The sequence below is a fragment of the Rhamphochromis longiceps genome, linkage group LG18 (assembly GCF_057381845.1).
Source record: "Rhamphochromis longiceps isolate RC_006_pf linkage group LG18, R_longiceps_female_GT1.1, whole genome shotgun sequence".
Lineage (NCBI taxonomy): Eukaryota > Metazoa > Chordata > Actinopteri > Cichliformes > Cichlidae > Rhamphochromis > Rhamphochromis longiceps.
This window is the reverse complement of record NC_140574.1, coordinates 13,922,635-14,045,371: the sequence shown is the minus strand read 5'-3', so window position 1 is coordinate 14,045,371 and position 122,737 is coordinate 13,922,635. Positions and strand designations below refer to the sequence as shown.

The 122,737-nt window shown below is 39.0% G+C and overlaps 4 protein-coding genes across 4 annotated transcripts; 1 reads left to right on the top strand and 3 right to left on the bottom strand.

Moving 5' to 3' along the window:
* The first annotated feature begins 21,010 nt into the window (after positions 1–21,010).
* cacnb2b (calcium channel, voltage-dependent, beta 2b) lies at positions 21,011–48,290 on the top strand. The gene is made up of 13 exons (XM_085389771.1): positions 21,011–21,419; positions 35,989–36,054; positions 38,028–38,150; positions 38,916–39,055; positions 39,927–39,988; positions 40,087–40,112; positions 41,333–41,413; positions 41,501–41,559; positions 41,694–41,803; positions 43,958–44,109; positions 44,290–44,385; positions 44,633–44,806; positions 46,130–48,290. Exons 1-13 carry the CDS (start codon positions 21,402–21,404, stop codon positions 46,919–46,921), a joined length of 1,899 nt encoding a protein of 632 aa, XP_085245897.1. The 5' UTR covers positions 21,011–21,401; the 3' UTR covers positions 46,922–48,290.
* Positions 48,291–51,256: 2,966 nt separating this feature from the next.
* LOC146647899 (macrophage mannose receptor 1-like) lies at positions 51,257–67,773 on the bottom strand. The gene is made up of 32 exons (XM_085390037.1): positions 67,710–67,773; positions 67,131–67,487; positions 66,795–66,965; positions 66,065–66,220; positions 65,157–65,267; positions 64,776–64,913; positions 64,509–64,685; positions 64,079–64,233; positions 63,105–63,218; positions 62,572–62,687; positions 62,288–62,436; positions 62,000–62,199; positions 61,026–61,144; positions 60,780–60,852; positions 60,549–60,702; positions 60,186–60,224; positions 59,776–59,939; positions 59,594–59,658; positions 58,343–58,443; positions 58,065–58,207; positions 57,815–57,920; positions 56,599–56,723; positions 56,386–56,433; positions 56,164–56,199; positions 54,756–54,858; positions 53,941–54,173; positions 53,576–53,741; positions 53,231–53,398; positions 53,027–53,143; positions 52,065–52,226; positions 51,617–51,640; positions 51,257–51,540 (listed from the first exon to the last, which is right to left on the bottom strand). Exons 1-32 carry the CDS (start codon positions 67,771–67,773, stop codon positions 51,326–51,328), a joined length of 4,269 nt encoding a protein of 1,422 aa, XP_085246163.1. The 3' UTR covers positions 51,257–51,325.
* A 2,393-nt stretch (positions 67,774–70,166) lies between these two features.
* On the bottom strand, positions 70,167–97,543 carry LOC146647898 (macrophage mannose receptor 1-like). The gene is made up of 35 exons (XM_085390036.1): positions 97,121–97,543; positions 96,208–96,427; positions 94,943–95,469; positions 92,525–92,559; positions 87,610–87,689; positions 86,508–86,864; positions 86,100–86,270; positions 85,803–85,958; positions 84,934–85,056; positions 84,354–84,491; positions 84,079–84,261; positions 82,888–83,042; positions 82,128–82,241; positions 81,380–81,495; positions 79,694–79,842; positions 79,405–79,604; positions 79,091–79,227; positions 78,763–78,835; positions 78,453–78,606; positions 78,268–78,306; positions 77,543–77,706; positions 77,371–77,432; positions 76,798–76,898; positions 76,420–76,565; positions 76,205–76,313; positions 74,987–75,111; positions 74,402–74,425; positions 73,977–74,079; positions 73,481–73,713; positions 72,219–72,384; positions 71,951–72,118; positions 71,753–71,872; positions 71,488–71,658; positions 71,169–71,198; positions 70,167–71,075 (listed from the first exon to the last, which is right to left on the bottom strand). Exons 1-35 carry the CDS (start codon positions 97,541–97,543, stop codon positions 70,825–70,827), a joined length of 5,523 nt encoding a protein of 1,840 aa, XP_085246162.1. The 3' UTR covers positions 70,167–70,824.
* Positions 97,544–105,179: 7,636 nt separating this feature from the next.
* On the bottom strand, positions 105,180–122,446 carry LOC146647897 (macrophage mannose receptor 1-like). The gene is made up of 31 exons (XM_085389242.1): positions 122,368–122,446; positions 121,711–122,067; positions 121,298–121,468; positions 121,001–121,156; positions 120,662–120,784; positions 120,060–120,197; positions 119,788–119,970; positions 118,227–118,381; positions 117,900–118,013; positions 117,362–117,477; positions 117,131–117,279; positions 116,845–117,044; positions 115,835–115,974; positions 115,510–115,582; positions 115,197–115,350; positions 115,026–115,064; positions 113,573–113,736; positions 113,393–113,454; positions 112,817–112,917; positions 111,730–111,875; positions 111,517–111,622; positions 111,194–111,318; positions 108,898–108,924; positions 108,692–108,794; positions 108,190–108,422; positions 106,882–107,047; positions 106,383–106,550; positions 106,185–106,304; positions 105,863–106,033; positions 105,588–105,617; positions 105,180–105,487 (listed from the first exon to the last, which is right to left on the bottom strand). The coding sequence occupies exons 1-31, from the start codon at positions 122,444–122,446 to the stop codon at positions 105,237–105,239; spliced, it is 4,320 nt and encodes a 1,439-aa protein (XP_085245368.1). The 3' UTR covers positions 105,180–105,236.
* Positions 122,447–122,737: the final 291 nt, after the last annotated feature.

Below are 122,737 nucleotides of genomic sequence, written 5' to 3'. Positions count from 1 at the left end.
CCCAAATTTAAACTAGGAGCTGGTTTTATAGCTGCTTAATTGGTGATCCTAAAGTGACTACTGGTGTGAACATGGGCATGACTGACTGTCTGTATGGTGTTAGCCCTGCGACAGATTGGTGACTTGTCCAGGTGTATTTGGCCCTGCTACAAGTGAGATATTCTTCAGCTCCCCTCACAACCCAGAATTAGATTAGTGCAAGAACATGGATGGACAACCCACTCAAAAATGCAACAAATAAACAAATGAAGGTAAGTTAACTTAGAAATAAATAACTGTTCGGTAAACTTTCTGGGTGTGTCAAGTAGGTGATAAGCATGATGATTTCAGACAAGGTAATTAAACTTGTGATTTAAGAACTGATGCTTTGTCTTTGCTCGATAAGTACAGTTTTATTATACAGCATACTCACCTGGACATCCTTTATAAAATATCTTGTTTGTTCAGATGGAGTGGCTTACTGCTCAATCTTTGGGAATTTGTCTCAAGAAATTGTGTGGCAGTAATGGTCAGATAATTAGTGCCACAGGGCATCCAATCAAGAATTCTCATAAACAGATGGTTAGTTTGTTAACCCTTTAAGACCTACCATAGAACCAAGTCCGCCAGAGCTTATATTATATTTTTACCTGCTGTGGAGCCATTTTTGGGAGCATTTCAAGTTGCTATACATCAATACAACCATTATAGCCCAGATTTTAATAATATGTATTCATTAAGTGCATAGTAATTACATAAATTGCAAAAAAGTGCAATAAACTACAAAAAAATTGAAAATCGTTTTTGATTTTTTAACATATATTTGTAGTTAGAGAAATTTAAGAGTCTTATCCCTCAAAACTGTAAATACAAAAAAGTTGCACAAAATAGTTTCCTACCACAGGAAATTTATTTTGAGTGTCTTCATAGTTTTATTTTTGAAATACACCAATTTTTATACACTGCAGGAAAAACGAAAATAAATATTATACTGCAAATTTGCAAAAAAGCAGCATATGCATCAAAATAAACTATTTCCAGCAGTGCAATATGAGTCCTAAGCATCCCAGAAACGACACAGAAAGTCATAAAGTCAAAGATGACTTTTAAAAAGAGCAGTATAGGCCCTGAGGCCCTGATCGCAAAAAAGACTACATTTCCGCGAAAATGACGTCACTTCCGGTTTCGGGCAGGTAATGGCGGAAATGCAAAAGTTCGCGCTGACGTCTATTCCAACGTAGGAAGTGTTTTGAACAGCTGATCAGATCGGTAAAGCGTGTTTCTGGAATATTATGTTTTTGTTCCTGCAAGCGCTTTTTATGCAGTTTTTGCAAAGCTTTATGTGGAAGGAAACCGTGACCTAGGACAAGCTGATGGCATCAGATGTAAGTACAACTCCTCCGGTTTCATATGCAAAACAAATTTTTGCGCTAGCTTACGTGGTTGCAGTGCTACTGGGATTTAAAAATAGTTACGCATAACAGAGCGTTCCCGCTCCGATCGGCTCTAAAGGGTTAAAGGCAAAAAGTAAAACATCTTAACAAGTATCTGGGCTATCAAGAGCTTCCAAAAAGATAAACACCATTCTTCCAAAAGATATGCTGTGCTTCTAAACATTGTTTGAGCGTTTGATTTTGTTGGGATTTAATAATCGTGGAGATCACAGCATGTGATAATCATTTTCATGGTCCACAAAATCTTTGATGAGTCCTTCTAGGCTACAGCTATTATCCTCATCTGGCAGAAATATCCACACAGACCACACAGATTAACTTCCTCCTGAAGAACGTCTTGCCACTTGGCAGCCATTTCAATATGCCTGTGGGTAATTATTTGCACACTTATTTGAAGCGTTATCTAAAACAGCTTTGAATTCAAAAAGGGCCAAAGAATATTTTACCATAAGTTTTGGGAATCATCAATATGGTTCTTGGCAAATGTTACACAAGCCTTTGTGTTCTTTTTAGTCAGCAACAGTTTTCTCCTTGGAACTCTCCTATTGGAGAGTTGGCAAAGTACTTAAATAGAAGTATAAATACTGCTGTTAAAAAACACTCCAGTAAAAGTTAAAGTACTGATTCAACTTATTTACTCAAGTAAAAAAGTACTAAAATGTACTCAGAGTAAGAAAGTAAAAATGAGCTCTTTCGAGGATGTTTCTATTTTTGTGCAAAGCTAACTGTGAACCTAGTTGCTATATTAGCATAATGAGAAAATAATATCACTGGACTCTGTGGAAGAGTTCCATGGAGGAGGCTGTGCATTGGTGGCATTTATGAAAGAACCATAACATCCATTACAATAACAATAACATTGGATGAAAGGGAACAACGATGGCTACCTTTTGAGAGTAAAATGATGGCTGTACACCAAACACTGTGGACACAGCAGCAGCAGTTTAAACTTTTAAGATCAATTTTTCCCCTGCTCCCACTCAAGCAGTTGAGCTGTCTCACTCTAACCTCCAACACTGCGTCCCATACACACCCATTATAAACTCAGAAACGGTGACTGGAACTGAAGAAAAAGTATAAAAGATATTAAAAAGATAAATACAACCTGAATAGTTCAATGTCGTGGCTTCATTTTACAGTTTGAATGGTGTCTGTCGGTCAATGTATGTGGAAGTAGTTAGAGTTGAAAGAGGAGTAAGTTGAATGAGAATTTGAATTCTCCCATTGAAAATACACTGTAAATTTTTGTTGAATAAAGTTGAATAATTTAAAAAATATATAAAAGTAAAAAATGAGAAAAATACAAGCACACATGTCTAAAAGAAGAGGAATCTAATGGTGGTTGAATGTTTTTTCTAAGTTGAACAGTGTTAAAGGAGATAGCGTACAAGAAATGTACTGAAGATGAGAAGTAGAAGAACAATACTGTGGATGTTTAATCAGCATCCATACTAATTGTATTGGAGTGGATCTTAGCATCATGGGCTAAAATTCAAATGAATCTCTGCTACACTTACCTAACTCTGACAATGAAACCACAGCCACTGTGCACAACTCACACACTATTCTTTACTTTAAATTTATCACAGCTGAGCAAACTAATGTGTTTATCCTGCACTAACCTACAGAGGATTTTAATGCAACCTTTAAGTAGCAGTTAGTCTACTTCAGTTTGATTTGCAGCATGTTTCACAATATGAAAAAATGACATTTAAACATTTAAAAGCATGAGGACTTACACATAAGCTTTAAATTTCCAAGTTTATCAAATCTCACTGAGCATCCTTACCTTTAAATCTAGCCTTTCTTCTTCCTCTTCTGTCCTCTTTCTTATCTTTCTCCATCTCTGAGTGAAGCTCTTTCTTTTCTCTCCCTGTGAAATACAGCAGCTGGACCTTTAGCTAGCAACACACTGTGTAACAAGCTACACACAAACAGTTTGTGTGTTTGCTGATGGTTGTTGAGCTGATAGAAACGTTACATTTGAAATTACCGGCCACTTAAAAAAGTCACTCCCTTTAAAAAAGTCAGGACTAGCTAGATGCTGAATTACCGCAACGTACAGACACCTGCAATAATTCGGGTGTTGTGGCAAAAACAACAACCCCCCCCCCCCCATTCCTCTTTTAGCCTCCGACTATGCACCATCCTCTGGTGATAAAGAAATGAACAGGATTGCCTTTCATGTGTTTCTGTTTAGGCTTGGTTTGATGTTTGGAGGCTCGACCCAAATGCGTTAAAGCAAAAGAAACAAGCCTGTTTTAAAAATACAGATATTTGTTTAAAAATGTAGGAAGTAAAAGTAAAAAAGTACTCAAGTTGAGTACAGATACCTGGAAATTATGCTTAAGTACGGTAAGGAAGTATTTGCACTTTGTTACTTCCCACCTCTGTCTATGGATCCCATTTTTGTTCAGCCTTTTTATATATTGAATCATGAACTCTGACCTTAACTGAGGCAAGGCAGGCAAGGCCGTCCTTCTGGGCCTATTTAAGTGATCTGGCAGCTATCAGGCCTGGGTGTGGCTAGTACATTTAACAGTGGAGGTGGGGATAGCTTTTTCCATTAATAAATAAAATTCTGATTTTAAAAAATGCATTTTGTATTTACTCAAGTTATCTTTGGATAACATAAATGTATTTGATGATCTGAAACAATTAAGTGTGGAAAAAAATGCAAAAAAACTAAGAAGTCGAAAAGTCTTGGATTTTATGTGCTGCCTCTTCTGTCCTTGGATGTCACAAATTAGCATTTCCCCTCTTCTTTTGTTTATAGCATGAAGGCATAGCGGTAGTTTATATGGTTCTATGGCTGTATAACTCAGTGGACTGGAACCTTGATATGCATGTGTGCATGTTTCTGTGTGTATCTGTTGTTGTGACACAACAGAGAGCTGTTGTTGGTGTTTACTGTAATCGGCAGTCCTCCAACCGGACAAACCTGACAGAATTATACCCATGGTGCATTTGGTCTTTGTTCCTCTGATGCATGAGCCGGGGCTGCAGGACTAATTGTTTAAGGGAATTTTCAAACCAGCAACTATTCTCGAGTGAAGAAAGGAAGAAATGAATGGATTCAGCTGAATTGCTGCTGATAAATCTGAGCTGTAAATCTGTTGCCACACTAAGAGAGAAGATTTGTTGAAGGTGTTATTAATGATGTACAAATGACAGGGCAATAGACAAGCAGCTTGGATTCACAGTGAGGGACCATAGCTGGCCTGCTTTCATTTACCGGTATGGAAACTAAAATTATCTTCCCTTAATTTCCCCATAGCCACCATCAGCCTACTCTTTAATGATTCATATTATAATCTGCAAGAAGGCATTAGTGCAGCTCGAGTGATTATGACCATGTTGCAATACGTCATGTTGGCAGGATGGAGAGCACTTTTTCTTTCCCTTGTGACATTGGTTAAATGCTCGAAATGATCAAAGCAAAAACACAACAGCCTTGCAATAAGAGACTAAGGCCCTGTGCTTCGTACGTCGCTTACTACATCCAAGATCAAATGAAACATCCAAGACCAAACCATCGCGCTAACCGTGAGCGCGCTAATCCGGTTCCCCGAACACACCTGCTGTTGACGATTAGTACAGCTGGATGAAGTAATGTGCGATCACTGGGTGCCGTAAAAGGGGATACGCATCGATAGCAGAAACAGTGATCGGCAACCCTCTGATTGGTCGGCGAAAATGTCGAAGGAGCGCGCTCGGCTCGGTATTTTTCGGCAGCAGAGCAAGAACTCCTGAGTGAGGGATTTCAGGAGTTTCAGAGTTAAATCAGAACGCAAGGGAACACTGCAAAGGCTGCAAAAGCAAGGAGAGAGGGCTGGCAGAAAGTTGCTGACAAATCAAACTCGTAAGTAATTTAATAATAACAATAATAATGGAGTGGATTGATATAGCGCTTTTCAAGGCACCCAAAGCGCTTTACAATGCCACTATTCAGTCACTCTCACATTCACACACTGGTGGAGGCAGCTACGGTTGTAGCCACAGCTGCCCTGGGGCAGACTGACAGAAGCCAGGCTGCCATATCGCGCCATCGGCCCCTCTGGCCAACACCAGTAGGCGGTAGGGTAGATTTATTATATTACACTATATTATCCAATATTATATTACATTATATTATATTGTTATATTATATCCTCTTTCACATTAGAGCCACAACAGGACCCACTAGAACATGGGAACAAGTAAAAGTGGAATATAAGAATATTCTACAGAATGGTAATATTTATCACTTATATTGCTTTTCGTCTCTTGGAAAGAGACCCTGGAATGATCTGTTTGTTTGTTCATAACAGCAACCAAGAAAAGGGCAGAGCAAAAAAAGACAGGTGGTGGTCCTGCACCCCCTCGTCAACAAGTTGGTTAAGTGAATAATACCCTCACGGGAATATCGATATCTCTCTATGAGCACACTGTCGCGCTGAGCTAAAGGATCCTGTCTGTCCCGCAATATGCGCTGAATTCTGAGGACTCTCCTTATCAATCTTGCACCTTCCTCAATGGGTGGCTCGCGTAAACGGACAGGACATGGCTGCGACAGACTTCCCAAATCCACCTTCGCTTTTATAGCCGTGGTCTCTCATCTTGATTACACGAAGTAATTTGCAATTACTACTCTGAAATATGAATTACATCTGTAATAATCACATACATGTAATAGAATGTTAATAGTACATTTCCCTTTTTTAGGAAATGACCTGTATGTATCTGTGTGACATCAATAAATGGATCAGGTGCTGCATTATCTTTAGTTACATTGATGTTATTTATTTATGGTGAAACAGTGGTGGAATATCGCTGTTGCTTTCGTATAAATGAAGCGGACATACCTGCGTGGCCGCGATCTAATCCTGTTTACATAAAGTAAACCTGCTCCCCAGCAGGTTTACGCTTACGGCTCTGTTGCTATGACAGCAAGTCCCGGATGAGCTTCGGGGAACCGAACGATCCAGGATCACGCGAAATCGTCAACAATCTAATCCAGCTAACTCACTTAGCGCGGTACGAAGAACAGGCCCTAAGATCCACATTCATGGATGGAGAGTTCTCTGAGGCAGGCTTTCATTTATTTATTTATTTATCTGCCATCAAATTAACCCATCAAGTCTGCTGAGAGAGAGGCTTTGCAATAATTCTGGCATTTTAAAATTCATATTCAGCACAGTGAAAATAGTTTTTGTTAAGTAGTTTTGTCTGGCTTGAAAGTCCAATTTCCTTATAACAGGAGGAAATAATCTTCTGCTCGAAGAAATATGTGGTCCAGATAGTATACATGGAAAGTTTTTTTTCATACTGCCTCTAAAATGGTGATTTTTTTGGTTGTACAATGTAAAGACATATTCATTTATGATTTTTAATTATGTTTAATTTAATTTTATAGATGCATTTAGAGGATGAATCACAGTTACTTTGACGCCACAGGTCTATACAGTTTCTCTGTGCCTGTGGGTTCTTAATCCAGTGTCCAGAAACATACATATCAGGTTAACTGGTGAGCCTAAAGTATCAAAAGATGTTAATGTGAGGGTGTGATAGACTGGTGACGTGTCCAGTTTGTACCCTGCCTCTTACCCAGTAATATAGGCTCCAGCTAGTATAGGTGCCATCCCTCTGAAACCCTGAACTGAATAAGTCGCTAAGAAAATGGACACAAAGATTCAGAGAATCCTCGCTGTGCCAAAACAGCCAAGCAATGAAGCAATCAAGAAAAACTGGAATTTCAAATAGTTCCATTCATATCTTACTTTACTATCTGCAAATGTCTCTCAAAACTATATCCAAAGACTTTCCTTTATTGACTAGTTTCTGATGCACAAACTGCAAATAAAGAAGTTCCTATTTTACCCTAAATCTTTGTTGAAGCTGTGGAAAGAAAAATCCTGCTCAGCGCAGCTACACAACAAGGGCGTAAGCTAGCTGCATAGCCAGTTATATTTCCTCCCTTTCTGATGCTGACCACTTTTCCATCTTTAGCCCGTGGCGATTACACTGTGTGGATTGTGTTAAACTGCATTAATTTTACCATTGTTAAATGTGCTATGAGTGAGTATTTATCAATTTCCTTTTTTTTAAATTATATTTTTATTGAAGAAAAAAAAAGGGACTTGTTACAATAGAGTGCATTGACATTATTTAGTCAAAAAAAGAGAAAAGGAAAATAAAAAAAAACAAAAAAAAACAAAACCCTTTTTCTTAGTCCTTTTGTTTTACATTCTGATAGCAAAAAAATAAAATTAACTCATTGGCTTGACAATGTGTTACATAATGCAGCATGTTTAACTTATTTACAAAAACTACATTAGGTACATATAAAGTGGTTAAATCCAACTCCGCCAACACTTGAGGATTGGTTTAATGTGGTTTTCGAAATATTTAAAATGGAAAAATTGACATTCTTTTTAAAAATTCGGAAAGACAAATTCTACAAAATATGGAATAAATGGATTAGTTTTGTGTCCCCCATCTGCCCTGAATTTAGGTAAGACCAGCCCTGAATTGGTGTATCTTGGTGTATCTCCCATGTATCGTACAATGTCAGGTTGATTATTTATCAATTTCCACTGCTGCTAAACCAAAATAATTCAAAGAATGGATCAACACAGTTTGTCATTTTCAAGTTAACAATTAGACTGTAAACTAAGAGCGATGAATCTGCTCTTTGCATTTTAATCTCAAAGAATGAATGAAAACTTTGGACTTTAGCCTGGCTTTTGCGTGAAGCCTGGTAAATGTCTAATAAGCTCTGACTTTGGACACTCACGTTAAATCTCTGGTTTGCTCATTGAGAAATATTGCTGAGTCCCATTGTGTCACGCTTTGAACTGGAAATTGTTACATGCATTTGTTTCATCTCATTTGGACTATTGTAATTCTTTGTTTTCTTGTTTATGTAAGGCCTCCTTGGAATGTCTGCAGGTTGTCCAGAATGCTGGTGCTGGGCTTCTGACCAAGTCTTCCAAGTACTCGCATATCACACCTCTGCTGATCAAGCTGCACTGGCTCCCTATTAAATTCAGAGTCCACTTTAAGATCATGACTTTGACATTCAGTGCTCTGCATGGTAAAGCACCACCATACATCAGAGATCTTTTACATCCGTTAATCCCCAACAGGTCCCTGAGGTCATGTGATCAGGGCTTGCTGGCTGTCCATCATATGAGGCTGAAAACGAAAGGTGACAGAGGCCCCCAGACTCCCCTTTGAGTTTGAGATCTCTGGACTGGTCTCATCCTTTTAAACTTGCTTTTGGTTATTTTTTTGTTTTTATTGTTTAATGTTTTAGCTTCTGTGAAGCACTTTGTGATTTTTTTCTTGAAATGTACTATACAAATAAAATTGCACTTGCTTACTCATATGGAGTAATTCCCAGTCATGAGGGCTGGGTTATCTTGTGATTCTTAGCTGTAGTTTAATTAACACATTACAAAACTTGTGATAGTACCCCAAACTATTCCTGCTTATATCTGTAAGCAGTCAAAATTATTTGCAGTATATAACCAACCAACAAACCAACAGTCTTGAGAGACGCAAGCAGCTAACCTTAGTATTTAGTCATATCACCCACTGTTAGACTGCCTGAGGTTAAAAACTGGCAGGAACAAACTGATCAAACTGTGCCTGACTGTTCACATGTTAAATATAAAGCTCAGACTCAAAAATACTTCTGACTAAACCGACTCTTTCAAAACAAAATGTTCTAAATATGATTATTCTGTTTTTGTTTTTTGTCGTTGTGATTTTAATTAAAAATATAAGTCTTGATATTTCATCAGGTAGAGTCCAAGATCAAAATGAAACATGTCAGTGTGCAGTGTTTTTTCTGCCTTTTGGGTTTTTTGCTCCCACAATGCAATGGGTTGTTAGAAAACATGGATAAATACCTGTATAAAGATGTATTTATATTAGCATGGTACACTGTTTTGCATTTTTACTGGCTTAACTCACATTCATTAGTAAATCATAAAAGATTTAAATCTTTTAAGTTTGGGGGGGTTTTGTCTATATTTGGACTGTACCATCAGCAGTAAGTTTTATTTATGAGTTTATGCAAATGTTGCAGTTCCCATCAAGGATCTTCCACACTTGTTTTTGCATGCTGATGTCACTTGAGCACTTGACACTTGCTAAAATCTTGTCTAAAGTGGAAATGGATGGTAATAGTACGGATAAATACACAGATTTTCCTCTCTTGATTTCAGTGAGTTTTTTTTAAACTTAATTGTAAAGTCTTCATATTTTGTCACAAATGGAAACAGAGTAATTTCCTGTACCTTCTAAGCCCAGTCTCAAGATAACATGGAAAAACCCTGACATCGGAGGGAAAATGACACAAAAGGAAGCAATGGCAAAGAAAGAGAGACAGAGAGAGGATATTGTGGAAAGAAAAGAGGATAATACGATAGAGTGAGAGGAAAAAAACAGATAACAGAGAGAGATGGCGGGGAGGAGGAAAGTTGGGGGGTGGTGTTTAGGGAGGGGTGAGGTTTTGTAAATCGGAGAGGCTGGAAGCGCATTTGAATTCAGGCTGTGTGTCTCCTGCGCTAGCCGAATGTTACCTGCTCTAGCATGGCAACAGAGAGAGGGAGAGTGGTGAGCTTCAGCTGCAGCCTCCACACACACGCACACACACACAAACACACGCACACACACACACACACACACACGTGCATGCACAGCAACAACAGGAGTGCGAAGAGTGACTCAGGTAAGCAGGAACGCCCCTGATGGAAGACGACCCTCGAGAGAGCAAAGCAGCGTGTGCAGTGAGAGGGAGAGATACTGAAGGAGGAGCCATAGAGCTGGCATTTCTTTGAGGAGGGAGAAAAGAGGAATCACGCTGAAGCTAAAAATCTCTGAATCTGCACTCCCAGGGTGGGCTTACATTGAAGGATAGACAGGAAAAAAAAGAAAGATGGATGTGGAGCGATGCAAGTGCTCTTATTGGACAATTTTGTGAGGCTGCAAAGCACTAAGGGACACAGCAGAAAATGATATTTAGTTTTTATAGCAAGACCATTCGGAGGGCTTAAGCCGGGGGGAGGCTGAATGGGAGGTTTTTAATTTTTTTGGACAGGGTGAGCTGGGACAAAAAAATGGGTCAGGTTTGGTAAACACACACAGGATGGGAAAAGAACCACCTGTCCTTCTTAAGATGAGGTGAGCGCACATTAACAGAAGCACACACAGAAACCTCGCACACACTCTGCACATCACACCGAGTCTTCAGGACAGTTTCGCAGGATTCACGATAGATTGGATCCTTGCTCCTCGCAAAGTGCGTGACTTTGAAAATGCTTTAAGACGTCTGCCGTCGGGATCCCCTGGATTGATCTGAGGACTGAACTTGTGAATAGAACCAGCCACTAAACTCCCAGGTGACTCTCTCCTGCGACAACCTGTGGACACAGAAGCTCGGCTTTTTTTTTTCTTTTGTGGGATCCCTCCCCCTAAGAAAAAAAAAAGAAGCAAAACAAAAAAACTCCCTGATGAGCTTGCAATTAGGTGGATCACCTGTCTCATGAAGATCCTGTCCTGAAACGACCCATCCCGGAGGCTTCATCAGCCTGTCCCCTTTTCTCCCCCCAACTAGATGTCTTGATGTATTGCTGTGGGCTGGGACACTGGCGGAGAGTGCAGTCCACCTATGTAAGTGACCATTACAGCATCCATCCCATCTTTTTGATCTCATAGCAACATTGGAGTTGTTTGGTGGTGTGTGGATTTATCGTATACTTTTGCAAAAAGAAATGCCGATGATGCATTCATATTTATATCCAGGGTTGTCATTCATATGCAACGAATAAGCATGACAGAATTACTGCCTGCAAGCAGCTGTGAGCATGAGTCTTGCAACCTTTTATTTGCTAAGCTGTTCATTTCTCAGTAACAATAAGTTTTCACCTGGGCTGCATTTTACCAGATGGTGAAAATGTCAAACAGCTCAGCGTATTGACTCCAGTACAGGACTTAATAGCACCGTACCAAAAGATGGAATATCAGGTAATGGAGAGTTTCCTTTTTTTCCCACCCAGGCAACAGTTTGGTCACTGAGCAAGTAAAGTAAACAATGTGTGAAAATTGTCTTCAAAATTAAGATGATTAAGTGATACAACATGACAGTTCCCGTCTTCCTCACATCGTATGTCCTGGCTGAGAAGCGGAGGAGGACAGAGAGGTGCTGTTATCTAATTGCAAGTCAATTTTACTGTCCTCTCAATGACAGAGATGAGAAGGGAGGACAGTTTCCAGCCTCTACAGCGCTCTAATCCACCTGTTTTTCTTTCTCGTGCTTTTGCCTGTCATCTAACTCTCTCTTCACTTGCCCTCCTATCTCCTTCTATCCAGTCTCTGTGTATCCTCTGTTTAGTTGTGTTGTAGTCGATGGAGTGAGAGTTGTGCATTGTGCGATGGCGCTGACTGCAGAGCACCCTAACCACATTCCTACATGAAACAGGCTTACTGTCAGCCCTCAGCACTCAATAGGCTGTCAGCGCAGAGCCGCGCAGATTACCACATACTGTAGTGCTGCATGTAATGTGTGCCCACCTCAGCAACGAGCCAGGAAAGGAGCTTACAGACTCGAAAGGCATGGCTGGGTAAAAGCAGTGACACATCCTCCCGACATTCAGCGTAGTTTCATTGACATGTGTGTGTGTTTGCAGGCTTAGTTTAGCACCTAGTGTTAAATAAGTGCGTGCAAATATAACGAACTAAGACACAGTTCTACAAAATCTCTTCTGTAGATGCACTCACTCTTTCTAATTTCTGTGCAGAAACTACATTACTCATGCATTATCTTTACTCATGTTGCTATGATACATTATGTGTCAGGGTGCTAATTACACTTGAGTGAGTGAGATATAAATACTTTTATAATAAATAAACAGGCCGGAGGCTGCTGGGCCAATAAAGGTTGGAGAATAAATCACAGAAGTCACCACCTCAATAATCAGATCGATAAATAACCAAATAAACATGTTCTAATATACAATTTCCATAATCGAATGTTCTTTGTTATTACATTTGTCATAGTATACATACGGTAGCATAGATTTCTGATTTAACACAGAATATACATTCTGACCCAAAGGATTCTGAGCATTATATGTTGCTATCCCCAAATGCATGTTTCAGGGAAGGCCTTACTTATTTTAGCAAGATAATGCAATATCTTGCATTATTTTTAAGAAATTTGAACTGTTGTAAACTGTTTTAAAAGCTAAGTTAAGATGAAACATCCAAATTCTACTAACAAGGCTTTGGAAATATTAAGTGGTCGATTTTTTATATTTTGTCTTTGCAGTCACCGTTTTAAATAAATATATATAGCAAAGAAACTGAATCATTAGTCAATTTAAATTCTTATTTTCACTGTGTTGTAGAATAAAGCTGGATTGTTTTAAGTGCTCATCTGGCTCTAAGAAGGAGGTTATGGGCATCTTTAGATATCAAACAATTCTCTCTGTAGTGGCTGCCATTTTTTACACTGAGAGTCACAACAGCTTAGCCAATAGGTGAAGGGCAAGGCATGCTTATCCCCATTACGCAAATGTGATAAAACCTTAAAAACACAAAATAAATTTCAGGAATCGGTTTGTATGTTACCTAAAATTCCCTATTCTTCCCTCTCCACTTAAAGTTGGTTTTTTTTAGAAATAAAAGCATTAATTTAAAAGTATATATAATCAAAACAACGATACATACAAAGAAATGAAGGGAACATTTGATCATCAGTGTAACATAACGTCAGTTAAACTTCAGGTATTTCTGTCTAGGAACCACTTCAATCCACAGCTGCTTTGGTGCAAATGGAAGTGACAACAGGTGCACAGCAGAGGCAACAAAAAGACAATCCCCCACAAAGGAATGGTTTCTGTTTTTTTCCCTTATTTCCTCATCCCTCCTGACTGATTTTTCTCTAGTTTTGTGTTTTGCTCGGGTTCTTGTCAACACTGGTAGCATGAGACGGTAGCTGTATCCCATTCAGGTTGCACAGATATGGTAGCTACTCCAGGTTGGCAGAACCACACGTCCATTTCCAAGGATTTCTGTGTCTCCCAGCAGAGTCTTATAACTTTCATTTCATTTATTTATTTATTTCACACTTGGTACAACAGTTTCCACAGTTAGTTCTTTCAGACAAACCAACCACACTTTCTATCAGTAAAGCACTGCAACTGTGGGGGAGATACCAGGAAATTGGCTGTTACACAGGAGGCACACTGCTAGACCTAGAGAATTACTTGCAGGAGGGTACTCATGCATGTTCCTGCCCAAACTGTTAGAAACCAACTCCCGATGTCCTTTAATGAGACCTGTGCTCACAGCCCAGTATCGTGCCCATTCACTTACATTGACATTACTTTTTTCATTACTGTACATTATCTGAATGTTAGCACGACATGAGCATAATATTTTGTTGTTTGGCTGCTTTAACCAACCAAATGTCATTTACCAAAAAAAGGAACCCATTAACAAATGAAACCTTGAAAGTAAATGTAAATAAAAACACATTTAAATAATAATTCCACTAGGGCTTGTTTAATGCAAGGACACATCATCATTCATTCATTATCACATTGGTGAAATTTTAAACTGAGGGTTGTGGAACAGGCAAAACGAATGCATGTTAAAGTCATTTTTACATTTGAGCTGACTCGTGTGGGTTTTGATATTCAAAACAAGGGGAATTTAAAACCAGCTCTGGCAGAGAATCAAAGCTTTAAATGATAGATGTAGCAGCCGTGCTTTTTGCCTGGATACTCCTGCTGTAAACTTGAACACTCACATGTTTGGGGCTCGCTTTTTTCACTTTATGAGATCTGTTTGAACAAACAGATAAAGTCACTTTTTTATCTGTGACACAGAAGTTTCTGTTTTTATTTCTTCTTGTTCACAAGTTCTTAAGTGGGACTCTTCCTCATGCTAATATAATCAAAACAGATCACAATAACAGTGCATATTTACCGGCTCTCACACATGCCAAGATATGGTTTTGTTACAGCATGTTTCCCCTTTTTTAGTCCAACAGCATTTCTGAACATTTCAAATTATATTTTTACCTTTAGGTTTATTTTCTGCACAGAATCCAACATTAAACATGAACTCTTGGCTTCTTTTTTATATTGCAGAAGTGACTCTATAAGGACCACAGATCTATACTGTGCTAGGGTGGGCATTGATTATAACGTTCAATCAAAACCTTTTGGATTTGGTGAACACGCTGCAAGCCGTGGTTGGTATTGACTTGTTTCTTCACTCATGCTGCTATATCCTCCTTCACTGGAGGCGATGGCATTGTGATTCATACTCGAGTATCTCTTCAGGCCAAAAAAACCCTTCAGCTCAAATATAGTTCTTTTTTTTATGTATTTAAACATAGATGCACTGTTCACTGAAGGAGAGTTATAATGAATAAATTATTCGAGGTCATTTGGTCAAATCAATACAATATTTTTTTTAATAAAAATATGAAATTATTTTTGACGATTGTTTGTTTTTTTAAGAATGGGTGTTACACACAGAGTCTTACACAAGAGTCTAATAGCTTAGTGGACCATAAATTACTAAAGACAGAAGGAAGCAGTTTTCTCCCAAACATGCATCTCTGATGTACACAGGCTAGAATGCAAAAAATGCTATTTGATGTTGTTAGGTGGTGTCCTCAGTAAAGGCCCTTGGATACCACTATGACTTCCTGCTACCTGGGTAATTTCAGATTTAACGCTGAAGTTGTCTGCAGCATGAAGTTAGTTCAGTTGTTACAGGGAATATCACCACAGTAATGTAACACGCCCCCTAGTGGCAGGTCGACTGACAGATTATATTTGGTCCTGAACAGACCAGTTAAATGATAGTGACGACAGGTAGTGTGGTAGGATCGCGCTATATGTTGGCTCTTCAACAAAAATCATAAAATTACAGTCTTTCTTTAACAAAATTGCGTATGAAAACTTACACAATATACAAAATTAAATCACATAATGTGGCCAAGCATGATGGTGCGTCACACACGGACCCATACTGTGAACATGACCTGCTCCAGAGCAGGTTAGAGTAGGAGGTTCTTAAGCTTTTTAATACCATCAATTGTTGGACTATCAATGAGAAATATAATTCTTTTTAAAATTTGACCACAGTTGTATTTTCAGCTATTAATATATGACCCAAATTCTGGGCATCTATTTGTACTTGCTGATCTCGTTTCAGATTTGCACATAGTGGCCGAAGTTTGACCTCAGCTTTTATATTCTTTCTTTCTTTTCTCTCAAACAAGTCTGCAGCTGAAAGCATAAAAACTACAACTGTTTTTTACACATTAACTTAATGAAATACTCAAATATTATCCATCAGGTTCTCCTGTGTCTTAATTGACAGAGCTGTGATATTGATAAATCTATTAACTTACACTGTCAGCATATTTGTCCTCTTTCTTCCCTGGCTTCAAATAGGATAAACTTTACTAATATAGTAACTCTTTTCCAGCTCTACTGACTGAAGCACTTAAAGGGCCCACTTTTAATATTAAACTACTGTGTAGTGCTTTTCCTTTCACATGCATACTCACACTGCTGCTTTGTCTGCAGCAGCTGTATTGCTTTCAGTGATACTACCTGTTAAACCTCTTCATGCCTATTATCTGAGCTGTACTCTGAGGGTCACTGGGTCGCGGTATCCTTGTATGCGGGATTTTTAAATGATCTTTTCAGCCACAGTCAGAAAAAAACGATGTTTTCTACTTATCACAGATTCCCCAGCATACAAAGAGAGTTTAAACTGAGTTTCAGTTTACCAGAAAGAGTTCTTTTTAAAATATAAAGTAAAATAAATGAAAGGTCTGGAGGTCTGGCAAAGATGAACTAACAAATAAAGCAACAAAAACACCAGGATCAGCATTCCAAAAGGGAAAGAGCAGGGATCTGAGGTTGCTGGAGATAGCCTCCTTTAAATGTGGGGTTACACCACCACCCTAAGAAAGACAGAGGAGATGAGCGAGGGAGGAGCGAGGGAAACAGAAGAGAAGAAAGGACAGAAGAAGCAAACACAAGGGGAGGCTGCATATCACTGTTATCACTAATAATTGTGGATACTACTAAAAATCCTGTGAATGTTTAGTAGTATCCACTACTATCCCCATAGTATCCCGGAATTACGAATGTTTTCAACATTCTTAAGTTGTTGTAATTCCAGGGAGCAGAAAAACAAATGTTTAAAATCCAAACTGCTCGCCTTAAACAAATAGGTTTGCTGACTTTTACTTAGACTACAGTTGAGTGCTTACCTGCACATGTATTACATGTATTTTTAATGCACTTGACTGAGTTCAGCATGTGCTGTGGATCATATTGTGCTGTGTGTATCCAGTAAATGTAGCCAGATTATTCACACAATGCATGATTCAATACAGCAGTGTGAATGAACTGCAGAGTCTCAAAATAAGCAGCAGTCAGCAGGTTAATGGTCTGACAGTGAGCATCGGTGCGCGCTGCCTGTAGTCCTCTCTCTGCATTAGGTGTTCAGTGCAGTGTGAGCAGTGGAATTTTCATCTCAAGATTTCAAGACTCCCGATGAACTTTACTTTCTTATAGTACTCTCACTGCTGCCTGCTTTAGCAGGTTATGAAGAAAAATGAGATATTTCACAGCAGCCAATTTAATGTTTCCTCTTTAATCTCACACGAGGGATCAGTAACTGACTCTCACATCTGTGTCTTTGCAGTTCTTTGTACTACTTCCTCCACTTCATAACCTTCTCCTTCCTAACTCACTCTCCCTCCATCTTAAAACACTCACTGCCCTATCCCTCGTATTCCATTGTCAGTCTCTTCTTTCCCAGTTGTAAGAAGGGTGGGATTGGCATCAGCATCCAACCACCAGCATCGCAAGGATGGGGGCATCAGTCCCTCCTAAGTTATTCATACAGGTTTCATGAAGATGAAGCCACTGATAAAGAGAAGGAGCAGTGAGACTCAGGTGGACGAATGAAAGAACGTTCTCCATGTGCTATTTCTGCCTCTGAAGGGCACTTTTGGAGTCATCCTATCTTTGTTTCTGTCTCACTCCCACGCCTCCTCCTCCTTCTTGACTGAGTTTTGGAGCATGTTCTGCCGGGTGTGATTGGAGGGCAACGCTCCAGGCAGATGTAAATCTGGTGAGGGTTGTTGGCGCAGGGGGAAACAGAGGATGTCAAATGAAAATCCTGTCTCCATCTCCAAACGGGCTATCGCACTTGAAGGTGGACTGAGATCTGGGTCTTTGTGGATGCTAAGCTTATCACGAGCCGGGTTCTTGACCTTTTCACCTGCAAGTCATGTCAAAATTGCTCAAGAACAAAAATGTGTCCTGGGTGAGTACTGCCTGTCTGGTAGGCTGATGGGGGGAGGCAGATTATTTCAGCTCAATGTTTAATGCTTCTCAATTCTGTCAGGCTTATCTGCTTTGAAATTTGTCGTCTACGGTTGCATTTTCTAAGGAATGATGCGTGTAGAAGTTTCAGTATATCAGAGTTTGGTTTGTATATTCAAAAGACAAACTCACTGTCGGTGATGCTTCTTCTGCACATCTGCTTTGGTTTGTGCAACAGCTGTGTGGTGATAAAAGGCTCAGCTCTTCTTCAGCTTGCTTTGCACCATCCTGCCGTGTCAGTCGTACACCGTCAGAGCATCAACTGACAAAAACGTATGAAAAGACACTGACTGGGCTGAAATCGATGAATGGAAATAACTGTAAAGTTCACTCTGGGCTAACTTGTGTTCACTAGGCTTCCAGTATTGATGATTAAAAATTTTGGTTGTGTTCACTTGTTACCAAAAATAAAATTTTCAGTCTTTTCTTATCTATTTATTTATTATTTTAGTTCAGGGGAGGTGTGTGGGTTTGTGGACATTGGGGAGGGTGGAGTGTCTAGTCTTGCCTGAAAATTATGCATGCTGTCCATCTCTGGCTCAGCAGTCCCACAGTACCGGCCCCAGATTGACAGAACACACACACACAAAGGTTAAAAGAAGCTTATGGACAGGTCTCTGTTTATGTATGTGTAAAAGCACATGTGCACATGAACTTATGTGTGGAGGAGTGGATGACAAGTGAGATGAAAGATGTGTGCTTTATATTTCTGCATTTTAACACTAAAAAAAAAAATCTGTGACTATATATATATATATATATATATATATATATATATATATATATATATATATATATATATATATATATATGGAGAGAGAGAGAGAGAGAGAGAGAGAGAGAGAGAGAGATAACTGAGTGAAGAAGTCTACAAAATTGTTTCTGTCCAATGTCTCAGATTAAGTTAGAGTAGTGAGTTCTGTCAACTACTTTTTCTATAGTGAATATTTTGATAAGTACATTTGTTTGAATATATGTTTTTACATATGTTTTTACTGGGTATATGGCAGCAGCAGAATAAACTAGTTTTTATCTCTTTTAATCTGCCAAACATTATTCTAAAGGCTTTGATAGTTCAGGGAAAAAACAAGAAAAGGTTAACGTTATCCTTGTCTGTAAGTCCAAAAAATATTGCGGTATTATAGAGAGTATAGACATGTTGCACGTAGCTTTTGTGTCTGATAAGTGAAACCAGTGTATGCTGTAGAGACTGTTATCTGTCTAATGGCCAAAATTCTGGCCAATTCTTTTGAAGAAATCTGGTTGTATAAAAAGTTCTGGGAAAAATAGCTCGTGTCACTTGATCTTTGACCGCTGTGGGTTCAGTTTCTATTTTCAGTTCTTACTTAATACAACATGATTTTCATTTTGTAAATTATGGTCCCGATTAATGTGCAGACAGAAAGTAGTGTTTATATAGAGCTACAGTATGGTACACAAGTCTTGAGCTCATTTCTTTATATTTTACTAGGAAAATGGGAAATCGGTGCAGATTGAACGGCAATGTTTGGTGTGACTAGCTTTATTCTTCATCACAGCTTGAAGTCTCTTAGGCAACTTTCTTGTCATTTCTTGAAGTAGTCTGCAGGAATCGTTCTCCATGCTTCTTGAAGGACATTCAAAACTTTTTTGGGGATGTTGGCTGCCTTTTGTTCCCACTCTGCTTTACTAGTGTACAGTCTGGACTTTGGGGAGGCAAATCCATGTCTAAAAGTGCTGCACATTGTCTTTTTCTATCTAATTTATTGCATTAACAGCGCATTTGAATCATTGTGATGCTGAAAATTGAAACTGTTGCCATTCGGACGCTTTCGAGATGTTATTGCATGGTGGCTCAAAATCCATCTGTTGTTTTCTGAATTTAAAATTCCATCTATTTTGGCAAGATCCCCCAAACTACTGGCTTAAATGCAGCACCAAACCAGGATGGAGCCTCCAAAGTGTTTTGCAGATGTCTGTCGACACTCACTGTCATATCGCTTTCCTGACCCCCTCTGTACTGATGATGATTTCAGCCAAAATTTTCACTTTGTTGGAGTGTTTCATTGGCTCTGCAGGGGAACCTCCTCTTGCTTGAGGAGATTTAAGGTGTCACAGATCAGAGTTTAGTAAAGGCCAAAGTCTGTTAGAGCTCAGGTGACTGCAGCTGTCTGACCTCTGATCAGCAGCATAGATATTGACAAGGACAAGAGCTGTGTGTGTTTATGTGTGTATAGAGCCCAGATGTACATCTGACCCAGGATTTATTATCATCTCTCCATAGAGTCACAACCTGGATCAGCTGACTACAGGTCTGCATTTTCTTTTCTATTCTCAGTTTTATGTAACACTCCCATCTTTGTCCCTCTTCTCCTTATAAGCTCTCCCTGGAGATTTTGGTACCACACGCCCATCTGCTCATGTCCCCTGTCCAGCTGTCCAGGTCGCAAGCCATGGTGACAAATGGGCCAAACACTGTTACTTACCTTTAAACAGTGGAAGAGGAAGTATACATTTTTTTTGTTTGTTTTTAGGTCCTATGCAATGCGTAAAGACAGAATGATAAAATTAAATTATAAACCTTTTCAAATCAGAGGTATTATCAGCAAAATAGTTAAGCAATAAAAGTAAATTGGCATTGTGTTCAATGATCTTTAATAAACAGCTATTACACTATTTAAAATGACGAAATAATATGGATAATATACAAGATAGTTAATAACTGGTTTGCAAACCTTCTGTCGATTTAGCTTCAAAAGAAGCAGCGTCTGTGTGTGGCTGATACTTGGCATCGAGTTTTAGTGGTGACATAATGACACCGAACCAATGTGATGAAAGAGTCTCTCTGCGCTCTCTGGATGATGAATTCTGTTTGTCTGTAATTCCATGCTGTAAATCGGGCGCACAATGGAATTATGGTCTGCGTGTTTTTTTTAAATTTCCATCTTTCTATTTTGGAGCCATGCCATTATAACACTCCAATTCTTGTTTTTTTTTTCTTTTTTTTCTTTTTTGCACACAAACCCTAGGAACACACGCACACACTAATCAGGGACAGCACGCACACAGGATGGATCCTGTTCTTTAATAAAAGGGGGAAAAAGAAAGTAAGACTTTCCTCACTTTCCGTTATTTAGAACTCATAGAAAGCTCGGGTGGGTTGGAGACTTTCCTGGTGTGTTTGGTGCCCGAGGTCAGAGTGAGCGGTGTGCCGCGTAACAGATGCCGCACGGAGAAATAAGCCTTTAATACCCACAGGACTCGGGAAGGGGCAACTACACTCAACTCACATCAGCGACTTAAGTGAAACCCTTCACGCAACTCTCGCAGTCTCCGGTGGTGTCCTCGGCGTCGCGGTTCTGAGAAGAAATTGCATCCTCACGCTCAAACTGGCGCGCAGGGAACACGCGTATCTGTTGCACTGAAGAGCATCTTTGGAGTTATCCACCTGAGTGGAGGGAGAACCACTCTCATGGCATCCTTGCCCATTTGTTTACTGGAGCCAGGTGAATGGTGATTTGAAGTGGTCGTTACAGCCTTGGAATAGCGCTACAGGACACCTTTAACTGCCATGCCGCCCAAAAAGAAGGTAACATTTCAGATATTTCTTTTTCGTGCATATCTGTGCGCGTGCGCGTGTGCTGAACAGGAAGGGTTGGAGAATACGCCATCTGTTGCACTGGGCGTTAATCCTTGTGTGAGGCCTTTCCACATCGTTGCACTCGCTATGTAACAGCGCGCAGGGCAGATAGAGATGCATATCCGCATGCTTGTATCATGTCATATGTCCAGCTGAAAAACAGACTTCAGATAGGGTTGCATAACCAATAGTCTGTGAAAATCGAATGGATTAAATCTCTTCTCGAGCTTTTTCCTCTCATTTATGACTCTTGTACTCGCGGTGAACTTTGTGGCATGTGGTATTAAACCCCAAACTATGTGCTGCACCTGTTTGGCTTTCTTTTCACTTCACGTGTTGTAGCTGTAGAGCACGCCATCAGCAGCATGGTTTTGTGTTTCTTGCACATGCTGTGCAGTCCATGCATTGTTTTGTTTTAGTTATGAAACCAAGCTCCAGTTTGCAGTATTCAGGTAAACTTCACAGAGTGAGGCACCCACTTCTCAGTCTTTTAAACAGCTTGAGGGTGATGTAACATTAATTAACGATGTTAGGGGGTATTCGTTTAATATACGTTTAATCATTAGTCATATTGGTCTCTGTTTATTTATTTTCTAATATCTCATATTACAAAATACAGTGCCAGTATTGTCTGTCACATTTCCAGAAGCAACTATAAGAATTTCTTCTATATTTTGGTCTTTAGGTTCATTGTTTTTGTGACATACAGCTTTTCCTTTTTGTTTTAAACTGTGCTACTACCTAACAAAACACAAAGTTAGAGAAACAGAGTGGGCAGGGAGTGTGAGAGACAGTAGTTGCCGGAAAACAAAAATGGCTATAGGAAAGTGAATACCATTTGCATGGTGGCTAGAAACATTACTTCAAATACTAATGTTCCTCTGTAGCTGCAGAATATGTAAAATGAAGTATAGTTTAACACGCTAGCTGTAGTGGCCAAAATAATTGGAAATATACCTTCAAAGGTTCATGGATACCTTTAGAACAGGAGGAAGTGTTTGGACATACGCTTCTTGGTTTAACAAAGCTGATATTTTTCTCCTTTTTTGGAGATGTAATACTAACACATCGCAGGAAGACTTTGGCTGGCCTACTCTCTTGGATTGCAGTGCTAGTTAGTGCTGGCCCACTGCTTGTTACTTAGAATAGGAAAAGCCTCTTAGTAGTTGTTACTGGGGCATTACATGCTGATACCTGCTCTCCTTCCAGGCAGGAAGGGGAGTAATAAGATGTGGAGCTGTGTGGAAAGTTCCAGAAGTATCAGTAAACCTGTTTCCTGTGAAATTGGGGCTGTTTCCAAATTTAAAATGTTATTGTTTGCATCAAACTTTTTGCAGTTTAAAAATAAAACAAAAACGACTCTATATTTATTTTATTTTGTGTTTAGCTTGATGTCAGGTTTTTGTGCTCATAGAGTGACGTTCCAGTGATAGTGGTTGCTCAGTACTTGTGCAATAACTAAGTGAGAAATGATCAGAACACCAGTGGCTGGCAAAATGATATTTTATAATCCCCACACATGCGCACACCTCTCGGCACGCCAGTTCTAATCACGTTGCATCACAGCGTTGTGCAGAGCAGAAGAGCAGAGAGATTTCTGTGAACTATAGATGAAATGTATCTATTACGGGGGCCCGGCAAGCCAGGATTTAAGTGATATAGATACAACAAATGCTTCTATTTTATGTATATCTGATGACTGTCAGGGAGCACTTGAGCACATCCAGTCGAAGCTGCAGTGTTGGCTGTCTGTGAGGAGTTTGCATTTGTCTCTCTGCCTCTAAATCCTGGATTGACGCATGCTATCTTAATCTCCTTACTCAAAGACAATCATGACCCAAAGAGAGAGAGAGACAGAGATAGAAAAGGATCCAAATACACATTGCGTCTTATGCTTATAACCCCCCCCACACACACACACACACACACTCAATATGAGCAAATATCTTTTTTGTCTTTTTGTACTTCTTGATGAATGAGTAATCATTAACTGCAAAGTGATGAGACGGAGTGATGAGATGTTACTCTTTAAAGACTAACCAATATTGGATTAATGAGGATGATACAGACACAGATTTTTGAGGAAAAGAAATTTGATATTGATGTGTTGGTGGTAGAGGAGCTTCACAAACCGGTTAGCAGCTTAATATTAGGACACAACTGTGGTCCAGCTGTGATGCATGCTCTGCTACATGTGCTGCACACAGTGCTGATAGAGTTAAGAGTATTGCAAGCAGTGGAATCAGAACTGTTGTAATGCCACCTTTTCTAAATCACTCCAAGAGTATTTTTTCTGCAGTATGTTTTAATGTTTCCCACAGATTTAAGCAGCTACAATGTGTTTCTTGCAGGATGACTTCTAATTTCATGCCCAGGCATAGCAGAGCAGCGACCTGTTCTTCTTCATACGTTTAAAAAAAAAATTAATCAAATAATGTTTGTTAATTTCTTTAGTTGCAATTACAAACTGTAATTAGACACTGCAGGGTGATGAAATCAGAAAAAAAAGAATACATGAATGAAATGAAATCCTGCCATTAAATGTAGTTTGGAACATTGCTAATAAAGCAGGGAGTTTAGGGGTAATCCCAAAATCTTCCATACGAAACTGCAAGCCCATCTTAAACTGTTCAGTGATATTTCTTCTTTGTTGGCCTTTTTCCTTCTCTCAGCATGACATGTTGATGGCACTGACTACTACTATAAGTTCCCTATGTTTATTTGTTGTCCAGTGATTCAAGACTCTTTCAGCACTTTATACTAGAGCCTGAACAATTTGTTAGTGGGCTCATACTATTGGTCATATCGATCTATTTGTGTCATCATTAGTAATGACTGATAAATGATCTTGAAACACCCTTCAACAGTGAGTGTTGGCATTACATAGATTGTCCACCAGAGGGCGCTCTGCAACTTTGTTGTTCATGAAATGTGTTTGACTCTTCACAGCTACCAGCTGATCTTAGCAGAACCAAAGAATAACTACGCAAAAAATTAGAAGCATGACATATCCCATACTTACTGTACTGTTTGTTATTTCAGATTTTTTTATTATTATATTCTTTACTTTTGTGTGAATCCGCCCGCTCAATCTGCCTGTCACTTTGCTGCTGCAACACTTGAATTTCCTTCAGTGAGGGAAAATAAAGAATATGTCTATTCTATTCTATATTGGGTTTTCTCCACACATCAGATATCTTAAAAAATCCAATGTCAGTTGGAATCTAATTTATAAATTTTTTGCGTGTGAATCCTTTTTTTTTTTTACCCTCTTTTAACAGATTCTCCAGGAAATTAAAAAATCATGCTCCTATTCTTCTGGTTTCTAGAAATTATGTCCTAACAGAATTTCTAGAAGTATGGTTAAGTTGTGGGCTTGCATTAAAAAAGCTGTTGCCACCACGTGTTGCCAGAAACTTGAGTGTGCCTTTAAAAGTTTCAGAAATTTAGATGACGGTGGTGAAGAGCTTTATCTAACAGATGTCCATCCATTTCCCTCCATTTATCCAATTCAGAGTCACAGGGGCTGGAGGCTATCCCAGCTCTCATAGGCAACAGGCGGGGCGCAGGTCACCAGTCCGTCAGAGGGCTCAAATAAAGAGACAAACAACAATTCACTCTCACATCCACATCTGCAGCCAGTTTAAAATTTCATTTGAACAGTGGGAGACAGGCAGAGGATGCCCACCCCACCACTGCACCACCCTCTCATTCTAACAAATATGCTGTATCCTCTTGTGTGCTAAGGATGGGGACTGGTCTGCTACAGTATGTAAAACTCATTTCTCTTGTAACATGAAAATTAAGCCTACTCTCTCAAAACCCACTTACAACTAATATAGCATTAGTATTCAAACTATGGATGATCCATTGGCCACGTGGTTAGGACATTTCAGCTCCTGACAAGCTGGAATGTTGCTGGTTGTTATTCCTCTTTGCTCAGTATGGGCCCTTAAATATGTGATCATGTATCAGCCATCAGATTTTGTCTACATCTGTCTGAATTGGAGGAGCCATTAAGTTACTAATAATCTAATTTCTACAGTTTCTACATTTTTCACTGCAGCAACAGCAACCTTTTTTTACCCTTTATTTTTACTGGCAATATCAGCAGCCATAATAATGATAAAGCCCACATTAACAAACTATATATGAATTAAAATACATTTACCGTGGTACTGATTTACTGCCTCTTTTGATCTATAATTTGAGATCTAAAGAGATGTGATGCAGCCTTAAACTCCACAGACGGAGATCCGTGCCAAAGTAAAGATAGCTGTGCCAGCCCGGCCGTATCTGCTCTATGGTAGCATCAGGGAGAGGGCATGGAGCCAGTCTCCTTCAGACAGATGATGCAAAGCAGCTGATTAGACAGGGCTTGGAGAAAACAGGATCAGAACGCTCACTGCATGCAAATGAACTGGCTGTTAATGACCAAGCGATACAGTAGCAAAGAAATCATCACAATATACAGAATAGGATGTCAAAGTAAAAAATGAACAGCAGAAGAAGATGGGTGTAAGAGAGCTGAGTTCCATTATTCCTCACCTACAGAAAAAAATATGAGGAAATATTTATTGGCAAAAATTGACAAATGTTTCACCACACCTGGGCTTGTTGCCAGCGCCTCATTGGTGGTCCGACAGGAAATTAGTCACAATTAGATCACTGACCTGCTCTGCAGATAACAATAAACTGTAATGAAGGGGAAGAGGCCTATGTTTGGGTCCTTTTTGATGCATGGCTCTCTATTCAGCAGCAAGCTTTTAATAACCATCCCAGCATGTATGCACAGATCAAAAGTGTGATATGAGTAAAGATATTACATCTTTGATCTTGTTCATGAAAAAAAAAATCATTGACTCATACAAGATAAAAACGTCAAACTCACCAACAGACTCTACACTCATGCTTTCTGAGCCAAAACCAGCACATCTACTTTAAACAGCTGCAGTAGAAAGATATTTCCAAGTGCTGCAACAGTAAGGCTGCTATTGTCATGGAAAAATATGGTCCTTGAGATACCTTCTGCAGCAACAGTGTCTACATAGGCAGTTTAGAGCATGTCAGTCAGGTATTTATATGCCTCTCTGACAGATTTTGTCAAACTAACCACACTGCACCCGTAGAGCCATGGCACTTTTATAGCTGAGGCCAAAATGAAGGCCAAATGTGAAGATGAGTGCAGGTCCCTCCATTGAGTAATGAGTAAAGGGTACTAGAAGTGGGATGGCAATATGTTTATCTGTGTGTGTCAGCAGTTGGGTGTGTGCAACATCGTTTGTGGTGGCAACTTTCACTCTACTTTCGCTATGTTTTAATGTATTTTGGCAGGTGCTTTAGGCAGGTGACAAATCAAAATCAAAAACAGAACCATTGACCTCTTTGGGGTATCTGATGGTGCTGTCTGTAGAAGCAATACCTTCTTCTAATCCATTTGTCTCTGTAGATGTAAGGATTGCTGCAAATACCTTGAGATGACTGTTATTGTGAATTCGTACTATATAAATCCTGAAATCCTGAACTGAAGTAAGATCAGCCTCATCCTGTCTGATCTGCAATACACGGCGTTCCAAATTATTATGCAAATGATATTTTTCTCTGTTTTTCCTAAATAGTCGATTCAAATGACAGTCGGCATAATTTTCGAGTCATCGACCAATAGGGTATAATTCAAATGTTACTAAACAAAACTCCCAATGAAAACAGTATGTTTTTCAAAAATAAAAAACTTAAAATGCACTGTTCCAAATTGTTACGCACACAGAGTTTCAAAAGATTTTATAGGCTGTAGAGAATTGAAAATGATCCTTTGTTGAATTTGCAGCATTAGTAGATCAATTTCACTGACACCAAAAGCTATTTCAATCAAAAACATCTTAACAGGTCAAGTTACATATTAACATAGGACCCCTTATTTGATAGCAGTTTTACAATTCTTGCATCCATGGAACTTGTAAGTTTTTGGAAAGTTTCTACTTGAATGTCTTGCAGGATGTCAGAATAGCCTCCCAGAGCTGCTGTTTGGATGTGAACTGCCTCCCATCCTCAAATTTTTTTGCTTGAGGATGCTCCAAAGGTTCTCAACAGGATTGAAGAAAGTGATCAGTCAGAAACTCCACATACTTTGCAGAGGTCATTTTCACACCTTCAGGGACCCTAAAGGGGCCGACCAGCTCTCTCCCTCTGATTCCAACCCAAAACATGACTCCACCACCTCCTTGCTGACGACGCAGCCTTGTTGTAACATGGTGGCCGTCCACCAACCATCCACCACTGCATCCATCTGGACCATCCAGGGTTGCACTGCACTCATCAGTGACCAAGACTGTTTGGAACTTAGTCTTCATGTAGTTCTGGGCCCACTGCAGCCATTTCTGCTTGTGAGCATTGGTTAGGGGTGGCCGAATAGAAGGTTTATGCACAACTGCAAGTCTCTGGAGGATCCTACACTTTGATGTTCGCAGGTCTCCAGAGGCACCAGCAGCTTCAAATATGTGTTTGCTGCTTAATCTGATGTATTTGTCTGGCAGAAACCTTCCTCATTGTGCCTTTATGGGCCACAAATCTCTTACATTATGGTGATCACGCCTAAATTTTGGTGATATATCTAAGGTTTTCATTAGGTGTCCAAGGTATTCAACTATTTCACGCTTTTCAGCAGCAGAAAGATCATTTTTCCTTCCTATTTTGCTTGAAAATGGTGGTCTGCTTAACAATGTGGAACATCCTTCTTTAGTAGTTTTTCCTTTAATTGGGCTCACCTGGCAAACAAATGATCATAGGTGTCCGAGATTGATTTCAGTGATAAAAAGAGTCCTGAGACACAATTCCATCCATGAGTTTAATTGAAAAACAACTTATTTAATCTTTATGACACTTAAACACAATTTGCATAATAATTTGGAACGTCGAATAGTCTCTTCCTGGATGATGTCATCCATAGCACACTGAGTGGTTTGTATAAAGTGACTTTAAGCCTCTCTCTTATTTACAAGGCGTCACCTATAGCAGGAAGCTCCCACATTTAAGATAAGATAAGATAAGATAAGATAGAACTTTATTAATCCCTCGGGTGGGTTCCTCTGGGAAATTCGATTTCCAAAAAAAGCACAGCAACGACCGAAGTTACAGTTACAGAATTGTTATATATATATATATATATACACACACACACACACACACACACACACACACACACACACACACACACACACACACACACACACACACACACACACATATATAAATACAGAGACAAATATAAATAAAATATACAAAGGGGATAAATAGAATAAATAGGAATAAAAAATAAAAATACAAGTGAATTGCACATTTCAAGTATTGAGTCTATTGCACTGTTGACTATTTACAAAAAGTATTGCACAAGGTATTGTACAGTGAGGTGCAGAGGCACTACAGCTTAGTTGTTCCCTCCTTTGTCCTCCTGTTTCCCCTCCCTCTCCCCTCCAGAGAGGAGTTAAACAGTTTGATGGCGTGTGGGACAAAGGAGTTTTTAAGTCTGTTAGTTCTTGTCTTGGGGAGAAGCAACCTGTCACTGAACAGACTCTTCTGATTGTTTATGGCCGTGTGCAGAGGATGCCCAGCATTGTTCATAATGTCCAGCAGTTTCTTTAGTGTCCTTTTCTCTGCCACTGTCACCAGAGTGTCCAGCTTCATGCCGACCACAGAGCTAGCCCTCCTGATCAGTTTCTCCAGCCTGGATGAGTCCCTCTTTGCTGTGCTGCTCCCCCAGCACACCACAGCATAGAAAAGTACTCCAGCAACCACCGACTGGTAAAACATCCTCAGGAGCTTCCTGCAGATGTTAAAAGACCTCAGCCTCCTGAGGAAGTACAGTCGGCTTTGGGCTTTTTTATACAGGTGCTCTGTGTTGCATGACCAGTCCAGTTTATTGTCCACCCACAGCCCGAGGTACTTGTACTTGTTGACCACCTCCACCTCCTCCCCCTCTATCTGAACCGGCAGTGGACCTTCTCTGGACCTCCCGAAGTCCACAACCAGTTCCTTAGTCTTTGAGGTGTTGAGTTGCAGGTGGTTTGTGTGACTCCATGCGACAAAGTTCCTCACCAGACTTCTGTACTCCTCTTCCTGATCATCCCAGATACACCCCATGATGGCCGTGTCATCTGCAAACTTCTGAATATGGCATAATTCAGAGTTGTAGCAGAAGTCAGAGGTGTACAGGGTGAAGAGAAGAGGGGACAGCACAGTTCCCTGTGGTGCTCCTGTGCTGCTGACCACTGTGTCAGACGTGATGTCCTTCAGCCTGACGTACTGTGGTCTGTCGGTGAGGTAGTCGGAGATCCAAGCGACCAGGCAGGGGTCCACCATTTATGATTGGGCAGATTTTTACTTTCCTAAAGCAACTCGCAAGGGATTCAATCTCTTCCTGGGGATCTTCCCTCGTGTGAAAATGTGTAAGCCACTGCACTGCGGAGCTGTGGAACAGTTTATTGAGTAGGAATACAATAAATTGTATTAATGCCATCACAGTCATCAAATCTCAACCTAGTTAAAAACCCGTGCAAGAGTTTGGACTGACATGTCTGCACCACAAACATTAAAAAGGAAATAGCTTTAGGAAGAATTGTGTTTCGGGCAGCACGGTGGCACGGTGGTTAGCACTGTTGCCGCACAGCAAGAAGGTCCTGAGTTCAATTCCAACATCCGGCCGGGGTCTTTCTGTGTGGAGTTTGCATGTTCTCCCCGTGTCTGCGTGGGTTCCCTCCGGGTACTCCGGCTTCCTCCCACCGTCCAAAGACATGCAGCTTGTGGGGATAGGTTAATTGGATAACCCAAATTGTCACTAGGTATGAATGTGAGTGCGAATGGTTGTTTGTCCCTGTGTGTTAGCCTTGCGACAGACTGGCGACCTGTCCAGGGTGTACCCTGCCTCTCGCCCTATGACAGCTGGGATAGGCTCCAGCGCCCCCCACGACCCTGAAAAGGATAAGCGGAAGTGAATGGATGGATGGAGAATTGTGTTTCTCCCTCCAGCAGAATTCCAGAGACTTGAAGAGCCAATGCCAAATCGCACTGAAGCTCTTGTGGCTGCATATAGGAGCAACAGCTTACTTCTTAATGTAAGCCCACACTATAGTGTAGCATGAAATAAAAACTGTCTGTGGTTCCTATGAATAGTTACACTTTGCTCAGTATCTCGTGAAAGCTGAAAGATGGGCAAAGCCATCCTTTAACTAAAAGCAATGGCTCAGAGGCGGGTTAAAAGGTCCAACACATTGCTTTTTGTTTAGTTTTTAGTTTTTGTTTTTATTTGTGACTCACCTATATTTTGTTTTCTGTATGATTTTACCGACACAGCAGCATCACAATTTTTCAAAAAACATGCTTGAAGCTTTACAAGTACCCAAAATGTGGTCTGTAGACTCATTGCTATCACCACTGATTTTTGCCCAGCTCAAGATGGTCTTTTGTGGTTCTGACTTAAATTCAAATTTGGATTCATGTCAACAGTAGAATTGTATCATTACTTTCTTAAAAGCTGGATTAAAGTAATATATCAAAGCCTGCTGTCTAAGTGAGCTGTGAGTGAAAAGAATTACTGTGGCACTGCCTGAGAATGTAAAAGTCCTGATGGTTTTTGCTGTATGCAGTTTCAGGGAACTGGGAGTTGTGGGCATGCTGAATCTCTTCTCAGTATTGTCCTTGGGGGCTTTTATGCAGAGTTTGCACTGATGCCTTTCTCCTGTGATTATTCAGCTGTGGACAGAGCAACAACCAATTCACCATCACACATGAGATACACAGGGTGGTTTTAAAACTCTGTTATCATTACCATACTGTCATTTTTTCAGCCCTGCTGTCATAATTTTCATTTGCATTGTGTGGTATGTCAGTGAATGATGCTGGAGTCACAGTCCTATAATAAACTGCCAAGTGTTTGAGCTCTCTTCTCAAACTTAAGGCTCTTATTATAGTAGTTAACTGCCACAGGGATGAAGGCACCACAGATTTGTTCACCTTGGTCTTGTTCATTGAAGTGGAAACTCCTAGCCTTAGATGTCTTTTTTGTGACGAGTGAGATCACAGCAGTACCCGAGGAGTATCCAAGAATGCATGGGAGGGTACAGGAGGTAGTAGCAAATCTCCATACTCACACAACCAGAGATCAACCAAAAAAAAGTTTCCCCATATGAATATGAATGCTTTGAACAAATCACTATAGGATTAACTATATCCTTACCTTCCTAAATAACTATGTTTTACTTCTCTGGGTTTTGTCCTGTAAATTGCTTGTCTTCTGAAGTGGTATTAGAGCTGACAATGGGTACTCCATCACATAAATCCATTTAAGATGTGTCCTTTTCTGCTGTTTAGGGGGCTAGAATTTTACTAGTGTTAGTGCACTCATGTTTGTCCAATTAACATATTAATGTCTAGCCCAAACACTATATATTTATGCTAAAAGAAGCCAAAAGATACCCTAAAAACTGAGCTCTAAATGGTAGAATTCAAATCTTTTGCTGCTCTTTAAATATATTAAAAGGGTGATACTTCTTTCATCCTTTCAGCAGTTAAAATAACTATAAAAAAGTTATCTTCATCCAAAAAGCATCTTTAGTTTAACTAACTTCTGCTTCCTGTCTTTCATGCTGATGTTTTACACTGATGTTGGATTAGCATCTGAACTCCAGGGCAGCCAGCTGGCTCCTGGTGACTCGATGGTTCTGATTATTTAGGTTTGGGGATGGAGTCCATCTCCCCAATCAGATGCTCCTTTCCTAATGCACTCTCCTGGCGTGTGCTGAAAGAGCTGTGTAAACACTTTTCAGCAGAATAGGAGTCACCTTCAGGTAGCACATGAGAGAGCGTGCCTTTATTCCTTTTTTTCACGTCATCCTTGCCCTCTACCTTCCTTTGCCCACCTTCTAAGCCACGTAATCACAGTAATGGTCTAAAAAGATTCTCCAACAGGGAGAGAGAGAAGGACAAAAGAGAAGAAAGAAGGGGGTTTAATGAAATGATGAAGGGATCAGTTAAGGGTAAAGACTTTGAAAGAGTGGAATGAAAAATCAACTTGGAGTACCTATATAAGAGAAAAGTTTAGTGATAGAGAGAAAATACTGTGCAGGGAAGTCTGGGTATTATTGGTCAACAAAGATGCAGTTTCTTTTAACTCAGCTGATTCAATTTAATATCAAAAGAGAAAGGACTGTAACAACTAATGAACTAATGATTATCTATTAATGTGAAGATTTATTTTCTGAATTGATCACATCTTTAAAATCACAATAACACAATGAAACAAAAGCCTTTTTTTTAAACATTTAGTTAAATGTAATTTATCTCAAAGAAAAAGATCAGATCTTCACATTTCAGAGGCCGGGGCCAGATTATGCACAGGTTGGGAAATCTGAGAGAATAATCCAATAATTATGAGACACAATGAGAAAATGTTTCAGTTCAAGCAGGTACAGTTATCTACATGGCTTCAATGCAGCAACACAGTGAATAAAGTAAACCAGGCACAGTCTTCATCTGCAATAGAGTCTAGAATCACACACTGTAACTGTTATGCCAGACCACAGACATGTCCATTAAGATCTTCCCCACATATGTAAAACTCTTAAATAAATATGTGAATCAGAACTGTAAAGTAAAAGGTTACTTAACTTGCGATATTAATTACAATCTCTTTCAAAATTATATATATATATATATATATATATATATATATATATATATATATATATATATATATATATATAATTGATTTTTGCTTCCTTTCTCTTGGAGAGCTCAACTCATTCTCGTAAAGTCATCAGCAGTAGTTCAGTGTTGCTTAATAATTCAGCGGGGGCGTTTTGTACTATTGGCTGGGTGACACTGGCTCACAGGAGAGCTGGGTGCTGTGCGACCAGATGTCTTTGCCAGGCATGGGTAAACAAAAATCCTTGCCTGGGCATAATTGTGCCCCAGGGAGATTTACTTCCTCCTTCTCTCTGATTTTCAATTTTCTGTTTTGACATTGTCTCTACTGCATCCACCAGCTTTTCATAACTGTAATGTGTAATTACCAGCAATCTAGTACGTTGATACGTTATGTCCTTGTGATTCTTTGATCAATACTTTTGTTGTTTCTCGAGTATTAGTCGTGTGTGTGTCCCCCCTTCCAATGAGCAAATATGTGCACATTTGTGCCACCACTGAATGTGCTTTTGTTTTCTCTCTGAAGATATTTTTCTTTTACTTTGTTTTCTTCTTGTAGCACTGTAGCGCTCTCAGTCGCTTCCCTCACGCCTCATGCTTTCCTTCCTCGTTGCAGTCCCTGCTATTCTCTTTCAATTTCATTTTAAAGCTAAGCCATTTTGGAGTTGAAGATAGGTCAGAAGTAAAAATTGGCCTATGGTAATGACATGGTGCATAATCCATCATCATAAGTGTTTCAGTAGTGTCAGTGTGCACTCATTTAGAATAACATGGAGAGGGGGAGCAGGTGGTAGAGTAAAGGTGTGCCAGAAAAAAAAGGTTCTTTGGGTTTGCACAGTGAGCCGCCTATATTCTCAATTACTTAAAAAAAAAGTCTTAATCATATGAACAGCCATAAACTAGTGGATTGTAGAAGTCTTCATGTTAAATGTTTAAAATATGTCGACATTTTCTTAGATTTTCGAGGAGGCAGGTATTGCAGCTGACTGCAATGTTTGCTGGAGAATGTAATTGTTCCCTTTACTGTGATCAAGTGGAAACACTGTGGGGTGCATTGCTCAGGGTGGGCAGCGGGCAAGCAAAAGCAACTCTCCATTTCACTTTGGAAGACGAGGAGTTGCAATTCCAGTTTTTTGCAGAAAAAACACTTTAGCTAGGAGTGGGGTGTGGATTCAATCAATCAATCAATCAATCTTTATCTATAAAGCACTTTTCATACAAAAAATGTAGCACAAAGTGCTTTACATAGTTAAAAGCAGCCCACCCCACCCTCCAACTCACTCCCCAGACTCTCATTAACATAAATGATGTGAATACACACATATCTCTCCCCCCCCCCCCCCCCCCCCCCCACACACACACGCACACTTAAAGAGTAAAAATTGGGCTTGCCATAATTGAGCTTATTTATTACTTCACCATTTAGCTGTGTATGATTTTCAATGTGTTAACAAGTCAAAGAGCATCTAAATGAAGCAGAGCAAACATTTGCAAACTAATTTTAATGTTTTATATCATTGGTAGGGACCTAATACAAAAATCACTTTGTGCACCACCAATTTCAGATTAGATTTGAGAATATTGACTTTGACCCACCAAGGGCGCATGATCTAAATGCATCAGGCAGAGCAGACTGTCTTCAACAACAGACCTGATTTGCGACTCTGGGATGCGAGTGCGTATCATGAGTGCCAGATTGACGCGATGGGCTTTGCCACCTCCTGGCTATGACACTGAGAGCGTTAATTACCATGTCTTTGAGAGGACAATCTAATCTTAGGGACACATGGTGCATAAACCTGGGTGTCCCTGGGGGAGTTTGCTGCTACATTTTTGCAGAATTACATGCAAAAGTTTCTTGAAAACTAATTGATAAGTTGTTTAATTATTGCAATTATTGATCACATGATCAGTTTCTCTTTTGCATCTGTGTTTCCTGGGAATCAGCTGTTAGTCGTTAGTAATAAATCCATATTTGCATTGATAGGACTGACCCAAGAGCAACTGGGACACAAGACAAGTAAGGTAGAATAAGAGAATGTTTTTCTGTTGCTGAAATTCTGTAAAAATAATATATAACATATTATGTCGTTTATGTTATGTTGTTTACCCGTGTAACTGATAGAGTCCATGCAGTTGAGAAGGCAAAAGTATAGGAAGGGACAGTTTATTGTGAGGCAATATTTTATTTACTGTAGTTTTCTTTTGTTTGGTTAAATTCCATAAGGGTTTTCCTGTTACTTTCATTATGACATTAGTTTTTTCTCTTGCTAAAACTCTGCTGTTTAACGATTCCTTTTTGGCTCTCGTTTGCTGAACAACTGCAGCTCTCGTTTTTTTGGAACACCCTACATGACTTGAATAGATTCGACTTTGACTAGGACAGAGAAACTTTAAAAAATAAAGTGCGACATGTCAATTATGCTGTTTGTTCGTCAGAAAGAGTATGGCTAACTAATGACGCTGCTGAGTTGCATTACTGGATTGAATTTTAAAATATGAATGTTTTCCTTTCCACTGCTGCAACATGTTTGCTCATATCTGATTGGTGGGCTTTCCTCTCTATTATTCTAAGGTCTTTATTTTGAATCCAGTGTTTTTGGAATTTGAACCATGCTTGGACTGTAACCCTGCTGCTGCTGCTGCTGCTGCATTGATTTAAATACATTTTAAATGTCTCATATGTCCTCCACTATGTAACCACCCTTGAAATGACTGCAGCAGAAAATATGTAATTTCTTGTCCTCCTTCTGCAGCATTCCTCTCTTGTCTTATTTACAGTGAATTGATCAAACTAATTGCTCCTCCTTTGTATCTCCTGCAGGGAGAGCATAAGGACACAGATGTCGTTGAGGAAAGAAACGCCCAGGTGCAGCTGGAGAAAGCAAAGGTACTTTTGCTCTGTTGCATCATGTATCACCTGATCTGACCCACTGTGGCTCTTACAGACTCATTTTTGAGAGAGGCTGCTCTCAAGGACATGATTACATCACAGACATGAAACACACACATCAGGACATTGGATTAGCGAAGCAATATTCTTCTACTGAAATGAGTCATCACAGTCTTCATCCTTGTCGTTCCTTTATGTGCTCACTGCCAGGAGAAGGATGATGACCAAGGATATTGATTATTGCTTCACATAAATTACAATACTTTCATATTCAGCCATATGCTTTCTAGCAAGATAGCAAAATAACCAATTTAACTGACACAAACTATATTGTAATGCAACAACATTTAAATTTGATATGTGATTAATTACTTTGCCATCAGAACAACAGTGGATATGGAACGCCAGGACTGCCATAATGAATTAATTAAATACACCATTAAATAATTAATTAAATGTGGCAATAATTAATTAAAATGTGAAACACATAAATAATTTATTAAATGTGTCAATAATTAATTAATTACATGTGTCATAACTATTTATTTAATTAATTAATTCCAATTTTAATTAATTATTGCCACATTTAATTAATTATTTAATGGTGTATTTAATTAATTCATTATGGCAGTCCTGGCGTTCCATAAGTGGAACAACATTTTTCTGCAGTGTGTATATAATAAACACAATATGTAGATAGTCAAGATGAGGTAAAACGATTGAACCTGCTGGTATTATACTATGAATGTAATATCATATGGTTATCATTTTTAAGTCTGGCTTACATACATACAATCTGCGAGGTTTTCCTTTTGGGGCATAATCACAATTAAGGTCATTAGAGATGTGATTTTTTTAAAGCCCCAGTTGATAGCAGACTTCCTCTCTTTTGCCCTTTAAGCAGACCCTGCTGATGTGTTGTATATTAAATTAAATCCTCCCCCACAGATTTAATGTGCTCCCACTGTTGCTTTGTAATTAAGGCAGCAAAGACACCCGACCTGTCACCTGCTGACCCTGCAGCCTCTCCCACAGTCTCTAATCTTTCCAAAGTGGAGTAATTAGCAGCTTGAATGACAAGCCACTGACATTTGATTCTGATTGGATTACAACACCAACCTTCGGTCAGGAGGAACCATACAGTAGTTACAGTGCAACAAAGAAGAAACAGCAACAGGTCATTTTTCCTAAGCATAAATTAAACATATCCCTTTGGTGGAAGAAAAATCAAACAAAACATTATCGTGTCCTATGACAGTCAGACAACAGGAATTTAATCATCAGTAGCTTCGTCTTATACAGCTGAAATGCAGAATCTTCCAGAATTTGTGTCTAAGCTATATTTCTAAAATATAGCACTTCACATTAAACTTATACTTGTTTTCCTAACATCTGTCAAAAGGTTGATTTATATGTGCATCAGGCCACATATTTGTGTATGTACACAAAATGCTGGCAACACAGCCAATTGTACTTGACACAGTTATGCAGTTTAGCCACACCCCTTAATTAAAAAAAATGTAGAAAAGGGAGAAAAAATTGATAAATGTTATGATCTAATGATGTTAAAACACTGGAATGAAGTCAACATTCTGAAATTCTCTAATAGTTAGTTATTCCTTACTGAACTGAGGAATCACAATTATGTGCAACTTCACATACAGTAAAATAGGATTGAATATTAATACAAGGATAAAAGATCAGTGACTTGTTTGGTCGTACGTTACAGCTTGTGGTATTATCACAGTAACTCTCTTTTCTTGACTAATGGTTGTATTTTTAACTTTAACCTACTATTTTTTTACTTACCTATTATTACTGACCTAATTCATTAAATGTCATATTTATAAAAGTTTAGCTTTTAGCTTTTGTAAAATGGAATACACAAGGTTACTCTCTTACCCTGATGTAGATTGTATTGTATATAATATGATTTATTAGTAATCATAACTCCTGCCTTGTATTCCCAGTACAAGCCTGTGGCATTTGCTGTACGATGCAACTTCTCTTACACGCCAGCAGACGATGACAACGTCCCTGTACCAGGCCAGGCTGTCACTTTTGAGGCCAGGGACTTCCTACATATCAAAGAGGTTTGAAACAAACACAAATACACATATCATGCAAAATTACAAACAGTACAAATGGGGGTTGTTAAAAGGACCTAACTGACAGGGCAGAACCAGACGGATTTTAAAATGAGAAGCAAAATGACAGCAAACTGATGGAATGTAACCCAAGAGACGGAAAAGAAATCCAAAGAGGAGAAGCAACACAACATCCCAAATTGTCCAGATAGTGGCGTACTTTTGGTGCATTCTTCTTCTTTTCGCACATTTTGAAATGTGCTGTGGTTTAGCTGATAAAGCTATGGGGCGATCGTGGCTCAAGAGTTGGGAGTTCGCCTTGTAATCGGAAGGTTGCCGGTTCGAGCCCCGGCTTGGACAGTCTCGGTCGTTGTGTCCTTGGGCAAGACACTTCACCCGTTGCCTACTGGTGGTGGTCAGAGGGCCCGGTGGCGCCAGTGTCCGGCAGCCTCGCCTCTGTCAGTGCGCCCCAGGGTGGCTGTGGCTACATTGTAGCTTGCCATCACCAGTGTGTGTGAATGGGTGGATGACAGGTTGTGTAAAGCGCTTTGGGGTCCTTAGGGACTAGAAAAGCGCTATACAAATACAGGCCATTTACCAAAGCTTGACACCTGTTAATTAAGATTTGGGTTAATCTTTAGAGACAGATAACATAAAATGCAAAGCTACAGTTGCTAAATTGGACCATTAACATCATCAGATAAAAATAATGTCACATGAGAACATCAATCTTTAAATGTCCGCTCTTCTTTTTTTCTTCTGAATGAGCAGAAGTTTAACAATGACTGGTGGATCGGACGGCCGGTGAAGGAGGATGGTGTGGTGGGCTTCGTCCCCAGTCCAGTCAATCTGGAAACCATTCTTATCCGAAGAGAAGTCCAAGCGAGGAAAGCTGCCAAGGCATTAGCCAAGTATGTACATCGTGATGCTCTTTCATTTCCTTCATGAGGGTTTTTATGCAGGAATTTCAATGCAAAAGTTGTGTTTTAAATTGACCACAAATAAATAAAATTGCTGGAGCAGAGAGACTTTGAGGAAACAGTGTTGGTTCGAATGTGTATACACTGATACTTTTGGCACAAAGACGAAAAAAAAACAGGAAAGGTTGTGATATCAGCCTGTCTGCGGGTGGTGGCTCGGTAGCGGACCTTTTTTAAAAAACAAAAAGACAATTCTAAAGTCTTTTTACTGGTGTGGAATAATAAGTTTTCAATTTAAAAAAATTATCAACCAGACTGGTAAACAAGTTTGCTGTAGTGATATGCAAATAACATTTTGACTTAAAACTTGTATCATACACTTTCCCAGCTTACTTTTTAGTAATTTAGTGTGTTCATGTATGAATGACATTAGTTATTTTATGTATTTTATGTTGTTTAACTTAAGTTTGTTTCATGTCATCATGTGTGGTAGTAAATTATAACGGAGATGACTATATTTTCCTTTTGTTACTTCAAAAGGTTGCACCCCCACCCCCCTCACCAGAAGGCAAAAGCTCATTGATTGACACAGTTAGACTGTAACACATCTAAAGAATCTTAAAAATGTTGCTTTGGTGGAAACTGCGCTGAACCACTTTGAGGAATTTGCCCTCTAAGCTTCATATATTTGTGTCTTATGCTATAAATAGACACACAGTCTCTAAGCACCAAAATCCTTCATTGCGTAGAAACATGGTGGTCTATTTTTATCATTACTAAAGCACTGAAATTCAGAGTGTGGTAAAATCAGCGTTTGGTTGTTGCAGACTTAAACTAAATCAGAGATTTCCTCTCATTTTAGCAAAGCTGCATCTCAGGTAGCTCAAGATATGAACTCGAAGAAATATACGCCTCCATCACAAGGTCAGTATGTGCATACAAGGGAGTAACAATAAATATGTTTGCTTTTTTATTCATAATAACTGTGGAACGTGTGCGATTTTGTCATTCTGCACAAGCAGCCAATCAGCAGGTGAAAAAGAAGCCGGTAAGTGACGAAAGTGTTTACACTCTGTTTACATCTGTTTCAGCCCATCGATCCTCATTATAAAGAACACTGCTTTCTAGAAACACAACAACTGATTTTATCTTATTCATATTTTCACTGCATACAGTGAATTCTTGAATGCAGAAGCTTTGGTTTTGTCTTGTGTACCATTTTACAAATGTTGCTCTAACTTTCAGACTAAAGCAAGGATATGTGTGTTGTCCATTGGACTGACAGTGTCAGTAAAACTGGCTGTCATGATTCAGCTGTGTACAGGCAGGAAGAGGACCCAAAATGCAGAACTCCCAACACGTGGGAATAACTCAAAATTCAGCTTTATTGCTGACACACGGAAATAATACAGGACTAAACTAAGCTGGAAAATATAAACTTCATCAAGCGGCACACAAGGAAACACACAGCATGAGGGACAACACGACACTGACACAGAGAAACACAGGGCTTAAATACACTGGGGAATAATGAGGGGAATGAGACACAGGAGGAGAGCACAGCTGGGAGAAATGAGACATGACGAGACCAAAGGGAAGCAAAACTAGAAACACTGACATGAGACACAGACCTTCAAAGTAAAACTGAACTCTAGACACGTAAACTTAACAGAGACTGGGGAGGCAGAACATCGAGACCTGAAATGTAGGACAGAAGGGCACAGAGTTAACACCAGGAAACCAAACAACAAAAACTAAGAATTAGAACTCAGGAAGTACTACAGAACCAGGGAGCTAGAAATACTAGGACAGAAACCAAAACACAAACAGTCATAATCCATGATAAAATCAAAAGTAAAAGTACAAAACTCAAAACACTGGGTCACCGATCCAGGACCGTGACACTGGCCAACTGAACTTTTGACTTGCATTTAGATCACCTTGGTATATTACGGGCCAAAAAAATAGTTCATGAATTTCTAAGTTGCTATCTCATATGACCAGCTAAAAAGTGAGAACAAAATCTAATGCTCAAAGTGGTATTAATAACATGTTAATAAGTTATTCTTCTTTATATGTTTAAGCATTTGAGTACAGCCAAAATTGAGCTTGTGATCATCATGCATCATCAAACTTTGAGGTTGTTCATAAAAATAAGATAATTTTAGCCTTTAGATGATGGGTATAGTGGTTCCTCATGTAGCTCTTGTTTCATAAGCAAAAATCTAACTTTGGGGGATTTTTGTTAATTATTATTTTTTGCTACAGGGGGAGCAGGTGGCTATGTATGATGTAGTGCCTACAATGCGCCCTGTGGTTCTAATGGGACCATCACTGAAGGGCTTAGAGGTGAGCTTAATTTGACTTTTGAAGAAATATAAAACTCTAGTATTATTTGTTGAATTTGGAGTAACTTTATTTGTTTCCCTCTTGCAGGTAACAGATATGATGCAAAAAGCACTATTTGACTTTTTAAAACATCGATTTGAAGGCAGGTAAGTTCTGATTTAATTCTTCACATAATCTATCACATAATTTATTTGAAAAAAAAAACAACAACCCCAAAATAAAATAAAACAACAAAAATCATAACTGTGTAATCATGATTGTTATTTTGTCTCTGCTCCAGAATTACTATTACGCGGGTAACAGCAGATATCTCACTGGCAAAACGATCCATCCTCAACAACCCTGGCAAAAAGGCCTTAATGGATCGCTCCAACACCCGCTCCAATTTAGGTATGCCGTCTGTCATCTCCAGAACAGCTTCCCTGGTTGACATTCACAGCATAAAGACAACTGAAGCAGTAGTAGCAATAATAAAATAAATCAATTACAAAAACAGATGGAGAAAATCATGACAGCCACTCAAAATGCATCATATATGAAAACACAATGTCCAAATTTAGCATCTCTTCCTCTGACATGTCAGTGTTATGGCTTCCCTGCACGCAAGTTCAACCCCTCCACCACCCCAGCATCCACCTTCTGGCTCCAGGGCATGTTAACTTATCACTCTAATGTGAAACACATAGTGATAAAGAAGCATCCCTATGAGCTCAGAGCATGGACATCAACCTTTAACTGTCTGCTGCTGTAATGAATCAATCATTTCAAACGACAGTGGTCTGACTACACTTCTTTAATTGTTTAAGCGTTCTGGGACTCACTTTTTTGGTCTCTGGTGGCAAAAAACTTTTGGAAACCTAATTAGGATAAAATAGGAAACCAATACTGTCTGACCCAGGTTTGATATGATGCTTGCTTTACCCCATTAACACAGTGTGGCTCATGCTCACAGAGTTTGCTTTTATATATGGTCCAAAGATTATTCCAAATTCATAATGTGAGAGAATAATTTATCCATTGCCATGAAGACAAAGAGTTTGAAATGAATAGTTAAATATGACAGAAACTCAGATGAGAACACTGACATCAGATCTGCGTAAAGCAGTCTGTTGTCTGTCAGTTATGGTTATATATTGACTGGAAACTTACTGTGGATTTGATGTCTTTGTCCCAGTGACACTGTGCACTAGGATAGTGCAAATCTCGCCTTTTCCTAGAAGAGTAAATATTTGGTATCAGACAGAAGCGTGATAAAAATTTGTTTGGTTTTCTCTACTCTTGTCTTTCCCATTGCTGTCTCATCCCAGATGCTGCCGGTATGTATTGACTGAAAGCACTGGTAGTCCTTGTGTTTTTGAATGCTCCACTTTCCTTCTCCTATCATTACCTCATCACATCTGTCTCAGCTGCCACTTTTTTAACACTCTGTATGTATACAGCCATTGACTTGTGGACTTCACTGTCATTAAAATTGAAATCGACTGTTATTAAGTTTCTCAGTTTGCTGGGTTGAGAGATATGCATGTGCTTCACTGTTATTTGTGAACACTATAACTCATTAAGGACAGAAGCAGCCACATTTTCTGTATGCCCTGCTTCACGCTCCCTCTCGTGGCCAGTCTTTAAATACATGAGTGTAACAAGTCTTACTCACCGCGTGGATTAGCTCACCAAGAAAATGAAAACATCCATCCATCCATCCATTCGCTTCCGCTTATCCTTTTCAGGGTCGTGGGGGGCGCTGGAGCCTATCCCAGCTGTCATAGGGCGAGAGGCAGGGTACACCCTGGACAGGTCGCCAGTCTGTCGCAGGGCCAACACACAGGGACAGACAACCATTCACACTCACATTCACTCGCACATTCACGCCTAGTGGCAATTTGGATTTTCCAATTAACCTATCCCCACAAGCTGCATGTCTTTGGACGGTGGGAGGAAGCCGGAGTACCCGGAGGGAACCCACGCAAACACGGGGAGAACATGCAAACTCCACACAGAAAGACCCCGGCCTGATGTTGGAATTGAACTCAGGACCTTCTTGCTGTGCGGCAACAGTGCTAACCACCGTGCTGCCACAGAAATGAAAACAAATAACCTTTAAAAGAAGTTTTATTAAGCATGGCATGTTTTTCATAAACACAGTTTTTAATCTGCTGATGTGTTTTGTGAAGTGAGTGTGCGTACCTTTTGTTTTCTATATTAGAAATGGTATAGCAGAGAAAAGATGACAATAATTACAAATAAGCACATATCCTAGAGTGTCTGTGGTTTTGCACGTGACAGTGAGATGTGCTTAAAACTAATATTGACATTTATTTTTTGTACATTATCAAGCCTGAATGACTCCCCATAAAATATATAAAAGTATTGTCTTGATACAGTCTTGATAAGTCACTGGTATGTCTTGATACACATCCGGAACCTAAAAACAAGTTATATTTAAGATGCGTTATTGTTGTACATGTTAAAATGTTTAATCATGCACAGAGTAACTTTCCTGGATTTTAGATGTTAAAGTCTTGCTTTTGCTTTCTGGTGTTGCAGCTCAGATCCAAGGGGAGGTGGAGCGTATCTTTGAGCTCGCCCGCAGTCTGCAGTTGGTCATTTTAGACGCAGACACCGTCAACCACCCTATGCAGGTGTCCAAGACCTCCCTAGCTCCAATTCTTGTCTATGTAAAGATCTCCTCACCAAAAGTAAGCTTCACCGGAAAAGACTGTGGAATCCGATGAGACATGATTTTTCTAAACGTGAACTTTGGACTATTTCAGTTCGTTTAATATTTTGAACTAATAATAAAGAGAAACTTTAAAATGCAAGTCCCTTTTTTCACTTCCTCTTTTATTCTCCTCCTTCTCTTGATTCCTGACAAACAGGTGTTGACAAGACTGATCAAGACCAGGGGGAAGTCTCAGACCAAACATCTCAATGTTCAGCTTGTGGCAGCAGACAAGCTTGCTCAATGTCCACCAGTGAGTGCCATCTAGTGGCAGATGAGAAAAGTTGGCAGAATTGTGACTACTTTAGTGCATGAATATATACTACATGTGTTATTTCCAGTGGCACTGCTGAGGGCCCAACAACAACATATCTGACGATTTTGGTGTGCCGTTGAAACATCATTTAGACCTTATTTGTGATTCTCAAAAATAACCACAGATTTGCCCTTGTCTCCTGACTGTTACACACTTTTCAATTGAATTTTTCCATTTCCTGTAGGAAATGTTTGATGTCATCTTAGATGAAAACCAGCTATCGGATGCCTGTGAGCACATTGCTGATTACCTGGAGTCCTATTGGAGAGCCACTCATCCGCCAGAGATGGAGCCTGCCAACGCAGTGGTGGCCCAGCTGGCTGAGAATACACTGCCTGTCAGTCCTACAGTAATACCGGTACTTAAAACACAAACAAGTACAGAGAAAAACTACAAAGAAAAAACAGATGTAAAGTCTTCCTTTCATCTAATCTCATCCCATTCATCTCATGTATTAGAAAGACAGCTGAGTGTGGAAAATAAATGTTTGAACTGTGAATAATCTCATCAGAATTCATCTAACACTTTCATTTCATTTCCTCTCATCGTACTTCACTGGAAAGTTGAAGAAATGAGATAGGCTTACCTCTGGTGAGTGAGATATTTTCAGACTCTATTGTCACTCCCGTGTAGCAGTGGAGATGAGTAGTTAGTACCATGTTTATCATGACTATAGTGTAATCTATGTAGAAACAACTTAATAGTGCTGTGAAACTTCCTGGGAAAATGACAGAAAACAGAAATAACACAGACTATATGAAGATAGACTAATACTGTAGTAGATACAAACAAAAGGCAATAGTTGGATTGATAGGCTGACCTACTTTTATTTAATTAAGTTAATTATCCCAAGCTAAGGCTATCAATTAAAACACATGTACTTTTCTTCTCTTCTTTGATGAATCTCTTAACATTTGGTGAAGTTGCATTTCTTTTTTACCATTGTCCTAACTGATTAAAATAAATATTTGTGGTGCAAACAGTTTAATATGTAAATGATTTAAAAAAGGAGTGTTGACTATGGAAATCAGGCTCATGCTTGCGCACATCTATACAGTTTCAACGATTGAGCTTTAAATAAAACAGCACCATTTCTACCTTTGTGCATATACTAAGTTGTAGTTTTTACAGTAAATGTGGAAACTTTGTCTTTATTCACCAAACTGAAAATAGTTTTTTGAGGACAAAATACTGACAAAGAAAATAAAAGTCAAACATCAAAATAAATGTCTCACAGATCTTTGCAATACTTATTAAACAGTCGTGACCTGTAATGTAATGGAGGATTTAAGCTCTCCACCCTCCACTACATGCAAAAATAAGATATCTGTCAATTACAGCGACAGTTTTGACCAGATCATTAGATATAAGAAGATAAATATTATTCTAAGATAAAATGATGGTTTCCATCATGAATGACCATTTTAAACCAGTGATCCAGTTATACTAATGTAATCACAATTATCTTTTAATTCATGAGAATATTTCGTCTAAAAGTCATATTTTTAACTTTTTTGCCCCAATTACCATTTCAAGTTCTATAATTTATAATACAAAAAGAACTTTCATAAAGATCTGTCCATAAGCTTTTCCTGGCCTAAATTTGTAAGATGTATAATCTGTGATATAATGGTTATATTTAGTCAGAAAACACTATGTTTTTTCTTTCTTTTTTTCCTAGGATGAGCAGAAAAGCAAGAAGTCAGGTGCCCCTAAGAGGAAAGGCTCACGGGAGAACCATCTAGACCATGAGCCCCCTTCAGTCCCGGCTCAGGAGCAGACCGCTGAGGAGGGCCAGAGAGAGGAGGAAGAGCGGCTCCTGAAGACTGAGCCAAAAAGACCCCAGCACACCCACCACCATCACCATCACCACCACCACCGGCGGACGGAGCACCACAGCCACGTCCAGCACAGCCAGACTTCAGGTGGCATGGAAATACAGTCGAGCAGGGATTACGCCTCAAGGCCTCCTCGAAGGTACATGCCCGAGGAGAGGGATGGCGAGGTGGACGATGTCCTAAAGGAGGACGAGGAGGAGATTTACTGTAACTTCCGGGTTCATAACCACCATCATCACAACAGTAACCACCAACACCATCACCACCACCACCACCAACATCATCGTGGAAACATCCAGCCATATGTTGGGGAGGACTACGAACAGGAGCACAATGAACGCAACCGGCAGCACAGACATCACCAGCATATTCCACCACGGACACACCACACAACGGATCACTATACTGCACACAACCATCACAGCTACCACCACTACCCAGGCAGAGACCGGGAGAGAGACAGGGACAGAGACAGGGAAAGAGAAAGAGACAGAGATAGAGACAGAGATAGAGACAGGGATAGGGATAGAGAAAGACATAAGGACAGGGAAAGGGACAGGGATAGGGATCGAGGTAGAGATAGAGATAGAGACAGAGATGCTCGACAGTGGCACAGAGATTCCTATATACACTAGTGACTGTTGTTTCTACTCCAGGTTGATGCATGGAATTATGCTTCTCACCTTATAATGCACTAATGGGCAGGGCAGGTTATGTCTTCTTTGTAGTCAATGTTTCTCCTCATATTGCATTTTTTAAAGATTTACCCTGTCCCACATGCACACATCTAGTTCTTTCTTATTTTAGCTCTTGTAAGATAAAATTTTTTGTATGTTTTATCCTAAGTCTTACGGCTCCATACGTGTTTTGGCACAAACAGTGGTCAAGGTTAAACTGCATCAGAACACTCATGACTCGCTCTAGTCTAGTGTTCACGATAATAATTTCATATATAATTTCAGTATCCACTAAGGTTACTTTTTTAATTTGTCATGATCACAGCAGCCAATAGATTTGTCTGACCATCAGTCCAATATCAAAAGATGCTCAGTTTACAGTAATTCAGAATAGCAGCAACAACAAAAAACATGTATTATGTTTTGATTCAGTATACAGTAGCTGTGACATCAGACTAAAATGTTTTACTGTGACTTTGTTTTGATATTGTGAAACATTATTTTGTGTCAACTTGGTTCTTGAACCAAACAAAACAATCAGTTTGGAAATGTCACTTTAAGCTATGGGGAACTGCAATTTGAATCTTTAACATTTTATTGACTAAAGAGTAAATTTACTAATGTATAAAGTGGCAGGTTAATCAATTAAACGAAATCATTAGTTGCAGCCCATTAATGTTTATCTCCCTTATCAGACAATTAACTAACTCATTAAATGCACAAAATGTGAAAGAAAAGTTACAACAATGAATGTTGTATTTTAGGATATTTTCTTCTACATATCTGCACAGTGAGATTTTTTTGTCTGATCAAATGTTCATACAACTGTGGCGAACAACTGACTTGTGCATTTCGGTGTCACATCTTCATTTAAATTGGTGTGTCCAAAGACAAGTTATTTTAAACACTGTTATGAAAAGTCAAACTATTTTTCTACATGATTTGAGAGTGAAGTCACTACTTTACTTCCTACTTTTTACACTGGTGTACAAGCATATTTACTGACTTGTGTTTGCTGTGTCTGGAAGCATGAATAATCTTTTGGTGACACTAACCTGTGCTATATGCTGGATACTCTATGCATCTTCTTGTGATAAAATATATTGCTTGAATACAATCTCTATGCATTTGTACATACTTCATAATTGCCTTGTTAAGTAAATGTAAGGAGAACCAGAGAGCCTCTTGCACTGTTTGGTAAGACTTTGGTAGAACCACAGACTTTAACAAGACGGGATTGACTCTGTTCCTTTTAAGACTTTTTTTTTGGCTATCTTTGTTTGTTTGTTGGTTGGTTTTGTACAGCATTCAGAAGTTAATTTCGACAAATATGCATTCTATTATTGAAAATCATTAAACTGTAAAATGTGTTAAATGACACCACACTCAATAATTACTGTCCACTGAATCTATCAGCAAAAGTTTTTTTCAAGATGAACTCAAGATCATCCAGCAGTATTGCAAGAGAGAAACAAGGTAACTTGCCTGAACACTTAAGGTCACGGGAACCAAGATGGACAAACATTTAAGCAAGCTCATATATATTTTTCATTTCATTTAAAACATCAAATAAACCAACAGAAAGCATAAATTCCTATCGCTACACTTTTCCTGGGTCTTATGGTACAACCACTAGACTAGGTGCCAAGAAAGAGAAAAGCATGACTTATAATTTGTGTTTTGCTGATAAAATCCTGAGCAATATTGTCAGCAAATTATTTTTCCATTACAGTATTTGGAGAATTTTCTCTCAAGATAGTCGAATGGTTTAATGCACAGTATTTAAAGAGAAACAAAGTCAATGTAGAAAATGACACAGAAAACAGTGGGCACAATTTTCAGGTTCACGTGTTCCATTATAGATTTAATATGATAACGGTGGTGCTGCAAGAGAGTTCAATGTAGCTGTTGCTTGTTTTACTATTGTTGTGTAGCATAACCTATAATATTGAAAATTGCAAAATAATGAGTAAAGTTTTAAAATAAATATGAAGTACAAAGAATAATACTTACATCCAAAGTACAGTGGAGTAGAAGCAAAAGTAATAAATGTTGAGCTCATAAAAGAGGTCAAAGAAACAAAACTAAACTCAGGCAAACAACTGCAAACTTAACAAACCAAATGACTGCCCAAACAAACATAACTGACCTCAACAGGAAATGACACAAGGGTATATATAATGGCTGATCAGACCACTATCACACATGAGGGGTAAGTAAACAGAACACAATCATAAACCACAAAAACGATGCAGTACAGTCTAGTTTGTTAATAAACAAAGAAGAAAATCAAAACCACTAAGCCCTAAAATCAAATATTTAATCAAATACAAAGCATAGCAACATGCATAGCTCTAATTTCAAATTTTTTATTGGATTTGTTGACAGATCTGAGAACTGAAAGCTGCATAGAATTATGTTTCATAAGTAATAAGAGTAAATGTGAAGAAAATCATAGAGGACAAACTGTGAATCTTCTGTGAATTAGATTTCTTGTACCCATCTATAGTTTCAGAGTTCCTTGATCTACGGTGCAATTGATTTTATTTGTCTTGTTTCTTTTTTGGGTATCTTTAATGTTTCAAGCTAAAGTTCACCTAATATAAAGTAAACAATAGAACAGTTACATTGCCCTACAATGCATGTTCGGTACATTTTCCTCATTGTGAGAAAGTGAGTTTTCTTTTTATTAAGTATTTTCACTGCTTCAGAAACAGAAACGCTTGAATAAATTATTGCTAGTTTTGGTCTAAAACATGTTTTTCGGTCGCTCCTATGAATGCAACAGCGTATAATTTTAAAGCATCATGGTCTCTGAAACAAAACCTTTCATCAAAAGAATTCAATTACTGTTAGCGGTGAATAAACCAAACCACTTTTACAAGTTATTGCTTTGTTTTTGGAAAAGAATGATCACACATTCAAGATAAAATGTGTGGTGACCCACTAGAGGGCTCCACTCACACCCAAGCTGGGAGGAAAGATTCTGCTGTGTTTTGGCGCAATATGCTCAGTTCATGTTTGGAGGTGAATAAAGTTGGAGTGTAAAACTAGAGCTCCTGTGTCGTGTGTCACATGCCTCCATGAACGTTATTTTCCATTTATATCCAATGAAGAAATACTAACCTAACCAGTAGATAAATGTAATGGGTGTATAAAATAAAGCATTTTCGCTAGTTAAGTAGTCAAAGGAGCTTGCAAAGAAAAGCGTCTGGACTTCTTTAAGTTGCTTGAAGACGTTTCACCTCTCATCCGAGAAGCTTCTTCAGTTCTAAGGTCAAATGGTGGAGAGTCTCAGATTTAAACCTAGTGGGAGAAACCCCCCACAGAGGGACAAAAGGACCCCCCGATGATCCTCTAATCGTGTGAGCAAAGGTGTGAAACTGGGTGTGGGTCCCAATCAGCCAGGGTTTCGGGTGAGTTCATTGTGAAACCTGGCCCCACCTTATCATGTGAATTCCTGAGGTCAGATGGCCCAGGATGTGAGTGGGCGTTCAGGCGTCTGGGGAGGGAACTCAAAACTGAATTATAGATGGCAGACAGTTGGTGTCGTAAACCACCGCCTCTGTTCAAAGATGGTCACTCACAGTGGACATAGATGGCTTCTTTCACTCCTCTTTCAAGCCATCTCTGTCCAAAATGTGAACATTGGCATCCTCGAAAGAGTGTCCTTTAGCCTTTAGATGCAGATGGACTGCTGAGTCTTGTCCTGTGGAGGTGGCTCTTCTGTGTTGTGCCATACGTTTGTGAAGTGGCTGCTTGGTCTCTCCAATGTAGAGGTCTGGGCATTCCTCGCTGCACTGCACTAACTAGTGTAACCAGACATTATGCTCAGACATTGTAAACTAAGCAAAGGAAGTACTAGAATAAATCCGATGAATCTTTTGGCAAAAGTGAAACCGATATTTTATTCTTGTAAATAACTTTAATCAAATTGTTTCATTTCCTGTGATAGAGGTCTTGTGATCAAGATTTCAAAGACAAAATGGATCAGTAGGACATGCGACAGTATTTGCATTATTTACAATCAACTACACATCCCAACTTTGGTTAACACACAAAAATCAATCTACATCTATCCATGTAGAGCTATTCTAACATTTATATTTGTAAAAAATAAAAATTAAAAATTAAAAAATGTATGGATTAAAATTACTGATCAGTTATCTTTTAATTGGGAGTTTTTATTATTTAAAAAAAAACCACAAAATTAAATATCAAATAAGATTATCTAAAAATATGCCACTTACTGCTAACTGACTAAATAAAACTAAATTTTCTAAATCAGAGCTCTATTAGATTATGCAGGTATACACATTAAACAGTTAGTTGTGAGTTCCCATCATATGCATTTGATACCAATTAATTTTCACCCACCACACCAGCCTGGACCTGTTCATTGTTAAAGAACATCGGGTTATCAAAGGTAGTTAAGTTTTCAGAGATGGACTGGCAGATACCAGACTTTTTCAACAGGAAGATGATGATGACTATCCCTATGGCAGTCACAGTAATGCCAAGCAAAACCTCCAAAACCATGTGGCCATTGGCTTTAGGATCCTCTATAGAAGAACTTGCTGTATAGATTGAGCACATAGATTAGTCCAACTAAATTATAAATGTAAGACAAATATAAAAAAAGACACAACTTACCAATTGTTGTTGGTGCTTGTAATACTAAAAAGAAGATTTAAAAAAGATAAAAATTTCTGTGTCACTGCAGGGACTGGTACTGTAATGCTAAATCAATTGAAACTAGTGCTGTCAGTGTTAATCTTGTTAAAATGTTGTTAAATGTTGCATAACTGCATTAACGCGGCAAATCTCCGTTAGCGAGTTAACGCGGATTGCCCCGTGTGAGGGCTGCACGGTGTCAACGCGTTAGCGTGGTTAGGTTGTTAACGCATTAGCGCCATGCAGCTCCTCCCACATGGCGATCCGCGTTAACTTGCTAACGGAGAACCGCCGCGTTAATGCGGTTATGGTGTTAACATCATTTTAACAAGATTAACGCTGACAGCACTAATTGAAACATGTTGTTAGGTGTATGTGTTGCACATTTGTGCTATTACAAAACCATTTTTTAAATTTCTGGACTTACCTTTAGGTGCTTTACAAATAAATCCCTTGCTACTATACACCCTGCCTGTTGTCCAACTCCCATCTAGAGATGCAATTGCTCCATAGGTTCCAAAACCGCCAGGCTCATTTGGACCCCAGTTAATGAAGTCAATGGCTGTTTTATCCAACCATTTCCACAAGCCTAGAAACAAACAGAATTTCTCTTTTGCTCTAGTTCAGTTGCAAGAAAACTGGTACTTTATTTTTACTCTTGCAATAGGAAATATGTATGAAGGGGAATAACTTGAAAAGTTACATTAATTCGCCACTTCAGAGCAGTAGAAGTGACTGAAAACACAACACTAGCACCTTAATGCTCCACTACCAAATGTTCATAGTTGTGTTTGGCAGTTTGCTTTTTTCCCCTCCTTCTTAATGGTCAATAGGTGACGAGTCATCGGTAGCCAAAAGAAGTGTGGATGTCTAGAAGTCTGAAGTAATCACTGAGTTTGTCTCAATTGTTTGTTTCATGTCTTTCTGAATGCAACATGAAACATTAATCATTTGGGGAAATTTGATCTCTGGGGATCTGTCCAAAGGCTGGTCTACCTTGAAAGTAACAAGTCACTGCAGAGAGTCCAGGAAAATCACTTTCTCAATCACAGCAACCTGTCACTAATCACATGTTATATTAAAACACTAAGATTGTGTTAATTAACACTCAGCTTGAATCTTCAGCATGGGACCGAATCAGAATCAGAGAAACTTTATTTATTGCCAAGGGGCAATTAAGATACAACAGAGCAGCATGACATTGAAGATAAGGACAGGGCATAAACAGCCAATAAGAATGAGATAATAAATACACTAGCACCAGACAGACTAACCAGATATTTTATGTCACGGTTACAATTACAATTTTCAGTTTATGTGTTCTGTTTTTATTTATCTTCAAGTATACATTAATATTTTTCTATGAAAGAGTGGAAAAAATGACTGTACCTTTGTGAGTCTGATACATGCCAATCCAGAAAAGGGGTTGGCTGTCTTTAAAGACTAGCACGTTGTTAAAAATGAATCTTTGCTCAGCAGGATTTTCAATGCTGGTTAGAGTTCCACCTTGACCAACAAAAGATAAACAAACTGTTAAATCCAAACACAGCTGATGGACTGGGAATTTGCATTACACCATTCCCATATCCTTACCATATCTTATACATAGTGCAGATGCATCTCCCCAGTCAAAACTTCCTTTGACAAAGAGGTAACAATAACCCTTGAAGGGTATCCAGGTATAACCAGTTCTTGATGCTGGGTCTTCAGGGCAATTTCCTGGAAAACTGACTGATTCTGTTGACTCTGTTGGTGGAACATCTGTGAATTAAAAAGTAACCAGATATATAGTTTAAATCCAATGAGCATTCAAGCATCTTTAATTGGTACTGATATACAATAAACAAACTATGTCAGATCTAAAATAGGGAAATAAAAAAAAAAGTTCATAGCACCAGAAATGTAGGATCGCTTTATCAGATTTTACATGAGCCCTACCTGTAGACTTCATACAAACACTGGCCATGTTGTGAGCACAATCAGCAGTCTTCCATTTTCCATTTTCATTATTCACATACACACAAGATTGTTGCATTTCTGGTTCAAATCGATCCCAGTTGGAAAAGGTCATTTCCCAGCCGTCAATAGGTCTGAAATATCCAGTCTGAAGGAAAAAGATGAAGATGATATATAACATGCTCCATGCTTCACTGCTTCACTGGGTGAATGGGTTAAATGCAGAGTGTAAATTCCCTACAGGGGATTTATTAAAATCAGGTACATTAGCAAAACTAAATAATTACGCAAACATTTACATTAGTAAAGTTACAAGTAGATTAGGTGAAACCATTTGTGTGCTGTACCTGCTTTTTGTTCAGTCCAATCCACAAAGGACCTTCCATTTCCAAAGCCATCAGCTCAACATAGACCTGTGACCACTCATTTCGCAAGCTAGCCAGGTTAGCGCCATCAAGCTCACAGTACTTTTTGGCTGAATCCCAGTTCATTTTCTGAGTAACAACTTTGATTGAATCATTAAGTATTTTCACATAGCCATTGTTAGCTGTTGGTTCAGGGGAGTCTGGGAGAGATGGATCTGTGCACAGTAAAAATAAATAAAATGGTTAAAAACCTTCAATTTTAATTTGCTTCATCTATGTCTGAAGGCTAGAATATTGTTCTGCTTCCGAGAAGAAATTACTTATTTGCCCAATTGTGACACTATTCTGTTGGAATAACGCTAAATTAAAAAAAAAAAAAAAAAAAAAAAAAAAACCTGAGGAGCACTATGAAATACTACATTCAAGACAAATAATACAGAGCATGAACTTAAATCATCTCTTAAATTCAAAATAAAAACTCAAAACGTTGATTTGAAGACCCAGGACCATGACACAAAATGCACTGATAGTTAGTCAAACATTTTTTTCCAAACAATATACTAACTTCTGTGTTCTAATGTGGCAGCAATACAACACATTCTTGAACATGTGTAATTAGCTCATTGTACTCAGTTGGCCTCCACAGTCACCAGATTTCAACCCAATAGAGCACCTTAGGGATATGATGGAACAGGAGGAGCTACATACATAGAGCTACAGCATTTTTCTGATGCACTACAGTATAAAAATACAATTAAATAAATATATATAACAAGCATTTGAAAATCTTGGCTCACCAAGATTACGAAGACAAATATATCCATTTTTGTCACTGCAGGACCTTTGGTCCCATTTCCCAATACCAGTGGTACGATCAGTTGTCATCACAGCACATCCTCTCTGGTGAGACAGACAGAATAGAAATAAAGAAACTAAGGTTATATCTGGATCTGTTTTGCTGGCCTTACTTTCCATATTTATGGTTTGTGTTTATTGCCAATACACTACTGTGAACAATTTCTTTAATTCATTATTAACCCTTATATACTTTTCAGGTCAAATTTGATGTGTTTTGACATTTGACCGGAGAAATGTCCTAAATGTCATTATTTTATTATGACATTTGATGACTAAACAAAAATAATACTACTTTAATTTTTTTTCCTTTTGGGGGGGGGTGGGGTGTGGTTATTTATTATGTTTTGAATGTTGTACAGGTGCTACGAATTTTTGAACATTGAAGCTGTTCCAGGTCAATGGGGGTGTCAAATTCATAGGCTGCATCCTCCTGAGGCCGCATTTGTAGGCCGATTACATCACAGCGACGTCACAAAGGCTGTCCAAATTCGTAGAATCCTCCAAATGCAGCCGCCAAATGCGTCCTCCTTTTCCCCAGATTTGAAGGATGGGTTGGGTGTATCCTTCGTGGCCTACCATATCCCAGAATTCATAGCGCAGCCCAGCCAATTCCAGTTTCCAACAATGGTGGCAGCTACTAGTTTTAATATTACTCTTTTTACTCTTTCTGGGTCACAAAATAATTTTTTTTTACATATTTCCAGGCTTGAATGTAGCTGTGTAAACTTCAAATATCTGCTCGGTTTATCAAGATATCACATATTTGCAAAAGTGCTCCGACGTTTTTTGGAGACGTCTGTTACCCACCAGCTCGATAGCTAGCCAGGGCGAGAACAGCGAACTCCCGGCACATCGTTTTCAAACCCCCTTCTCATGAGAGAAAGGGACCTTCTGGTCAATAAAGGATTAGGCTGCACAGTATCTCTGCTGTTCCTAGGACTGCGTTGTTCTAACCTGAGATCTCGTATGTTGTTCCTGGGATCTGACGCACATACTCGCCAAGTTTGGGGGTCACTGCCCCGGGTGCCCTTGTTACCACTAGGACCACTGTTGCCTTCACTACGGGTGTCCTCCACTGCTTGTCCACAATACTATGGCTGGTTGGTTAGCCATCACCAGTTTGCCTGTCTGTATCTGGAAGTCCCAGACTTCCAGTTATGTAATGGATTGCTCATCCATTCCAGATAGACTATTTATCGTGCTAAATTGAGCTTTATTCAAAATTATTATTGTATCAATACTATGATGGAATTCTTGGTCTGGATCAAGATATAGAATACAAATAGTATGCAAGGGTAAATAATATTAACTGGTTTTTTTTCAATGTGGCATAAGGAGAGTAGTTACCTTGGCATCTCTTGAGAAATAACCACGATGATCTCTCTGCAATGAAAATTAGGATATGAACTAGAGTGATATTTGAATATAAGGAGAAAGTATATTACATATAATGACAATTAAATAAAAAGCTCAATGTATCATGTGCTAGAATCATTAACTACACCAGACCTTTCTGTGAGTTGTAACAAATTAAGTGTTATTGCACCTTCCAGTTAAATAATCAAGTACCTCATCCTCATCATCCGTAAAAAACATCCAGTGCCCAGTCATCTGCAACTGAAGACTGGTACGTTAAACATGCTTAACAATGCACAGAAATACAGTGTATACAATTCAGATGCATACAAATGACTATAATGCTAATATTTTTTTGTTGTGGTAAAGTAGGGGGAATAACAAAACTGACAAGGTTAAACTTCAAGTACACTGATGACCACTCACAGAACGCCAGTTGGTGTACCGCACTGGTTGTCCATTGGTCCAGTAAAATGAATAACCAAGCAAATAATGTAAACCGATCCAGAGGTCTGTTGTAGGCGCGTCCAACATTTTAGAAGTCAAAAACACTAGAAATAATATAAAAAACAGACATTGTTTTGTGTTTGTCACAAATATATACTTATTTTGAATTTCATGTTAGCAGTTTAAATTAAGAAAATGGTAGGACAGGGCACTGTTGAGCACTGTGTGTCATCATTTACATTTATGGTTTTACATTATGGAGCCCTGCTCTCAAAAACTTACATAGATGTAACACTGCCTGTGTAGCTGGATTTAAGAAATAAGTGCTTAAAATTAAACTTTAAAAACACGTTTACTGCCATCTTCTGACAGTATGGAATGTTACATGACCAGTTTGGTTGGTTGGTTGTGGTCAATAGACTTAAATTAGTTTATGTTAGCTAACTAGTAACAGAACCAGTAATTCAAGAGAAAATAAAACTAAAAATCAGTTTAAGGGGATCACTTTTGTGCTGTCCCTGGCTGCAACTGCAACAAGGAGTTTTATGTTAAGAGACTGAGGATATACTGTCCACTTTTACTCTCCATTTTGTTAGCAGTGAAAGGCTGTATGCTGTTTGGCTAGCTGGACTGAAGCAGGAAAATCCACCTGTTAGCTGTAATGTTCAGGCTTAGAAAGCACTTTGTGAATGAGGACAGGGTGGAGGAAAGTCTCTGTGAGTCAGGTGACAGGTGGCTCACCAGACCAACAAACTGGAGTCAGTAAATTATTTTTCCTTGTCTGGCCAAGTGTATCCAGCAGCGCAATAAGCTGACGTGATCAGCACTATTTTATGCAATAAAATAGTCTCTTGTCCTACACACATCTAGACAGTTTACATCACAGGTTACTACATGCACATCACACAAAAGCATAACTATGTTTCTTAATGAAGCATGATTGGGAAACCCATCAGCATGTCTGCAGGGAAAATGTATGCGATAAAGAAAAGCAACCAAAAAACTGAGGGGATCAGAGGAAAAGATGCCAGACTTTATGGACACACTTTCATGTGTCCACTACATATTTTTCCTGGTAACATAAAATACATCTTTCTATTAGTATGACAGAGCATAAAAACACAAATAATGAATGGGTTCAGACTTTTTGACTCCTTTGTTATAAAAGAGAATGTATAATATAAAAAGGACAAACCTTGTACATGCTTTGAGAGAATAGAGGCCAGATTTCCTCCTTTGTTTTTGCATTGTGTTCTTGCTCCTTCCCACGTCTCTAATTCCCTGCTAATGATGCTGTAACACTGTAGTTGAAAAATGATCAGCTTGTGATACTTCAGATTTGCTCATTCTTATGCATAACTGTAGTTTTTAAAATGCAGTGTTATAACGCACTCATGAGTTACATCACATTTCTTTAGGAGACAATATTTAGGAGCGACTCTGACCTTTGAATTAAATTTTTTCCAGTCCTGTGGGCAGCCACCCTTTGGAAGAACAGTTGGTACCACTGAAATGTGCTCGGGCATTGAGCTATTGCGTTTACAAATGAAGGAAAGCTGAAATCCACAGTTATAATCATGCCAGAACCCTGTGAGCCGATTCCAAATATAAAATATTTTTTTGTAATTGAAAGAATAAATATGTAGATAATGGACTTCATTGGTGTTTTATACTCATGTTAATATTTGGATGAAAGCTAGTGAAAATGTATCAGCTTACTCACCCCTAGAGGGAGTAATAGCCACACAGTTCTCGTCATTGTTCTGGAAGTTGGGTTGATTTTCACTCCACGCTTGAAAGACGACTGGAGAATCATCCATCCAACTTTTTGAAACACAAATTTTCAAAAACATAAATGTGCATACCTTCTACACTCACTGTGTGTTAGGAACAATTCAATTCAATTCAAAAATCTTTAAATAGTGCCAAATCACTTCTCATTAGGATGACCAGTCTAAACTATAGGATTTATCAAAAAAGGAAACTTCTAGTTTAGTTTTAAGTGTACTCCTAAAAGTAAAAAAGAGTTTCCACATCATGAATCAGTATTCCCATCATGTAATGGCTGCCTCCATCAGGATAATGAGCCATGTCACAAAGCTCAAATCATCTCAAGCTGGTTTCTCGAACTTGAAAGTGAGTTCACTGTACTCAAATGGCCTCCGCTGTCACCAGCTCTCAGTCCAATAGAACACTTTGGGATGTGGTTGTGTGATTTTATCATGGGGAAAGAAAAACAGCAAAAGTAAGAGAGAATTAACGATGATGTTTATCAAATGTGAAGCGTAGTTTCGAACTTTTTTTGCTGCTGGTTCAGTAAATTTTGGTTGGATAGTGACAAAACCCTGACCGACATCTCACAGATTCTGATGCCTAATTTTCAAATTGCAAATAACACAACACAGTGTTCAACAGGTAATATCGGCTATATGTCAACTATTTTTGTTAAGTTTCTTTCTCTTTTTACATTTTTATGTAATTTACTTAGAATGAGAATTTGCATATTAATGTTCAAGGCAGTCTAAGGAGCTTGGAAAGAAAAGCGTCTGGACTTCTTTAAGTTTCTTGAAGACATTTCACCTCTCAGCCGAGAAGCTTTTTGTGGAGAGTCCCAGATTTAAACTCTGTGGGAGTAACCCACCAAAGAGGGACAAAAGGATCCCCTGATGATCCTCTAATCACATGAGCCGAGGTGTGAAAACGGGTGTAGGTCACAATCAGCCAGGGTTTCGGGTGAGTTCATTGTGAAACCTAGCCTCACCCTACATGATTGGGTGGGGCTAGCCCATTGTTCATTAAGTAGTGCTGCTTTCAGTCATTATGCAAATGTACTGTTTATGAGGTTGGTGAAACCTGCAGTCAGCTGAGACTGAAGAAGCCACTTGGACATTTCTCCCACTGAAAACACTCTGTACAGATGAACAGAATCAACTTTTTGGAATTTACTTAGAAACATTATTTGTTTTATACTCACGCAAATGTTCCATCAAGATCTACAATGAGGCCAATCCAGTAAGGGTGATGACCTGTGTCTTGTATCTAGCCCAGATATGTAGAAAGGAGGCTGAATCAGAAATATTTAACTTGTAGCATGACCTGAACTTAAATTCTGTGGAAATGGATGCTAGTAGTGTAGTACAGTATGTTGCTGCTCACCAGTTTCCATAGAAAGACCCTTTCAGCTTCACTGCTGATAGTTACCAAGTCACTATGCCTCTGCTGACAGTACCGACGAGCATCTTCCATGCCCATCTGATTTCTGTTAATATAATACTGATTCCTGTTCCATTCAAACCACCCATCTGATGTTTTATTATAGCCTGGAAATAGATCAAAACTTGCAATATGGATTATATTCACTACAACTGTTGTTTTTTTGATTTGTTGTTTTTTTAGGAAGACATAGTGGTTGTGTGGTTGAAAATTTAGTGGACTGAACAACAGATCAGCTATAGGTTTTAAAAAGTTAACCCACAATTGTAAGCTTTATTGTGCTTAGAAGAACAAAAAAAAATGGAGATAAAGGTGATTTTCTTCAGGTTTGATGAAAAAAATGCCAGACTTACTTGGAGTGACGGGGTCTGGAGGCGGATTTGGGGTCATTCCTGTATTGTTATAAAATCATTTAAAAACAGTGCACTGGACAGAGAATTCGAGGTTCTGCAACACAGCTCTAAGCAGAGAATATGTTAAGAAATATGACTGTGCATCCTAGTGTTCAAGAACATGGGTACTAAACCAAGAAATTGTGCATATAGGAACAAACCAATCTGTACACAAAATCAGCTCCCAAATAAAGATTTTATCAATAGTTTGATGTTTACTCCAAAATCTGAGGACAATAAATCTTAGGAAGACATTGTGTGAAAGTTACTCTCACTGAGTTCACCTTCAACAAATGCATAAATGTGTTTGGTTAGCAATTTCACCTGCACGGATCTGGCACAGCCATTCGCTGTATTTCTCACAGTGTATGTCACTCCAAGATTGTCTTCTGAATATGCGCTCTGGTTTCATTTCCACACAAGACTCAACATTATTTTTATTGTTTGGCTCTCCAATCTTCCATTGTTGGAAATTTAGCTTTAAAAAGAAGGAAACAATGAAAAAAAGTTATTTAATTGCATCTTCTGAATAATGCATAAAAATGAACAACTTACTGGAGTTCCGTCGCTCCATACATAACCTGTGTCAGGATCTGGGGCACTAAGTCCAATCCAAGCTGCTTGTAATCTGTAATAGAAATTTACATTATTGATATAAACTTAAAAAATAATTGTTAGACATTTTCCAACTCATTAGTTATCTGTGGAAGAACTTGCTAGCAATTATTATTATTATTATTATTATTATTATTATTATTATTATTATTATAACAACTAGTTCTATTTTCTTTTATACTGTACCTAGGTACGGACTGAAGCTCAACAGAACTGTGGATGCTGAGCAGGTCTCCTCCGATAGCCCTGCAGTAATCTTTGGCTTCAAACCAGGTCTTCTTTTGTATAGAATACCTATCAAACAACTTAACACCAACCGGCATAAAGATGCTCAGTGTGATTTGGTAATGTCAAGGTCACACAACTTTTATATACTGTGCAAAGGCTAAGATGTTGTATTCACGTGGGGTGATCAAAAGGTTACTGGACTTAAACATTAAAAAATATTACCCAATTAAATTTTTGTCAGGCTGCTGTTTTTAAATTGTTTTCTGGAAGTGCTGTTCTGATCATACACACTGTGCTCTCTGCAGTTTCAACTTAGACCTTAAACTTGCACAAACAGCAAAAAACAACTTCTGTTTTAAATTGGTGCAAATGTCTTACAAAAAGGATCAACACAGCTGATGGGAGCTGGGTCTGCTGCTATGACTGAGCAGTTTTCTGCAGGTTTTAGCTGAACAGTTTCCAACCACAATGACAGACTGCCGTGTGAAGAGCGAGACCAGAATTACCTGAACTGTAGCCTGAAACATGGTGTATGCTAGCATGCTAGCGTACACTACTATAGCGAGCCCTGAAAAACACAGCGGCACTTTGGCCGTACCAGCATAATCTTTGCTTGCCAACTTGAAACATTCCCAATTTTACCTCGCTGGAACATTGTCCACTTCGCAAAATGTAAAATTAAGTTGAGTATCACAACTGGAGGAGACCCAGCATGCACTGCAGAGTTACAAGCACAAAGGAAGATCACAGGACTGCAATGAAGTGATGTGAAAATAGAAGCTGGTTTAAAAGGGAGATTTAGCACATTTAAATCACTTTTATTGATCTATACTGGGAACTTTTTGATGACCCTTCATATATAAGTATATGATCTTGTCTTTAGTATGAGTTAGGACAACCTGATCAAATTAAGTTTTTCCTTGAGATTGTACCTTAAAACACCGGTTACTAAACCCCAGGCGAGTCCAGCCAGATGCACACTCAGGAGGGAAAAGAGTGGGTGGTGGAGGGGTTAAAACTGCCCCCTCGGCTAGGTGCTTACAGATGTATTTCTCCTTATTTGTGCAGGGCACCACATCCCAGAGGCCAGCAAAAATCCCAGTTTTCATCGCAACACAACCCTGTCTGTTCCCTTTCATTGTCAGAGAAATAATAAAAAATTTAGTTGTGAGGCTATGTTCTGCAATGTCTTACTGACGGAGTTAAATGTGTCACCATACCTGGCATTTCAGCATTCCAGTGTGTGAATCTCACTGAGTCTGTGTTGGTCCATACAAATTCTTCAGTATTTTTCTGGTTTGAAAGCCCCAGCCAAAAGTGTTTCTCTGGTCGCATCCCCACCAAGCTTACAAGAAATGCATTATCCACCCTGAAAATAATTTCAAGAGTACAGCCGTTTAAAAAGCTTCAAAAGTTGATGTGATTATTTATGTTTGTTTTTCGTTCACATTTTGTTTTGTGCGCTCAAAACATATGGAATAAAGACATGTAAAACAAATCTTACCCATTTGAAACATCAGCTAAGTAAGAAAGGGAACCTTTACAGTCATCTTTAGCTTCATCAAATGTTTTAGTCTGTATTCCTATAAAGTAGCAGTATGAGCCGTGTCTCCTCCACCCCTGGTTTGATGGAAAAGAAGATCATGAAGAAACACTGTAAATGATTCAGATTTTTAACAATGACAAGGAAAAGGAGATTTTTTTTAAAGCTCAGTTATGGTCAGTTCTTATTATGACCCAGCAGCTGTGTGGGGCTCCCACGAGTAATAATATGGAGCTTGAAATGAGTGAACAGGTTCAACGGTATTTGTCAAACATCGGTCATGTTAAAAATGACTGTCAACACGCTCAAGCAACCCAGTCCACTAACTTTCACCTAATTGTCTCATTGTACGAAATTATTCTTTAGCTTTAAATTTTGCAGAAAACAATATTCATTTAATTAAATAATCATTATTTCATGCAACCTCAACCCCAACCTAATAACTTCACAATTCTTATGGTTTATTTTTTAAACAAATTCATAATTATACCCACATTTTTGCAGCCTGTGTTTTGCTCCACTTCCTCTCCAGATGGTCTTAAGGCACTCATCTTCTTACAAATAAAGCCATGTTGCTCCTCGCATACAAGATCTGCCCAGTTTCCATTCTGTAACAAAGTACCATAAGTAGATCTGGAAGTACTGGTATTGGTATTTTTTAAACTTTACAAATTTAATGTCATATGTTAATGTAAATATTTATTGTATATGCTGTGCATTGTGTGTTCAGTATAGTATGTTGGAAGACAAAGACAGTGGTACAGTCTACAGTGTGCTTATGGACTGTTATATTTATTGCACAAAAGAGAGCGCGCTGATAAAGTGCAAACTGCATCCGGGACAGAAAAAAATGTATAACGCTCCTGACACAACTCACGCTCTTAGCAAACACCTGCACAGAAAGCAGATTGACCCCAATCCGGCAGGCAGAATCTGAGCTTCAACAGGTAACAAAAGTAATGAGAAGATGATTACACTGATCAGAACAAAGAAGGGAAATAACTCCAACATGCACAAACATCTGACCACACAGTGTGCACTTAATTTGCATGACTATAATGTTTTTGATATACTGCTCAGCAATGGTGGTGACTCTCAAAGCAGAGCCAGTGAGAACCCGAAAAGAATTGATAAGAGAATCGACAAGTAATCGAATCAATGAGTAATATTGATAATGGAATCTGAATCACAAAATTATTATCTATTTCCATCCCTAGTGTTCGGAAATGCTCTACAGCCTCAGGTTGTATTGTATTGGTTATTGAATATTTGAGTTACTATTGTCTTCTCAAAGTAGACAAAGCTGAAAGCATTCATCATCATTTTTGTTTTCCATTCTGATGCTCTGTTTAAACTTCAACGGCTCCCTATAAATGCACTGAGTTGCTGCCAAACTGCCTAATAAAGTGGCCAGTGAGTGTAGATTGAAGTAATATGTGCACCGTATGCACTCGATGATGCTGCGTACCTCTCCACGCATGAGAACACAGTCTTTTATTTCAGAAGACACAGCTGGTTTCCCAAACTCCCAGCTGGTGAAGGTGACAGTCGAGTGGTCAGACCAGTCAAATAACCCCTCTGTCTTCCTGTCATTCATTCCAATCCAAAGCTGATCAGTGGATGCTGCAGACGTTGGTTAAAAACAAAAGGACATTTTTGTATTTTTCCAAATCTACAAATGGATTACATGCATGTTAGAAAACATGTTCCATGCAGTTTGCTTGTTTTTATTCATGGTTGTAAATCTTTTGAATAACCTCAATGGTCTTTATATTTTTCTGATGTCAAAATATTGATTCAAGGAATAGAGACCAGCACCTGAGGATTTACAGGGATTTTTTGTTTTAATTATTTGTTCCTTAACAATGATCCTTTTTAAAATAAATATCCATACATACTATATCCAAGCTGAGAGATGATGAAGCTTTGGTCCTCCACACTGTGGATGCTCACTAAGTCTCCTCCATCCTGGTGGCAAGCTACCTGAGCCTCAGACCATGTTTTCTGAGCCTGATTCCTGTGGAAGCAGTGGCCATTGTAGTGTATCCAGGGGTTTGAACAAAAACCTGTCCCAGCTGATCATAAATAACAAAGTAATAAAATAAGTGTTGAGGAATATTTCAGTTATGCTATAACCAAAATCTGAAGAAAATTTTTTTATTTACCTCGTGTAGGAGCTTCTTCAGCCTCTTTACTGTAGCAGATGTAGCCCAGTTTATTGCTACAAGGTAAACTTTGCCAAAGGTACCGTACACTAGGATCAACAACTGCACAGTTGTATCCCGGATTAGGAAGTGGATGTCCTAAACATGATGATAGATATACTTTACATGTTAACTCTACAACAGTCTTATACCCGGGCTCCAATTTCTATCTTTCTTTTTGCAGATGCATTTCAGTTTTTTTCAGTTAACAAATTGTATATTTTCTATTAATATGTTTTATTGTTGCCGTCATAGAGAGTCAGGCTGTTCTGCCTCTTTCATGTCTTTATGCTAACTTAAACAGCTGTTTTACCAGTAATCTGCTAGAATATATTATATCACCTGAGTCCCATTTCATGTAACGGTAAGGCCTGCCATTTATCCATTTCCAGCCATGTTCTGGATCTAGGATGAGTCCAATCCAAAGTGTATTGCCCCCTTTCCATAGCAGTGCTGTTGGAGCCATTGAGTACAGAAATGAAAAAGAAAAAATGTCTTTCACTTTGCGTTAAATAAATCTCTAATTGTAACCTCTATCATCCCTGTTGGACAACATCTCCCACCCCACGCAGGAGACTCTGACAGCACTGAGCAGCTCCTTCAGTGGCAGTCTGCGGCACCCACGATGTGGGACGGAGAGATTTCGCAGGTCTTTCCTCCACACTGCTGTCAGACTCCACAACAAAGACTTCAACTGATCAAACACACACATCCACACATGTGCAATAGCAATAACACTAAGTGCAATACTCTTTCTGGCATCGTTGTATTATAGTGTATATTGTGTACATTATCTTATGGATATATTATTCCAGTGTTTTTTTCTTCTAATTTTTCTATGCAACTTTGCACTGTCCACTGCTGTAACAAAACAAATTTCCCACGCGTGGGACTAATAAAGGTTATCTTATCTTATCTTAACAATAATCAAAACTAGTGTTAATGTTCTTTTTTTTAAATGATGGGGGGAAAATCATGTAATTCATAACACAAAGATAAGAGATAAGAAAAGATAAGATAAACTCTGATTAGTCACACGTGTGAAATTTGTTGAGTCACGACAGAAAGTGGACAGTGCAAAGTTACAGGGAGCAACAGTCAAGAAAAACAATGGAATAGAATAAGATAAAAAGAACAATATACTATATAAAATAGAATAAAATACTATGTTTGGATACATATACTTTACAGGAGTTAAAGTATGCACATAAATACATGATCACTTTTTCAGTGTGTCCGAGGCACATTACCTGTGATATAAGCCTGCTCGTGAGGATCATCGATGCTGAGAAGGGAAGCTCCCTGCTGTTTGCAGCTGACTTGTGCCTGGTGCCAAGTCAAAGCTGACTGTATGTTAAGCTGGTAATACGCTCCCGTTGTTGGGTGCATATTCCAGTCTTCCTTGGCTGTATATACAAAATGCATATATGTTTATAAGTCAAACTCATTTTAGATCATGGGTAACTTTAATCTTTAGTGGGCCTAACCAGTGAAACTCAACTTTCCTTCAATGCAATTCAAATATTATAGAAAAATTATCTTTTTTCTGGGGGGGCAGCTTTTCTGTCATTTAATTGTTTTTCTGTAATTTAACGACTTTGTTGTAGTATGAATAGAAATAGTGATTGAGTCATGATCAAGGAAAACTGGGAATATAAGAAAAGCAGCAGAACTTATCAAAATACAGTTAAAAGTTTAAAGTCTATGCACTTCTTCATATTTTCCAGAGTCTTCCAGTGGGTTGTTTTGGAGTCTTTCCCAGGCCAATTCTGGCCCCGGTCTTCAACAACACTGGTGCAATAGTAAAGGTAATACTTTACTTCTCTAACTTAATGTTGATTTTTTTTGCCTCTGTTCAGCTATGGGAGTTGACTTAAGTTAAAAGTATATAATAAATCAGTTAATCCTTGTAAGAGCTCTGAAAAATAATTGTAGGTCCTAATGGTTGAATTATTTCCTTCAATTGGTTTCATTACTCACACATGGTTGGGCAGTACCCCCAGCGTTCGCTTTGATAGTTTGTTTCAACTGCACACCAAAGACGCTTTTCCGAGGAGTCAAATTTAGTACAGTCTGAATACCACTGAGTTTTGTATAGAAAGGGAAACATACACGGCCTTCCCGCTGCATTTCCACCGATGGTAAAAAGCTCTAAAAGGTCAACAAACAAACAAACGAACAAAACAAAGACTGTAAAACACATTTATCACAAACAGCTTTAAGACATGAAGCTAGGTAGAAACCTGTGCATCCATTTAATACAACCCTCTTATCTAAGAAAAATTGCATTATACTCTTTTTCACATGGCACAATACCTCTATAAGTTCTTGTGCAGGCACCACTGGATGTTCCAGAAATTGTGAGGTGGTTATTTGGTCCTGTTGTCCTGGAGAGAATGGCTGTGTTATCTGCAGTGAGCTCAATGTAAAGCTCCTGGCCTTTGAGAGCGAACACTGTTTCGTTCTTGCATTCCCACTTTTGGAGCTCACTGGCTTCATCGCAATCGTAGAGGTTTACTTCACTGCCCACACTTTTTCCCTGGACACCCAGGCACTTGTTCCTCTGCAGAACCAGTAGTCGATCACCAGTTGTCCAGCGAATGTCATTGCAGTGGTTATTTGTTTTTATCAAACAAAAACCAGTGCCCCTGTTAGTTAGCTGAAATGGTGAGTCTGTTGAAAAATAATTGATATAAATTCACTTCATTTCCATGACTGGGATTGCTTTTGGTGCCTCATTGACTCTGAATCATTTCACTCTTCTTGCTGACAAGAAGAGCCAAATGATATGCTGACATAAATTTACAGGATAAACATGCTCGTTTTAAAAACACAGAGCAGAGGAAATCAATAAAATCTGACAAAAGATTAAAATTAAAAGTTGGATTACTGTACCATCTGAAGCCAAACAATAAAATGTTTGGATGAGGATCACAAAGATTTTACAAGTTATCCTCATTGTTAGTATTCCTGCAATTTGTATTAGAAAACTTTATACATGCATTTCTTGCAAAGTGTTTAAGGCTTGTGTGAATGACTGTTGACCACCAGTCCTAAGAGTATTATTTGTTCTGTCTCAGAGGAACAAGGAGGGCCTTGTCAACTTCCAGTATTACACAAATTACTACGTGATTGAAACTGAGTAATAAACAAATCAGTGTGTGAAACAGGAAGTGCTAGAATTACAGTTACAATTATGTTGCAACAACCACACTGAGGAAGTTATGATATCCTTCTGTGAATGCTTGAAAGAACTCAGTGGACTTTCCATGGATGCACTGGTTCTGTTAAACTGATGCACCGGTTTTTATCATTTATCCTGTTTAGTCTTTGCCCCCTACCTATATGATGGATGTACATGTGCTTTTCTTATACACTTTACATTAACAGTTTTGATACGTGCAATACATTTAAAGCTTTATTATTATTAAAACTCAACATTGAGTATAGCTGATGAATCAGTGTTACGTTGAGGAGAAAACACACAATGTAAGCCTTGGCTTGCAAAGAGAGTAGAGGAATTGTCTGCATGGCTGGAGAGTGGTTTTTATTAAGGTAATAGATTATTGTTTCTTTTGAAATGGTAATTTAAGCACACATATCTGATGACAGCCAATTACAGTCTAAGGAGCTTGGAAAGAAAAGCGTCTGGACTTCTTTGAGTTGCTTGAAGACGTTTCGCCTCTCATCCGAGAAGCTTCTTCAGTTCTAAGGGTCAAATGGTGGAGAGTCCCACGTCCACTATGAGCAACCATCTTTGAACAGAGGCGGTGGTTTACGACACCATCTGTCTGCCATCTATAATCCAGTTTTGAGATCCCTTCCCAGACGCCTTAACGCCCACTCAAATCCTGGGCCATCTGACCTCAGGAAATCACATGATAGGGTGGGGCCAGGTTTCACAATGAGCTCACCCGAAACCCTCGCTGATTGGGACCCACACCTGCTTTCACACCTTGGCTCATGTGATTAGGTAGAGGATCATCAGGGGGTCCTTTGTCCCTCTTTGGGGGGGAAACTCCCACTGGGTTTAAATCTGGGACTCTCCACCATTTGACCTTAGAACTGAAGAAGCTTCTTGGATGAGAGGTGAAACGTCTTCAAGCAACTCAAAGAAGTCCAGATGCTTTTCTTTCCAAGCTCCTTAGACTACGATGACCTGGATGACTGAGAACCTTCACAGACACAGCCAATTACAGTTATTTATCTTCTACAGCATAGTGGCTAATTAAAAATTGAAACACTGTTTAGAGGCCCTAGTTAAGAGGAAGTGGGTAGTGGAACTCTGAGAAATGAACCCTAACGAAGAGGAAGAAATCCAAAAATTTAGCAGCTGAGACGTCAAATTATAAACTGCTTAGTAGACAAAATAGCTGGGTAAGAGTGACAGTAAGAGAAATTTGCAGGTTTCAGCATCAAAACATTAATTGTGCCGTCATGTGAATATTATTGCCTGTTTTTTCAAACTGAATAGGTCTTACTTGCTTGTTTTATTAAGCATGAATCATGATGATATGAATACAACTTGTGTCAACTTATTGTCATGAATCACAGACAAAGAAGGTAGACAGGTTAAACAGAACAAAACTTTAATTCAGCAGGTTGAGCAAGTCCACAGCAAACAACAAAGCTACAAAAGCATACAAAAATCCCAAATGTTACAATGTTAGAATTTACAAGTTGATGCAGAAACTCAGAAAAATGCTCAATACCATTTTTGACAGCTATAGCCACTACTGTGGGACAGACTGTTAATCTGCCCAGGTTGTACCTTGCCTCTAGACCACCCCCAACCCTAAACTGGATAAGCAAGTGCAAATGGTTAAATGGATAGCCACTAACTGACATTTTGACTTTTTTTTTGCAATTTTCTGTAGGAAAATTTACATTTTTATGTGTTATGATGGTCTGTTTCTCTTCCATTGTTAATTGCCTTTTTCTTGCCATTTTCTTTAGCAACACACTACTTTCTGCAGTACAATACTGTTCAACCGATGCTCAGTTGGTAGGTACCACAGTGTATTGCAACACTGAGACAGAAAGGGTTGTAAGTAATGCAGAAAAGTTGGAACACCTGTAGGAATTAGTAGTAGCTTTCAAGGCTGGGTCAACCTCCATTGCTGCAGAACAGCTTTAAATTGTTGACTCATTTTGTCTTCGTTGAAAAAAGCCTGTTTGTATAATTCTGAAATGTTTATTATTTTTCAGTTTTGGTTAACCTTACATTTTTTCTAACCTCTGGCAGTTCATTACTTGCCTTTGTACCATTTCAAGCTATATATTGGACTTGAACAAATTTAATTGCAATAAAGAACTTGAAAAATTGGGGTATTCTAAAACTTTTGGCCGGTAGTGTATATAGTCTGAATATTTAAGAACTGGTGATCTACTGGAATTTTCCACACAACCATCTCTAGGATTTATAGAGAATGGTCTGAAAAAGAGAAAATATCCAGTGAGCTGCAGTTCTGTGGATGATAATGCCTCATTGATGTAAGAGGTCAGTGGAGAATGATGATGCTACTACAACTTGACAGGAAGGCAAGAGTAACTCAAATAATTTCTGAATGTATAACATGTAAAGCCTTGAAGCAGATGGACTACAGCAGCCTGTCAGCTTGCACAATAGAAGAAAAATGTTGCCTGGTCTGGTGAGTCTGAGCTCTTGTTGTGAAATTTGGATGGTATGGTTAGAATCTAATTTCAGCAACATGAAACCATGGATCCTTCCTGATTTGTCTTGATATTTCAGGTTGCTGCATGCATATATGATTGTTGACTAGGACATGCATTAAACTCCATTTACCCTACCTTTTATCCTAACCATAACTGAAATAACAAAAGCCAGCATTTATGTAACCTACATTCACAGAATATGATAATATGAGATGATTCTCACCTTTTATTTTCCAGTAAGCCATTATGTGCTACTTGCTGCCACCTCAGCTCAAATTTTTATAACATACTAGGAAATCATATGGGCCATGCAAATGAGCCCAAAATATTTAAATTACATACTGATTAAATCTCCAGTGTTCTCTTCTGCTGCATTCTCTACTAGTATACTGGTGTCAGCTTGCTCAGGCTGTGACACCCTACTACTGAAGAAGAGCGGGTTATCGAAGGTGTTAGGGGCGGGTAACTGATGACCAAATTTCTTAAAGATGAAGACAGCAGTGATTGCCACCACTGCAATCCCAGTAATGACTAACACAACTGCAGTGGTTATATAGACACGCTGATGATGAGGTAATCCAGTTTCTGTACAGAGTGAAAAAGTAGATGGTAATCAGCTAAAAAAAACATTTGTAACAATTTTACATAAAATAAATAGATAAAAGAGGTGTTACTTACGGGCTGGTGGTGATGGCGTTGGTAGTAATACTGCAAAAGAAAAAGAACAAATAAGATACTTTATAAAAAAAAAAAGTAGCTCTACTTCATTTCAAAGTAAAAATAAATTGTTCAAGATTCTTGTGGAGTAAACAGGCATTTAAAAATGGATCTAATTTTGACTGTGCACTCAAGATTCTGACCCACAAGAGGTATTTCTTTCAGCTTTTGGATTCATATGACTGTGTTATGTATGCAGTCAAAGTCTTACAACTGATTTGAATCAGCATTATAAAAAGGAAAAAAAGAAAAACACTGCAATAAATAAAGATTACTTTACCTTTTGGTGTCTTGCAGATGTAAGGTCTATAATCCCATATTTCGATATCCTTCCATGTCCCATCTGATGTACTAATCTCTCCTGTGCGCGATCCAAAGCTCATATTAAAAGGTTGACCTTCAGCCCAGTTAGTGTAACCCATGGCTGTTCTGTCCACCCAGAGCCATTCCTCTGCAGGCAAATAGACAAAAAAAAGAGATGTAAAAATGTAATTTTTTTTCCCAAAATAATATTTTTAAAGAACATAGCAAAAATAATAAATCACCTTTGTATTGTTTTTTAAACAGGCCAATCCAGAAAGATGTGAAGCCATCTTGAAAAGTTCTCAGGTTAATTTCTAGAAATTTTTGCTCAGAGGAATCTTCAATGCTGGCAAGCATTCCACCTTAACAAAACAAATCAGTTGTTAATGAAAACTACAGCAATTTATTGCATAAACGTGTCTTTCACATAGGTTGCCTACCATGTGCTACACAGGTGGTGGATGCTTCTCTCCAGTCTGTTTGCTCTGTAATAAAAATATAACAATAACCCCTGAATGGTACCCAGATATAGTTCTTGTTTTCTATTGTTGCCTCTGGGTCTTGAGGGCAAACTCCTGGAAAAATGGTTGACTCTGTTGGCAGCACATCTGTGAATGAGGTAATGTCAATGGGATCAATTAATTACATTCTTTTAAAACTGTGTTGTCAAAACAGTATCTTTCAAACTGTGTGTGTGTTTGGTCGTACCTGTAGACTTCATGCAAACACTCATTAGTGTCTCATTACAGTGAGCGGTTTTCCATTTTCCATCCACATCCATGTATACACAGCTTCTGTCCTTTCTTGGTTCATTTGTACCCCATCGACTGAATATTAAATGCCATCCATCAACATATCTGAAAGAACCATTGATCTGAAAGCAAAGATTAATGAGACAGCAGTTACCGATATTTTCTGGTTTTCAGGAATATCTGCCTTAGTAAGCTTAACTGCATGGAGGGTAAAACAGTCAATAAAAAGAGATTTCTTTCTGTTAAAACAGTTGAATTAAACTAGCATGGTGATCTATACTGCTTAAAAAAATCCTACAGAGGTTGCATAGGTAGTCCAGCTCCTTCAGGATGGCACATCAATATGTGCCATTTCCAGAAGGTTTGCTGTGTCTCCCAGCTCAGTCTCAAGAACACGGAGGAGAATCCAAAGAGACATGCAGTTACTCTAAGAGGTGCTGTTGCTCAACATGCCTTCCTCTCACAGAGAATCTCCCTGCTGGAGCAGGGATGCTGCACTGCCACACTGCTTATTTAATGAATGCCGAATTTAAGAGTGTTCTTGAGTTTGTTGGTGTTACGTGCAACTGCTTCTTTACATCACATTTATTGGTACCTTCCTTAAATGTAGTCAAGTTAGCCAGTGCTTTATAACAGTCAGCCATTTCCAACCATGATTGAGAGTACAGAATGTAAACACACAGTAACTTCAAATGTGTTTGCCTAATGCTGGAAGATTTATTGTCAAAAGGGATGGCTAGATTTAGCTGACATTAGGTAACAGGTTAATACTGGTCACTATTACATTAACGGACTATTATTGCGGCCAAAAAACTGAAAACCATCCCATTGGTGTGGTGCATTTCTAGCTAGAACGGAATCACAACATCAGCTAGCTCTAGACTTTTAATAAGAAATGTCAGCTGAGGCTGGCTCCATCCTCCAACATCCTTATATTGGATAATAAGAAGAGGATGGATCACAATCTCAGTTCAAATTTATCATGCAAAAATTGTGCTGGATAAATAACTGAATGAGTGGATAAATAACTGGACCAGTATATTTATCCATCAATGACAATTTCATTCTCATAATCACAGATTATTTAGTTAGATAAAATCTTTGTTGGAACAATTTATTGTACCCATAGGTAAGTTTTAGAATTTTTACCAGAGTCAGTTTCAAACTGGTTGACCTATTATTGAGCTATGTACTTTTTATAGGTTTTTATAAGTTTACCTGCACTTTGTGTAATCCAAACCAAAGAGGAGCCTTGAGATTCAGCGCCATGAGCTCAACATAAGCTTGCATCCACTCATTCCTCAGGCTAGCTAGGAGGGCATCGTCATTTTTACAGTACTCTGCAGCTTTATCCCAATTCATTTGTTGAGGAATAACCTTAATGGAATCATTGAGTATTTTGATGTAGTTAGTAGAAATTGTTGGTTCTGGAGAATCTGGGTGAGATGTGTCTGTTGAGGATTAGAATAGAAACAATTTTATTTATTGACTTTTTTTTACATAACAAACCTCTCTACGGTACTCTTAAAACTATTACAGCTTTTGTCAATGTGGAATCATACTCTTGATCATAGATTTTATATATCACTTATAGATATAGATATTAATTATAGGACTAAAAAAGTCAAAACATATTTTTAGTTGTTTTAGAGAGTCTGATGAAGCTGCAGCTGAGGTTGGGTGGCAACAGGCCTGGGGTTAGAAATGGACTCACCAAGATTTCGATGACAGATAAATCCATTGGTGTCATTGCATGACTTTTGAATCCATTTCCCAATACCAACCAAAGGCTTGGTATTGATCACAAAACAGTTTTGCTGTGGAAACAGAGTTGGGTCAACAGAATGATGCTATGTGGTGACAAAGGGAATTTACATATACTTCTACATACAATATACTGTATTATTGGTTACTGTCTAATCATCAGAGCAGATTATATTAGGAAAGTTTTCTTTCTTATTTTATTTAAACATGCAAACATTTGAGTGCCCTTGCATAATATATAGCTATATAAATAACAGATAAATAATTAAATAGTAGTTCTGTCACTGTAGAACTTGTAAAATACAACAAGAACTGTAAACTGTCATGCCATAAAGTGTCACTGTACTTTACAAATAAGTTTTAAAAACTACTTACCATTTGATCGTACCAATACCAATACTGCAATGTAAACACAGAGATTTTAAATATTTATACAAGAATATACAGTTATAGATTATTTCTAAGTATCTGACCCTTCACAATAGGTAATTATATTCTGTATCTACATGGTGCAAGTACACTGCTCAAAGTTAAAGAAACACTTTTTAAACAAAGTATAGCATCGAGTCAGTGTAAGTTCTGGGATACTGATCATTTAATAAGCAGAGAAGGCTGTTAATTGGTTTCAGCTGATTTGCTGTTAATAACATTATCAACAGGTGCACTAGTGAGGCAACAGTGAGACACCCTCCAAAACGGGAATGGTTTACCCTCACATTTTTTTCCCTGCTCATCTTTCTCTTTGTTTTTTCACTAGTTTTGTCATTGACTAGAGTTAGTGTCACTACTGGTAGCATGAGGCCATACCTGGACCCTACAGAGGTTGCACATATAGTTATGGTTGTTCACTTTTAATGAGTATAATGTTTTCTCAGAAAGAGAAACACAATAATTTATTATTATAATTCATTCATTTAATTATTCATTAGTTAATGTATATATTTAGATTATCCCACGTACATTATTACCCAAATTGGTATATGACTTTGGTTGTCCATCAGTCCAGTAAGTTTTCCACTGTGACTGAAATAAACCAATCCACAAGTCTGTAGTAGGTGCATCAACCATTTGAGACAGTAGAAACACTGAAAATGTAGACAAAGATTTATGGTTGAGATACAGTGGCTTGCAAAAGTATTCGGCCCCCTTGAACTTTTCCACATTTTGTCACATTACAGCCACAAACATGAATCAATTTTATGGGAATTCCATGTGAAAGACCAATACAGAGTGGTGTACACGTGAGAAGTGGAATGAAAATCATACATGATTCCAAACATTTTTTACAAATAAATAACTGCAAAGTGGGGTGTGTGTAATTATTCAGCCCCCTTTGGTCTGAGTGCAGTCAGTTGCCCATAGACATTGCCTGATGAGTGTTAATGACTAAATAGAGTGCACCTGTGTGTAATCTAATGTCAGTACAAATACAGCTGCTCTGTGACGGCCTCAGAGGTTGTCTAAGAGAATATTGGGAGCAACAACACCATGAAATCCAAAGGACACACCAGACAGGTCAGGGATAAAGTTATTGAGAAATTTAAAGCAGGCTTAGGCTATAAAAATATTTCCCAAGCCTTGAACATCCCACAGAGCCCTGTTCAAGCGATCATTCAGAAATGGAAGGAGTATGGCACAACTGTAAACCTACCAAGACAAGGCCGTCCACCTAAACTCACAGGCCGAACAAGGCGAGCCCTGATCAGAAATGCAGCCAAGAGGCCCATGGTGACTCTGGACGAGCCGCAGAGATCTACAGCTCAGGTGGGGGAATCTGTCCATAGGACAACTATTAGTCGTGCACTGCACAAAGTTGGCCTTTATGGAAGAGTGGCAAGAAGAAAGCCATTATTTAAAGAAAACCATAAGAAGTCCCGTTTGCAGTTTGCCACAAGCTATGTGGGGGACACAGCAAACATGTGGAAGAAGGTGCTCTGGTCAGATGAGACCAAAATGGAACTTTTCAATAAAATTGATTCATGTTTGTATTTTCTTGCTAAAGTGCACCGTGGTATCAGTTCTAACTTGTAGGTATGCCAGAACTGCACAACAACAGAAATTCAGTGGTAATTTTAGCTACTAAGAACAGATATCTGCAATGACAGTAAATGGACCACATAAGAGGAGAAGTTCACAAGATCTAAATACATATTTGAGTAAAATGAAAATGAAACAAACCTTCCACCTGTCTTGAAGTAATAGATGCCAATTGTCCACCTTTTTGTTTGCATTTTTCCCTTGCATCTTGCCACGTTAAATTCTGATTCTTAAAAATTATGCTGTAACACTAAAATTGAAACATGAAAAAGATCAATATAGTGTTCCAAGCACTGAGAACATATCCCTTCAACAGTAAATAACAGAAAAATTAAAAGACATGAAAGATATCTGACCTTAGAGTTAAATTTTTTCCAAGGGGGTGGACATCCACCTTTTGGGGACACTGTAGGCACTGCAGCAGTGGTGTTTGTGGGAGTTGAGCTGCTGCGCTTACAAAAGGACGCATACTCAAGCCCACAGTTGGAGTCATGCCAGAATCCTGCTAGCCATTTGAGTATAGTAAATTAATCATATAATCAACTCGAATGATTTTAAAAAATCAAATCAACTCTATCTTTAATCAGTTTTGATATCACACAAGCCAGCTATCAGTTCTTGTAGTTTATGTAATAAGCAGAATCATGATCAGAATACATGGTTGTAGAGGTGCTCTAAAAACTCTCTATGGGCTCTTCTTGTTATGGCTATACCTATTATTTCGGTACACTCACCATTATGATGTGTCATGACAGCACAGTTTTCATCAAAGTTCTTGAATTCAGGTTGATTTTCATCCCACCTTTGAAACACCACTTGAGAACCATCCATCCACCTTAATGTAAAAAGACACATGGTTTAAATATGTCTGTAAAAACTTATATTACCAACACAGTCACATACTGGTTTAAGTAAAAGTACTCTTTGCCTTCTTCCTTTTAGTCACAGTTTTTTGGTTTTAGTTATAGTACCTGAATTAAGTTAGTAAGAAAGATAGCAAACTGGAATAGTAACTGATTCATTTTACAAATATTAATTAAAAGTTAAAGATCACAAACAGAAATGTAAATTAACCACAATTTACAGTTAATATGTATTTAGGTAGTTAATAGGTAATTTTGTCTCTGTATACTAGCCATCAGATTTTATATCAAACAATCAAGATATGATTAAATGAAATTAAAACTGGTATACTCGTACATCTGGCATGCTGCCTTGCACTAAGTACTCTCTATTTTTAACATGGTGTCACATAAATTTAAGTTTATTTTGTTGCATTTAAATTTTATAAATCAATTCATACTCACTGAAATGTTCCATCAAGATCTACAGATAGGCCAATCCAAGAATTCTGATAACCTGTTGAAATCTGCACAAAAGCATGGATGCATAGTAAAACTGTCTGTGTGGAAGTTTCAGTTTGTTCAGTTACACCTTACCCATTGCCTTGGTAAATCTTTTACAAATGCCATTGCCTACCTGTTTCCATAAAAATATCCTTTCTGCTTCACTGTTGATAGATACCAGGTCACCATGCCTCTGTCTGCAGAACGTACGAGCGTCCTCCATGGCCATCGCCTTTTCATTAATGTAATACTGAGCCCCATTCCATTCTAGCCACCCATCAGAGGTCGTGTTATACTCTGAGAATAGATAAGAAATGTGCATGTGTGTGGTTCTCTGGTTGAATTTAGGAAACTAGTACTATGTTAGGAAAAAAAAAACCCACTGTAAATATAGCTGATGAGCAGATTTTAAAGTGAACAATTTTTAAGTAAAAAAAATCTGCATGTTTTTGATCTTATGCTCACACTACATAGTTCACTTTCTTCACTGTAAGTTTTATACTCATACTGTATCAATCAGGTAAACAGATGTTTTGTTTTTTTGTTTTTTTAACCAATATCTCATTATCTTACGAGACTTCAGAAGAGCAACTTTAGGTTCCTATTTATATTTTGGATTTGTTGTTGGGTTACATTAAACAATGTATTATATGAGTTATCATATATAATTCTACATGGCATTCTACAAGAAAAACAAAATTAATAATACTGTTTGGCCACAGATATTCGCCATGCAGTAAATCAGCATCCATTAGTTTCGTGTCAGCATAGTATGCCTCATGGCCTGGTAATCATAATAGAAAGTCAAAAGTCATGTAAAGATGCTGACCGCCAATGTGGTCAAATTCCTCAACATACCAGGGGTGACAGGGTCTGGAGCCGGCTTTGGGGTGACTCCTGTAAAGGTATAAAAACAAAATAGTGTTGAATTACTAGTGACCACCTCCAGCTTGACATTGTGAGAATACATGAGGCCGACAACAATAAATGTCTAGTTCAAAAATATGTTGCAAAGGAATTTTAGAACTGTGACCATGCTTTACCTGCGTGGATCTGACAAATCCAGTTATTGTACTTCTCACAGGGCACATCACTCCAAAGCAAAATGTTATCCCAATACACGCGTTCTACTTCAACACACAATTCAGCGTTATTTTTATTGTTTGGTTCTCCATCTTTCCAGTCTTGGAAGTTTACCTTTATACAAAAACAAGATAATTATTAATAGTAGTAGTATTTGTATCAGTTGTAATAGTAGCTGTAACATTATTAATGTTAATAATCATCATCTTGATCGTTATCATCATTTAGGCTACATAAACCATTGTAGAGAGTTAAAAACTGTAAACTCACCGGGGATCTATCACTCCATACATAACCTGTGTCTGGGTCAGGAGCACTAAGTCCAATCCAGTATTGATTATGCCTATAATGGACAAATGTATGTTCCAAAGTTTAATACTTGATTTAGCACTCTCTGGAGGAATGGTGCACTAGTCTGCAAAAATATGACCATCATTGAACAATCATTGAGGATAAAATGGGGGTGGCTTCTACATCAGTAATTAATTACATTGTATATATAAAAAATACTGTATTTTTAATCTTTTGTAATGATAAAAATCTATACAAAACATTTTCATCTTATGTAGCTCTAACTGTAGACCAGAAAACACTATACCAATGATTGTAGATGTTATTGTATGTCCGTAGTAAATCAGCACCGCTGTGAATGCTGACTAGGTCTCCTCCAATGGCTCTGCAGTAATCTCTAGCCTCGTACCAGGTCTTTCTCTTTTCTGAAGCCTCTGGAAAGATCTTAAACAAAATATAAGAAACTGAATTGTGATTTGAAGCTTTGGTAATATTTGTACATTTAAAACTATATACTAAACTTGGGCAGCCATCTCTGTTTTTATGTCATCCCTATTATGAATAAGTTCAATAGAATTATATACACACACATAGGGAGAGAGAGAGAGAGACATGCTGCACCTTATAACAGATGCCTCTGGATTGCATCTTAATCCATCCATCTGTGCAGTTAGGTGTGGCAGTGGTTGGTGGAGCAGGGGTTAAAGCTGCCCCCTCTGCCAGGTGTTTGCAGATGTATTTTTCCTTATTGGTACAGGGCAACACATCCCAAAGGCCAGCAGAATGCCCAGTTGCCATAGCAACACAACCCTGCACGTGACCTTGTGTTATAAAAGAAAATGTTAGCTGTCATTTGTGAAGACACCTGCCAACTATAGTTTACATATAGATCATGAGATTGTTTCATTACCTGGCATATGAGTGTTCCAGTGAGTATATCTCGCGTAGGCATTGTTGGTCCACATAAAATATTCTCTGTTTTTCAGGTTTGAGAGACCTATCCAGAAGTGTTTCTCTGGCCTCAGCCCCACCAAACTTACAAGGAAAGTATTATCCACCCTGGAAATATTTACACACGTTAGATTACAGACTGCCTGCAACTTGATACATTGGTGTGAAAAAGTGATTATCCCCTTGATGATTTGCTTAATATTTTTCCCACACTTAAATGTTTCAAATCATCAAACAAATTTTAATATTTGGCAAAGACAACACAAGTGAACATAAAATACAGTTTAACATGAAGGCGTTTATTATTAAGGAGAAAAAATCCAAACCTACTGTGTGAAAAAGTGATTGCTCCCTATTAAGCAGTTGGGCCACCCTTAGCAGAAACAACTTGTCATGGCTTTGTGCAGGCAGGCAGGAAGAGAGGACCCAAAATGCAGCACTCACAGAGACAGAAGTAACTCAAAATACTCAGCTTTATTGCTGGGAAGAAACTGAACAAAAAACTAACTAAACTGTGAATACGGAACAAACTAAACAGGTGGGCAGGCTGGCAAACAGAACACAGAGTGAAAGTGAGGGTAGAACACGACAACTAGCAGGGAAGACGCAGACACTAAATACAAGAGGTGAACAGCGCTAAGAGGAAACAGCTGGGAGACACAGCTGACGCTGATTACACTGATGAGACAGGGAGAGCACAAAGCTGAACCCACAGACATAAGGCACAGACCTACAAAGTAAACAGGAAGTACACGACAGACAGAGAGATCCAGACGAGACACAGAATTTAACAGACGCAGACTCATGAGCAGACAAAATAACACCATGGACAGACAGAAGGAACACAGAGAAGAGGGAGCACAGAATAAACACTGGGAAACCAAATAACAAAACCTAAAAACAAGAACTCAGGAAGTACTACCAAACTAGAAACCTGAAATACTAGGACAGAAACCAAAACAAACAGTCATACTTCGTAAATTCAAAAGTAAAAGTACAAAACCAAAAACACTGGGTCACCGACCCAGGACCGTGACACAACTGCAATCAAGCTTTTGCGATAACTGGCAATGAGTGTTTCACAGTTCTGTAGAGGAATTTTCACCCACTTGCCTTTGCAGAATTGGTGTAATTCAGCCACATTGGAGGGTTTTCAAGCATGAACCATCTTTTTAACATCATCCCACAGCATCTGAATTGGATTTAGGTCATGACTCAAATGTTTTAATTTGTTTTTCTTAAACCATTAAAAGGTGGACTTTTGGTGTGTTTTAGATCAGAAATGGATTAGATTAGAAATGGCTTTGAAACCTTTTCCTTTACCAGACTGACAGATGTTAGTGAACTTATTTCTCAGGTGTTTCTTTAGATTGTGGTATGGTGTGTTGCTTTTTCAGATATTTTAGCCTGCTTCACTTTCTCAGACAGGTTCTATTTAAGTGATTTCTTGATTCAACAGATCTGCCGGTAATCAGGCATGAGTGTATTTAGTGAAACTGAACACAACTTTACAAAAAATGTGGTTAATCACAGTTAATTCGTGATTTAACAAGAGAAATCAGAAGGGGGAAAACACTTTTTACACCACTGTATATTACCTTTTTTTATGGTAAAAATTTTAGGAATCATAAAAACTTTTTTTTACCCAGTTGAAACATCAGCTAAATAAGAGTTTGAGCTCTTGCAGTCATCGTTGGCTTCATGAAACGTCTTTGTCTCAATCCCTACAAAGTAGCAGTAGGATCCATGTCTTTTCCAACCCTGCATCGCAGAGAAACAACAGTTGAGGAACTATTCAAGCCTGTCGTTAAATGCTGTCTTTGTGTACATATCTTTTTGTGATAGCAAGAAGAAAGACCCCACATGCAGAATCACTCTGCATCAGTGTGACTACTTCAAAGTCAAAGTAAACTTTATTTTCATCTCTGCTATATACAGAACAGTATATAGCGAGACGAGACGACTCCAGTTACATTCAGTGCAAAACACAAAAATAAATATAAGAAGAGTAAAAAATAAATATACACTTTAAGACTTGGGTAAAATTTTAAATGTACAATTTAAAGTTTGATAATACTTTGTATTATCCTGAGATAGCTTACTCCACTCACTCCACGTGCTAATTTAATCAAGAGAATCTGCCTGCTTTTTTTTCTTAATTGTTTTTCCTATAAACAACATCCAAATACAATTTATTTGATTAGGTATCATATCCCACGTGTATGCTGGTTTCCCAGCTATTTCTTGGACCACAGGCACAAAAGTAGCTTTAGACATTGTGCCATTTGAAATATACAACAGCCTTTACAAAACAGAAACAGATAACAGAATGTGTGCATTCAGACCAACCAGATGCAGACATTCTTTGGAAAATATATGAAAGGTTCACATACAGTTTTGCAGCCTGCGTTCAGCTTCACTTCATCTCCAGAGGGTTCAGAGTCACTTGTCTTCATGCAGATAAAGCCATGTTTCTCATCACACACACGGTCAGCCCAGTTTCCATTCTGCAAGAATGAAAAGAACAAAATATATGTGGAAACTGAAATTAACAAGAGATAGACAGGCTGTGGTGCATATCATAAAACAAAAGCCTCATACTCTTTGATATGACTGGGTTTTTATTTTTATTTTTTTATTGTATTTCTTTTGTTTGTTTCAAAAATCATGTGAATGCGATAACTCAAAGAGGAAGTAACATAGGACTTTCAAATTCATACCATAGGTTCATCTACTAGCAGGCTGAGCAGTAGCAGGGCAGCTTCCAGAGAGTGCTAAATCATCTTTTTGCTGTGAAACTGATTTAAATTGCCTTCCTAACAATCCTACAAGAAGTTCCTGCATAACATTTCCTTTTTTATGTTTATGATGTTGAAACAATACATTTCTCACACTGTTAGAATATAGTGGAAATATGTGCTTATATACATATGTGCATAGAAGAGATTTAAAGACAGGTCCCAGACTAAACATGTGGCAAAGGTTTTGAAATTTACTTTGGCCAATATGTGTATACTGTATGTTGTGAAGTAAGGTGTGATACATAGCTGCATAGGTTTAGAGAGAGTGTTCTTTAACAGAACTGCATAGTTTTACAGAAAAACACTGGTGTGTCATAATCATCAATAATCACTCCCACACTGTGCACCTTACCTCCCCTCTGATCAGAACACAGTCTTCTTGTTCAGAGGTGACAGTTGGTTCCTGAGAGTCCCAGCTAGTGTAACTCACAGGAGAATGATCACTCCAGACAAACAGCCTCTCTCTCTTCCTGTCATTTAGTCCAATCCAGAGTTCATCAGTGGATGCTGCAGACAGAAAATAACATTAATTGTTGTATAATTTTCTTGATACATTCTGCTCATTTGCTACTTTTTAGTTGTTACTTTTACATCTAAATTTTAGACTGTTGCTAATTGTTGTCTGCCAGAATTGCTGGAAACTTTATCATATGTGAGATGTGCAGTGATACAGGGATCAGAAAACAACAGGAAGTGATTAAATGCTTATGAAGAGATAGGCATAAAGACCTGCCAAATTATTAGTCGATTCCAAAAACTAACAACTGACAAATGGTCATTATTATAAAGAGGAAGTCTACCTGTTGGCAAACAGTTGGAAATGACTATTACCTGTTGTCAGAGAACTGCATTTTCTTAAGTTGGAGGAGAGTTGTACATTGAAACTACAGCAGTAGACCTCTTTCCTAGGAAAAGATTGCTCACATTCTTATGAAGTGTGTAGCTATAAGATGTTCATTAATATCTGGGTTTGGTGTGTCTTTAACTTTTGAGTGTGATGTTCAACCCAACTTAGACATTTGGAAAATAAAGGAGAGGCAACTTCTTATGACTTAAACACAAGCTGAAAACTTCCTGGAACTTTAGCAATAACTTATGTTGGTGTTGTTTCTGGATCAACATAATAATATTGGTCCAGGACTGAAATTGCAACTGACCAATCACATTGTTATGATGTCATAGCTTTTCAACTTGGAAAAGAAAAGGGAGTGGTTAGGATTAGAGTTGGGCATCAGTATGTGATCGTGGTTTGGGTAATGGGGTTAGGATTAGAGTTTGGTGTGCGATGTGATGGTGTTTCCACATCGCAACACTATGACATCACTGCAATGTGATTGATAACAAGCAACGTTAAACCTGGACAAACATTACTTTGGTTGATCCAGAAACATACCAACATAATCATATTAGATCGTGCCTCAAAAATATTTCATTTTAAAAGGGCAGACGTGTGGGGAAATTACCAACAAGATGGATATGAAGTCTTGTGTGAAGATTATGTTGAAGGAATGCAAATGGTGCTCAGAAGTTTTTATTGCCATACCATATCCAAGTTGAGAGATGATGAAGCTTTGGTCCTCCACATTACGAATGCTTACTAGGTCTCCTCCTTCTTTACCGCAAGCTTTCTGAGCATCAGACCATTTTTTTGTTTCATTACGATAAAGGTAAAAGCAGTGGCCATTGTAGGGGATCCAGGGTGCTGTACAAAATCCACTCTCGGGAGCTATGAACCAAAAGAACAAAAGAAGAAGATCAAAGAAATAGAGTCAATCAAGTTTTTTAAGAGAAGGGTAGAGAAGGGATTTTTTTCTATACCTTCAGTAGGTGCATCCAAAGGTCCTTCACTGTAGCAGATGTATCCCAGTTTCTTGTTACATTTTGAACTTTGCCAAGAAAACTGAACAGCGCCATCAATAATTCCACACTTATATCCTGGATTAGAAACTGGATGTCCTACAGAGCAGTGATGGTAAATGAAACTTGTCACTTATGAGATGAGACTCGGCAACTTTCCATTCACAGGATTCTCAAGATATTTAGAAGCATGGTGTGTATTGTGTATGAGCATTTTAGTTTTAGTGGAAAAGAAGTAAAGGCCTATGATTTCTACCCAAGAGTGACAAGGTTATGTGACACACAACGCCACCACAATAATTTAGCAGTGGTTGAAATTGCTGACCAGTAAAAGGTTACAGTGTGGCTAGCACACCCATGTGGAAGAAATTTATAAGAAATAGGGAAAAAATTATTTAATTGCTAACAGACAAGATTTCTTATATAAATAAAACAGATGGCAAACATGATCAAGATGAATTGATGAGATAATTTAACAATAGTAAGATAAATTATCATCAGAATGGTAACACAAGCTCCTGAAACTTGAAAGTAAACTTACCTGAATCCCAATTCAGATATGCATAAGGATTCCCATTAGACCACTTCCACACATAATCTAAATCCTGGAAGCTCAGTCCAACCCAGAGCTTGTACTCCTGTCCCCAATTTGCCCCTAATAGTGCTGTCAGTAGAGTTTAACAGACAAAAGAGACAGAGAAAACAAAAGTTACCAAGTGTAATACTCAAAACATAATCATCAGCTGGAGCAGTGTCTACAGTCTACAGACCACATATTACGTTATCATTTGTTTCATGGTTTTGCAAAATAAACTGTTTACGGCAATATTTTTTAAATCCTTTTGATGGTCACTGTAGTGGCTATATTAGTTTCTTAAAGTTCTCTCTTTCTCTTATATTTAAAATAACTACACTACGGATGGACAAGCAACTGTTTTTACGCGTTGTGGTTAGCAACAACGACGGTAAACCCAGCGTGCCAGAATATGCATAATATGTGTATTTTTAGGTGCTAAAAAATAAACCTTAGACTCAAACGTTAGAACAGGCTTTTCCCAGCAGCACGCCGTGTAATAAATACTCACAAAGAAAATGGTGGCCGTTACAACTTATGTCTAAACCCTAACACTTGACTCCAGGTACACAACGCCCAGCTGAAAACACTTCAAGCAAGTTGAGTGTCCCAAGATTCACAGAATTGACATAAAAATTAAAATTTTTGTGATATATATATATTTCGTTGTTGTGATGATAAATGTCTTAAATTGGAGTACAAAATTTTGGTCACATCGCATAGCCCTAACACAGTAACTTTAATGTTTCAAGTTTTAGCTATTTGTCAAACCTCAGCTTAAATGAAATGTTTTGTTTTCAATATATTCAGTGTAGTGTGGAGACTTGTCTCCTTACCTGAAATATAAGCCTGCTCATGAGGATTGCTGATACTGAGCAGGGAGGCACTCTGCTGTTTGCAGCTGGCATCAGCCTGATCCCAGGTCAGCGCTGACTGTGTGTTCAGCTGATAAGATGCTCCTGTTGTAGGGTCTTTGTTCCAGGTTTCTTTGGCTGTGACACAAACACAGTTAAGGTATTATAGTGTTACACTGAACTTGTACCTCAAGATGGCGTTCCTCAACATTTAAATTTGGATGTCCAGGTTCTGCTTATTACTCTGAAAACCTGTATTAGAATTTGTTGTGTACTTACAGTTAGTTGGGCAGTAACCCCAGAGTTCATGATCATATTTTGTTTCAACCGCACACCATTTACGGTTCCCTGGAGAGTCAAATGCAGTGCACTCCGAATACCAATTGCTTTTGTAAAAGAAAGGAAACATGCACGGCCTCCCAGCTGCATTTCCTTCAATGGTGTAAAGTTCTGAAGGACCAAAATAAGGAAAACATATAAGAAAAGAACAAAGAATAGCTTGAATAGTTTAAGCAAAATGATACTTATCATTTATCAACATCTTGTAATCATTTGACACACTATCTTTGCATTACAATTATTTTGGAACTAAATATGAAAATCTACAAATTTATTATGCCACTAATATTATTTCCATAAAAGTTATCATGAATTACTTTACAATGTATTTTTATTTATTTCATTTACCTGTATATGTTCTTGTGCAAGCACCGCTGGAAGTCCCAGAAATTGTAAGGTGGCTATTGGGCACAACTTTATTTGAGAGCACGGCTGTGTTATCGGCAGTGAGGTCAATGTAAAGTTCTTGGCCTTTGAGAGCGATCACAGTTTCATTCATGCATTCCCACTTTTGGAGCTCACTGGTTTCATCACAATCATACAGGTTTACTTCACTGCCCACAGTTTTTCCCTGAACACCCAGGCACTTGTTCTTATTCTGAACCAAAAGTCGATCCCCAGATGTCCAGCGAATGTCATTGCAGTGGTTATTTAATTTTACCAAACAAAAACCAGTGGCCCTGTTAATTAGTTGAAATTGGGAATCTGTAGAGAAAAAAATATTGAAAAACAGTACTGTTGGAGATGTAAAAAATAAAGAATAGGTTATACAGGATTATAGAGAAATAGAGGACATAACAATCTTACATATAGTACAGATAGGCAGGACATTAATTATGCACGATACTCTGTAAAAGGCTTAGGAAAAAAAATAAAATTAATAGTTGGATTACAGTACCATTTGAAGCCAAACAGACAAATGTTTGGATGAGAAGTACAAAAGCTGTAGAAGTTATCCTCATTGTTAGTATTCCCATTCCTATGTCTTATATTTTTATATGAGCTACTTGCACAGGACCTAAACATGTGATTAGGTCCTGTGCAATGATTGTCGACCATGAGTCTTTATATATCCTGTCTTGCCTCATCATGATGAGTGATGTTTCACAAGAAGAAGGGAGGGAAAGTTACTGTGAATTTTGCTAAGGACAACTGAGCAAACAGTGTAGATAAATAACCTTGAAACTCTTTGGTTGAAATAGTAAAAGTAAAATATTAATTAAAGTTAAAACTTCACTTTATAGATACATGTAAGTGAACTCTCCAACTATGATAGATACAAACTCAAAAACTCAACATAAATTTGTGGTGTACAGTATTTTCCCTAAAGAAAACACTAACAATAAAAATACAGAATAGTTTGTCATGTAGTCATCTGAGTAGATATCGACATGAAGCTAGGATAGGTTTTCATCATCTGAGTGATTCATCAGTTGTGTTAGAAAGATACAGGGACTCAGATTGTGATTTAAGTGTTGCGGAGTTGCAACAGTTGCGGCCAGAGTTGTGTCTTCAGCCAGTAGTTTGACTCTGAGGGAAAAAATAAATCTTGTGTACCCCATTGCAGTGTGAGTGTGGTGGTCCCTTACTGGTCAATATTAGAGCTTACCACGTTCTGGTACTTAAGCCATTTTGGGCCGTACATAACATAAGCATAGCCAAACATGATTCACATCTGTTCCGGAGAGCAGCTATTACTGATAATTACAAGCATAGGGTAATTGTCATGAAACAGCTGGGGCAGGCAAGATGTAAGACCCAAAATGCAGGACACTCAGACAGAGGAGTAAACTCTAAGAGGCTGCTTTATTGCAGTTATAGGACAAAACTCCGAAAACAATAAACTTGCAAAAAACAAGCTAAAACTAGAAACTAAAACTAAACTCTAAGAAACCTGGAGACAAGAGACTAGGAGCACAGAGGGAAACACACACACAGCCTGAGGGGCGACACAACACTGACAGAGAGAAACACAGGGCTAAAATACACTGAGGGATAACAAGGGAATGAAACACAGGAGGAGAGCACAGCTGGGACTTATCACACTTGACGAGACTAAGGGGAGACAAGGCTAGAGACGTTGGCTGTATCCCAATTCAGGGTCTGCAGCCTTAAAGGCTGCATTTTAAGGCCGATTATGTCACCGCGACGCAACGAAGGCTGTCCCAATTCGAAGGCTGCTCGAAATGCGGCCCTCAAATGCGTCCTTAATTTCCCTGAATTTTAAGGACGTACGCGGCCCTTGAGGATCATTGAGGCTGCGTACTTTAAGGCTGCAGACCCTGAATTGAGATACAGCCACAGGCTGTGTCCAAATTCAAGGCAAGGCAAGTTTATTTAAATAGCACAATTCAACAACAAGGTGATTCAAAGTGCTTTACAGAGACAATAAAAAACAAAAACCAATAAAAAGCATGATTTAAAATGAAGCATCTGGTGGTACAAAAGTTAAATTGTTATAGTGGTTGTATTGTTAAGCAGTGGGCATCTGCATAGACGTGTTTTTTTTTTTAAATTAAAATAATCGTAAACTAGCTTGTAAGGTGGGTCCCACAGTTTATCCTATATTACCGCTTCCATACAGCCAATTTTGATTTTTGCAAATTAACCTTTTTGTGATATGTTGTAGGGAACAAAGACCAAAGGGCTCATTTTATTAAAACAAGGAGAAAATGATCACCTCTTCACTGGGGTGAAGAATTCAGCCACTGTGGCATGGAGGTACAAGAATAAATCAATTTACACATCATATTCATATGAGTACAGTTTTATTAACCCTCATGCTATTAAGTAACGGTCCCCAACCATTTTTGTGCCATGGACCGGTTTAATGTCAGACACGGAGTGGCCTTTAAGGTGTCGTGGAAAAAAACAACAAAATAAAATGATAGGACCAAGACAAAAACTGTGGTATTTTGTAAATATAACAATAAATGTGAATTCACTGTGTAATTGCGCAACTTTATTAGCAGCATCCTCCTGAAAATGCACGAACAACATTGAGAGTAACATCTTCCTCTCTGCCCTTTAACGCTCTCTGGTCGCTATGGTAACGTGTAAATATTTCTTTCGAAATAAGAGACACAACTACAACACGGGAAAAGACCCAGGGAAACCGAATTAACAATAAAAACCCTGAAAACCATCAATTTCACAACCGAGCCTCAACTCTCACGGCCCGATACCAAACGACTTGGTATCGGCCCAGAAATTGTAAGGTGGCTACTGGGTACAACTTTATTTGCTGTACAGAACCTGTGATGTCCAGACGGTATTTGTCTTATGTTATCCTGTGCAAACTTTTGGATTTAGGGATTAACATAGTTGCCATGGTTTCCTCTCTTCTCCTATTTGTTGTGTGTGATCAGGACAATTCTGGAGAAGATGGGCCTGCAGGGGAAAGTCACCGCCTTGCAGGCCAGAAGACATGGGATAACTTGTGTTATCAAGAAGATAATTCTTAAGAACACACTTTAATAAATGTGCAATTACAAAGAGTTGTTTTGTTGTTTTTATTTCGCTACTGTCTACTCTTTGTCTACTCTTCCAAAATTACTAGACAGTCAAGCAATGGCACTGGATTCGCCACTGACACCAGGTGAACTCCAGGAAGCGCTAAGTATGCCCAATAATAAGGCTCCAGGTCCAGATGGCTATCCTGCAGAATTCTACAAAGAATTCTGGACAATTTTGGCACCAGTATTCCACAGAATGTTGCAGGAAATCAAGAAAAATGGCAGACTACCACCAAATATGTATTCTGCCAACATTAGTCTCCTGCTAAAACCAGACAAAGACCCTTTATGTCACGGATTGCCGGGGCAAGCCGTGTGGAATGTAGGAAGGACCCAAAAGGCAGCAGCTCTGGTGCAGGTGAGTGTTTATTAACAGGGGTGGGTAAGTACAAACAGCGGTGGCGACAAAACATGAAACTGGAAACCTAAACTGGGTAAACTAATAAGACAAACCAGAACGAGGATGCAGGGAGGTCCGGAGAAATACATATGGGAAGACGCAGGGAGACCAAGGGGAAACAACACAGACGAACCAGCAATTACTAAGACAGAAAATACAACTTAAATACACTCAGAGAACACAGGGAGATTACACACAGGTGGGAAACACAGCTGGGAGTGATTAACATAACGAGACTAGGGAGGCAAACTGAAAACACTCACATAAGACGCAGACCTTCACAATAAAACAGGAACACACGGGCAGAACAGAGTAAACACTAAACAAAGGAAGAACAGAACCAAAATCGAAGAGAAAACACAAAATGCTGGGTCAAAAGGACCCAGGATCATGACACTTTATTTCCCTCAAGCTATCGTCCAATATCCCTTATAAATGTAGACCTCAAAATAATCTGCAAAGCTCTCTCAAAAAGATTAGAGAAGATAACCCCCCTTTTAATTCATCCTGACCAAACTGGTTTCATAAAAGGCAGGCACTCATCAACAAATACACGTAGATTACTTAATTTAATAGACTACTCATGCAGTAAAAACACTAAAACCACAATATTATCTGTAGATGCAGAAAAAGCATTTGACAGAGTTAACTGGAAATTTTTAATTGCAACTTTACACAAATTTGGTTTTGGAAACTCTTTCATAAACTGGATAAGAATATTTTATAATTCCCCAACAGCTTGTGTCAGAAAAAATGACCAGACATCCTCCAGCTTCTGTCTCCTGAGGGGCACCAGACAGGGATGCCCACTCTCCCCTTCACTGTTTGCAATTTTTATCAAACCACTAGCAGCAGCATTTAGACAGGCTACAACAATTAAGGGCATAAAATGTAAGAACGTAGAACATAAAATCAGTCTCTATGCGGATGATGTATTGCTTTTTCTCCAAAACTCACAAACCAACCTTTCTGAGGTAATTACACTAATAAACAGGTTTTCAAGAGTTTCAGATTATTCAATTCATTGGTCAAAATCTAGAGTTCTTCCCATTAACTGCTCCTTCCATAATTCTTCTTCTGCCCCACTACAATCTGGAAATATTAAATATTTAGGTATTCATTTCTCTCCTAAGCTTTCAGACTTAACTAAATTAAACCACATCCCACTTCTAAAGAAAGTACAAGGCGATCTGACTAGATGGAAATCTCTACCCATATCACTCATGGGAAGGGTCGCCACTATAAAAATGATGATCTTGCCAAAAATAAATTATTTATTTTCAATGATCCCAAACAAACCATCACAAGATTGGTTCAGATCTCTTGATTTGTATATTTCTAAATTCCTTTGGAAAGATAAACCCCCCGCGTATCAGCTTAAAACCACTACAAAGAACCAAGGATAAAGGAGGACTAGATCTGCCTAACGTTCAACAATACTTCTTAGCCAACAGGCTTCAGTTCATCTCAGGATGGTTAAAACATACCTTCTTAGATGAGCCCTGACTAGATGTTGAACAGGCACTATGCAATAATCTAGAGATTTCAGACCTACCATTTATCAGCTCAAACATCAAAAGACATGAATGCTTTAAAAGCATCAACATCAGCTCTTCTCTGACAGCATGGTGGGAGTTTCTAAAAAATAACGGAGTCTTCATTAATCCCATGCCAACGTACACCTATCTGGAATAACCCTGACATATTACAAAACAATAATATGATTAATTTTCCAGATTGGAGTTATAAAGGAATTAAATATTAGAAGGAAAAGACTTTATTCCGTTTGACAGACTAGTTATACAATTTTGGATCAACAAGAAAAGATTTTTAGAATATCAACAAATTAAATCCATAGTAAAAAAGAAATTTAACCTCGGTCAAGTTGAATTACAAACACCACCAAGTGCGGTACATTTTCTTACTCTTAAATCCCCCAAATTATTGTCTAAAATATACAGAACACTTTCTAAAATAGATGAATCAATATCCCTTCTTATTGCAAAGTGGGAAGCAGATTTATCAGTCAGCCTAGACCAAAACTTCTGGTCTCAGGTATGCTTAAAAACCTTTAAATTGATTAGAAATCCCAGTCTGCAATTAAAAACAGGTCATTTTTAAATTATATATATAACCCCTTTGTAAACCCTGTTCACTGAAGTCTATTTACCAACATAGATAAAGATATCACACATAAAAATACACACAGAAACATTGGAAATCAGTTTTTGGCAGGCAAACACTTTTTGGCACAACACCCCGGCAATAATTCATTCGCTGAAATTATTCATGAAATTAGCTAAGTAATTCCTAAATGCGTGTCAATTAAAGAAAATTGTTTGATTGTCTCTGATGAGCCTAAGGTACAAAACATGCCGGCGATGATGATAAAGTCTTTCTAGCTCCTTTTGCTTCTAGCTGCATACCCAGCCTTCGAGGATCCTACCTACATGACGTAGGTAGGATCCTTCGGAGCATCCTTCCCCTGAATTTGGACACAAAAACAGACATGAGACAAGGGACCGTCAAAGTAAAATGAACACAAGCACAGAGAACACCTAAACACTGGAAGAAAAATAACACAAAACTCTAAAAAATTAATAAACATAAACACGGAGTTACCAGACAGTAACAACTGCAAAAATTACCCTTTCATTTTGCTGACCATCAGATTTTGTTGTAATGCAAAATTGTGCAATTATTTAAAAAGTTAGAACTCTAAATGATATAAGTGCCAGTGTCCTCTACAGCGGTCTCACAGCCCAGCATAAAAGCTTCCTGTTGTGAGTCAGAACATTGTCAGGAATAGGGAAGGACGTAAAATTCTCAGTAAACAGTATCAAACTTTCTCAATTTATATCTGCTACTTCCTTATTGGGTTTAGAATTTGTAGTTTAAGATTTCAAACATCAGTGCAGATAACCACAAGCTGTGATTTGTACTCAACAATCTCTGTATCAGTGATGCTTGTAAGTTTAATGAAGTTAGCAAATACTTGCTCAATAAAACGGTTTTGAACATTTAACAGTCTGATAAAGAGAAGACTTTGAGCTAGTTGTATGTTCTATGTAGACCCATTGCATGTTTCCTCGAATCTCTGCATCAGAGGTGGCGAGGCTGAAGCTAACATGTCCCATTGAGCTCCAATAGCGGTAATTTTTACTCCCAAGTTTCAAAACAACATCTCTGGTTTTCTGTTGTAATAAACACTATTGTGTATACATGTCAAGACTATTAAGATTGCTGATAATGCACTCAAAAAAGATAAAAACAGTTCTAATGAGTACTAAAATAAAACATGTTACAAATAGATCCTTGACATATGAAACTCTTCATCTACAAATAGTGTTTGATGTGTAAGTAAGTGAAAGCTGTCTGGATTTAGACTTTCAATTAGATCTTTGTCTTCTGTGACTTGTGTCATTATAAGTTTAAATTGGTAAACTACTGCTTGTAAAAACACTTCCGGATTGTTTCAAATGTTATGGAGTGCAAGATAATGGCTATTTTACCTCCCCCCCCCTCTGTAGCAACTCTACCCTCTTCTGATCACAAGTGATGTACTTGTGCCCTCAGACATGTCAGAGTTACCATCAAATAGAATGACTTGGCCCAGTGATTAATACTTATTCAAAAAGGGGAAGTTCCTATTTTTAAATGATACTGTGGAAAAAAAACTTTCAAGACACTACTGTCAAACTAATAATCTGTACTATCCAAATAGCATAATGGAAGTCACATTATTTGGAATCCAAGCTCCACAAATATCCTCTCCAAAGAACTTAATTGTTTAGGAACATACATCAAAACTTTATTTAATGGCAAAATATTGTAAAGGTCAGTTTTTACCAAAAAAGAACCTTTGCTAAATTAAAGCAAATTATATCATTAAAGGTCTTAAAAACTGTTAACCATTAATTTATCATCTCTCAGATGGTGTCAGGGCTCTGTGTGCGGGCAGGCAGAGATGAGGATCCAAATGCAGGACTCAAACACAGAATTGAAACTCAAAAAACCTCAGCTTTATTGCTGGCAGAAAAACAAACATGGAGTGAGGATGGAACACTGAGACCAAGGACACACAGGCATAATTCTGAGGGTACGACGCGACACTGAGCATGGGAAAACACAGGGCTTATATACACAGGGTAGTAACGGGGGAATCGGCAACAGGAGGGAGACACAGCTGGGAGAGATCAGGGCTAACGAGACGGGGGAGCTAAGCTGCACACACTAACATAAGACAAAGACTTTCACAATAAAACAGGAAACATGAATTACAAAACAAGCATGCAGACTTTACACTGAGAGACAGACAGAATGACACATGGAATCTGAACTAAACTAAACGTGAGATATAACTGAGAACAAATCCTTAAGCACGGATAAACAGAAACAAGAAATAATCATCATCATCATCACTACGAGAAGAAAACAATCCATGAAGCAGAAATAAACCAAAACATAATAAACTCAAAATACTGGGTCCAACGGACCCAGAACCGTGACAGTACCCCCCCTCTAAGGGCTGGCTCCCGACAGCCCCAAACAAAAAAAAAGCACAACAAAGCACCAGGCCAGGGCGGGCGGAGGGGGTCCAGGATGGAGGGACAGGCCCAAGCAAAAAAAAACAAGGAGCACCAGAGTCCAAAAAAACGCAGGAAAGCATATCAAAAACAAAACGAAACCAGAGCTCACCAAGAGTCTACAAAAAAGTCCAGGGGGCCGACCGTGCACACGGCAACGGTGGCGACGTGCGAACAGTTCTGGAGGCCGACCGTGCGGACGGCAATGGCGGCGAGGAAGCAGTTCTGGGGGCCGACCGTGCGGACGGCAACGGCGGCGAGGAAGCAGTTCTGGGGGCCGACCGTGCGGATGGCAACGGCGGCGGGAATGCAAGCCTGGAGGCCGGCCACGCGGAAGGCAGTGGCGGCAACAGAAGTCCGGAGGGCGGCCACGGTGGTGATGATGCCCAACAAGCGGCCTGGCAGATGACCGACAATGTGGAGGTGGTAGGAGGGGACCCGAAGGCTGCGTGGCCCCTGCAGCCCCAGGCGAAGCGGAGGTTGGATCAGATGAGGCAGAGGCTGAAGCCGAAGCTGGGCCAGGCGACGCTGAAGCGAATGCGGAGGCTGAACCAGGTGAGGCTGATGCAGAGGCGGGGCCAAACGAAGCTGGTGATGCGGGAGCTGGACCAGACGACGATGAGGACGCGGGAGTGGACCAGACGAGGATGAGGACGCGGGAGCTGGACCAGACGAGGATGAGGACGCGGGAGCTGGACCAGACGAGGATGAGGACGCGGGAGCTGGACCAGACGACGCTGAAGCGGATGCGGAGGCTGGACCCGGCGAAGCTGAAGGCGAAGCTGAAGGCGAAGCCGGACCAGGCGAAGCTGAAGCCGGAGCCGGACCAGGCGACGGCATGGGTGGAGACACGGAGGCTGCAGCTGGCGTGGATGGAGACACGGAGGCTGCAGCTGGCGTGGATGGAGACACGGAGGCTGGACCAGACGAGGATGGAGACACGGAGGCTGGACCAGACGAGGATGGAGACACGGAGGCTGGACCAGACGAGGATGGAGACACGGAGGCTGGACCAGACGAGGATGAAGCGGAGGCTGGACCAGACGAAGCAGTGGCTGGACCAGACGAAGCAGCTGATGAGGATGCTGACACGGAAGCTGGGCCAGGCGAAGCAGGTGATGAGGATGCTGACACGGAGGCTGGACCAGACGAAGATGATGATGCTGATGATGATGCTGATGATGATGAGACCGCAGCGGGCGAGGATGATGAGACCGCAGCGGGCGAGGATGATGAGACCGCAGCTGAAGGCTGGACGGGCTCCTCGGGCCCCCCAGCTGACGAGGGAGGAGGCTGGACGGGCTCCTCGGGCCCTCCAGCTGACGAGGGAGGAGGCTGGACGGGCTCCTCGGGCCCTCCAGCGAGAACAGTCTCAGGACCAGTGGGCACAGGGGCCCCTGGAACACACAGGACAAAACCAGCAGGCGCACGGGCCTCTGGCAGGGACAGAACAGGACCAGCAGGCGCACGGGCCTCTGGCAGGGACAGAACAGGACCAGCAGGCGCACGGGCCTCTGGCAGGGACAGAACAGGACCAGCAGGCGCACGGGCCTCTGGCAAACACATAGCAGACTTCAGCCGCCCAGAGCATTGACTCTGCTCAGGCAGTGACAGCCGGGTGCAGTCCTCAGCTGGGTTCCTAGCCTCCAGGGGTCCAGAGTAGGCTGAGGGCTGAAACTCAGCCTCTGGGGAGGCCCTGGAGCGCGTCACAGTCTCTGAACTGGCCAGCTTTTTAGGAATGATTACATTATCATGAGGTTTGTTGCTCTGCTTAGAACAAACTGATGAAACACAGTTCCTTTTAGATTGATTTGACTGAGCTTGTTGTACCGGGGTAGCAAGTGACACAGGGTGCAGGGCTAGTGGCTGCTGAACAGGAGGCTGAACTGAGGGTGACTGAAACAATGGTTGGGATGACGACGGTGGTGGAATTGGAGACTGAGCTTGAGGCCGGGCGGCTAACTGAGCTTGAGGCCGGGCGGCTAACTGAGCTTGAGGCCGGGCGGCTAACTGAGCTTGAGGCCGGGCGGCTAACTGAGCTTGAGGCGAAAATGGTGGTGGTGGAGTTGGTGTCTGGGCTACAGGCGGCTTCTGAGCAGGAAACACAGGACACTGAGCTACAGGTGGCTGCTGAGCAGGTGACACTGGAGACTGAGCTACAGACGGCTGCTGAGCAGGGGACTGAGCTGAAAGCGGACGGGCAGCTGACTGAATAAACATAGCTCCAGAATAAACAGATCCAGACGGAACAGTCTTAACTCCTGGATCTGAAAAAACATCAGGCGCACAGTCTTCTGAACCAATGGGAAAATAGTCATTCTTAAAACGAAAACTCTTATTTTCCCGAACCGGAGAAACACGAGCTGTAGTGTTCATGTAGCTGGCGTTCGCAGCTTTGGGGGAAACAGTCTGTCTATCCCTTGACAAAAAAGGCGAATGAAGGGAGACTCTGTCACTCACCCTAGGCGGTTGTTTGAGCTGAATCCCAGGCTCCTGCTGGAGCTGTGAGTGCTGGCTGCGTGTTCGCTGCCTCTCTGTTGAAGAGGGAGCGGCGCTGGCGGAATGTGACGAGGGAGGACTCTGCTGTGGCTGCTCCTGCTGTGATGTGGAAATGCTGGGTGAGTCAGGCGGCACGATAATAATCCCTAACATCTTGTAAAAGGCTTGTGCAGGCGTGAGCTGATTGCTTGCAGGCTCGTAGTAATCCTCCCGGGACCGGCTGGAGCGTTTTCTGCGAGACCTGGGCGTCCGCGGGGAGGAAGCAGACGAGTGGGCCGAAGGGTAGGCTGCCAGCGAGGAACGGCAGCACGGAGGCCCTCCAAGCGCTAGCCGAGTCCCGTCAAAACGGGAGCTGCGCTTCCACGGTGAGTCCGCTGGATCCATTACTGGTCGCGTCGTTCTGTCAGGGCTCTGTGTGCGGGCAGGCAGAGATGAGGATCCAAATGCAGGACTCAAACACAGAATTGAAACTCAAAAAACCTCAGCTTTATTGCTGGCAGAAAAACAAACATGGAGTGAGGATGGAACACTGAGACCAAGGACACACAGGCATAATTCTGAGGGTACGACGCGACACTGAGCATGGGAAAACACAGGGCTTATATACACAGGGTAGTAACGGGGGAATCGGCAACAGGAGGGAGACACAGCTGGGAGAGATCAGGGCTAACGAGACGGGGGAGCTAAGCTGCACACACTAACATAAGACAAAGACTTTCACAATAAAACAGGAAACATGAATTACAAAACAAGCATGCAGACTTTACACTGAGAGACAGACAGAATGACACATGGAATCTGAACTAAACTAAACGTGAGATATAACTGAGAACAAATCCTTAAGCACGGATAAACAGAAACAAGAAATAATCATCATCATCATCACTACGAGAAGAAAACAATCCATGAAGCAGAAATAAACCAAAACATAATAAACTCAAAATACTGGGTCCAACGGACCCAGAACCGTGACAGTTGGACTATTGCGAGACTAGGCATTCGGAAAATAGGAAGACAGGAAAAACTCAATAACTAAAAGATCAAAATGAAATCATAACCTAGTAATAAAAAGTAATATCCAATCTGAAACTACAATGTCAAGCATGTTTCATGTTTTTTTCCTATTTTCAACCCATATTGCTTTGAATTTCCTGTCCTTACACTTCACTTTTTCCTTTTATAACTTCCCCATTTTGTTTGCACATTCTCCAGATTTCCATTTCACCAATGCATGCAGTTATGTAGAGGCCAATGTAGGAACCAAAGATAAAGGACAAAGATGATAAGCAGTGTTGGGTAAGTTACTTTAAATTAGTAACTTAGTTACATTACTAGTTACTTCTATCAAAAGTAACTCAGTTACTTCAAGTTACTCGTTGCTTTCAGAGTAACTAGTTACTAGGGAAAGTAACTTTGGTTTTACTCAGAATTCTCTTGTTAATGTGTTGGTTCCGTAACTGGATACCCAGCAAGTTTGCCAGTCTTCTAGCTTGCTTACTTGCCACAAGTGCATTGTGCCACCTACCAATAGAAAGGAAAAAAATAATGTGCACATTTCCACAAGAGAAATCCCACGCCTGGACCGTCTTTGACCGCCGCATGATTCTAGCCTGTTTTTTACATCCAACACAAAAACTGCAGTCGAGGTGCTTTCGATTGTACTCAGAACTCGGAAATTCTGCCTTCTGAATAGGAAGATGTAGGTAACACCAGACTGCAGATGAGCTGCTTATAGGGCTGGACTGGAACAAAAAAAATCGTCCCGGGGAATATGACTAGAGACCGGCCCACCATTATAGGAAAAATCATAAAGCCTTTGAATGAAAACAAACGCTGTTGTGACAGTGATGTTCACTATTCTGATGGTATATATGTATATATGTAGCAATCTATCAATCGTTTGATGTAAGACTCAGATAATTATTTTTTTTAAAAGCTAGACATTTTAAATGAGAATAAGAAAGAAAAGTATTTCCTTGTGCCCCCCTTTCCCTGTTAATGCCCTACATGGACCCCTGGCAACACTTTGCTAGATCCGCCCCTGCACCGTTACCAGATGTCAGCTACATAGAAAAGGATCCTGGTGTTATTTGTCTCTCAGAAACAGTTCATAACTTCCCTTCAACTCATTCATGTCACCTAAAAGGTAAACCTGTTTCTCCATCACCTGTTCAGCTCTGATGATTCAGTAAGGACATCTCCTGGTTTCATCTTCATGTTTCCGTCTCACCAGATAACCAAACCATATCATGACCAGCAGCTTTACAGCTGTGGCTCCAGCAAGCATCAGCTGTACTAGAAATTAATATTAAATAAATTCTAACATCAGCTGATCAAGCTTAAATGTGCTGCTGTTGTTTAGCGCGGTTTCCTCTTTCTGGCGCAAAGTGGGCGATAAACAGACAAGAGAGAAAAGCCGATACGCTGATCACTGATCAGTTTTATGATTGAAGTAGAAACAGGAGAGGAGAGAATGAGAGAATAAGAGGCAGCTGTGCAGCGTAAACACAGAATAAATCCAGCTTTGTGTCTTTTTCATTGTAGCTGAAGTCCGGGACAAACTGTTCCTTTTCACCTCAATACGAAACACGTAATATTTTCTCTGAATACGAGACGATTCTGTTTTTTACGGGACGGTTGGCAACTCTAATAATTAACCTTATGAACAAAATAAAGTTCAACATCAGTAACATTATAGCACCCACCCAGCTGTATAGAAACTCTGTCATGCTAGCTAGCATGCAGTACGAAAAAGTCAGCACAACGAAAATAAACTCCAACTAAACTTGGTTTATATCTGACCCAGATGGACTGCAGGTCATAACTTCTTACCTGAAGTTCAGTTCACCTGATACTCTCGGACCAGCGCCCGCTTCGGGTCTCTCCTCTTGCCTCCCCTTTCTTTCATCCACCTGCTGGCCTCCACCACTTGCTAATGTTATTGAATCTGTGGAAGCTCCGCGATAGCCACCGCAAGGAGTAACGAATAACGAGCCTATCTAAATCCCAGTAACGAGTAACGCGTTCCTGATTTTGGCATAATAACTAGTTACCGTGCTCGTTACCACAATAATAACGTAGTTACTGTAACGCGTTACTTAATAAGGCGTTAGTCCCAACTCTGGTCCCTGACCACCGAGAATCCACACGTTAACTTTTATTGAGTGGGAAAAAGTTAGCGTTCATCCTCCAGCTTCACTGTTTATAATATGCTAACATAGCTGTGTCGCTAGTGATCACAAAGAACATCGTTATATACCAGCTAGCCAAACTTCAGTAACCCTACAAACGTCACTGTTGTTTAGTTTTCTGTCTTCATTTACAGTGGGGCAAAAAAGTATTTAGTCAGCCACCAATTGTGCAAGTTCCCCCACCTAAAATGATGACAGAGGTCAGTAATTTGCACCAGAGGTACACTTCAACTGTGAGAGACAGAATGTGAAAAAAAAAATCCATGAATCCACATGGTAGGATTTGTAAAGAATTTATTCGTAAATTAGGGTGGAAAATAAGTATTTGGTCAATAACAAAAATACAACTCAATACTTTGTAACATAACCTTTGTTGGCAATAACAGAGGTCAAATGTTTACTATAGGTCTTTACCAGGTTTGCACACACAGTAGCTGGTATTTTGGCCCATTCCTGCATGCAGATCTTCTCGAGAGCAGTGATGTTTTGGGGCTGTCGCCGAGCAACACGGACTTTCAACTCCCGCCACAGATTTTCTATGGGGTTGAGGTCTGGAGACTGGCTAGGCCACTCCAGGACTTTCAAATGCTTCTTACGGAGCCACTCCTTTGTTGCCCCATTGGCCCCATTCATTCTGTCCTTAACACGGATCAGTCGTCCTGTCCCCTTGGCAGAAAAACAGCCCCATAGCATGATGTTTCCACCCCCATGCTTCACAGTAGATATGGTGTTTTTGGGATGCAACTCAGTATTCTTCTTCCTCCAAACGCGACGAGTTGAGTTTATACCAAAAAGTTCTACTTTGGTTTCATCTGACCACATGACATTCTCCCAATCCTCTGCTGTATCATCCATGTGCTCTCTGGCAAACTTCAGACGGGCCTGGACATGCACTGGCTTCAGCAGCGGAACACGTCTGGCACTGCGGGATTTGATTCCCTGCCGTAGTAGTGTGTTACTGATGGTGACCTTTGTTACTTTGGTCCCAGCTCTCTGCAGGTCATTCACCAGGTCCCCCCGTGTGGTTCTGGGATCTTTGCTCACCGTTATCATGATCATTTTGACCCCACGGGATGAGATCTTGCGTGGAGCCCTAGATCGAGGGAGATTATCAGTGGTCTTGTATGTCTTCCATTTTCTGATGATTGCTCCCACAGTTGATTTTTTCACACCAAGCTGCTTGCCTATTGTAGATTCACTCGTCCCAGTCTGGTGCAGGTCTACAATACTTTTCCTGGTGTCCTTCGAAAGCTCTTTGGTCTTGGCCATGGCGGAGTTTGGAGTCTGACTGTTTGAGGCTGTGGACAGGTGTCTTTTATACAGATGATGAGTTCAAACAGGTGCCATTCATACAGGTAATGAGTGGGGGACAGAAAAGCTTCTTACAGAAGACGTTACAGGTCTGTGAGAGCCAGAGATTTTCCTTGTTTGAGGTGACCAAATACTTATTTTCCACCCTGATTTACGAATAAATTCTTTACAAATCCTACCATGTGAATTCATGGATTTTTTTTCACATTCTGTCTCTCACAGTTGAAGTGTACCTCTGGTGCAAATTACTGACCTCTGTCATCATTTTAAGTGGGGGAACTTGCACAATCGGTGGCTGACTAAATACTTTTTTGCCCCACTGAATGTCGGAAGTGATAGCTGTACATTTTAAAAGTTTCTGAAATCCCTCAGTCAGGACATGCTATATTGTATTTAGATGGAAGCTACCGTGCTAACTCCCTGCTAACTTCTAACTCCATTAAATGTCAAAATGTCATGAAAATTCCGTTTTCATGGATGCCTGGATGTTAAACTTAATTGTTACACCTGGTAGAACAGCCACACTGATCATTTTATAACAGATGAAAGGATTTAGACCAAGCCTATTCAAATGGCGGCCCGCGGGCCAAATGCGGCCCAGAAGCAACCTGCGAGTGGCCCTGCCTGTGGTCCTGGCAGAAACACAGAGAAAACGCAAAAAATTAATTCATTAATTAATTTTAAAAAATTAAAAATTCCTACAGCGTAGTGTAGACCGTGAATGCAACACTCCTAGTAGCCTAGCAATATTTAACCCACAATGCACCGTGATGTAAACATATTAAACAATCATCGTAATATATGATGCGACAACAGCATGTCTTTCTCACTCCAGAAGCGCAAAATTGACAATGAAAACTGTCGGTTTAACCCTGCCTGGACTGACAAATACTTATTCATTTTACCGAGTTTAATAATCTTACAACCGGAGTTGTACTACCATGGTGAGGGTCCTGTACAGCCCAAGATAGAGCTGCAGCATCTTCCCTTCGTGTTTGCTTCTTGGCGAAGAAGAAAAGGCCTTTCACAGATTCTGAAACAATGAAAGACTGCATGCTGGCCGTGGTGGATGCGGTGAAAAGTGAGTGTGACATCTGCTATTAAAAACGTACCCCTGTAGGACAGTTCAAATATTCGTAGAATTGAAGTTCTGGCATCAGACGAGTTTGAAATGCTGTTAGATGACCTGAAGAAAACTGATGTAATGTCTATAGCAGGAGATCACAGACAGAACTGATAATGCACAGTTGTGCGTATATGTCCGTTTTTTGGATGGGAAATTGCTCGGTTTACTACCGTTAGAGGGACACACAGCTGGCGAAATGATGTTTGAGAAGATTTAAGCTCTTTTTGAGGAAAATGGTCTGGATATGAAGCGTGTCTGTATACTTGTGACCGATGGGGCTCCATCCATGGCAGGAAAAGTGAGTGGTCAGCGAAATATTTATTTTAATTTGAAAGGAAATTATCAAAATGTTTTTTGTTATTATTATTATTATTATTATTTCAAATGTGCAAAAAATAGTTTAGTTATAGCTCCCTTTTTTTTAAATGGACCTTTTGGTGTGCATTTGTGAGAGGTCACCACCAGATTTACAGGGGAAAAGGAATAAAAAAAATACTTGTTTTTCAGTACAGTTGTGTGGGTTTGAAATTGATCATGATCTGCTGCTTACTGGCTGCAAAAAAAATATCTGGCCCAGATAAAGTCCTCGGTTTGAAAATCTGGCCCAACTAACTTCGTAGTTGAATAGGCATGATTTAGACAGTTTTTAACTCTCAGTTTTCCACAGTGATTGCTTGACTTATGGACCTGCAGCGGAGTTTGGGCCCAGACACGCAGTGTTGCCAACTCCTCAGTAAGGAAAATCGCTATTGGTTGTCCTAAAAGTCGCTAGAAGTCGCTAAATGACGTCATCGCCTAATTTGCATAATTGGTCATGCTAATCTAATTGTAACCTATGTTGTTGGAGAGCGAAATAACATCGTGGAAGAGACATAAAGTGAGTAAAAAATGTCCTAAATGCATTTAGAGTTTATTTAGAACTACAAATTAAATTTCTTTTAGCAATTGCTGTTTTTTTAATGTCACAATTCCAACCCTGCTCCTTTACCCGGGCTTGGACCGGCAAAAGTGACCCGAAATAGGCACTCTGGTGGAGTTACTTTGTGTGTGTGTGTGTTTATAAGTAGTTTTAAACCTTGTGGTCCACAAAACAGCATAAGAGTAAAAGAGTAAAAGAAGAACTGACTGCGTTACAGCACCCGCTGCTTGTTGAGAGTAAAAGCGATACGCACTTTCACGTCTTTTTTTAGCGACTTTTTTTTAGAAGAAAAGTCACTAAGGGGTCTGAAAACTCGCTAAATATAGCGACAAAGTCGCTAAGTTGGCAATACTGCAGACATGGCTAATGACGTCAGACTTAAAGACCGGATTAGAACAGGTTCTATAGACACAGAGACAACCATTCAAACTCACGTTCACACCAATGGGCAATTTAGATTTACCAATTAACCTAACCCCACTAACTGCTTGTCTTTGGACTATGGGAGAAAGGATGGAACTCAGGACCTTCATACTGTGAGGAAACTGTGCCACCGTCCATATACAATGTTTTAAATATTTACATTCAGAAAATAAAGTGTAGGAATGTTTAGCTGATTTAGAGTTTAGAAATGTGTTAACATAGAATGTAGAACTATTGTAGAGACACTGACCTTAATATAATAAAGGCCTCATTGTGTTGTGAACTTAGGAGTAGATTGTAGGAGACCCCTCCCCCACTTGAACTGTGAAAGTAAAACAGAGAGGAGTTAATGCTGAGTGGAAATTCCCCAGAGGATGTTTGGGTGGGGGTCTCAACATTTGTAACTGGATAACTGTGGTCTGGAAGGGAGATGGGTTTTATGACCTAGGGAGTCACCTACACCCACAGTGTTTTAACTGTCACGCACACTCACTCATGTGCACACACACATCCACACGCACACTCACTCATGTGCACACACATACACACAGGTATGCGTACACAGTCACACACGAGCACTCACATAGACACGCGGGAACGCGCACATGTAGGCATTCATGTGCTCGTGCACATAGACACAGACAGAGTTTGCAGCACACCGTGGGGGGTTTTATGATAGGGTCGCCCCTACAAAACTGTGTTTCACAGACAAAGGAGTGAAGATTTGGAGAGGGACACACCGGCCTCGTCTTCCCTTCTAGAAGATGCATGCTTAAATGAAGATGAGTAAAGATGAGTAAAAGATGAGTAAAGAAGATGAGTAAAGATGAGTAAAAGATGAGTAAAGATGAATAAAGGTTTTGTGAAATGACTACTGAGTCCGGTGCCGTCTCTGGATGCTCGAGGAATAAAAAGAACCGGGGTAAAACTGATTTCGTAACAAAAGCAAATTTAATCAATTTTCACAGTCATAACATACATATTTGGTTAAACATTCTCCTGTGTTGTTTCAAATATGCTTTTAGCCATTTACTGCCACCTCAGCTCAAATTTTCATAACATACTAGGAATCACATGGGCCATGCAAATGAGCCCAAAATATTTAAATTACATACTGATTAAATCTCCAGTGTTCTCTTCTGCTGCATTCTCTACCAGTATACTGGTGTCAGCTTGCTCAGGCTGTGACACCCTACTACTGAAGAAGAGCGGGTTATCGAAAGTGTTAGGGGCGGGTAACTGATGACCAAATTTCTTGAAGAAGAAGACAGCAGTGACTGCCACCACTGCAATTCCAGTAATGACTAACACAACTGCAGTGGTTATATAGACACGCTGATGATGAGGTAATCCAGTTTCTGTACAGAGTGAAAAAGTAGATGGTAATCAGCTAAAAAACATTTGTAATAATTTGAAACAAGATATGTAAAATAAATAGTTAAAAGAGGTGTTTCTTACTCGATGATGGTGATGGCTTTGGTAGCAATACTACAAAAGGGAAAAAAAGAACAATCAAATAAGACACTTTATCACAAAGTAACTCTACTTCATTTAAAAATAAAAGTAAATTGCTATGGCGTAAACAGGTATTTGCATTTGTAACACGGTAACAAGAGTTATTCCTTTTGGATTCATATGACTGTGTCATGTCTGTTGTGAACATCTTACTAGAGATTCATATCATTACAGAAAAGAAAAAGAGAAAACACTTTTATAAATAAAGATTATTTTACCTTTTTGTATCTTGCAGATGTAAGGTCTTTGAACCCACATGCCAATATCTGTCCATGTCCCATCTGATGTACTAATCTCTCCTCTGCGGGGTAATCTGCTGCCATTAACAGGTTGACCTTCAGCCCAGTTAGTGTAACTAATGACTGTTTTATCCAACCAGAGCCATTCCTCTGCAGGCAAATAGACAAAAACAACAGTGTACATCATTTAAAAAAAATATTTATTTTGAACTGAAAATTTGGTTTAAAAACAAATGATCAAAAAATATGTTACTATTGTTATTATTATTATTATTTACCATAAAAATAAATAATGACTCACCTTTGTGTTGTTTTTTAAACAGGCCAATCCAGAAAGATGTGTAGCCATCTTGAAAAGTTCTTAGGTTAATTTCTAGAAATTTTTGCTCAGAGGAATCTTCAATGCTGGCAAGCATTCCACCTTAACAAAACAAATCAGTTGTTAATGAAAACTACAGCAATTTATTGCATAAAAGTATCTTTCAGATAAGTCGCCTACCATGTGCTACACAGCTGGTAGATGCTTCTTGCCAGCGCTTTTGCTCTGTAATAAAAATATAACAATAACCCCTGAATGGTACCCAGATATAGTTCTTGTTTTCTATTGTTGCCTCTGGGTCTAGAGGACAAACTCCTGGAAAAAGAGTTGACTCTGTTGGCAGCACATCTGTGAATGAGACAATGATGTCAATGAGATCAATGAATTACATCTTTTAAAACTCTTAAATGTATTGTTTTGACAACAAACGTGTGTGTGTGTGTGTGTGTGTGTGTGTGTGTGTGTGTGTGTGTGTGTGTGTGTGTGTGTGTGTGTGTGTGTGTGTGTGTGTGTGTGTGTGTGAGAGAGAGAGAGAGAGAGAGAGAGAGAGAAATTTTACGGACATCAGTACCTGTGATCTGTAATTTAAGCTTCTCAACAGTGATTCAAGTTTAAATGAAACAGACATGCCAGTCATTACAGGGTTATAGGGTATCTATTAGCCAGTGTTTGGTTGTACCTGTCGACTTCATGCAAACACTCATTAGTGTCTCGTTACAGTGAGTGGTTTTCCATTTTCCATCCACATCCATGTATACACAACTTCTGTCCTTGCTTGGTTCATTTTTACCCCATCGACTGAATATTAAATGCCATCCATCAACATAGCGGAAAGAGCCATTGATCTGAAAGAAAAGATTAATGAGACAGCAGTTACCAATCAAGAAAACTAGCAGAACCATAGGAACCCTCTCATCTGTAATCCAGTTTTGAGATCCCTTCCCACACGCCTTAACGCCCTCTCACATCTTGGGTCATTTGATCTGAGTAACTCAAATGATAGGGTGGCGTAAGATCTAACAGTGGGTTCACCGGAAACCTTGGCTGATTGTGACCCACACCTGTTTTTATCTATTTTATTCGGCTTTTAGGAATATTTCCCTTAGTAAGCATAGCTGCACAGAGGATATAACAGTTGAACGGAGTTGACTCAAACTAACATGATAATCTATACTGCTCAAAAAACAGGTAGTCCAGCTCCTCCAGGATGGCAAATCAAAATGTACCATTGCCAGAAGGTTTGCTGTGTCTCCCAGCAGAGTCTCAAGAGCATTGAAGAGATTCCAGGAGACAGTTACTCTGGAAGAGGTGGACAGGTCTTTAGAAGGTCCTTAACTCATCAGCAGGATCAGTATCTGCTCCTTTAGCTAAGACAGCCGGAGCTGGGTAAAATGATGGAGTTTAAAGTAACAGTTTAAGAGTTTACATAAGAAGTGCTGCTGCTCAACATGCCTTCCTCACACAGAGCATCTCCCTGCTGGATTAGGGAGGCTGCACTGATCATGCCCTGGGTAAGGTAGGCACTTTAGTAAAACAGTGAAACTTTCCACAATGCTTATTTAATGACTGCTGCATTTAAAAGTGTTTATTTTTAATGCAGCATAATGTGCAACTGCTTCTTTATATGACCTTTATTGGCATCTTTGTAATCAAGTTAGCAAGTGCTACACAGCAACTTCAAATGTGTTTACGTGGTGCTGGCAGACGTATTATGAAAAGCAATAGCTAGATTTAACTGAAATGGATGGATGATTAATCTCAGTTCACAAATAACCGAATGATTGGATAAATAACTAGGCCAGTATATTTATCCATCAACGAAGATTTCATTTTCATAATTACAGATTATTTCGTTAGATAAAATCTTTGTTGAAATAATTTTTTGTGCACATAAGTAGATTTTTTGATTGAATTTGCAGTCAGAAGTTTCGAAGTGGTTGGCCGTATTATTGAGTTATGAACTTTTTATATGTCTTCAAAAGTTTACCTGCGCTTTGTGTAATCCAAACCAAAGAGGAGCCTTGAGATTCAGCGCCAGGAGCTCAACATAAGCTTGCGTCCACTCATTCCTCAGGCTAGCTAGGAGGGCATCGTCATTTTTACAGTACTCTGCAGCTTTATCCCAATTCATTTGTTGAGGAACAACCTTAATGGAGTCATTGAGTATTTTGATGTAGTTAGTAGAAATTGTTGGTTCTGGAGAATCTGGTTGAGATGTGTCTGTTTAGGATGAGAATAGAAACTATTTTATTTTTTTTACATAATAAAACCCTCTGAATCATTCTTAAAAAGTTATTATAGCTATTTCCAGTGATGAATCATACCCTTGATCATAGATATTATTGTTATTATATATTATATATAGATATTAATTACAGGAATGAAATGTCAAAGCAAATTTTTAGTTGTTTTAGAAAAGCTAGAGAGAGTGTGATGGAGCTGCAGCTGAAGTTGGGTGGCAACAGGCCTGGGGTTAGAAATGGACTCACCAAGATTTCGATGACAGATAAATCCATTGGTGTCATTGCATGACTTTTGAATCCATTTCCCAATACCAATTAAAGGCTTGGTATTGATCACAAAACAGTTTTTCTGTGGAAACAGAGTTGGGTCAACAGAGAATAATGATACGTGATGATACAGGGAACTGTGTCAGGGAACACGGGGCATTCTTGGATCTTTAAAATCGACTTACCTTTTGTTTATAATACCAATACCAATGCTGCAACGTAAACACAAAGATTTTAATTATTTGTAAATACAAAAATATAAAGTTATGGATTATTTCAATGTGTCTGACCCTCCACAATAGGTAATATAGACTGTATCTACATGGTGCAAGTTCACTGCTCAAAAAATTAATGGAACACTTTTTAACCAAAGTATAGCATCGAGTCAGCTAAAGTTCTGGGATAGCAGAGCAGGTTGTTAATCAGTGTCAGCAACTTTGGGGTTAATGAAATTATCAACAGGTGCACTAGAGGGGCAAAAGTGAGACAACCTCCAAAACAGGAATGGTTTTACAGGTGGAGGACACTGACATTTTCCCCCTGCTCCTCTTTTCCGAGTGTTTCTTCACTAGTTTGGCCTTTGGCTAGAGTTAGTGTCACTGCTGGTAGCATGAGGCCATACCTGGATCCTACAGATGTTGCACAGGTAATCCAGCTCCTCCAGGATGGCACATCAATATGTACCATTGCCAGAAGGTTTGCTGTGTTTCCCAGCACAGTCTCAAGAGCATAGAAGAGATTCCAGGAGACCGGAAGTTACTCTGGAAGAGCTGGACAGGCCTGTAGAAGGTCCTGAACTCATCAGCAGGACCAGTATCTGCTCCTTTGTTCAAGGAGGAACAGGATGAGCACTGTCAGAGCCCAGCAAGTCATCTCCAGCAGGGCACTGGTGTAAATGTCTCTGACCAAACAATCAGAAGCAGAATTCGTAAGAGTAGCCTGAGATCACTACATCATGTAGGGTGGCCTGTGCTCACTGTCCAACTTCATTGAATTTGATTGGTATTTGCCATAGAATACCATAATGTTAAATCGTTCAGCATGACTAGTTTGGTTGTGGCTCTGTGACAGTCTGGAGAGGCATATCCATGGCAGGATGCAAAGACTTTTATAGGTTTGGCAATGGCACCAGTGTTGCCAACTTGGCGACTTTGGCGATATATTTAGCGAGTTTTCAGACCCTCTTTTCTAAAAAGCGACTAGTGACAAATCTGGCGACTTTTGCTGGTGTTTTTAGGAAGACTTATGACCACTTTGTGACGTGAAAGCACGTATCGCTCTTACTCTCAACAAGCAGCGGGTGCTGCCATGGGCACCTCGCCCGTGCCAAAGCGCTCACAGGCAGCAGATCATCCTCACACAGCAGTGTCCCCCAGCTGGTGTCAGAGCAGATGTTAACCCCTACGCGTCCAAACTGCAATGAATCGCGCATGAGCGAAGCCACTGCTCCAGCCCTGACTGTAACACAGTCAGTTCTTCTTTTACTTTTACTTTTTGTGGATCACAAGGTTTAAAACTACTTAAAAACACACACACACACACACACACACACACACACAAAAAATAACTCCACCAGAGTGCGTATTTCAGGTCACTTTTGCCAGTTCCAAGCCCAGATAAAGCAGGTGGGCTGGAATTGTGACCAAAAAAAAACTATAATTACTAAAAGAATTGAATGTGTAGTTCTAAATATATTCTAAATGCATTTAGGGTGTTTTTTACTCACTTAATGTTCTGATGTCTCAAATCTGGTGGGAGACACCTGAAACACTATCAGTCGTGTCATTAGAAACATGCCCCAATATCATCAAGCATGTATACAAACATGCGGGGGCCATACAAGCTACTGAGTCATCTCTGTTCTTTTCCTCCTAGATCTTAGTGTGATACTGGTAAAAATATTAGAAATATGGTATCTAACCACATGCTTACTCTGGATAGCATTACCTTGGCCTCCAGAGACACTGTGATGAATCTTAAGAGTTGTTTTGACCAGGATATTAAACAGATATGTAAGACTGCTTTCTGGGACTCTCCACTGAAAAACTAGTTCATGCATTTATTACTCCTAGGCTTGACTACTGTAGTTTTTTTATTGTCAGGATGTCCTAAAAACTCCCTGAAAAACATTCAGTTGGTCCAAAATGCTGAAGCATGAATACTGACAGGGACTACAAAGAGAAAGCACATTTCTTTTATATTTGGTTCTCTTCACTGGCTCCCTTCTAAATCCAGAATTGAATTTAAAATCTTTCTCATCACATACAAGGTCTTAAATAATGAGCCCCCATCTTAGGTTAATGACCTATGGTACTGTATCACCCCATTTGAATTTGGCCACTCTCTAGGTTGACCATTTTCATTTTTGTCAAGCCAGGTGGCATCTGTTCGTTCCTGACACATTACCCAGTCTATATAGCTACAGATTTTCAGCATGATTTTTTTTACTCACTGAGAACAGATTATTATTTTCCCACTTACATCATTACCCAAATTGATGTATGACTTTGGTTGTCCATCAGTCCAGTAAGTTCTCCACTGTGACTGAAATAAACCAATCCACAAGTCTGTAGTAGGCGCATCAGCCATTTGAGACAGTAGAAACACTGAAAATGTAGACAAAGATTTATGGTTAAGATATTTTCTTGCAAATAAAAGTGCACTGTGGTATCAGCTCTAACTTGTGGGTATGCCAAAACTGCACAACAAAAGAAATTCAGTGGTAGTATCATAAATGGACCGCAAAAGACGAGAAGGTAACAAAATCGAAATACTTATTTGAGTGAAAAGAAAATGAAACAAACCTTCCACCTGTCTTGAAGTAATAGACACCAAGTTTCCACCCTTTTGTTTGCATTTTTCCCTTGCATCATGCCATGTTAAATTCTGATTGTCAATGATGCTGTAACACTAAAATTGAAAGATGAAAAAGATCAATATAGTGTTCCAAGCACTAAGAACATATTGCTTCAACAGTAAATAATAGAAAGATTAAAAGACATGAAAAGACATCTGACCTTAGAGTTACATTTTTTCCAGGGGTGTGGACATCCACCTTTTGGGGACACTGTAGGCACTGCGGCGGTGGTGTTTGCAGGTGTTGAGCTGCTGCGCTTACAAATGGACGCATACTCAAGCCCACAGCTGGAGTCATGCCAGAATCCTGCAGGCCAGGTCAGCATATTAAATTAATAACATTATTGACTTGAATGAATAATTAAAAAAATCAACTTCAATCAATTTTGATATCACACACTCATTTTATCTTTTGTAGCATGTCGTCTTGAGTAGTTTCTTTTTCTACATACTTTTTACTTTTACTCCCTACATTCTTAAACAAATATCTGTATTCTACTTCTTACATTTTCAAAACAGACTCATTACTATTGCTTTAACGCTTTAGGGTCAAGTTATTATTTTGTCCCTGCGAGCCTCAAAACATCAAACCGATTTGAAGCAGAAGTCAATCCTGTTCATGTGTTTATCACCAGAGGATGACTCGTAAAAAGAGATGACGTGTGCCAAAGTCAGGGGTTAAAGGCGGGATGGTGTTTTTCTTTTTTTTTTGTCATAACACCACAACAACTGCAGGTGTCCGTACGTTGCGGTTTAGGTACTTTAGCATCATAGCTAGTGCTACAATAGAGGAATGAGCATAATGGGAGTGACTTTTTTTTAAGTGGCAGGTAATTTCAAATGTTTCTATCAGCTCAGCAAACATCAGCAAACACACAAAATGTTTGTGTGCAGTTTTTTACACAGTGTGTTGCAAGCTAAAGGTCCAGCTGCTGTGATGAATTTAAAGTAAAACAGTGTGTGACTGTGACTACATTTCACTTTTTTTTAACTTTTACTTGAGTACGAAGTTGAATGTTTACTTCAACTCAACTTATATTTTCTAATAGTAGTATTTCTAGGATGTCTGTACTTTTGCTGTTCTTTGATATGTGTGTATGGGCTGTAAAGGATACGTATTACTGTGATAAAACTAGGGTGCCAGTAAAACTGAAGGGATAGTTGTGACAGGATGGCCTGAGTGCTATCACTGGGTGATACCACTTGTATGTATTTCAGTGAAACTGAATCGTATTTCGGTATACTCACCATTGTGATATGTCATGAAAGCACAGTTCTCATCAAAGTTCTTGAAGTCAGGTTGATTTTCCTGCCAACTTTGAAACAACAACTGAGAACCATCCATCCACCTTAATGTAACACAAAAAATAAATTTGTTTAAATATATCTGTAAAAGATTTGTGACAATAATACCAAGACAGTGGCATACTGGGTTCATTAAAGATACTCTTATCCTTCTTCTTTTTGGTCACACTTTTGTTGTTTTTAGCTGTAATAACTGAGTAAAATTGGTGGGAAAGATTACAAACAGGAAACTCCAAAATTTTACAAATACAGACAAAGCTTCGCAAATAGAAATGCAAATAGATCTGCATTTGCAGTTAGAGCTTAAAGTATTTGGACAATAAGACACATTTAATTTCCCCTTTGTGTATCAGAACAGTAGATTTTAAATCAAACACTCAAGATATGACTGACTGAAATTAAAACTGGTATACTTATCTGACATGCTGCCTTGCACTAAGTACTTTTTAACTTGCTGTTACATAAATTTAAGTTAATTGTAAATTGCATTTACGTTTTTGTCACTAAATTCATACTCACTGAAATGTTCCATCAAGATCTACAGATAGGCCAATCCAAGAATTCTGATAACCTGTTGAAATCTGCACAAAAACATGGATACATAGGAAAAAACTGTCGGTGTCTGGATGTTTAAGTTTTTGCAATTATAACTTAAATACCCATTGCCTTGGTAAATGTTTTACAAATGCCATTGCTCACCTGTTTCCATAAAAATATCCTTTCTGCTTCACTGTTGATAGATACCAGGTCACCATGCCTCTGTCTGCAGAACATACGAGCGTCCTCCATGGCCATCGCCTTTTTGTTAATGTAATACTGAGCCCCATTCCATTCTAGCCACCCATCAGATGTCGTGTTATATTCTGAGAATAGATAAGAAATGCGCAATCTATTTCAGTAAATGTGCAAATAGTATGACCCTCTTTTTCAAAAATTTCAAAGAAAACGTTATAAAAACATGTTTGGAAACTGCTGTAAATGTGTTAGATAAGCAAGTCTTAAAAAAATAACTTTTTTCATGACAAGCTCATGTTTTTCCAGCTGTTCACAGTGAGGCTTTAAAATTATGAACAACAACTGCATGTTTTCCATCTTTTCCTCAAACTACACAATCCAATCTTCCTTTCTTCACTGTGAGGTTTATGCTCATACAGTATCAATGAGATCTGGTTGTGGCAGATGGCCCCGCCTCCCTGAGCCTGGTGCTGCCGGAGGTTTCTTCCTGTTAAAAGGGAGTTTTTCCTTCCCACTGTCGCCAAAGTGCTTGCTCATAGGGCCTCATATGATTGCTGGGTTTTTCTCTGTATGTATTATTGTAGGGTCAACCTTACAATATAAAGCACCGTGAGGCAACTATTGTTGTGATTTGGTGCTGTATAAATAAAATTGAATTGATAAACAAATAAACAGTTCAACTATGAAAAAACAGTTCAGTCTAATTCAACTGATCCTTGCACCGTCAGATACAGAGAAAAATAAAGGATGGTCAGCCATTAAATCCTTTCAATGGGCTTCACACACTCATAGAACTGACTTTCTATTTACTATTACTATTCTCACAGGTTTTTATCTTGTTTTGTTTTTTGAAATCATTATTCCATTATCTTTTGAGATTTCAGAAGAGCAAGTCTAGGTTCTGTAACATATTTTGGATTTGTTGTTGGATTATGAATGGTAAACGGCCTGTATTTGTATAGCACTTTATATAAAAAACGCATTTCATATGAGTTCATAAACATTCATACATTCATATATTCATTGTACATGTGTCCTAGCAGACACAGCTATAGTATCAATTTCAAAAATCAAAAGTGTTTTCTTGAGTTATCGCATTCACAAACACAACACCCATCCATCCCATCTGCCTGCCCAGTGGGGGTCACAGCAGTACCCCATCAGCCTTTAACAGCTTAGTGGTAAAAACAAAACAAAACACAATAATATTATTCAGCCTATTATTATTATACTTATTATATTATACTAGTTTCAAATATTTGCCACGCAGAAAATCAGCATCCATGAGACATCAGTTTCCCTGTCAGCATAGTATGAATAATGGTCTCAGCCTGGTAATCCCAATAGAAAGTCAACAGTCATGTAAAGATGCTGTATGGCAGTATGGTCAAATTCCTCAACGCACTGGTGCACTTACCAGGGGTGACAGGGTCTGGAGCCGGCTTTGGGGTGACTCCTGTGAAGGAATAAAAACAGAATAGTGTTGAGTTACTAGTGACCAGCTTGACATTGTGAGAATACATACAATAATCTTCTGGTCCAAAAAAAAATGCTACAAAAGAATTGTATAACTGTGACCATGCTGTACCTGCGTGGATCTGACAAATCCAGTTATTGTACTTCTCACAGTGCACATCACTCCAAAACAAAGTTTTCTCCCAATAATTGGGTTTCATTTCAGCACATGATTCGGCGTTATTTTCATTGTTTGGCTCTCCATCACTCCACTCTTGAAAGTTTACCTTTATACAAAAATAAGATAATTATGAATAGTAGTAGTAGTATTTGTAGCAGTAGTAATAGCAGCTGTAACATCAGTAATATTAATAATCATCATCTTGATCGTTATCATCATTTTGGCTACATAAACCATTGTAGAGAGTTAAAAACTGTAAACTCACCGGGGATCCATCGCTCCATACATAACCTGTGTCTGGGTCAGGAGCACTAAGTCCAATCCAGTATTGATTATGCCTATAATGGACAAATGTATGTTCCAAATGTTTATACTTGTGTAATTTCTTTTTCTTGCTCAAAGACCTTTTATTTACTTATTTTGTGTAAATATTTTGTAAAAACATGTTTCCTTTTTTCTATCAGTGATTATGCTAATACGCAACTCATTGCTTGAAAATGATAAGAATCTATGACTGCCACTAATGTGTGACTTAGGCTGGAGGTGTACTTTACGAAAGATTTTTATCTTATGTAGCTCTGATTGTAGACCAGATAACACCATACCATGAAAATTGCCTTGGTAGTAAATCAGCACTGCTGTGAATGCTGACTAGGTCTCCTCCAATGGCTCTGCAGTAATCTCTAGCCTCGTACCAGGTCTTTCTCTTTTCTGAAGCCTCTGGAAAGATCTATAAACAAAATATAAGAAACTGAGTTGTGATCTGAAGCTTAATAATATTTGTACATTCAGAACTACATGCTAAACATGGGCCGTCATCTCTGTTTTTATGTCATCCTTGTTATGAATAAGATCAACAGAATAATCATATCCTTCTACAACAGAAAGGATTATGAGTATGGAAGTGACAGAAACCCATGTGCAGAAATGATCAGAAATCACTAACAAAAAGGAAAGTCAAGTTGTTGGCAAAAAGTCACAACTGTCACAGATATTATGAAATTGATGGGACACACACTCAAAACAAAATTAACATGTTTTTCCTCTGCTTATTCAGCAAGAGTTTTTTGGTTGTTTTTGTTTTTTTTGGCCAGTTTTGAAGTTAGCTCTGCAATCCAAACGGTGATATTGCAGCTAAGCTAAGAGGAATACCATCTATATTTACATTCTGGGATGTTATCACAAGTAGAAGCCTCTTGTCATGTGTCAATGCATACTTTCTTTTGCATAAATGATGCAAATGACAAGTGTAGTTTGGTTGGAATGAAATCTTTCCTACATAAAACTGATCACAAGGTTGTGAGGCTTTTCTTTATTTGTTTGGTTTTTTGGGGCTTATAGCAGCACAATGCATTCTGGTTTCAATAATTTTTCGGAGTAAAATAACATCGGACATGTCTTTACCCGTTTATTCTTTTAACAAAACTAGTTAATATTGGTCCTCTGCTACTGCCTTGAATCAGGAGGAGCTCAGGGTAACTTACTTGTTTATAGTGCTACTATACTGCTGCTCTTGGTAACTCTACTGTTTGTAAAGGGCTTGTGAAAAATAGAGACTGCAGAATACTTAAGTCATGTACCACTGTGGCAGCCACAGTACCTTATAACAGATGCCTCTGGATTGCATCTTAATCCATCCATCTGTGCAGTTAGGCGTGGCAGTGGTTGGTGGAGCTGGGGTTAAAGCTTCCCCCTCTGCCAGGTGTTTACAGATGTATTTTTCCTTATTGGTACAGGGCAACACATCCCAAAGGCCAGCAGAATGCCCAGTTGCCATAGCAACACAACCCTGCACGTTACCTTGTGTTATAAAAGAAATTGTTAGCTGTCATTTGTGAAGTCATCTCCCAACTATAGTTTACATAGCGATTCACATTTTGCATTACCTGGCATATGAGTGTTCCAGTGAGTATATCTTGCATAGGCATTGTTGGTCCACATAAAATATTCTCTGTTTTTCAGGTTTGAGAGACCTATCCAGAAGTGTTTCTCTGGCCTCAGCCCCACCAAGCTTACAAGGAAAGCATTATCCACCCTGGAAATATTTACACAAGTCACATTAGAGGCTGCCTGATGCAAAATTACATATAATTTTTTTTTTATGAAAACTATTTTACCCAGTTGAAACGTCAGCTAAGTAAGAGTTTGAGCTCTTGCAGTCATCGTTGGCTTCATGAAACGTCTTTGTCTCAGTCCCTAGAAAGTAGCAGTAGGATCCATGTCTTTTCCAACCCTGCATTGCAGAGAAACAAGTTGGAGAACTATTCAAGCCTGTCGTTAAATGTTGTCTTTCTGTCTTTTTGTGATAGCAAGGAGTAAAACACCAGAATGCAGAATCACACTGCATCAGTGTGACTACTTGTTTACTCTACAGGAATGTTTTTTTTTCCTAAAAATGCAATGACTAAATAAGATGTTCTCTTAATCTTTTTACTATAAACAGCACCCAAATACAATGTTTCATTAGGCATCATACCTTATGTGTATGCTGCTTTCCTAGATATTTCATGGACCACAGGCACAAAATTAAATTTAGACATTGTGCCATTTGAAATATACAACAGCCTTTACAAAACAGAAACAGATAACAGAATGTGTGCATTCGACCAACCAGATGCAGACATTCTTTGGAAAATATATGAAAGGTTCACATACAGTTTTGCAGCCTGCGTTCAGCTCCACTTCATCTCCAGAGGGTTCAGAGTCACTTGTCTTCATGCAGATAAAGCCATGTTTCTCATCACACACACGGTCAGCCCAGTTTCCATTCTGCAAGAATGAAAAGAGCAAAATATATGTGGAAACTGAAATTAACAAGAGATAGACAGGCTACGGTGCATATCATAAAACAAAGACCTAATTTTCCTGGATATTAATGGACCTTCCTGGCATCCAGTGTTCTTTAACAGAACTGCATAGTTTTACAGAAAAAAGCTGGCGTGTCACAATCATCAATAATCTCTCCCACACTGTGCACCTTACCTCCCCTCTGATCAGAACACAGTCTTCTTGTTCAGAGGTGACAGTTGGTTCCCGAGAGTCCCAGCTAGTGTAACTCACAGGAGAATGATCACTCCAAACAAACAGCCTCTCTCTGTTCCTATCGTTTAGTCCAATCCAGAGTTCATCAGTGGATGCTGCAGACAGAAAATAACATTAATTGTTGTATAATCTTCTTGATAAATTCTGCTCATTTGCTACTCTTTAGATGTTACTTTTGCACTTAAGTTTTAGACTGCTGCTAATCGTCTGCCAGAATTGCTGGACTTGTAAACAAACTTCATCATATGTGAGATGTGCAGTGATACAGGGATCAGTCAACAGAAAGTGACTGAATGCTTATGAAGTGACAAAATCAAAAACCTAGTTTTGTGTCCAAAATAGCAGGATTCCCAAGGTGACCGACTAATGAACGGTCATTATTCTAAAGAGGTAGTCTGCATGGTAGGTCTGAAGTGACTGTTAGCTGTGGTGAGAGCCCTGGATTTTCTGAAGGTGGTGGACGGCTATACATTTCCAAGAATAGATTGCTCACAATTGTATTATGTGTGTAGCTATAAAATAAGATATTCATTAATATCTGTGTTTGAGTGTGTTTTTAACTTTTCAGTGTGATGTTCAAATTAGACATTTTAACAATTAAGGAGAGACAACTTCTAATGACTTAATTACAAGCTGAACACTTCCTGTAACTTTAACAGTTAACTTGATATTTATGTGGGATTTGCATCTTTCAGTTAAATGGACTGAAGTGAATTTAGGGCTGAAGTATAAAGGAGCATAAATTTGTTCAATATTCAATCACCTGACTTCTTGTGACTTTAGTTTTATGAGGTTAAATGTGTTCTCAGAAATGGACTATCTGATATAATCATGTTAAATCGAAAATAGAATTGAATTTAAAATCCTTCTCATTATGTACCAGGTCTTGAATAATCTGGCACCATCTTGTCTTACTGACCTTATCACCCTATTAGAGCACTTCGCTCTCAGCCTGCTGGCTTACTTGTGGCTCCTACAGTAAAGTTAAACTTCATTCAGCTTCCAAGCCCCCTCGACTATGGTTCAGAGAGGTAACTGTTGCTGTGATTTGCGGTATATAGATTACATAAAACTAAATTGTTGGTCTTTTTCTTAGATCAACATGTTTGTTTGTCTAGGATTCACACTGTATATGACAAATAACATTGTTATGATTTCACAACTTTGCAACTTGGAAAAAACTTGCGTTCGGCATTGGTATGTGATCATTGTTAAGGTTTGGGGTGTAGGGTTAGGGTTTGGTGTGTGGTGTGATGGTGTTTCCACATCACAACATTATGACATCACTGCAATGTGATTGATAACTTGCAATGTTGAAACTGGACAAACATTACTTTTTGTTGATCCAGGAACATACCAACACAATCATATTAGATCGTGCCTCAAAAATATTTCAGTTACTCACCAGCAATTGCATAAAAATTGCATAAATATGAAAAGTGTAGGGTGAAGGTTATGTTAAAGGAATGCAAATGGTGCTCAGAAGTTTTTATTGCCATACCATATCCAAGTTGAGAGATGATGAAGCTTTGGTCCTCTACATTACGAATAGTTACTAGGTCTCCTCCTTCTTTACGGCAAGCTTTCTGAGCATCAGACCATTTTTTTGTTTCATTACGATAAAGGTAAAAGCAGTGGCCATTGTAGGGGATCCAGGGTGCTGTACAAAATCCACTCTCGGGAGCTATGAACCAAAAGAACAAAAGAAGATCAAAGAAATAGAGTCAATCAAGTTTTTTAAGAGAAGGGTAGAGAAGGGATTTTTTTCTATACCTTCAGTAGGTGCATCCAAAGGTCCTTCACTGTAGCAGATGTATCCCAGTTTCTTGTTGCATTTTGAACTTTGCCAAGAAAGCTGAACAGCGCCATCAATAATTCCACACTTATATCCTGGATTAGAAACTGGATGTCCTACGGAGCAGTGATGGTAAATGAAACTTGTCACTTATGAGATGAGACTCGGCAACTTTCAATTCACAGGATTCTCAAGATATTTAGAAGCATGGTGTGTATTGTGTATGAGCATTTTAGTTTTCGTGGAAATAAAATAGAAGCCTATGATTTCTACCCAAGAGTGATAAGGTTATGTGACACACAACGCCACCACAATAATTTAGCGGTTGTTGAAATTGCTGAACAATAAGAGGTTCTCTGATTATTGCTATATCTGCAGTGTGACTGGCACGCCTGCGTGGAAGACATTTTATAAAAAATAGGGAAAAAAATATTGACTTGCTGACAGATAACATTTCTTATATCAATAAAAAAAGATGACAAACATGATCAAGATGACTTGCTGAAATATTTTAACAACAGTAATGTAAATTATCATCAGAATGGTAACACAAGCTCCTGAAACTTGAAAGAAAACTTACCTGAGTCCCAATTCAGATATGCATAAGGATTCCCATTAGACCACTTCCACACATAATCTAAATGCTGGAAGATCAGTCCAACCCAGAGCTTGTACTCCTGTCCCCAATTTGTCCCTAATAGTGCTGTCAGTAGAGTTTAACAGACAAAAGAGACAGAGAAAACAAAAGTTTACAAGTATAATACTCAAAACATAATCATCAGCTGGAGCAGTGTCTACAGTCTACAGACCACAACAACTTTAATGTTTCAAGTTTTAGCTATTTGTAAAACTCTCTCAGCTTAAATGAATTGTTTTGTTTTCAATATATTCAGTGTAGTGTGGAGACTTTTCTCCTTACCTGAAATATAAGCCTGCTCATGAGGATTGCTGATACTGAGCAGGGAGGCACTCTGCTGTTTGCAGCTGGCATCAGCCTGATCCCAGGTCAGCGCTGACTGTGTGTTCAGCTGATAAGATGCTCCTGTTGTAGGGTCTTTGTTCCAGGTTTCTTTGGCTGTGACACAAACACAGTTAAGGTATTATAGTGTTACACTGAACTTGTACCTCAAGATGGCGTTCCTCAACATTTAAATTTGGATGTCCAGGTTCTGCTTATTACTCTGAAAACCTGTATTAGAATTTGTTGTGTACTTACAGTTAGTTGGGCAGTAACCCCAGAGTTCATGATCATATTTTGTTTCAACCGCACACCATTTACGGTTCCCTGGAGAGTCAAATGCAGTGCACTCCGAATACCAATTGCTTTTGTAAAAGAAAGGAAACATGCACGGCCTCCCAGCTGCATTTCCTTCAATGGTGTAAAGTTCTGAAGGACCAAAATAAGGAAAACATATAAGAAAAGAACAAAGAATAGCTTGAATAGTTTAAGCAAAATGATACTTTTATCATTTATCAACATCTTGTAATCATTTGACACACTATCTTTGCATTACAACTGTTTTGGAACTAAATATGAAAATCTACAAATTTATTATGCCACTAATATTATTTCCATAAAAGTTATTATGAATTACTTTACAATGTTTTTGTTTTTTTGTTTTCACTTACCTGTATATGTTCTTGTGCAAGCACCACTGGAAGTCCCAGAAATTGTAAGGTGGCTACTGGGTACAACTTTATTTGAGAGCACGGCTGTGTTATCGGCAGTGAGGTCAATGTAAAGTTCTTGGCCTTTGAGAGCGATCACAGTTTCATTCATGCATTCCCACTTTTGGAGCTCACTGGTTTCATCACAATCATACAGGTTTACTTCACTGCCCACAGTTTTTCCCTGAACACCCAGGCACTTGTTCTTATTCTGAACCAAAAGTCGATCCCCAGATGTCCAGCGAATGTCATTGCAGTGGTTATTTAATTTTACCAAACAAAAACCAGTGGCCCTGTTAATTAGTTGAAATCGGGAATCTGTAGAGAAAAAAATATTGAAAAACAGTACTGTTGGAGATGTAAAAAAACAAAGAAAATCTTCATCCATTTATCATACTTGCTTCAACTGATTTTTATATTTATAATTGCGGAAAGTTTACTTAAAGAACAGTTTTTATGATAAAATCACGAATAACTCATTGTAGAATTGTAAAAAAAACCAAACATAAATACAGGAAACGATGGAGGACACAACAATCTTACATTTAGTGCAGACAGGCAGGACGCACGATAGTCTGTTAAAAGCCTTAGCAAAAAATACAAGAAATAGTTGATTACCATCTGAAGCCAAACAAAGAAATGTTTGGATGAGAAGCACAAAGACTGTAGAAGTTATCCTCATTGTTAGTATTCCCATTCCTGTGTCTTATATTTTCATATAAGCTAGTTGCACAGAAGCAAAACACAGGGTGTGAATGATTGTCAACCATGACTCTTTATATCATCCTGTCTTGGGTCATCATGATGAGTGATGTTTTACAAGAAAAAGAAGGGGAGGGTTACTGTGAATTTTGCCTCACTGACTTGTATACTGATTTTCTAGCTTATCCAAAGAAACAAAAATGTAGACATTTTCCCTGTAGTCAAGAGAAGTAGGACGGAGGGAGATTTAACTCAAAAAAATGTATGATTTAGTAAAAAGAAGTTG

Excerpts from the sequence above, each read along its gene's own strand:
- LOC146647898 (XM_085390036.1), bottom strand. The coding sequence starts at position 97,543 with ATGGATCCAGCGGACTCACCGTGGAAGCGCAGCTCCCGTTTTGACGGG. Across the intron at positions 86,865-87,609 it reads AAATCACAATCTGAGTCCCT|ATTCCCAATTTCAACTAATT; the intron begins GTATCTTTCTAA and ends TTTTCTCTACAG. Across the intron at positions 78,836-79,090 it reads AATAACATCTACAATCATTG|GCATAATCAATACTGGATTG; the intron begins GTATAGTGTTTT and ends TGTCCATTATAG.
- cacnb2b (XM_085389771.1), top strand. Across the intron at positions 39,989-40,086 it reads ATATACGCCTCCATCACAAG|CCAATCAGCAGGTGAAAAAG; the intron begins GTCAGTATGTGC and ends CTGCACAAGCAG. Across the intron at positions 41,414-41,500 it reads CATCACTGAAGGGCTTAGAG|GTAACAGATATGATGCAAAA; the intron begins GTGAGCTTAATT and ends TCCCTCTTGCAG.
- LOC146647899 (XM_085390037.1), bottom strand. The coding sequence starts at position 67,773 with ATGAGGATAACTTGTAAAATCTTTGTGATCCTCATCCAAACATTTTAT. Across the intron at positions 63,219-64,078 it reads GTGTTCTCATGCGTGGAGAG|AATGGAAACTGGGCAGATCT; the intron begins GTACGCAGCATC and ends ACTTTGTTACAG. Across the intron at positions 52,227-53,026 it reads CATGTATCAGACTCACAAAG|GCTTGTGGAAATGGTTGGAT; the intron begins GTACAGTCATTT and ends GTTTGTTTCTAG.
- LOC146647897 (XM_085389242.1), bottom strand. The coding sequence starts at position 122,446 with ATGGGAATACTAACAATGAGGATAACTTCTACAGTCTTTGTGCTTCTC. Across the intron at positions 121,157-121,297 it reads GGGTTACTGCCCAACTAACT|CCAAAGAAACCTGGAACAAA; the intron begins GTAAGTACACAA and ends TTTGTGTCACAG. Across the intron at positions 106,034-106,184 it reads GTTTAAAAAACAACACAAAG|AGGAATGGCTCTGGTTGGAT; the intron begins GTGAGTCATTAT and ends ATTTGCCTGCAG.